Source organism: Magallana gigas, chromosome 5, assembly GCF_963853765.1.
Source record: "Magallana gigas chromosome 5, xbMagGiga1.1, whole genome shotgun sequence".
NCBI classification, from domain to species: domain Eukaryota; kingdom Metazoa; phylum Mollusca; class Bivalvia; order Ostreida; family Ostreidae; genus Magallana; species Magallana gigas.
Genome location: NC_088857.1, coordinates 35,381,147 through 35,500,220, shown reverse-complemented (window position 1 = coordinate 35,500,220; position 119,074 = coordinate 35,381,147). Strand labels below are relative to the sequence as shown.

General features: G+C 34.7%; 6 protein-coding genes across 14 annotated transcripts; 4 read left to right on the top strand and 2 right to left on the bottom strand.

The window, feature by feature from the left end:
* Window positions 1-5,443: 5,443 nt before the first annotated feature.
* LOC105325285 (kynurenine aminotransferase) lies at window positions 5,444-10,945 on the top strand. Its single transcript, XM_011424785.4, has 13 exons — window positions 5,444-5,534; window positions 5,702-5,769; window positions 6,377-6,428; window positions 6,559-6,657; window positions 6,843-6,992; window positions 7,200-7,286; window positions 7,774-7,890; window positions 8,123-8,243; window positions 8,374-8,540; window positions 8,764-8,950; window positions 9,462-9,538; window positions 9,926-10,012; window positions 10,372-10,945. The coding sequence occupies exons 2-13, from the start codon at window positions 5,708-5,710 to the stop codon at window positions 10,501-10,503; spliced, it is 1,338 nt and encodes a 445-aa protein (XP_011423087.2). The 5' UTR covers window positions 5,444-5,534; window positions 5,702-5,707; the 3' UTR covers window positions 10,504-10,945.
* A 2,606-nt stretch (window positions 10,946-13,551) lies between these two features.
* On the top strand, window positions 13,552-19,775 carry LOC105325286 (kynurenine--oxoglutarate transaminase 3). Of its 2 annotated transcripts, none has more exons than XM_011424787.4 (13): window positions 13,552-13,707; window positions 14,926-14,994; window positions 15,179-15,230; window positions 15,506-15,604; window positions 16,016-16,165; window positions 16,622-16,708; window positions 16,948-17,064; window positions 17,411-17,531; window positions 18,026-18,192; window positions 18,638-18,824; window positions 19,043-19,119; window positions 19,248-19,334; window positions 19,577-19,775. In XM_011424787.4, exons 2-13 carry the CDS (start codon window positions 14,927-14,929, stop codon window positions 19,634-19,636), a joined length of 1,272 nt encoding a protein of 423 aa, XP_011423089.3. In that variant the 5' UTR covers window positions 13,552-13,707; window position 14,926; the 3' UTR covers window positions 19,637-19,775. The 2 variants fall into 2 exon arrangements, with proteins under 2 accessions (XP_011423089.3, XP_011423090.3); XM_011424788.4 differs by having other exon boundaries at window positions 13,563-13,711.
* Window positions 19,776-20,647: 872 nt separating this feature from the next.
* On the bottom strand, window positions 20,648-24,911 carry LOC105325287 (RNA-binding protein 1). 3 transcript variants are annotated; one of them, XM_011424791.4, is made up of 6 exons: window positions 24,776-24,911; window positions 24,348-24,569; window positions 23,837-23,962; window positions 21,594-21,683; window positions 21,240-21,306; window positions 20,648-20,949 (listed from the first exon to the last, which is right to left on the bottom strand). In XM_011424791.4, the coding sequence occupies exons 2-5, from the start codon at window positions 24,557-24,559 to the stop codon at window positions 21,261-21,263; spliced, it is 474 nt and encodes a 157-aa protein (XP_011423093.1). In that variant the 5' UTR covers window positions 24,560-24,569; window positions 24,776-24,911; the 3' UTR covers window positions 20,648-20,949; window positions 21,240-21,260. The 3 variants fall into 3 exon arrangements, 2 of the variants coding, with proteins under 2 accessions (XP_011423093.1, XP_011423091.1); XM_011424789.4 differs by having other exon boundaries at window positions 24,745-24,903; XR_010714061.1 differs by lacking the exon at window positions 20,648-20,949 and adding an exon at window positions 22,289-22,931 and having other exon boundaries at window positions 21,256-21,306; window positions 24,745-24,903.
* Window positions 24,912-29,102: 4,191 nt separating this feature from the next.
* Window positions 29,103-35,315, top strand: LOC105325288 (oxidoreductase HTATIP2). The gene is made up of 6 exons (XM_011424792.4): window positions 29,103-29,285; window positions 32,140-32,329; window positions 32,674-32,781; window positions 33,125-33,262; window positions 33,685-33,746; window positions 33,972-35,315. Exons 1-6 carry the CDS (start codon window positions 29,143-29,145, stop codon window positions 34,255-34,257), a joined length of 927 nt encoding a protein of 308 aa, XP_011423094.1. The 5' UTR covers window positions 29,103-29,142; the 3' UTR covers window positions 34,258-35,315.
* A 12,401-nt stretch (window positions 35,316-47,716) lies between these two features.
* On the top strand, window positions 47,717-59,275 carry LOC105325289 (flavin-containing monooxygenase 5). Of its 4 annotated transcripts, XM_011424793.4 has the most exons (10): window positions 47,723-47,788; window positions 48,073-48,146; window positions 51,681-51,804; window positions 52,327-52,541; window positions 52,700-52,856; window positions 53,465-53,607; window positions 54,245-54,339; window positions 56,867-57,329; window positions 57,471-57,636; window positions 57,838-59,275. In XM_011424793.4, the coding sequence occupies exons 3-10, from the start codon at window positions 51,693-51,695 to the stop codon at window positions 58,095-58,097; spliced, it is 1,611 nt and encodes a 536-aa protein (XP_011423095.3). In that variant the 5' UTR covers window positions 47,723-47,788; window positions 48,073-48,146; window positions 51,681-51,692; the 3' UTR covers window positions 58,098-59,275. The 4 variants fall into 4 exon arrangements, with proteins under 4 accessions (XP_011423096.3, XP_011423095.3, XP_065940894.1 ...); XM_011424794.4 differs by lacking the exon at window positions 48,073-48,146 and having other exon boundaries at window positions 47,717-47,788; XM_066084822.1 differs by lacking the exons at window positions 47,723-47,788; window positions 48,073-48,146 and adding an exon at window positions 50,729-50,818.
* Window positions 59,276-59,438: 163 nt separating this feature from the next.
* LOC105348750 (uncharacterized) lies at window positions 59,439-111,153 on the bottom strand. 3 transcript variants are annotated; one of them, XM_034458280.2, is made up of 53 exons: window positions 110,994-111,153; window positions 101,793-101,882; window positions 101,450-101,526; window positions 100,133-100,306; window positions 99,836-99,979; window positions 99,397-99,510; window positions 98,345-98,611; window positions 96,362-96,497; window positions 95,473-95,680; window positions 93,540-93,695; window positions 91,231-91,579; window positions 90,818-91,115; window positions 90,423-90,549; window positions 89,967-90,191; window positions 89,606-89,812; window positions 89,226-89,509; window positions 88,899-89,049; window positions 88,537-88,755; window positions 85,775-85,928; window positions 85,242-85,498; window positions 84,910-84,933; window positions 84,597-84,794; window positions 84,254-84,389; window positions 83,982-84,016; window positions 83,741-83,882; window positions 83,265-83,503; window positions 82,943-83,113; window positions 82,611-82,803; window positions 82,169-82,411; window positions 80,318-80,535; window positions 79,705-79,810; window positions 79,416-79,532; window positions 78,888-79,023; window positions 78,521-78,701; window positions 77,739-78,193; window positions 77,169-77,380; window positions 76,837-77,066; window positions 76,523-76,676; window positions 76,250-76,428; window positions 74,876-75,022; window positions 72,703-72,874; window positions 72,027-72,156; window positions 71,292-71,413; window positions 70,960-71,099; window positions 70,535-70,682; window positions 70,163-70,369; window positions 69,774-69,999; window positions 65,226-66,004; window positions 64,856-65,074; window positions 64,466-64,561; window positions 63,544-63,875; window positions 60,417-60,624; window positions 59,439-60,164 (listed from the first exon to the last, which is right to left on the bottom strand). In XM_034458280.2, the coding sequence occupies exons 1-53, from the start codon at window positions 111,083-111,085 to the stop codon at window positions 59,875-59,877; spliced, it is 10,314 nt and encodes a 3,437-aa protein (XP_034314171.2). In that variant the 5' UTR covers window positions 111,086-111,153; the 3' UTR covers window positions 59,439-59,874. The 3 variants fall into 3 exon arrangements, with proteins under 3 accessions (XP_034314171.2, XP_034314164.2, XP_034314175.2); XM_034458273.2 differs by having other exon boundaries at window positions 65,226-66,008; window positions 69,778-69,999; XM_034458284.2 differs by having other exon boundaries at window positions 65,226-66,008; window positions 69,778-69,999; window positions 89,226-89,503.
* Between the last annotated feature and the right edge of the window lie 7,921 nt (window positions 111,154-119,074).

The following is a 119,074-nucleotide window of genomic DNA, read 5'->3' as shown; positions in this document are numbered from 1 at the left end:
AACTTCTAATTAATTTACACATTTCTGGCATATAATTATGGCTTTCGCACTTGATGAATGACAAATAATATGTAAATTAAGGGTAGAATCAATTAATTCACTCATATACTAGCTCTCAATAGTTTTTTTTAATTTATATATAGAAGTTCATTTACAGTTATTGTATTAGAGAACATGATATCCGCGGTATCTCTTTGATCTCGGCAATAACTGTAGTAGAACAACAGATGGCGTTACTGATGATCGATCGAAAAGTTAATTTGCCGACGTTTTATAAACACTTGTTCCAGATCGAGTCACTTCTATCTTGATAATAAAACAATCTACTTCTTGAAATACTCTAAATTATATTATGATAATGATAAATACTATATTTTTTTTATGTTTTTCTGCATGATATTAAAATATTTTCCCAACTACACATATGTATGTAAATGTCTCATGAAATACTTCTGATTTTGTATGGCTTTACAGAATACATAACCGAAAGAAACGCCATTCAAGGTAATATAGTCGCGCGCCTTCTACCCCAAAAATGGGCCAAATAATTTGAATATGCAGTTGCCTCTAAGGCCCAAATGTATAGATTACAATTCAATTAAAATATACATAAACTACATATAGTTGTATTAAGTAGATGCATTTTAAAAATCTAGCATTCTTCGTAAAAATAGTTATTCTAAATAAAAGAAATACAAGAAACGTCAAAGATTTGATTGTCATTCCAAAATTAATATATAGGTAGGATTGCTCTATCTATCTATCTATCTATCTATCTATCTATCTATCTATCTATCTATCCATCCATCCATCCATCCATCCATCCATCATCCATCCATCCATCCATCTATCTATCTATCTATCTATCTATCTATCTATCTATCCATCTGTCTATCTATCTATCTATCTATCTATCTATATAATTAGACTGCACTGATCTATAGTGATTTAATTTTGATATTCACATCATAACCTCACCAAATCCATGCAAGAATTTGTGTATACTTTTTGCATGCAGGTGTCTATTTTCTATAGGGAAGGGTTCAGACATAGTGAAAATCCAAAGTTTTACAAAAATATTGTGATTAAAACGAAATGAAATATCGGTAATTATATACATGTATACTACTATAAAAAATATAGTATATGTAGAGACCTATGGCATTATCGGGTTAATACGGAAGCTCTCTGCGAATTATATTACAGTATTTTAATTACGCAAGGGACCAAAGAGAGATAACAAGATTATCGCATTTTTAATGAGTGATGTATAAATGATGTAAAAGTTTTCATGCAAAATAAACCACCGTCAATTTCTACAGGTAATGTAGTTTTAACTTTATGATACCCGTTGCTATGGCTATGGCAACGGGTGTCAATTTTCATAAATAAAATGTATATTGCATGGACATTGATAAAGATATAAAAAATAAATAATTTACCATTTCAGCTTATAAAAAAATACAATAAAAATTCAAACGGTTTCCATGGTAACATTTCAAAAGTACTGGTTTCTCCATCAGTTTTCTTCTATGAAATAAGAATTGACAATAGAACAAATATTGTTTAATGTCTTTGATAGTTTACATTAGTGGGCAAAACCAAATATGGCTTTAAAGTAGATAAGTTTTGCTATTTTACCATGGCAGCGGTTACCCCCAGCACCCAACCATTAGTGTATTTTTGCGTTTTACACCTAGGTGTGTCCATGTATGTAATATAAAGGAATTCGGTTACTATGCGTGGCCAGACCCTTTTATTAATCATTGATTCTTACATAGAATTGATCTTAAAAACTTTTTTTTCAGCTAAGGTAATAATACACTAGTGCCCAGTTTGCCAAATATATAACGGTCCGTGATTATTTATATTTATTTGATACAGTTGCAACATGTATTATTGTAGTTTCTTTAAATACCAAAGATATAAACCAAAAATATTTGGTTTAAAAATATTTTATTGTTAAGACTGTATATAAAAAAGGATCGGGCACAAGTTCTGCAAACTTAAAACGCCATCTCCCGTGAAATTTTGACACAAAAAACACTATATTACGAAAAAATGAAAATATCAAAGGTCATAATGAAGTACCATGATTGAAGTTAAACCAAAGTAGATATAAATCAACAAAAGAAAAAAGAAAAGAAAAATTAAAGTTTTTATATCTAATTTTATACTATTTTATGTTATAACCGTCCAGAAAATTCTTCTTAAGCATCTTTATGCTTACGGTAATATAGTATCGACAGGTACCTTTACCTACCGTATATAAACATGAATTTATTGTAGATGATTTTAAATGTAGAATGTTTTTAGAATGTCAGGATTAATTTCTCATTTAATGATGACTCGGGCTGTAACCGCATACATCACATCCATTTACAAAAATTAGGCTTTTACTGTTATGTCAAGCATCCAGTGTTCATTCTACACTCTATAGAAATGTAGAATTTCTGCTGAGTGAATGTGTAGATACAAAATGTACTAAGGGACAAATGTCTTGTTGTAATTTTTTGTAGTTACACAGGCTACCCAACTGAACACATTCAACATTCACAACGAGACAGTATCTAATGTTGGGTTTTTCTACATTTACTAATAACCCCATACAAGGTTTTGGTTTCCTTTATTGAACCATTTATACAAAAAATACAGTTAAATAATTTTACACATATATTATAAAACGGGAAAATATTCTACATTTATCTATATTTTTAGGCTTTAATGTTAATGTTCTGCTATTACTGGGGCTGGTCACACATCGGTTGTTGACCCCCCCCCCCCCCCCCCCAAAAATGATAATAAAAATATGTACTTGACGAACTGTTACTGGATAGTTTACCACCCATTCCTTAAAATCAAATTATTGATTCTTTATTTCGTGGTGAGAATAAGGATCTTTCAGTACTAGAGTACTTGAACTTCTTATGAATATTTAGATAAGAAACCCTCCCTACCATAACCAATTCCAAATAGATCTAACTGAATGGAAATTCTATAAAAAGTTGTACTACTTATCAATTGAGACGTTTAAATCAATTTCCTTAATCTGTCAATGATATACCGATATATAGTGTACATGTGTACAATTGTTGGGAGCTAGATCCAGAGCGAAGTGTCGTTCCATTGCAACTCTCGCGCCCGCGAAGAAATAAATTCGACAACCATAGTTTCTCAATATTAATGTTCCCATAAACGATATTTGATTATATCGCTATAACTATAACTATAACGCAAGATTTTTTTTTCTAAGTCATTTTTTTTTCGCTGTATAATCAAATCTCATTCTTTGAGGTTAATATTTTTAACTCCATATTTTGTTAAATCGATATAATGATAAAAAACTTATTGCAATCCAACTTCACAATTCGATAACAAATGGGATAAGCGGTCAGCAGAGGATGCTTACTCCTCCTAGGCACCTGATCCTACCTCTATCTTTTTGGAGGTCCGTGTTGCTCTGCTTGGAATTTGTATTTCGTTTTATGAATTTTTGAGATGGTTGTCGGTTTGTTATTGTCATTTTTTCATTCATAAGCTAATTTAAATGGTATGAAATTACAAAATGCTATGCAAAAATACTTGCATAAATAATATCGAGGCAATTTTACTTTGTATGTTGATAAGACAATCAAATGTCAGGATGGATAATAAGATTTATTACAAGAAGTGAAAGTTTGCGCTTCCGTATTATATACTAGTAGTTTCAATTACGTAAACATATTAGTCATTAAATATTTTTTTTCTGCAATGTACGATACTTCCTGTATGTATGAACCACAAAATGGATCATATTATTGCTTTACTATCACAGAGTACATATCATAATCATATGTTTTAGTGTACATGCATGTACGTGTGTATACTTTTTCTAAAGGAGTATAAACAAACTGCCTCATGTTGCATACCATGGGTACAATACACAATTGTACAATATACAATTGACAATATATTTTTGTCTACCGAGTAATATTCCCTCTATTTCTTACGGAAACTTATAGCTCTGTAGAAATAGCCAGACTAAAATCTACACGCCCGTTTATCGATTGGTCGAAATCTACAGCAACTGAAACTGACAAGAAACTGACAGGACTGAAATTGACAAGCCCTGTTTATCGATTGGACGTAACCTACAGCGACCTAAGATAAAATCACGGACTGCATAATCAATTTATTGGTTAGTAAAAAGAAAGATGCTAATATAAACAATAAAATGCTAATTTGGTGATTCATGCGGGTTATGAAAGTAGCGATCATTGCATAAAAAATTATATAACCCGCTAACGCGACTTATTTATTTTTTCTGCAATGTCGCTACCCTCATATCCCAAATGAATTACCAAAGAAAGCATTTTATTGTTTAAATGTAATTCTAGATTCCGAGACGTTAAACAGTATATGTTATATCATATATTGTGAGAAGAACAATATAAATAGATACACATAAAAATGAGTGTTACGCAGTGTTCTAAAAGGATGTTCTAAATGTTTAACTTGCACCGTACAAATGTGTATTATATACGTCACCTTATATATGATGAATTTTATTTACTAAAGGCACGTAGCATCAGGCCCCCCCCCTCCACTTTTTCTCGCAGCAAGTAATTTTTTTTTAATTTACATATAAAAAATTGATTTATCATGGAGTTGGACCCCCCACTTTTTTGTGAGCATGTAAAAAATTGATATGAAAATAAGGAAATTAGGATTGACATTGAAGTAATATACTACGCCAGCGCCCCCCCCCCCCCCCCCCCCCCCCCCCCGGATTATGATTTTGAAGATTTTGGGGAAGTCCGAATATCCTTTTTTTTTTTCTTTTTTTTTTTTTTTTTTTGCTCGTCAAGATTTATTGGATGAGTCTGCCCCCCCCCCCCCCACTTTCAAGATTTTTTGGATGAGTCTGCCCCCCCCCCCACTTTCAAAAACGATGCTACGTGCCTGTACTAGAACAGAATATTTTCATTTAAACAAGACCCCGTAAATGACATGGTAAAATTTTTAAATAATCCATGTATATCTATAGGAAATAAGCAAAAATACAGAGGACTGTGGGGACGTTTATCCTGCAAGGCCATGACCCGAGTGATCCCGATACTCGGTGAGCCGTAAACGTGACCAATGCTATTAGTACCTTGTAAATCTCGAGACTTGCATGCATTTCTACTTTTTATAGATTTATCTTATTTAGCAATATATCCTCAAAGCAATTTGCATGACTGTGATAATGCCTCACGAGATTTTTCAATTAAAGCATACGGTATTGCGTAAAGCGATTTTTCCATTAAAATGAAATAAACCGAAATAGGTAAAATCTGCCAAAACTCAAATCCCACGTGAATATATGTATGGTGTTGTTATTAAACCTACGGGTGTTATACAAGATAAATGCGACCTGTTAGTCACATGATCGGCATGTCAATACAAGGCCGCCCAGTGTTCTTTTATTCCGGGATCTAGCCTCGGCGGACCATTTTCTCCGCAAATCTTGAAAAAGAACTTAGTGAAGGAAATTTAAAAATTGACGCATAGCTGTAAGTAAATTGATATTGATTTGTATTTTCTTTTTCAAGTAATTGGATTTAAAATATATATATGAAAATAAGTAAAACTGTCTATCATACATTTTATTTCCGATAAAATCTAGTAATTGGATTTTTTAAAAATAAGTAAAATGATCTATTATAAACAAATTTTTCAGATAAAAATGAATTCTACAAAGCATAGATTTTCCAACAGAATAGTGAACGAACAGAAGAGCAATATTTGGTAATATTCTCTCTCTCTCTCTCTCTCTCTCTCTCTCTCTCTCTCTCTCTCTCTCTCTCTCTCTCTCTCTCTCTCTGTTTTTCGTTTTTACGTATTTCTTGGAAAATGTGATAGCGCTATGAATTTTGTTGTTAATCAAGTTTAAGTATATGAATGAAAAAAAAAACCAAGATCTTTTTTGCGAACCCTCTATTCTGTAAAACTGTCAACAAAGGTGTGACGTCCGCTTTAAACATGACAGATGTATTTGATTCGACTTAAACTATGATATTTTTTGTTAAATCTCGATTTAAAGCAGAACGTATAGACAATTCCAGCCGCACATATTACAAAATAATATTTGCCAGATATACTCACAATGGATAGTTTTTGTGAATGAATAAAACATACATGTATTACTGTAAAGTCCATTCAAGAGACATTTACGATAAAAAATTTAACACCCTGTCTTTTTCAGCCGCTCCCCCCTTCCAAAAAAAATATATTAATTTAAATAGAATTGTTTTCTGTTTCAAATATAACAAAATATAACACGGTCGTTTACAGGTCATGGTAATTAAGAACACAGTGATTATAGAAAGGTTGAAATTTTGGTTTTTTTTCTCAGGGAGGAAATATTGCAGTTATCTGGGAAATACGGGGCTCTTAATTTAGCCTTGGTAAGTTCAACACCCTTCTGTATTATTTTCATTTCTTTCTATTTATATTCTGGCTACTTATTCTTCATTTGCCACATTGTTGCGCGCTACATATAAATAAATTACTTGATCAACTTCGCTTTTTCCACAGGGGTTTCCGGATTTCGCCCCACCAAAGCACGTTCGGAATGCACTTGAAAACGTATCTAACCAATCCAATCACATGATTCACCATTACACCAGGACACTTGTGAGTATAGAATGGCACTCTGTTTCTGAAATAACCCTTGAAGTTTGATAACCACTTGTTAATTCTATATTTCTCACATCCATAATATATTTAGATGTATTTTAACCCAATTATTGTTCAATTTAACTAATTTTAAACTTTAAACTTGATACGGAACGTAATATCGGTCAGTTTTTGAATTACAGGGCCATCCAAGATTGGTAAAAATTCTAGCGAAAATCTACAGCCGGGAACTTCAGCAGACGCTGGACCCCATGAAGAACGTGGTGACCACCATCGGAGCTTACGAGGCTATGTACGCAGCTTTCCAGGCTCTGGTCAACCCAGGCGATGAGGTTGGTAACGAACGAACAAACTAACAAAACAAACACACGTCAAACAATGAACAAAAGACAAAACAACGAAAAAGCAAGCAAGCCTAAAAACAAACCGAAAACAAACGAGAAAACAAAGAATCAAAAAGCAAACAAGCAAACCTTATGTTGTTATAGTCATAATTATTAATATGACAGTGTATGAAAAATGGGTATTTTTTTCTTCAGGTAATCCTTCTCGAGCCGTGTTACGAGCCGTACAAGGTTGTGGCGGGACTATCGGGGGCAACGGTGCGCTATGTTCCCTTAATTCCAGTAAGTAGCAAAATGTTCTATAACAGTGTGGTTCAAAACAACTCCCCTATGAAATTTAAAATTTTGAATATTAATAAAATAATTTTGACAAGTGAATGAGCCCAATAATTGATAGTCTACTGAATAGAATTTAGTTTGATATTAAAAATTGTAAATGTATCGGTAAAGAAACACATCAAGCTATATGGTTTTTTAATCGTCGGAATTTTAAAAACTGGTAAAAAGTGTTTATTTCATTCTATCATCAATATTTAAACCACACTAATAGATATATACATGCATATTTAACCGTTGATGAAAATCTGTAAAATTCTTTTTTTTAAATCATTCAAAAGTGCGTTAATTTATACCAATAAGTAACCTTAATTAAAACAACAGTGGAGCAAAACGGGATGCAAGTTATCAATCTGAGTAACCTAACAGTAAATAATTATGTAAACATATACAAGTAATAGAAAAGTATATCTTTATTAAATTTGTTTTTCAGAAAGAAGGATCAAACGAAAGTGACGACTGGAAATTTAACCTTGAAAACCTGAAGGCTGCATTTAATGAGAAAACAAAAGCCATTGTTGTTAACAGTCCTATGAACCCACTGGGGAAGGTGTGTATCTTATCCTTTATATAAAAAAAGGATATCATTATTTTTCTTAATACCAATAGGTATATATTTTCAACTTACCAAATAATACGTATAGTCAATTTTGAAATACTAGTGCATAAAACGAAGAAAATTGCAAAAAATCCCATATAAATTTACCCTGTCATTCGTTTGTTTTTAAAATAAGAACGCAATCTTAACACCATCCTGATGATATTAGTTATCTTACTTGTAGGTTTTTACCAGAGAGGAGCTACAGGAGATAGCAGATCTTTGTGTTCAATTCGATGTACTTTGTTTCTCTGACGAGGTTTACGAATGGCTAATCTATGGGGAGAGACACTTTGTTCGAATGGGTGAGCTGCCTTAAAAGGTTAAACAATTAGACTGAATGGAATCGTACAGAAAATTACCTGCCAAATCTAGCTGTATTTTTAACGTATCTCCGGTTTAAACCAAAGTAAAAGATCTTTGTATTAATTGCAGCCACTCTCAATGGGATGGCTGACCGAACGATTACAATGGGCAGTGCTGGCAAAACATTCAGTGTCACGGGGTGGAAAATTGGGTGGGCTATCGGCCCCGCCCACCTCATCTCCGCCATGCACCTGTTCCATCATTTAGCTGTCCGTGGAACACCGTCTGTGCTACAGGTTAATATGCAACTAAAATGTAGCTCTAGAATTAAAATAATTTCCTGACGAAATGTTAATGTTTGCTGTATTTTTAAAGTGAATTGCATACGAACAATTAGGTCAAACTTGTAGACATGTGCGTGGTCAAAATGTTTTATTACCATAGGCTAAATTCTTTTAAATCCATTTGAATCAATTAGGAGGAACGAGTACTTTTCACTTAAATTGAATCTTTTTACAGGAAGCGCTAGCAATAGCTTTTGAAACAGAGGAAAGTCGAATTGGAAATCCAGACTGCTACTTCAGTTTGCTGTCCAAGCAGATGGAACAGAAACGGAACGAACTGTCAACTTACCTGAGTGACGCTGGTCTCCAACCTATCACACCCGGGGGAGGCTACTTCATTGTGGCTGACATCTCATCTATAGGTATAACAATTATTGCATATGCAGGTAGTATCATCGTTTTTGAAAGTGGGGGGGGGGGGGCAGACTCAACCAAAGTGGGGGGGGGGGGCAGCCCCCCCCCCCCCCCCCCCCCCCGATGCTACGTGCCTGATATGCAAGTACGAAGTTCACACATATTTGTACTGGATTAAAGATTGTAATTATTCGTAGACTGGTTTTTTTTCTGTGAAAGCAATTTTTTCCCTTTCTGTTCCATATTATATTCGGTATATCTATTTGCAAAATATATTTAATTGCGACTTGATAATTAATATGTAATTGAATAACAATTGAATTGATAACAAGAAGATTTGTATTCACAATTAATTTAAAAAAAATATCTCTATTTTGTAAATGTACCCCCATAGAGAGAGAAAACTCAGTTATAAGCGCAAACATTACGAACCAGTGAGCCCAGTATACATTTAAGACAATCCACGAAAAACGCCATATATGCAAAAATAAACGATTCTATGGTTCTTTATTTTCTCAGATACTGAGGACGGTGTAAATCCGAACAGCCAGGAAGCATACGATTCACAGTTTGTAAAATGGGCTATAAAGGAGAAGGTACGGACATTTTAGCATCGAAGATAAATATTTAGTTGATACTACTTATATCTACATAAGTTAAGTTTATCACTCTACTTTAATTTTTGAAATGCATACTACATATACTTGTATCTGCAGTAGCATGACTTCAAAGAAAATCCACCGTAACTTTTATATTTTTTTTCTGTCCACATTGCAATTGAAGCATCATGATGCACGTAATTAATATTAATTCCACAAAAAATAATTTAATTGATTAATGTGCTTCATATTTTGGAATATAGTATCTAGAAAACACGTTTAAAATCAATGCTAACCCAATCAAGGTATATAAAACACAGATGAACATTACAGTCGATGTCAAGTTGGAAGTGAGACTAATAACTTTACATTTTCTCCTTGCAGAAACTTACCCTGATACCCCTGTCTATATTCTACAGCGAAGAACACAGACATTACGGAGACAAATTTGTTCGAGTTTGTTTTGCAAAGGTATAAACTGTAAACCAACTTTTATTCGCGTAGGAGAAATTTTCGCGAGGTTCTCGAGAGCCTCGTCGTCTGCTTGTTTATTAGTACATGTGAACATTTCGCCGTTTGTGAATTTTTCAATAGACCGTTATAACATGTACATTTTCAACTTTTTTAAAAATGGAGAGCCAACAAAGGTTGACAATAATTAGCTGTTATTGTATTTTATTCACCAAGTATCTGCTGACTAACAATGATTAATTTAGGTTACGTGCAGGGCACTTAATCCTTAGTTAATACTTAGCAAAGCTTTTTATTTTAATAATTTCTATTTTGTGGAATCTTTTTTTAACAATGCAGATGGTTTTCATTTTTTCCAGACAGAAGATTCGCTTCAGAAAGCTAGAGGAATATTGAAAAACTGGAACCATACACACGAAAATGGCGTAACCAATGGTCATAATGGACACAATGGGGTTCTTAATGGCAACGGAATGAATGGAATAAAATAGAATTTACATCGTCCAAGAAATACATGACAGTTTCTGTTTAAACCGTTGTAAAAGGATCTCTTAAGGAAAAGCACAAGAAATGACAGTATCTGTTAGGATCTCTTACGGAAAAGCAATGCCGTAAGGAAAAACATATCTCTTTATGCTCCTGTGGGATTTATGGCTTCGGGGAAGAATATATATATTGAAAAATGACTATGAGGATCTCACGAGGAACACCTGTCAAACATTCCGACCAGACATCAAAATTTGTTGGGTTTTTTTCATGCTTTATCATCATAATGGCTTTAGGTTGTTACAAATGTAATATAAGATTATACAATCAGATTTATATCACAAACACTATACCTTACTTTACATAATATATATTATATCTTCGTTATTTTTTAAAAATAAATTGTTATACAATGATTTTTCATTGGAATAAAACTTGATATTTTCAGTTGATTGATAATTTGTTGTTTCTCGTATGGTGAGACGATACAAACCGCCAGTGAAGATCAACACCTTATTGCTGCTAATGGTCTGGCTCTGTGTTTACAAAAATAAGCGAGATACTTTTACATAAAATCACGTTTTTGTTTGGGAATTAAAGCCGAGGATTTGACGACGCATCTTTAGGAGATGCCTAAAATATTAATACAAGCATGCATACTGTTTTCTTGAGCATTCAAATTGCTGATAAACATGAATACAATGGGCACCTAAGGAAAACTGCGAAAAATTTTGTCGTTAAAACTCCACAAATATAGAATTTGATATTTGGTTTGTCATCATTCTGCTTACGAGTCTTTGGAATGTTTTTTTTAACATATTCATAACTGTAATTTCTTGACAAACATTGATCAACGTTAAAAAAGCTTATTGCTTAGCATGATTTATGTTTCTACACACACGTACAATCCATTAGTTTGCAATGAATTTGGCTCATGGAATGGAATAGAAATGAATATAAAAATATGATGTTAACATTCTTCAGCATTGCATGTATATCAACAGAGCTGGATCACTTCATGATTAGGGTCTTCTTTTTTACTGTTGGTTTGTTTGAAGGGCGATTCTTTCAACTATAACTTTTTTCATGAATCAGCAAAATGTTGAAAGGATTTAGTGATGTAAAAAATGCTTGGAATATAGATATTTTACACAAAATATCGCGTTTTTAAACGTATAGCGGTATTTAAAAATATCTTTATCTTTTTTTTTTCGGGGGGGGGGGGGTCCTTGAAATTATGCAGATATAATAATTCATGAAAGTTGATTGAAACACAAAACAGTGTTATTCCAGCATTAAAATGTCATAGTTCGTCATTTTTGAAGCGCCTCTGACGTTGCTCGATCCAGTGAACAGGGCCTTGAAACCCCGTGACTGGCCATACTTGGGTCACGTGGTTTCACCACTTTAAGTCATGTGACATAGGACACTTGTTACATCATAAAGATTTAGAAGTCTTCAAGACCAAATATTTAGTGGCAATAATTAAATTGTCAGTTGTCTGAACTCTCTCTCTCTCTCTCTCCTTCTCTCTCTCTCCTTCTCTCTCTCTCCTTCTCTCTCTCTCTCTCTCTCTCTCTCTCTCTCTCTCTCTCTCTCTCTCTCTCTCTCTCTCTCTCTCTCTCTCTCTCTCTCTCTCTCTCTCTCAGAAATATGAACATTGTTACTCTTATTATTAATAGGTGTACTGTACTATATTAACCATGTTATCTGCTACCTGCTCTACCCTAAGGAGCAAAAAAAAACATTTATTCTACATCACTGCAAATGTTTGAATCGGGTTGAATATTGCGATTCATAGAAGTTCTGTTTTGAATGCAAAAAAGTGGCATGTGCAAAAAATTAAATTACCGGTCCAGTAATTTGATAATGATCATTTAAACAATGGCCTTTTTCTTTCATGCACTTTCTTTTATATCAAACGATTCATGCGGATTATGAAGGTAGCAGTCACTGCAGAAAAATGCATACATCGTCATCTTAGGTTGGATTGTAAATCAGTGAATGTAAATATGTAGTATTGAGATGCTACACGTATTTAACACAGGTAATATAAGAGAATGAAAGGGACTACTGCATTCATTTTCTTCTTTTTTTAACAAAGCGTAGATTCTCTTCAAGCAACAGAGCATTAATCAAGCCCCTTTGTTATTATTATTAATAAGATTACATTTTATTTTCATTTATACATGTACATGTATGAATCTAAAACCTGGTTAAATGTCAAAAACATTTGAGGGATGAATTCTAAAATAGCTTCTAAATTAAAATATAGATATTACATCTACATCTATGCAGAGTGTTTTCTCCCTCATCAAACCTAGTTATAATTAATAACCACTGACAATAAAATCAGAATTACGATCTATCCGGTCTGTCCGTGTATGAATATACATGTATATACATTTGTAGGTCTCGTGTACATGTACGCGTTCTTTGAACTTCATATTTTCGTCCATGCGTTCTTTGCAGTAATAAATGCTTTGATAATCATTTATTCAAAGAATACTAGTATATTAGATTTCCTCAAATGTTTATAACGAGCACAATGAATTTATTTATTTAATGAACAATAAATTTATTAAATTTACTGAATAAAATTACTAAAAATAGGCGAAGACTACCCCAATTATCCCATGGACACCTCCTCAGCAACCATTTTGGATCCGCGCATGTATATTAATGCACCATTCGGTTCTACAGTTCATACATTTTTTTAATATACATGTACATGAAGGCACATGTAATTGAAAATATGCTGTCAATTTATGTACAATGAACGAACTTTTTGGTACGTCTTGTCATCATGAAGTATGAGAAGGGTATATATACATGTATAATACACATATTTCTCCTCGCCAATCGAATAGGATATTAAGATGAAGTAGTTAATTGTATACTCTCGAATAGTGCGTTACAATACAAACAGATTATGAGCTATACACTTATACTGAAATATCCCATTGATTCCACAGTGCATTATTATACCATCGTATTCTGCATGTAGTTGTAGATAAAGAGAACAAACGGTGTTTATTAAGACACACGGTACTTCAGTAGTGTAACAATGCAGCTCCTGTACTGATTGAATTCAACGTTGCCCGAGTATAGACATTGTACTTTATTTTAGTCATAGTAAAAATTGACTATATCAGGATCAACTTGTTAAGTATCGTTCTTTTCCAAAGCACAAAGGAAAACACCGATAAGTAAGTAAGTTTTCAAATTATATTGTAATTCGTAATTCTGTTATTATCCTACTTCAGTAAATTTGTGAATGACTTATCAAGAGATACACGTTAGTAAACAGTGAATAATTCAAAATAAAATTGATTTCATTAGTGACCTTATCTATTGACCTGTGATTTTGATATTTTTTTCGAATGCTCAGTAATAAATGACAAAGTAGTCTGCAAATAACATTACATATTAATCAAAAAAGAGATTTTTATCAATTCTGTGTCATTTTACGCAAATATAATCACGTATCCTTCCTGCATATAAAAACGAATAAATTCTCAATGTACATGTTCAATTAATTAAATAAATTTTCACCATTGTTATGATCGACCCCTGAATTTTGAGATTAGAAATAAACTGTATAAGAAAGTATTAGCAATAATAGTAATTTACTTTGGGATCCCTTGAATGTTGGATAAGATCAACATAGTGATTCCAAAAAAAAAAAAAAAATAGAAGAAACTACTTATTTAATGTAATTGTGTTCGAAAAAACCCGGATGTAACAGTGGCGGGAAATTCTAGAGAGTATAAACATGTGATATGTAGACATATTGTGCATTCTGTGTAATGTTTTCTCCTTTATTAATTGTTAACTTATAAATAAGTTTAAACTGCTTTTGAAAATGCACTTCCGTGAAAGAAACACGGATATTATTGTTCGTCGGAGTACGTACTAAATATATGAACGACTGAATATTCAAGTATACTTAAATGTAAATGGTCTAGATACCACTAGTATCTGTACATTGTATGAACATAGTATCATGTCCCTACGCCATTTTCACTTGCATCCAATCCCACCCCAACCTAAAATAACCACCCCCTCTTGAAAAAAATAATTGAACACCATGTTATTCAATTCTTATATACATGTATATATCAAAGAGAGCGTGTTTTCAATGACGATACAATTCTGTTTGTTCCTGTGTCACTGAGAGAGCAGTATCAGTATTTGCAAAGAAAATTATGTTGATGAAAAAATGGTAACAATATGTATCTTTTAAAAATTGCCTGCTGTCAATTTCCCAAGTAAACAATGCATAGCTTGTCCATGTATAACTGGTTCCGCGAATAGAGTCAAATACTAGAAACGCAATATCGGAAGTACATGACATGTACTATTGTTTCGCATGCATTTTTTGATCTTATTTATAAACAGAGCACTATGATGGCATTTGTTTTCAGTATGTCAGGATCCACCCGCCACATTAACATGGACAGGGTCTATGGTGGAGGAAAAAAGGGGAACATTTGGTATGCAAAGCAACCTCTCTTTCATCAACAGCTATATATAACACATGGTTTTAACTAGATGTCCTTAATTAACTCCAAATTGTAGGGATAATACTTGTACAAATATATTATATTACATATATTGTATCTATTAAAATTACATGTATACAGCCTATTGGGAAATAATAGATTACCTTCTCTTAAGGGAGGATATCTTGAAATTGTCTGCAGAAAACGGTGCACTAAATTTGGCGTTGGTGAGTTTGAATAAATCAAATCCTTATTCATAGAGAATTTAATTATAGAGACCTTATTTCATTTATAACATTATTGATAATTGCATTGCAATAATAATTCTCGTAGTCGTGTCACTGAGTGACAGAAAAGAGACATTTAAAAGCTGTTTCTGATTTATTTCGTTTTCTAGTAACAGGAGTGCACAAGTGTCACTTTATGCATTGAAAATGGAAGCTTCAAAATTATACCATGTCATTAACATGTATTTGTACAGACATTTTTTTTTCTTCCCCAGGGATTTCCTGACTTTGCACCACCAAGTCACGTGGTGAAGGCCTTGGGACATGTGACATCTTACGCTAATCACATGATTCACCACTACACCAGAGCTGCAGTATGTTAAGGGCGAACATTGAATTGCATAGAAATGTTAAAGGGACATGGCCACGATTTGAGCTAAAATGCCTTTTTTTCACTGCACTTCAGAATATATTATATTCATATGCATTACATTAAAGATGTGCCATTCGCGATAGAAACTATTTCTTAATTGTTTTCAGAATAAACTTATCGCTGGTAACTCAACAACTGACATAGGATTTTTGGTCGTTTATAAGAAATGTCACATTAAAGCATACCAAACAACAACAAAAAATGCAAACTAGATATTTTAAATAGCGTCCGTGCCGTTTAAACAAAAAGTGAATGCATCTGTGTAGCTCTAAAAGGGGCCGGGAAAATACAATGCAGTCAATAAAAGCAACCACTGTAATGATGAATGTTTAAATATTTTTAATATAATTAGGGGCACCAACGCTTTTGCAAAATACTCTCAAAGCTATACGGCAGACTGCTGAAGCAGGACATCGACCCAATGACGGAAGTTCTGCCGACAATCGGTGCATACGACGCCCTGTTTACGACATTCCAATCCCTAATCTGTCCGGGAGATGAGGCAAGTTGTACTTTAAGTTGTTGCTCAGGCTGCTTAGTCTTGTCTCAGGGAAATGATCATTTGAATTTTTATACTAACTTATTATCCTTCAGATTAGTTAAACATTTCAATCAAAATACACCCGAAAAATTGGTCTATTTTCATTGACTTCATTGCTCAACAGAATAAAACTTTATTGTTTTCTGCTTTTAAAATTTTGCTCTCCGGTTTTGGATCAATCAGCCTTGAGCTGATACAAGAATATTTTGAAAACCGAAAGTTAAAATGTAAATTTAACACGAGAAAAAACTCCAATATCTTTAATGATAGACATGTCTTTAATTAATGTCTTCTGAAATCAATCTTTGCATGATTTGTAAAATAAGGACTTTTGTTGTATGGTAACAGTCCATTTTTAGAATCATTTATTGCCTAGATCACATGTATATATGACAAATGAATTTTATCATATTTCAGGTTGTGTTAATAGAACCCTGCTACGAGCCATACATTGAACTCGCCCGACTTGCAGGAGCTTCGGTCAAATATGTTCCTCTTATTCCTGTAGGTGACCCTCGAAGCATGCAAAACAGCAATGCATTCAAACAAAAGACCTAAATACGTTTTCATTTGTAATTATGTAATGTGTACGTGCAAATGGTACAGATAGCAGATTCAGAATATTTTATTTAAATTAGATTTGTACATGCACATTGAAAGAGTGTACTTGATATGCATGCAACAAGTGTGTTCAAAACTCAACGAAAAAAAATCGTGCATGCATATTTTTCTCTCTGATTCAGAAAGATAACTCAACAAGCAGTGATGATTGGGTATTTGACCTTCAAACCCTACAGGCAGCATTCAGCACAAAAACGAAGGCCATTGTTGTGAATACACCAATGAATCCATTGGGCAAAGTATTACTGAATTTCATTCTTCTTAACCTTGAATTTAAACAGTATGATTATGATGTTACATTCATCTTGAATATTATCAAACTTGAAAAATTATTTGAGCAACGTGTCTGTCCAACTCTGTTTAATGATCACTCACTGAATAACGTTATTTCATCATTTAAGCTCACTTGGGCTTTCAGTTCGAAAACTTCTTGCATTGCGTTTTATATTTTTATATTTACAGTCTTCTGAGAATTAAAGCCCTTCGGGCTTCACAAGATTTGATCACGTGACCAACCAAGTTCATATCCCAGTTAACTTTTTAAATTGCTGTTTATTTCTTAAATACACACACGAATTCTTTTAGGTATTTAACAGAGACGAGCTGCAAGCCATCGCCGATCTGTGTGTGAAATACGACACACTCTGTTTTGCAGATGAAGTTTACCAATGGCTAGTGTATGGAAACAGGAAACACATCTACATTGGTAACCTTAACTGTAACCAATATCTATATCCAGCTTCTTAAAAATTCTGGTTGTGATTCAGAGCAGGACAACTTCTTTACTTGCTGTTGAATTTTCACTTATTCAGCAATGTATTGAAACAATTTGTAGGAAGTAACTGTAAACTCTCAACTTATTCGTTAACTTTTTTTAAAAAGTGAACATCAAATTAGTCGTTTCTTTCAAGTAGAACCACGTACTCAATTTGATGTAAATGGTGTATAGTATCATCTTTAGGGACATGATTATGCATTATTTTTACCAAACCCTAACTATGCATGGCTACACAGTTTTTAAAATTAACATTAAATTAGGTTTAAGATGAAGAATATTTTGCTGGCATAATTCGTTAAAACAAGAAAAGGGTGAAGAAAATAATGCACTAGTGATAGAAAAGAATGACAATAAAAATACTCAAACGATTTGAATTTTCATCAATCTATAAAACCGATAGACAACAAAATTCTGTCGTTTAGCTACGTTGGATGGAATGGCCGAGAGAACCATCAACATTGGGAGTGCAGGGAAAACATTCAGCGTAACGGGTTGGAAGACAGGCTGGGCTGTTGGTCCCGCCAATCTAATGGACGCCCTGCAGAGCTTCCATCATTTGACCATACGGGGAGGTGTGTCAGTGATGCAGGTACAGTTTCCGGAAAAGAACTGGCCTTTCATTGATTTCGGTCGAGTTACCACGTAAAATGATCAATGAATACATTCAAACTCGCACAGGATTATAACTACAGATTGTTTGATTGCTGTAATGATTGCACTAATATACAACATTGTTACTGCAAAATTGTCATTGAGTTGTGGAATTAGTCCTATACTATAATGTATGGTTAATGATGCATATAAGACATGCACCGTCGCATACCCATACCACCTTAAGTCATTGTCCCTCTTTAAAGAGGTATGGGAAACTTTTATTTTGTAACAGGCTCTTTTTCGAAGTTAACAATAAAATACAGGTCTATTAAAGCATTACAGAGCAAGACGTAAAACCAAACATTATTCATAAAATCTCTGATCATGTGAGATTTAAATTTCTAAGTAATCTCAAAATCACTTGTTTTTTCCCTGAATAGGAAGCACTTGCAATCGCATTTGAAAAAGAGGAGGAGCTCCTAGGGAGTGAAGAAAGCTATTACAGGCAGCTACCAAATGAAATGCAAAATAAAAGGGACCAACTGGTGGAGTATCTCCAAGAGGCCAAACTGGACCCTGTCATGCCAGGGGGTGGCTACTTTATCGTGGCGAACATCTCTAAGCTAGGCAAGATACGGGTGTTTATATATTTGAACTGGAGGCCGGGGTTGTCATTTGGTTATAGACCATGTGCTCTGGCTTAAATCAAACAGTGAAAGGAGCTTACGTTGTTTATTCATTTTTTTTTAAAGTTTTGCTAAAATAAATTTGGAATGATTATTCTCCTGAATATTTTATTTAGATAGTGATAAATAATGAAAAGTTATGGGGTTTTTTCTCGACAGAATCTGGTAATAAGATGGACGAATCGGCCCAGGAGGCGTTCGATGTCAAGTTCGTGAAATGGGCAATTGTTAATAAAGTATGTAGCCGTCAAACGAGTGCATGAGAAATTAGATATAACACCACTAGCACATTGTTTCACTCTTCTGGATTTTGATTTATGCTACATCCGGACTTTAAACTATACTTCCGGACTTTATTTTTCAGAAGTTCACAGTTATCCCGCTCTCCATATTCTATTCTCAAGAACACCGACACCTTGGAGAGAAATACGTCCGTATTTGTTTTGCAAAGGTATGTACCGGGTCGAGTGGATGTAAAGTACATTAAATCCATATGTCAATTCGGTTTTGCAATCCTAGAAATTCAAATAATATACTAATTCTGCTGTATGCTCCAAATTTACAATACTAGTAATCTTTTTCTTTACTGCATGTACAGTGACCTTTATTTCGCGGAGAGAAATTATTAACAATATATGTCTCGTACACACCGTTGAAAAAATTATTTTAAAATCATTTTTTCTACTATTTTAGACTGATGAAACTCTCAGAAAAGCAAAAGAAGTACTGACAAAATGGAATAACAGCAAATGAAAAGAATTTTCTAATAGTGTTATTTGAATGGGATTCTGACTCTCTTGCATTCACACCTTCAATCTTGAAATGTAATATAAATTGCCTTTTATATGTTTCGTTTCTCTTGAACACCAGAAAATATACAAAACATTAATATTGTGATCTTGTCTTACTTTAATGAATTAAGTCCCCAACATTCCAAAACAGGTTTATCTCAAGTGGATTAGGACATATTGATATCAAAAATACAATCATATTCAAAATTTACAGTACTCTGCCACATTTTAGCCAAATGTTTCACAATTGTGGTTGGATATATGTAAAGTTACAGTTCATCTTTATTTAAGGAATAAGGAATCATTCTTCGAGCATTATGAGGTGATAGTTTATGTCAATAAGACACATATGTAAAAAAAAATAATGACACAAGTTTTGTTTACAAAACAAAAAATTTCAAACTGAGTATCTTGCTTGTAACTCAATATTTGACTTTCAAATTTTGACAAGTCATTACAAATACCCATATTATCCATTTTAAACATTAAAAATAGAAAATTAAAGTTTAAAACTTTGAGCTCATATTGTGTCCAAGTCCCTTTAATACAGTTCAGGTGGAATAACACACTGGAAAAAGTCACTCAAATTAACAGTAAGTTATTTGATTATGAAACTTAAGATATAATGATAAATAAACTGTACATATGCCAAATAAGCAAAATATTTGCACTTTGGGGATAAGAAATGAATATCTAAAAAATTCAATTCAGTAAGTAACAACAAAAGGCCTCGCGGGATTAAAAGTCGGGATGTAAGGATCAAAAGCCCGCCACTTAATCCACTCAGCTATGCAGTAATTTACATGTTGCGGTGGATATAAACCCAATAATAAAACAAAATGTCGTTTCGATCAGCGGGCAGCCATTTTGTGATGATGTGTTATTCCACCTTAAGTAATTTCCAGGAGAATACAAACAAGTTTCCTGACAGAATTGGTCACATAACAAAGCAAAAGCAATCAAATATCACACAATAGTTTCGAGTTTTATTTTTCAACAACATCTGTAGGTATGTAAAAACAGTTATATAATATATATACATATTTCATTATCTTACATCATAAAATGCACATGACAAGAGGCCATAATGTTGATGTTTCCAAGTGTTCGTGGAACATGTTGTTGACAGACACAGCAGTATGTGTATCCAATTAAAATCATGATGAATGATATGGATTAAAAAATATAAAACAGCCAGTGTTAAGATAAAATTTTCCACTCTTTAGTCACATGAACTTCACAGTGAACTTTGCAAGTACACTTGGGCTACTGAATCTGTAAATAAAATACAAGTTACTACACTACGTATCATTTGACATCCTATTTAGTGCATGTTTATCAAAATAAAACAGGATTTAATAAAAAGGCATAGGTACCTGACCTATCACAGGTTCTTATTTGAAAGATCAGACTCTCCCCCCCCCCCTCTCCTCTCTCTCTCTCTCTCTCTCTCTCTCTCTCTCTCTCTCTCTCTCTCAGCCTTATTTTATCCATAATACCTGTTTATTTTGTTGTAATATACTTTATATATCCTTGAAAAATGTTTCAAACCTACTTTAACCTACCTTGTTGGTAATCTTTTCTGTTTATCTTCTTTCGTATGGAGATCGGGACCTTCTGTAGGAGGGAGATCTTAAGAAATAAAAAAACAAATATTGGTTAATGGGAAAATATTGCAATATTTTGAATAGATTTATATACAACATCATTAACAATATTGTTTTCTAAGATTAACTTTTTCTATATTACAAATGAGGATGTTTCTGTTTTTAATAAGTTAACACAATTATTTGCAACCAAAGTAATTTCTACTTTAATTGTTCACACACCTATAAAAACTTATATTAGTCGTGCTTTCTTTGTTTGAACTGTTCACATATATAGTTAGGGTATTTCTTTATTTGAACTGTTATATGTACCTTGAGCGACTTCTGCTTCTGCTCCTCCTTCTTGGAGAGGGGCTTCTTCTTCTTGGGGAAAATGGACTCCTTCTTCTAGGTGATGGTGATCTGAAGAATAATATCAAGAAATAAATTTTGGAATCTTTATAGCTTTACAGTTGCTTGCTCTTGTCTTAATATATTTATTAAACCTACATGCTTTTAAATATGCCATAAATTTTCAAACCTTTTTTTTTTTTCATTATTTTTCCCCTCAAAACTATGGCAATACACAAAAGCAATATAAGGAAGGTCCAAGAGGTCACATTTACAAAAATAATAAGAAAGAGCAATCTCCCAAATAAAAGCTTTCTAAAGGTGTTTTTGTATGATTATGCATATGTGTAAAGTATTTAACTACAAACTATACATAAAACAACAATTAAAAACAGAAAATGGGTTAAACTTCTAAAGAAATTTTCCCCTGGTATTAAAATGTTGAAACAATATGATGTCATGCAATTAATACATCATCCTGCACTACATTGACTTTGGCGTGTCCCAAGTAAATCTGCAGTATGACCCACCATTTTTCAAAATAAAAATTTGAATATGATGAAGTGTTCCCCCCTCCCCCCAACACACAAATTTGATGAAACTCATGGTTAGTAGAAAGCATATAAGCAAACAGACTTTAAACCAGAACAAACTGGTTTTAACTGACAACCCTGTACCCTTGTCAAGCTGCTGTCCTGACGATAAGAGGAGGTGCTAAAGTTGAGATGCTGACGCTGACCCGTGGAGAAAGGGAAACTAACATGATGTGTGTGTGTCGAAGAGAGGCGTTGTAAAAAAGTAGGTATCAAACATAAGGGCTGTTCAGACAATTCAACATAGTCCTTTTTGATTTTTCTCTACCACTGAGGTCTTTTAAAGAATCATTTTTCACTTAACCTTCATCTTGGAAACAAGTAAAAACTTTCATTTTTTTCTACATTCTTAATAAAAATAGATTATCTAATAATTAATAAAACTTTAGAAATTACTAAAAAAAAAAAAAAAATATAATGAACTCTATTTTACAATTTTTGATGTCTTCCGATTCCCCTCCCCTACCCGGTAGTTTTCACAAATTGACTATGATTGAATATGACTGAACATGAGCTGCTCTGGGTGAATTTTGATCCCTAAGGCCATAGTACTCTTGTTGACGCTGACGGCTGTCGTTGCAGCGCTGATTAAAGACAGCTGCAGGTTGATATCAGTTGATAGAACAGTGGGATGTTGATCAAGTTGATCAGCAATGTTGATTAGGGCAGACGTTGACCAGGGGAGAGATACGATGACGCCGACTGGCTGGGGGCATAAAGGGAAAGCCTGTAATGGGTTCACATCAGTCAAGGTTAAAATGACAAGACAGACAGAAATCACAGTTATGGTAATATATCATTTTCTTTAATCTAAAAAAATCTTTTTTTTCTTTTTGCATTATTTGATCTAGATGTATATGGCTCCCTTAATTCTTAACATTTTTAACAGTTTCCAAATTGGCTAATTTGGATTTCTCTAATACAATGTATTTCTTAAATATCTTTTTTGTCTCATTTAATAGTTGTATGCTTGTATGCATTACAATAAAGCAAATTTAATAGGACCTATCCAGTCAGATATATAGATTTAAAAGTGTTGTGAACTACCATAACAAAATGAAGGGACAACATACATAAAAAAATGATTTTGTTAAGTCACCTTTTGCTGAAACTTAAATCAATATTAGCATCAACATGATCAGATCCATTTTTATATAACAATGGTCAAAATAAATGCATTGTTGGCATAAAACATTTAAAAATAAAAGCAGACATATAAAATGAAATTTTTTTTTCTTCACCTATAAATGCAACATTTTAGATTGCATAACGATTGTTTTTAAATTTTAAGTGAATAGTTTGAAGTGAGTTTTACAGAAAAAACCAAAAATGTGCATATTATATGCCATAACCATAAAATTTCTCTTGATACACATAGTTGCATAATGTTCTGTATTCGATCATGAAATTCACATGGTAGAAAAAAAGGTCTTTGTCTTTGTGGAGGAAAGGGTCTAGCCATTAAATGTCCAATATTAACGAGAATTTGCAAGTTTACAGAACTTGTTTCTAATCCTTTAGAACTTCAGATACAGTTAAAAAAAACATGTTCAAATCAAATTTAGATTTGAATTCCCTGCCTTTGTAACTGACAAGCATGTTTGAATTAAGAAAGATAAAACAGATAATTACCTAGATCTTCGACGATCGTCTCTGCTGCCTCTTCCCCCTCCCCCACGGCGTGTGGGAGGACCTCTAGATCCCCAGCGTGATTTTCCTGATGACATTTCAACCCTTACTCTCCTGCCATTTACTCTCCTATGGATTTTCAACATTTTTTTTAAATAACTTTAAATCATAATGTATTAATGCAACTTATCATTATTTGCTTTATCACTTTAATTGATAAATTATAATTTGGTTGAATTGGAATATAAGTAACTGCTAACAAAATCAGGATTACATATACTGGCGTGCGACCAGTTCTTGCCAGGTACCATTTCTTGCCAGTGCATTGTTACATTATTTTACCAACACATGAAATTATATGAATGAAAATGACGTAACAATGCTCGGGCGAAAAATGGTCCTCTGCAAGAACTGGTCGCATGCCAGTATGACATAGAGCAGTAAACAATTTTATAAATTGTAAGATTTTTTATGCTTTATATAGAAGGAAAAAACTCATATGTAGATAACATACGTTCCATCAAGTGCCTTTGTTGCATCTTCTGCATCTCTGGGATCTTGGAATTCTACAAAGGCAAAGCCTGGTGGGTTTCTAGCAACCCAAACATTTCTGATTGGCCCATATCTCGAAAACACGTCTTCTAGTTCTTGTTTGGCTGCGCCATAGCCCAGATCACCTATGTAAACTTTACAGTCTAATTTCCATTCTTTTAGTCGATTAGCCATGTTGATCAATCTGAAAATACAGGTCCAAGAAAATTATCTCCGCCATTTTGAATGGCGCACGATTTTCATTGATCGCTAGCCAGTAATACAAACTGTAGTAGGCTTTAATCAAAAAATTTTTACCGAACATGACACTAAAATAATAAATACAACAGTTAATCTTTACAATGATATTAAAATCTAACCTTAAATTCTGATGAACAAAATTTTTCTGACCTGGCTTCCTGATGCCAGAGCGGTTACTGGTTTATTCGACTACTCTGAATGGGTGCTAGTCAAATCGTCACCTTTAAAAACAGCCCCGGTCAATTCAATCTCCTCGATTTTTATAAATTCATCAATGAAAAAAAATATACCATTAGGCTAATATGAATTCGATTTTTTGTTCCAAATATAATAGGGTAAAGTTTGATCAAAATTAACAAATTTTATTAATGCGCTCAGGTATCGCTCAGGTAAAGAAGCCGTCCTACAGGAAGGTGTGAACAACACCTGTAATAAAAACATATATGTACTACATGAACTCGTATACGTAGATTATAATCTTACATCTGCTTTTTTAAACATCATTTTAAAAAGAAACAATATATACGCGAAATTAAGATGAAATTGTTATTAGTTATTTATTTAAAAGGTTATTATATTATTTATTAAAAATAAATATCAACGATGCTTTATCACAGTAAGTAGAACAGTACCATAGCTAAAATTGAATTAAAAGCTGCTTGTCAATGTAAGCCGTGATGATGATTTAATTGTTTAAATCAAAGTGAATTAGAATGTATCAAAACTATGTATATAATTATATGTAAAAACTGCTTGTCCGTGTAAGCCGTGATAATTAGGAACGGATGATGATTTTAATTGTTTAAATCAAAGTGAGTAAGAATGTACAAGAGCTAAATACATAGAAGCAGCTTGTCCATGGAAGCTGTGATATATAAATTTGAAGGATAATTAATTGCTACAATTAAGGATGGAAATTAAATCTCCACGTTCATTGGTTAAAAAGAAATTAAGAAGCATATATATACCCTTAGCGAGAAAAAAATCATCACTTGCTATTAATAACCTGTCTCGTACAAGTTCTAATAGTGCTCTCAAAAGCGCCTGATCTATTGTGAAATTGTGAGTTTGTGTTCAAGTGAGAAAGTTCGTGATCCACTGTGAAATTGTGAGTTTGTGTTCAAGTGAGAAAGTTCGTGATCCATTGTGAAATTGTGAGTTTGTGTTCAAGTGAGTGTGTAAAATGTCTGTCTTATTCGTGGGAGATTCGCAGCTGAAGTATCTTCACCATGTTCAGCTGGAGGACAACACCGCCGTCCGTTGTACCTCAGGATTTCGCGTGGAGCAGATGTGGGCCCTCTTCTCCGGAATCGTCCAAGACCACGACATCATCGTTATTCATGCCGGAACCAACAACGTCCCGAGGGAGGAACCAGCGACAACTCTTCATCGATACCAGCACCTTCTCAAGATCATCTGGACATCAAACCCAACAGCGAGGATCATAGCATCGGCCGTCTTGCCCAGGGACTATAACGTCTTCGAGGGAGCAAGGAACAACGTTGGATTCATCGATGGATGTAACAGGAGAGCGCAAGAAATCAACGATGGATTAAAGATGATAGCTTCAAGATCAACGCAGCTGGAATTCTGCCCCCATTTTAATCCATGAGCGTAAATATCAAAAATGTCACGAACGTTTATTTGATTATTTGATTGAGAAAATACCAAAACTTTTTTCTAAAAAAATTGCAATTGTTACAGATAGGGAAAAGGCTGTTTCCAATGCTATTAGTAAGTTGTTGCCAAATAGTGTGAATTTATTCTGTTGGAATCATTTAAAGCGGGATTTTAAATTTTGGTTACAAAAAAATGGTGCTCAGAGTAACGAAATTTCAGTGTATGTACAAGGTTTAGTTAGTATTTTACAGAGTGATAAAGACAATGTTGAGAATGTCATCAAAGATGTAACTGAAAAATGGTCACAATCAGCTGTCGATTATTTTAATGTTTATCTAAAGTCTGATATTATCAATCATGCAGCAAAATGGGTTGTTCAACAGTTTCCAGGTCTCTATAATCCTTTTTCTGGCATTACAAACAATGCTTCTGAGAGTATCAATAATGTTTTGAAATTACATGTTAACGGTAAAGAACTTCCTGTAGATGCTTTAACATTAAGTTTACAATTGTTGCAGTATAGGTATTTTTACAATATTCAATGTGGGTTAGCAGGTATAGGGCAATATAAATTATTAGACATGTTTTCTTGTATAAAAATACCAAAGGATGAGATTGTAATTCCTAGCAAGTTATTAGAGCCTGAAGAGATTATTGATTATGTGCGTGGTACTTTAGAAAATTTAGAATCACTGTGTAAATCTGATTGTAATTCTACAACTGCTGTCAATGTAAGCTCTAATATTTGTAATTCCAACGAAAATGTCGATGTCGGCTCCGATGAACATGTACCTTTTGTTTCAGAATGTATTACCGCGGAAACCGTTCCCGAAATTAGCGAAACAAATTTAAAAGGTATTGATAATTCAAATTTATCACAGACGTGTTTAGCCAAATTGACTGTCGCGAATAATGGTGTAACTTTTGTCGAAAATCAGAAGGCTTTCATTGTTAACGGTAATAATCACAAAAAATACGCAGTAGCATTATTTCCTAAAGAATCGTGTCAATGCCCAGCCACGGGTACTTGTTATCATATTTTGGCAGCGCGAATCACAATGGGGGACAATATTTCGGAAACAAAGAAAACAATTAATCTTAAGCAGTTGTCTAAGAATAGTTTGAAACGTAACGATAAAAAATCCGGTAGGAAAAAACCGCGACCGAATGATTGCGACAAGGAAGTTATACCAGCTCCGGATTCCGCCGCCGCCGCGTTAGAACAAGAGGATGTTGGCGACGACATTCCCGTTAAAAAAATCAAATTAGAATGTAAAGAGGGTTCCGATAAGGTTATTCAAGACGAAAAATGGGTTTCTGGGCTTACAGTTTCGCACAAGAAAAATATTTTAGATCCAAAAGGGTGGTTGTGTTCCGATATTGTGAATTATTCATTAGATATAATCAAAAAGCAGTTTGAACATATACATGGGTTACAGTTAACAAATTTTGCACCACTATTTGACGAACAAACTAAATCATGGAAATGCGATAAAAAATTTGAACATACTCAACCACCTTCAGTTCAGATACATCATACGGGTAGAAGTCATTGGGTAACATCTTGGATAACAATAACGAAATTTGTATTTTAGATAGTCTTAGCAAGAGCAAGAACCAAACAGTAAACACTCCATCTCTTGAAATTCAACTCTCTCTTATTTATGGGCGTAATAAGACTTCTATTCCTATTAAAATTTTAGATTCTCAACAACAAGAAAATGGCTATGATTGTGGATTATTTGCAATTGCAAACCTTGTAGAATTTTGTTTTAATCCCGATAATTCATTTCAAACTAAAACCTCTTTTAAATCAGAAAGTATGAGAAACCATCTTGTAGAATGTTTAGAAAATGGTTTATTTACGCAATTTCCGCAAAATTCATCACAAACTCCTGACATTATAGTTTTAAAACAATTAATTGCTGTTGTTCTTGTGGATTTCCAGATTGGGTGGATGAGATGGTAGGCTGTGATTTTAAATTAGGGAAAAAGCTTTGTAATGTTTGGAAACATTCAAAATGTGCAGATGTAAATAATGATTGTACAGATTGGCTATGTATTGACCATTGTCGTGATTAAATTTGTGTTGTTCTATTGAAATTTGTTGTTTTAATAAATTCTCTATGTTTTCATTACTTGTGTTGTTCACACCTTCTTGTAGTACGGCTTCTTTACCTGAGCGATATCTGAGTGGATCTAATAAAATTTGTAAATTTTGAGTGTAAAATTTCCATTCCGGTCAAGGTTTTGAACATTTAAATACAGTTTGATATATAAAACTATATATTATCTGAAAGGTGTATAACTAAGGATGAAAAAAATCTTGACCGAATGGAAATAAAATCAATGGTTTTTATGATACAGGTGATTATTTAGAGATGACTGCACGATTACAGCATTCTTTTTTAACGAAAAATTTCCATTCCGGTCAAGGTTTTGCATACTAAATCTAAAGATATCGATTTAATTTTTTCACATTTTATAGGCCTGGTTGTTGTGATTAAAAAAATCGTTTCCGAATGAAAAAATATTAAAAACTTTTTGAGATATTAGGTATTTTCTGAAGTCGACTTCGTCATTCCGGCAGCTGATTTTTGCGACCATAGCTCATTCCGGTCAAGGTTTTATGTATTAAACATGTACCTATCAAAAAAGTTTTTACATATTTCGATAGCCCTCTATCCACAGATTAAAAAACTGGAAACCGAATGATGATAGCTTATACCTAACACAAGTTATCGACCTTTTTATACATGTCACTACGTCTATTCCGTCGCCATTCCGGCGATTAGTCCTCACCAAATCAACACATCTCATTCCGGAAACATTGGGGTTTAGCATTTAGTCATTTTTCACATATTATAGTGACGTAATAAGAAGGGGTGATCACCGTGATGAGATTTTTGTGGTTCAACTTGGACTGCCGAGACTCTGCGCCTGGTGTTGCAATTGCACTTGCAACTTTAGGCATATTTTGGACCTGTTTAATCAGCATATATGATTTAGCAACAGTTCACGATACATTTACGATAGCCAGGTAAATATTTTGTATAGATACATTGGTGTATTTGGTTCATCAATAATTTAACGAACTTTTACGAGGAGAAAGCTGTGTGGCAAGTCGTACAACAAACTTCTCAACCTAGAATTAAAATTAGATCCTTTAAGCTCCCGTATTTGATATGTGGCTGTGACATATCAAATACAAAAGCGTGAAGGGTCTAATTTTAATTAGATTGACAAACTTTTTTGAGTTTGCTCAGGGACATGAATAACATGTTATTTATATCTCTGGTTTGCTTTAAAGTTCTCTAAAGTATTCTTGTTTTCTTTTATAAAAGGGTCATGGTCACGATTTTGGTCGAATTCTATTTTTCTGTTTTTATTATTTACAATGCTTTAGGAATGCATTTCCAATGACCAAATGAAATTGGAGAGTCAGTAGTGAAGTTATATAATAAGCAGGATACAGGGCTCACAATTCTTTGTCATGTAGCCCTAAACAAGGCTCGTGTCCTGTTTTTTGTTTACATTAGTTCCATATACTGGTAAAAGTTCTTTCTCAAGCTGATTTTTCCATCTTCTTATTCATTTTAAACATAAACATTTTTTACAGTACCCGCAACATTATTTTTTACAAGATAAACGATAGGATAGGATTCACGCACGATAGGATAGCATTAACGCACGATAGAACAGTTTACACGCACGATAGGATAGGATTGATACACGATAGGAAAGGATAAACGATGTTCATGATAAACGTTTAATCGCCTTCAACGATTTACACGAATAATCTGTTAATGGCAAAATTTGAGAAAGAACACGCATGAATAAAATGTACGTGGAAATTCTATTTAGTAACAATTGCCGAGTTGTTAATCATCACTGCATTATTTATAGAATGTATAAAAATGACCAGTTAATTTTTTTCACTAAAATTATGAGCTTAAATAATCAATAAATCTTCTGAATTGTTATAATTGTTTTCAGTACCAAACACCCTAGCCGATCGCCGCGAATATTTCAGCCCGAGATCAAACTACACGGAAATTAGCGGGTTCATTTATAAAAATCAAACTCTTGTTTAAGTAAATATAAAATCTGTCATAAATACATTTCTTTCTGTGTAAGAAAATGATGCATTAAAAAACGAATTATATTACATACAAGTTAAATAAATATTTCTGCAGGTTCACATTCTGCGTACGATTTGCTAACACTGTTTTCATTACCACACACCCTAGCCGATTGCCGAGCACATTTCAGCCCAAAATCAACTATCACACAGAAAATAACGGGTTCAACTCTGGTTTTAATTAAATATAAATTATATCATAAATACCGGTACTTTTGTTTCTGTAAAACATGTTGCATAAAACACACATTATATTGCATAAAAGTTAATGTTTACGCAAGTATACACTCGCCTAAGATATAATATATTCGATATACAGGTAAATATGTTACATTGTTCCTGAGAACTTCGATAGTTTACATTAAGTTTTCATTTTTAATGCTTACAGATATGATTTACATGTAATATTGGTTAATTTTGATCTAACAAATTAAGAAATTAGTATCATAATAGAATGCTAGAAAGGATTTTACAATTCTTTTGTTCAATAAATTTTTGTATACAGCGCACTGAGCGAATTGCAGCTTTGAGATAAATATTTTAATTTACTTGCTTATGAAAAGGCACGAAACGATTAACACGATAGGATAAACGGAAAAACTGTTAGAATTGAACGATAAACCTGATAGGATTAACGCACGATAGGATAGCATTAACGCACGTTAGAACAGTATACACGCACGATACGATAGGATTGATACACGATACGATAGGATAGGATTGTAAAAAATAACGTTGCGGGTACTGTAACGTTTACCAAATTCATTTTCGGTCTAAAACTGGAGTTTTCACCTCAACGTTCGAAATGTAAACAAGTCTTGTTTAAGTAGCAAAGGACTGTAAGCTCTGTAACTTGCTTATAACTCAACAAATGAAACTTAAATTTTAGTTGCCTATTAAAAATACCTTACTGAAGCATTGTAAACATTAAAATCGGGAAAATAATTTTTGACCAAAATCATGACCATGCCCCTTTAAATATTCACGATAACATTTGATCCTCCTACATTTTTTGAAAGATCAGTTCTTCTTTGTAATTTCATTCAAAAGTTGTATGGTAAACAATAACTGTTGTATTGCACTAGAACTTTGATTGCCAGCAACTGCACTGAAAGAGGCATATCTTCTTGAATTGTTTTTCTTTTTAATTGTTTTTAATTGGTTTCATATCAGTTCAACCAAAGTGCAATTTTTTGTATATTCTGAAAAAAAAACATATAAAAAATAAGTATGATAACACTGGGCAAAGTACATATAGCTAAATAAAGCTACCTCTGGTGTACCAATAAAGCTATATGTCAGTAATTCAAGCTGTATTATTCTTAATGTAGTAATTGTGCTGGACCTGAATATCAAGCTGAGCTGAAACTTTTATTCAGCTTTTAAATTACTTTTTAAAAACTTATTGACTTTTCACAAAGTAATGGTAATGCATTACTTTACTCCTGTAATGGTAATGTAATGCATTACTTCAAGAAAATTAAGTAATGGTAATTTAATGCCCAAATTCATGAAGTAATTGTACCGGTAATTAATGTAATGCATTGCTTTACAATGTAATTCGCCCCAAGCCTGGCTGAATCTCTGCCAAGATTAACTCTCAGTTAGATTAGTTAAAGTTGATATTGACAGCTCAAAAGTATTTAGTAACCTTAGTAACATACAACACAAATCAAAATAAAATTTAGTTTGTATCAAACCAATTTTAACAGAATACACCATTTCTACATAGTGAAACTCATTTTTTTGACAGCATGGCAGCAGAAAGAGAGCAAAATTTGGAAAACTTTAAAAAAGAAGGCCATTCTGCTTTTGTTATTGGCTATACAGGTGAAATTGGCAAAGTACTGGTGAAGGAATTGGATGAGGTGAAAGCTTTCAAGAGAGTTGTACTGGTTGGAAGAAGACAGACCAATATAACTCAGAAACTTGGAGCAGGATTTGTAAGACATTTTGATAAAATCCTTCATTTCACATTTTGAGAATACTTTGCATTAAATGTTTAAGTTATAGTAGTATGAAACACTAGCTTAGTTTGTCTACTGGTACTTTTGAAGATTTAATAGCATGCAAATATATTTGATTTGATTGATTTAGTTTTTGAAGAAATGCAGACATTTTTTTTCAAATTTATTAATTGATAATGGTCATTTACTTCAAATTACTTGAGGTTTTGTCATAATAATTCACACTTATTTACTTTCAAATTGGGAGAAAGGGAACTCTTGTGACTTAATTAGACTGGCTTTTTAAGTATAAAGTTGTACACGTATTTGTTATTTAACAGGAAGAAAGAGTTGTTGATTTTGATAACCTTGATGACTATAAGGAAGCATTTGCTGGATGTGATGTTGGCTTCAATACGCTAGGAACAACCAGGGCAAAAAGTGGTGCAGTAAGTGTTTCTTCAAAGGATAGAATTTATCATTATAAAGGTCATTTAATTATTTCATGTTAATCAATCTTCTGTTTAAAAAAATTAAATTGCAAAGAAATGATAAACTTTGATGAAAACATGTAATTTTCAAACCTATAGTGTTTATTTGGCAGTCTGGATTTATTAAAACTTTTAAAACATTTCATAATCATAGAATGTACATTGCATATATATAGTGCATAATGTTTATGTATGCACTCAGGTTTAGAGTTAAATAAAAACAATAATTACTGGTACATGTAGTTACAACCCCTCAAATACCTTCTTTGCATTCAGAATGCACTTTTCATATATTTTTCAGCAAGGTTTTGTAAAAGTGGACCATGACTATGTATTAAAGACAGCAGAGATTGCAAAAGCTAGTGGTTGCAAACATTTTCTACATACCTCGTCCCAAGGGAGTGACAAAAATAGTTCCTTACTTTACACACGGACAAAGGTAAGTTCAGCTTCTTAGCATATCAACAGTAAGTCTTGGTCATCAATGCATGGCAAACAAAGCTTTAAGTTTATAAATTTTTGAGTTGGCCCTGTGATTACACAAGTACGAGTTCTTCATTTTCATCCCTTGATAATCTTATATTTTAGGCTGCTAGCCATGTTAAATAATTCTAAAATCATTCCATTGAAAACTGCGATAAGTCAAAGAACAATTTTACTTTAAACAAATTAACTGTTTGTTACAAGTATTAAAAAGTGTTAATTATTTATTAAATAATTGTTATTTAATGAAGTTGTAATATATTAAAAAGTCCATAGGTATAATATTTATATAGGTATAATATTAAAGGACTGAATTTTGGAGAAAAAAAATTCCTTGTTTAATATCAAGACTCTGTGTAACTTTTTCTTAAATTTCAGGGCCAGGCTGAAGAAAGTTTAAAAGTGATTCATTTTGATAGACTTTCAATATTTAGACCAGGGTAAATTTTCTCTTGATTTTATTAATTCTTTTTACAAATGGTGATCTTTATTTAATGAGTGTCACATATATATATACACACATTCAATTTTTTATGATAAATAATAAATAAATTTATCTGACCATATTTTCCTATCATTAAAAGAGAAATCTATATTGACCTTCTTGCTTATCTGCAATATAATTTTACTATCATATTGTCGTGTTTTTTTTTTTAATATTACAGAATCTTGTTGTGTGACAGAGAAGAGAGCAGACCAAGTGAATCATTCTTCCGAACTGTTCTGAAGCCAGTGTTTTACTTTTTTCCCACTGCTATTTCCACACCCACAGAGGTGGTGGCCAGAGCTATGGTCAACAACGCCATAAGTCCTCCTTCCGAAAACAGAACAGAGCTATTTGAGAACAAAGCCATTCATATGATGGCTGGCAATCTGAAACCCAAACCAGAAGATATGGTGAAGCCAGTCAAAAAGTCAGCAAAAGAAACGGATGACAATCAGGAATTATAGCTTGAGATTGTTTAACTGCTGCAATTGCTGTGATGATATAAGAATTCGAAATTCTTTCTATGTTTTTACAAATTATTTGTTGGTTGCGCATTTTGAAGGCTTAATGTTCAGTCAAAATTCATAAATTCTTCCAAAATTTCATGAAAAAACTTCAAAACACTGTGTACCGGTACATGTTCTGCTATATCCAATGTCTTGCCCTTAATTTTTCAGCACAAACAAAAAAACTGTTAGGGATAAGAATTTTTACAGAACTCTTTATTAAAGTAAGAAACTTCTGTCATACAAGACTCTCAAGCAGCAGTGGAGATCATTAAACTGAATTTTACTTCCGAATAAGATGTAAGAAATATAAGTCAATTATTAGGAAAGATTTAACCTAAATTATGGTATCTTATTTACAAGTTTATTTTTAACATGATAGTCATATTCATCCTATACCATGCCATTATTCTGTGCAATTAATATTTTAATGTACATACATGGACATGTAGTTTTTATGTTGGAAAACATTTAAATAGATGCATGAAACCTTTAGAAAAAGCACTGTAAATGTGTGCATGTTTGTCCCATTCCTATAATTTATGTAAAATTCACAAGATTTGTCTATCACATTCCACTTTGTGTATGTATATTGTTCCACTTTTAATTGTTCATTGTGTTTTGTAACATGCAAAATAAAAAAAATGAGCAAAAACTTAAAAAAAAATATATGGATATTTTATTGGTATAGTGAATAAAAAGGATATTTTTCAACTACAGAGTATTATCCTTAAAAACAAAAAAACAACTATTTATATCATATTAATTATAATGACATATGATTTCAGTTGAGCTATTGTTCAAGTCACAAAATTGATTGATTGTACTTTTAGCCAATGTATGCCAAATTTGTATTGCACAGCCATGACTATTATACATATATATAGTGAGGTTTTTAACTTTGTCTTGTGATTAACAATTGTAACACATTACCTTTGTGTGCCTCGTTTTACCGTTTACATTTTAATACAATTGTACATTTTCAGGATGATAATAAATACCTTAGTACTTTCAAAGATTTTCATATTATTCTTTACTCTGAAATACTTACAGATGTCAAAGATGTTCTAGTGGAGATGAATTATTTCTTAGTTGAATAGTTGCCCTTAATACCATATCCCGTAATTTATGTGATGATCTTATTTTTGCAATCACTTTTACATCACATATTAATAAATGCACAGAAATTTAATCCAGTAAAATTTTCTGCAAATTTTTTTTTAAATTGCAAAAAATGACTGTCACAAAAGTGTTACTCATTTTCCCCATTTTCACAAATTTTGTGATGCGCAAAAAAAAACCCCAGCATATACGGTGTAATATGTGTGATTAAGAAATGTAGAAATCTGGTAGCTATGTATCTTTACAATCTGATTAAAATCAGCCATACGCTCCTTGTTTCTATAACGAGTAGTGACAATAAGAAAACATTTTTTATGCTTTATGTCTCTTTTCTATAAAATGGGCTTAATCAGTGATACATTTTCATAAACTTTACTTGTCCCAAAATCTGTAAATCATGAAATTCATGCAAACAGTTCCAGTATTTTGAGACAGAATTTATGTGTGTTGAACTTTATCTGTTGATTCATCAAGGCGATTCATTATTTACTGAAGATATGCTTTGAGTGACTTGGGTAATGGCAAATACTGAATATCTTCTGGTAAGACAAAATCTACAATGACATTGTAGCACAGTCTCTTAAGACTTTTAACAGATTTTTGTTGTGAACTGACATGTTCAATATTGTACATTTTGCCTGCACAGCAGGCTAATGATCCACTGGGTGAAATCACTGGTGCAAAATGTTGGAAAAGGGATTGAGAAATGTAAGAGAATGAACCAGTCTTTTGGAAACAATCTGGATCTAAAACGTAAACAGTTACGAACTGGTTTCTACATAAAATTGAAATTGTTCTTGTAGGATGTGCAGAACCAAGAACTGCCATGACCAAGGCAGAACCATCTCGTAGGAACTGAAGATTAAGGAACTTCCCAGGCAATGCAGGGAAATCTTGGCTCAACAGTCCAGTGATGCAAAGAAATGAGTCTCGACTCGGCTTGTAAAGTCCCATATGTCCCCTATAAATATCTCTGTTCAGTTTGTCAGGCATTTCACTTGTATAAACAATCAAATCGTTTTCTTGGCGAGGATCAAATGTTACTGCAACCTTTCCATGGGCGAGGGACACAAAATTCCTTAAAAGTTCACACGGTTCTTCTGTACAGGTCCCAATGGATAAATGAATGTTCAAAAGAATGAAATCTTCCCCATCTTCTATATTGCTGTTATATAAAGATTGATAAAGCTGATTTTGTTTCAGCACCATGACCGTCCTATCAGGACTTATATGACACTCATACAGTTTTAATTTTGACTGAGGCACATATTTGTGTGTATATTGCAGTACACAACTGTTTGCCGAAATATCACAGACGAGAAACTTCATTCCATCTTGACAAAACACTTGAATCACCAGCCACTCATAATGTAGGCCTATCACATTACAGATCTGCAAATCTGTGTACTGGAGTGATTTTCTAGGGAGGAGAATAACCTCCCCTTGGGCCTGTATATCACATATCGTGATTGTTTTCTTATGAGTGATATCAGTCAAATTTAAGTAAGCAGCTAAACCCCTCTTTTGAACACTAGCATGAAAATGCCTATCGCCAATACAAGTCGACTGCAGCTTGTACGAAATGCAACAGTTTTCATTAGAAAGATAGCTGACAGTCTCCAAAAATGGAACACAAGCCCCGAAACTTGGCACAATTACATCGCGACTGTATGATGAACGCTGTGAAATTTGTGTAACAGGTTTATCCGTTGATATAAAGAAGAAATCAACACTCCTGTTAGGGTTCGAATAACGGGCTTTTATTAGATCACCAGTTATATAAATAGATTGATTTGACCCTGTAAAAACAATATAACAAGTATGAATATACGGCATAAAACACATGAACTTCAAGTAATTACGTATTGATGTACAATCAATGTATTGAAGTAATTTAACTTTATAAAGGGAGATAACTCATATAAGTAAACTACAATTTACATAGTATCTCCTTTATATCAATTTACATGCATTTACATTTCAGTTATAAAACCATTGCTATAATTATGTAATGCATATAATACATTAATCTGATATTCTAAGCATATGAACATACACATACCATTCTATGGGAATAGGCCCCATGTACTAGTTGAACCAAGTTCAATATGACTCAATGGTTGCAAGGTATATGTGCATTCTGTAATTAATTACACAACTATTACACTATCATAAAAGTAGTTTTAATTAAAACACATCTAAGGAGACTTCAGTTATAACTATTTTAACTTTAACTTATTATTTCAAAAGTCTCTCTCTCACTATTCATTCAATCAGAGAAAGTGCGAAAGAATTATAAAAATGATTAAATACTGATTTGACATTTAGTAGAAATATTATAAATGATATTAATATTAGTAATATTAGATTAACTTACCAAGAAGAGATGTAATTTGTCAAAAACGTCTGTACACCTTTATTACAGTCCGCTCTCTTCAAACTCTTGACAAAGATTAAACTAAAACCCAAAGAACTTTTGGAGGGAAATCGACCAACCAATAGACAAACAAGAAACAAACTAAAACACCAATGAGATTAAAAGACACAACTTAACTTTGACCAAAATATAATTACTGCCCTAAAGGCAACTCTGGACCTTTCTACAAATTAAGTTGTCATGAATGAATGCACACTAATGTATTTCAAGATCAATAAAATAATTATAGAATCCAATATATATGCATTCAAAAAAATCATGAAAATATCAAAATGAAATGATGCATATGTAATATACATGTACTTGTAATTAAATCATAAAATATGAGACTGCTACATTCTCCCCCTGGTGCAAGAATGGCGTCCGCGCCATTGACCAAACCTGAGAATGTAACTAACATAACTGGAAAAAAAAAATGGCAGCATAAAAAAAAAAATTAAAACACTACTTGCCTATGATGATAGTTACCAGGGCTTTTGCAGAATCTTTATCAATTTTGTCGAATACTCCGGTTGTAGCAAGTGTTTGCAGGTAATTAGCTCTTTGAAGCCATTCCGGAGGCTGCACTTGCTGGGACATTACGTAATCTTTTGTCCACTTTGGCCTGACTCGGTTTCTTGATGACACTCTCTGTGTTGTCTTTGGGGGAGTGGAATCTTCTTCGGAGTCTGTTTCTGTCTCCTTAACAGAAGAATCTCTCACAGACTCTGTTTCCTCGACAGAGGAAACTTCTGGATGATCTTCTGGATCAAGGTTATGAAGCGTTTCATGAACATCTTGATCTTCCTCGTCAACTACTGACTCTGAACCTTGGTCATCTTCATCAGTTTTATCACTGATGGACAATGGAGCGTCCTCCACATTCTGGTCTCTTTGAGTCTTGGTACCGGTACCTATAACATAATACTCAGATTCATCATCATCATCTACATCCTTTGAAGATGGTGATATGGACTGATTGTCCGGACATGTATCCTTTCGCTTCACTCTAGTTCTTGGTGCTGGCATTGGTACTGGAGATGGAACCCTTGTTCCAATGGGGAGAAGTAAATTACGATGGAGAGTCTTGCATCTCCCTTCCCCATCTTCCCTACTTACCTTATATACAGGAATACCAGTGATAGGTTGACTTATGACTATGTAGGGATGATCCTCCCAACGGTCAGCGATCTTATGCTTCCCGTCATATGCAACCACCTTCACTAGTACCCTGTCTCCAGTACCAAGCGAAACTCCCTTTGTCTTCGAGTCATATATGGCCTTGTTCCTCGATTGACAAATCTTTGTTGCTGTACCAGCGATGGTGTAGGCAAACTTCAATCGCTCTTTCAGGTTTTTCACATAACTGGAAATACTCTTATTCCTCTCACCATTGTCCAACCCAAACACTAAATCAACTGGCAAATTTGGTTCTCTGCCAAACATGAGATAAAAAGGCGAGAATCCAGTTGTGTCATGTTTGGTGGCATTGTACGCATGGATCAATGGGCCAATGTATGATTTCCAGTTGGACTTCTGTTCGGGCTCAAGTGTACCAAGCATGGAAATGAGAGTTCTGTTGAACCTTTCAGTTACACCGTTGCCCATAGGGTGGTATGGTGTGGTTCTGGACTTACTAATACCTGTAATTAAACATAATTCTTGAATAAGTTTACTTGAAAAATTTGTGCCTTGGTCAGAATGTATTTTTCTTGGAAGTCCATAAGGGATAATGAAGTGATTTAATAATGCATCTGCTGTGGTCTTGGCAGTCTGGTTTTTTGTTGGAACAGCTACTGCAAATTTGGTAAAATGGTCTGTGATAACTAATATGTTCTGAATTCCACCCTTGGCTGGTTCTAATGTCAAAAAATCCACACATACAAGTTCAAGAGGTTGAGTAGTTGATATGTTGACCAGTGACGCACGTTGGTTGTTGGGTGTTTTAAACTTCAAGCACCTGTCACACTGATCAACCCAATTGGAAATGTCTTTGCGCATTCTTGGCCAATAGAATCTGTCCATCACCAATGCTGTAGTCCTTTCCCTACCAGGATGTCCCATCCTATCATGGAGAAATTCCAATATTGTAGAAACAACTTCTGATGAAACTACAACTTGCTCACGTTCTCCTCCTTCAACATTGGTGACTCTAACTAACAGATCATCTACAACTCTCAACTTCTTGAAGTTCCTATAAAAAATCGTGTCATAGTCTGTAGTTATGGTATCTCTTTTTGGTCTACTACCATTGCTAACATACTCTTTCCAAGTAGATATAATGGCATCGCGCTGCTGCACATCATGCAGATCAATGCGTGGGTATGCGTCAGTATCCGTAAGCTGTATCTGGTCACAGAATGCTGGTGTCACTGGTAATGACTCAATCAATGGATGGCCTTGCTGTAAGTTACAAATAGCCTTAACAGTATCACAATCAATAATCTCTGGTACTCGAGACAAACCATCAGCATCTAAGTTGGACTTACCTGGTTTATAAGTGATTGTGAAATTGTATGCAGATAGAGCTGCAATCCAGCGATGACCAGTGGCGTCTAATTTAGCTGATGTAAGGACATATGTTAAGGGGTTATTGTCCGTAAATACTGAAAAAGTTTGTCCCATAAGATAATCGGAAAACTTTTCAGTAATGGCCCATTTCAGAGCAAGGAACTCCAACTTATGAGTTGGATAGTTCCGTTCGGACTTTGTCAATCCTCGGCTTGCGTAGGCTATGACCCTGTTATGCCCATTCTGCTTCTGGTAAAGAACAGCACCTAAACCTGTACCACATGCATCTGTATGAAGCTCAAACGACTTCGAGAAGTCCGGGTACCCAAGAATAGGCGGAGAAGTGAGCTTGTCCTTCAAGACGTTAAATGCTCTCTCCTGATCTTGACCCCACTTCCAACTGGCATGCTGTTTGGTACTATGGCTTCGGCTCTTTTTCCCAGTAGCCATGACATCTATAAGTGGCCGGGCAATCTTAGAAAAATTCTCAATGAACTTTCTATAATAGCCTACGAAGCCTAGGAATGACCTAACCTCCTCTGGGTTCTTAGGTGTTGGCCATTTCCTTACTTTGTCAACTTTGTCAGGGTCAGCTTGAACGCCTTCTTCTGACACAATGTGACCAATGTATTTTACTCTATTCATAAGAAATGAGCATTTCTTGGGTGAAAGTTTCAACCCATATTGTCTAATTCGGTCAAAAATCTGTCTCAGTCTAGCCAAATGCTCCTCAAAAGTTCTTGAAAATATAATTAGGTCGTCTAAATAAATATAACATATTTTCAAGTGCAGATCTCCTAGACACTCCTCTTGTAGACGCTGATAAGTAGCTGGAGCATTGGCCAGACCAAAACTCATCTTGTTGAACTCATAAAATCCGAGTGTACCCACGGTAAATGCAGTTCTTTCCTTATGCGACTCTTCTATCTCTATCTGGTGATACCCTGATTTCATATCAAGAACAGTAAAAAATCTATTACCAGAGAGAGAGTCTAAGATCTCATCTACTCGTGGAAGGGCGTAATTATCCTTGACTGTCCTGGAATTGAGTTGACGATAATCAATACAGAGACGTAAGGATCCATCGTGCTTCCTGACAAGAACTACATTTGAGGAAAATGGAGAGTGTGATGCACGTATCACTCCACTGGCAAGTAGTTCCTGTATGTGAGTTCTGACTTCGTCAACCATTGCTGGTGGGATCCTACGATACTTCTGTTTGAATGGTGTTGTATCGTACAACTCTATCCGGTGTTTCACCTTATCTGTTGTTCCTATGTCAGTCGAACTTGTAGAAAATATATCAGAATAATCTGATATCAAGTCTTTACATTGATGCTCTTCCTCCTCTGTCACATCTGGAGAAATCTTGATCTTGTCATAGATGTTTTCCAAATCGGAAGTAATTGTGGAATCCACAGGCATCATGGTATTTAAAATCTGAACAGGCTGGAGTTCACACAATACTGCTCGTGGTGGCACTGCAACTGTCCTGGTGGTGACATTGCATATCTCCACAGGAACACATTCACTAGACTGGTAATCATAGAGTTGGAGAGATGGAGTGATATCCAAATCCGTATGGATGATGGATTTCCCTGTAGGTTGAAGCATAGCTAGGACTCTATGGTATGGTAGCTTCTTATCCATGTATCCATCTACAGTTACTCTTCCATTAGGTGGAATGATAAGTCTCTCTGTTGCAGCAGATTTTATAATACAAAGTCTGTTGCTGTGGCGTTGCAACTCTCTTTGTCTAAGTGCCATGCACCTAAATGACAGATACCATGGGGTATGCAAATTGGCTTCTTGTAAATATCTAGTGCCGAACTCATCACGAGTTAAATCTATGAGGCGACTAATAATGTTAGTGCCAATGAGGACAGGTACTCTAGCATTGTAATTGCTGTTAGGTACTATTAAAAACAAGCACTCCTCTAATACATGATGCGGTGTACCATAAGGCTTAATACTAACAGATATATAACCTAAATAGGGCATATTCTGACCATCTGCACATTCGATATGCAGAACTTCATCAAGAGGATGGATCTCAATATGAGATAAATTCTGGTCATAGAAGTCTGCACTTATGGTTGACACCGTAGCACCTGTATCTAAAAGAGCTAAACATGTGACCTGCTCAATATCAATAGTCACCTCATTTGTAACACCAACTATTGCCTTCTTGTCAGTGGGCCTTGTCTTGGTGCAGCCAAACCCCTGGCCCCAGGATTCGACCTGTTGAAGTTTAAATGCTGGGCCTTCTGATGATCCAGTCTTACACGGCACCCCACTGCTATATGTCCTTCCTGGTGACACCTATAGCAAATGACTTTGTCCTGTTGAACTGCTGATGGTGCAGGATTCACATCATTAGCAGGTAATGGTGCAGAAGGCATTCTAGGAGACTGACTTGTTCGGTATCCTCTAAATGCTCTTCTCCCTCTTTGATAAGACTGTCGAGGCATTTGACTATACTGAGAAGTCTGAGGATTCTGACTCAGCTGCATAACTTGTGCGGTGAGCTGTTCAAGCTGAGACTGCATCTCGCTGAAACGATCAGCACTAGTGTCACTAGTAGAAGTACATGTAGCAGCTTTTGCAATTGCATGTTTACTAGGCTTCGCAACTGGTTTATGCTCCAACTCAATCTTCCTTATAGCAACTCTCAATCTATCAAAATCGTACGTGTTGTGATATAAATGTCCTGATATGTCTTTAAGGTCTTCTCTTAAGCCTTTGTAAAACATGGTCCTAAGCATATCATTTGTGAGTGTAGGGGAAACCTTGCCCTTTCTTACTGCTTTAGTGACTAAATCCTCTAATCGCACACTCCAAGCAGCACAATTCTCATCATCTCGCTGTTTTGCACTATAAAACTCTGCCAATATATCCTCTGCTTCCATAACATTGCCATAAATGCTATCAAATTTGTGCAGAATTTCTTCAATGATGTCTATTGAACCAAGTCGCATTAGTATGTTTGCTGGTTCTCCCTTCAGTGACCTCCTAATGGCCATTAGAATGGATTCCTTTGAGTGACCTTCCCTCATCAAGCACATGACCTCATACCTCCATAATTCATATGATGTCTCTCCTTTACCATCACCTGAGAATATCGAGATACGGATAGGTTGTTTATAAGGAATTGAATCCTCTTTAGAAACCTTAGATACAGAAGATGCTTCAGTCTTTATGACAGGATGTTCAGGTACTTGTACCTCTGATTTAGTACCTACCATTCTTTGCATCCAAGATAGGAGATCCTCTGGGGAATCTGCCTTGGGTTTAACTTTCATTGCTGAAAGTGTCTTTACCAATTGATCAATCTCTTCCTGTGTCATATTACCGTCAGACACATTGCTAGAGACTTGTTTTTTATCTCCACCAGTTGCCATGACTGATGAAAGTATGTACACAATGTAAAAACACAAGCTTGTCAAGTGCATTCAATGAATGAAGTTTCAGGGAGGGTAGTCAAGCAATGCCGACTAAGTTTAGGCAAAAAGGGAAATAAATTCAGTGTAAATAGGTGGGCAGTTCACTAATGAACTGTGCAACGAATGGACAAATTTGTAAAAGGTGGGTAGTTCTCCAAGAACTAATGATATGAATGGGGTAACTATGGGTATTGATATTCTACATAACTAAATTATTAGTCAAAATGAAAGTAGAAGTGCACTTCCGGTGCGTCTGCACTTCCGTGAATGTTTTATGTCTAATAAATAGTTATGCAAGACAATAATATTTCTAAGCTTTCTAAGTACTCTAATAACTATATATAAATAAATGTATTCAACACTAATTAATTCACATATATCCTTCAACTGGTATGCTTAGCACTAATTAAGTCACCTAGAAATGCAATGCTGAAAACAAAATTTCAAAATTAAATTGATAACGCAAAGTGTCCAAAGTTCACTAAACAGCTGATCTTACAACATCTATGTACAGTAGCTCTCCTGTAATAACTGTACCTGTAAATCCTGAAAGATGAGTTAAATAAAGTATAATTGCAATACCGTGACAAATTAAATTGACTAAAGACTACAGAAAGCACTAAGAAACTAACAATATCTAACAAATTTTGTTTTCGATGAAAAATTCGCGTGTTTACAAATCAAACTTCCGGTTACGCAATGATAGTATATCGAGCTCGATCGGAAAAGACTAAAACGAAAGAAACCGAACCCGATCTATACAAAAATCGATCCCGACTGAAAAAGAAGCGTGAAATAAAGTACTAATAAATACAATCTGAAATTTAAATGTGTGTATTCGTGAAAACGTTTGAAATTTCAAATACCTACAACTAATATGAATGCCTTAATCAGACCCACCACTGAATTTCCTTCACAACACACACCTGCACACCAAATACAACTGCACAACCAACACAAAATTGACCACTAAGCCACAAAAACCTGCTTTAAATTTTTTGTTATAGGTCTTACAGTTATGGTCTCGTCAAAGCTGTATAGTTGTTAATAGCTCATATTTTCATTAATTATTAATAACCAGGGTACTTTAATCAGGAATTAGAATGCTGAAAGAAAGTGCAATAGGCGGACGTTTCTCATATGCCGTACTCTCTCAACAACCTACTATTTTTATCACTGAAGTAATTTTTTTTACGCTAGAAAAAAAAATATAGTCAGTAGAAAAATAGAAAAATATTAAACAAGTAAATGATAATTCTGGGTACCCGATAAATAAGAAAAATAAATCTACAAAACAATTCTGCGCACCAAATATATCATGTGATACAAATTCAATTTAGAAAATATGCCGGCTATAATTTGCAATCAGTTACAATGAAATATGTACATATAACTGAAATAAGTCTCTGCAGAATTATAAAATACGACACTCGCTCCGGATGGGTCCAACAGTTCTCGATATAAGCAATGTTTAAATATTGTCGACAAAAGTTGACTGCATTGTAAAACAATCAAACAGTTCACTGAAATCTAATCATACTGGCCATTTCGGATCGGAGTCACTCATGCGTCCGTGGAGTCGTGGACTTGGAACTGGTACTGTTATCTATTGTGGCTCCGTGAACACTGGTGGTCTTCTTCGCTGGGTCCCAACGTGGGCGCCAAAATGTAACAGGTTTATCCGTTGATATAAAGAAGAAATCAACACTCCTGTTAGGGTTCGAATAACGGGCTTTTATTAGATCACCAGTTATATAAATAGATTGATTTGACCCTGTAAAAACAATATAACAAGTATGAATATACGGCATAAAACACATGAACTTCAAGTAATTACGTATTGATGTACAATCAATGTATTGAAGTAATTTAACTTTATAAAGGGAGATAACTCATATAAGTAAACTACAATTTACATAGTATCTCCTTTATATCAATTTACATGCATTTACATTTCAGTTATAAAACCATTGCTATAATTATGTAATGCATATAATACATTAATCTGATATTCTAAGCATATGAACATACACATACCATTCTATGGGAATAGGCCCCATGTACTAGTTGAACCAAGTTCAATATGACTCAATGGTTGCAAGGTATATGTGCATTCTGTAATTAATTACACAACTATTACACTATCATAAAAGTAGTTTTAATTAAAACACATCTAAGGAGACTTCAGTTATAACTATTTTAACTTTAACTTATTATTTCAAAAGTCTCTCTCTCACTATTCATTCAATCAGAGAAAGTGCGAAAGAATTATAAAAATGATTAAATACTGATTTGACATTTAGTAGAAATATTATAAATGATATTAATATTAGTAATATTAGATTAACTTACCAAGAAGAGATGTAATTTGTCAAAAACGTCTGTACACCTTTATTACAGTCCGCTCTCTTCAAACTCTTGACAAAGATTAAACTAAAACCCAAAGAACTTTTGGAGGGAAATCGACCAACCAATAGACAAACAAGAAACAAACTAAAACACCAATGAGATTAAAAGACACAACTTAACTTTGACCAAAATATAATTACTGCCCTAAAGGCAACTCTGGACCTTTCTACAAATTAAGTTGTCATGAATGAATGCACACTAATGTATTTCAAGATCAATAAAATAATTATAGAATCCAATATATATGCATTCAAAAAAATCATGAAAATATCAAAATGAAATGATGCATATGTAATATACATGTACTTGTAATTAAATCATAAAATATGAGACTGCTACATTTGTTTGTATTCATTGTATTCTTTCGATAATGGAACTCCCATGTCAGTATTATTCACAAAAAGGCGGTTGAATTATAATATGCATTTGCCTGCATGGTTTTGACAATAATCATGGTGCGAGTTGTTTACATTCGTTACGTTCACAAAGTTATCTACAAATAGCACACGGATGGAATTGAAATTTCCGTATATTGCAATCCGGAGTTTCTAAATTCCCGATATAATATTGAATTCTAATTTTTCTATATTTGAAGCCTATTCTTTATATACAACTGTTTATTTAAACAATAAAATGCTTCTTTAATGATTCATGCGGGAAGGTGGTGACATTGCAGAAAAATACATTATGATAACCAGCGTTAGCTGGTTATGTAATTTTTTTCTGCAATGATTGCTACTTTCATTACCCGCATGAATAATGAAAGTAAGCATTTTTATTATTGTTTATATTTACATCAATAAACCCCCTTCATATTTTTTCAGATTTTTAAATCTTCAGAATAAGTCTGTATACCTGCGCAGTTCGACAGCTGTTTTGAGTGATTAAAAGGGCATTGTACTGTTCTTGCATGCATACTTTTTTAACAAAATGACATGAAGGGCTGTATATTTATTGCTTTTGGCAACATTTTTGGCCAGTTTCGGACAGAAACAAGCCAGTTCGAAAATTTTTTACATTCTTATCCTCAAATGTACAAGATGACCGCACACCCCCTTAACAGACACTACATGTAAGCTCGCAAATGCATTCACTACCGGTAGAAAAACCAAGCACGTCTATCTGGTTCGGGCCTATTCAGGAGACACTGATGAAGTGTTAATTCCACTTTTAATGACTTTTTTTTCTCAAAGAAATAGTTCATTTTTGTTCAAATTTGTTTTGTTTTTTATACTAGCATTTTAGGTCAAGGAAATTAAAATTGATCAATTAATGCGTATTAAGATCTTAGGATATGATTTCCAAAAAAGTAGGCTTTTTTATGTGTTGTCTTTATGTATTATCCAATTTTGGAGCATATAAGATTTTATTGTGAGTTTTACGATATCACAGAATATTTCCATAGTTATAAATTTCGAAAGAGATACAAGAACTGTTGTTCGGGTGAGCAATGTGGCCCATGGGCCTCTTTTCTTTTTTATTACCTGTATCTATTGAATATCTCTAGTGACCTTGGTAGATGATCAACAAGCTTATCTGAAATATTGACATTAATCTCTAGTATCGATTGCACTGGTTTAATGCACAGGTACGTTCTATTAATTCAAATGCGTTAAAAAAAAGTGGAATACTGATTTATTTGCCCCATAGTTAATGTATTGTTAAGGGCTGCATGGGTTCGATTATTTAGGTTGACGGAACGAGAAAAAATGACTCACAATGATTCTTAACACATTATAATTATTAAGTGCTAATTTGCAACAACAAGGAAAGTGTATACATGTTCTTGTTTTTCATCGTTCCAATACTGACAGCTATTACTCCAAAATAAAGATAAGTTTTTGTCAATTTATGTGCATAATTATATCTTAGGGATAAAAACACGAATCTTATCAGCCACATTATTACGGGGACCTACATAACAGGACCCGGTCATCAAAATACAGGTAGGTTCTATATACTAAAATCATGCGAGATAACGCCTTCATAGTTCGGAAATATTATTCTATTTGTCTGCTTTTTGGCACCATAGTCGATAAATAAGGTTGAGCTCAAACTTTATCGTTTATTTTTATGTCTGATGACTTCGCGTTCATAGATATGGTGTCCAAATTGTGTCATCTGCAAAAGCTCAATAGTGCGTTATGAATGACCACCACGCCTTGATTTGCGCTTTCACGCAATGCAATATGCTGTTGCGCTAACACAACAAAACACGCTCTCCCGCTTTTACAACTTCGCAACACGCTGTCACCGAGGTGCTATTAAACAACACGTGCTATCATTTCTTCACACAGCTCACCATAATTGTGCTACCGACACAACAAAAATGAACACGACAACGCAATGGCAAGTCGTGTTAAGTACGCCGTGTCAGTGCGACGTACGGCATGTGTTGTGTAATGTTGTGTTGCGTACAGTCATTACACGACAGCGTGTTGTGTATAGTCGTATTAGAACAACAGCGTGTTAAGTTGTGCTAGCACGACACTTATTTTGTAATTTTTTACTAGCACGATAGCGCATTGTGTAAAGTTGTACTAGCACAACAGCGTTTTGTGTAAAATGGCGGTAGCACGACTATATGGCACGCCAAATTCACAAAAACGAGCTAATCATAGTTTCACAGTCGATAAACTACGTTTAACGGTTGTAAACTAAAGTTTACGGACATAAAACTATAGTTAACGACAATAATCTATATTTTACACGTGTAAACAATAGTTCACGCGATCATCTTTATATGTTTCAGAAGTGTAAAACTATATGTAACACTGAAAACAACCATTTGCGATTGCAAAACATAGTCTATCTGATAAATATAGTTTCACGACTGTGAAACTATGATTAAGGAAGGAGTCTTTTCTGGGTTTTTTACTTCAATGTCTTGTCAAATGTAAATTTGATTAATTGTTCGTTAAATCAAGATGAAAGGAAATTAAAATAGTATATTTTTCTTTCTATCATATTTATTCCAATTTAGTAGTATAAGCTGATAGAAATTCTGATATTCTATCATTTCATTGAAGAATAGAGTCTTTGAACAAATCTTAAACAAATGTCTACAGAACTACAAAGAGCTACACTTATTTTTATCATCCTTTACGTTGGGGTAAAAGGCAGTGACCTTGACATGACTTTTATACGAAAACAAAAAGGTCAAATTTCATTAAGCTGATAGAATCAATTGGTTTTATGATCCGTTCGACTGTGTCAAAATTTCATAAATTTCTTATTAAATAAAGAATATGTTTGATAACGAGAACGAATGCAAATTATAGTTACAAAATCGATCGTTAACGTCATTTGCAGACAGATAAACTTAGATCATCATGCGTAAACTATAGTGTGCAACCGTTAAATATAGTTTTACACATGAAAACTATAGTTAAGGAATCGTTAACTATAGTTTGCGGTTCGTAAACTAACGTTAACAGTCGATAAACATAATTTATCATCTCATTTTGTAGAGTTGTGCTAGCATGCACGACAGCTAGCGTGTTGTGCAAAGTGCTATCAAGACGAGTATCGTGCATTTGAACTTTTTTTGGGTTTTTTTTTTCAGTTTGTGAGTTCCATATATGTAGACTTTGCGGTTTTTTTAACCTTTGCAACGATTTTTTGTTTGTTTTGAATAGATTAACATTCGTTGTCGGTGCATGTGTTTGCATAAATGTTCTTTTTTATTACATCATGCAAAAAAAAACCAACAACAAGAGGAGATATGTCATCGATTAAAAATGTCCTTGAACCACTTGTACTAGAATGCTGGAGAAAACGTACCCAAGAGAAAACGTACCCAATTCCTAGGGTACGTTTTCTCTTGGGTACGTTTTCTCTTGGGTACGTTTTCTCCTGATACCTTGTACTAAGTTCGTTCCCTCCTTCTTTCTCTCTTTGTCAAATGTTCCATGGACATAGCGGATCTCTGAACTTCTCATACGACTTCCCGACACATAGAACCATTTTAACAAGACCTTGGACTTTGGGTAGTTGTGTCAAACAGCAATGTGACGTAGGCCTGTCTATTTCATTGCTGGCCACTCAGCCATAGCTTTGTGAAATCAACAAGATTTGTCTGGCTTTTGAGCTAAGACTACGCAATCGGTGTATATTTCGCTTGAAACCGCGTCATTTTTAACTTGTTTTGACGCAAAAAATAGATAGCTACGCCCAACCAAAAGTTCAAGGTCTTGTTAAAATGGTTTTAAATTATCTAAGACCAGTTCTTCTATAAAATGTTATAGGTTTCAATATATTGCATGATGATATTTTTGTAAGATATAAAACGTTGCCATAAAAAAATGAACTAAAGCCAACAAATACATCTCACTTAATTTTGGACCAGCGCCTAATCAGGACACTCTAGTGATACATTATATCAACCTAAATGTGTAATTTAGGAAGTCGTTTCATAATGCACGCACGTGCATTGATAGATGCATGGGTATGACAGCATGGACCTTGACCTTCAATGTTATATATCTTATTTCTGACAGCTATTACATGTATATGATATAGTGTCACAGTATAATATTCATTGTCAAAAGTGTTGCGGACAGTTGAATTCGAATTGATGCTAAGAAACTCACATCTAGACGGACATAACAGATCTCAAGTATGACAATAAAAATGAGTTTTCTCATTGTTTTAGGACTGTGGTTTTCCTTCTGCAGGTTATTGAAAACGTAAATGAAAATACTATAGCATTGAATGACTTATTTTTGACGTCGTCGTGTCAATAACTGCCGTCAGGTGAGCAGACAAATTGAATAACGCGCGTTAGCGCGTTATGATAATTTGTCTGCTCACCTGACGGCAGTTATTGACACGACGACGTCAAAAATAAATCATTTAATGCTTATATTTACATTCCCTTACTGAAGAAATCAATTGTTTATTAAATAAATCGATATAAAGTGCAGATCACGGAGGGAGTGAATAAGTAACAGCAAGAACAGCTGTTTTGTAAAACCGGTTTAAACTGGTTTTCACATAGACTGTTGAGATAAGATCGACGAGCATGAAAATATAATCCATGATAAATAACTCTTGAAATGTTGCTGTTAACAATAAAGTCAACTTTTTTGTTGAATAGTTATAAAACATGATGTTTTGACAACATTCATGAAATACACTTTTTAACTGTTAACATAGAAATCAGTGTTTGAGAACTACTTATGTAAATTACTCGTAAATCCATACGCAGTGAATAGGTGTTGCATTTAGAGGCATTTAAACATCACGGAATTTAATGGAAAAACACAGTAGAATGTAAATATACGTATTTTAAGAAATATGATGATTCAAACCCAATGCAAGGAATGCGCAATATTGACGTTATTTTTTAAAATATTCCACTGATAAAAGTTTTAATGGTTTGAGCTATGTATTTTTTATTGGTTTGTTTTTCTTTAATACATTATACATGTAAACACTTTATGCGTCACAAATGCTTTGATTTATGGCATGGTTTTCAGTTCAGCTGAGACATGGCAAAGAAGGTAGCAGTGATCGGGGCTGGAGCCAGTGGACTGCCCGCCATAAAATGTTGTGTGGACGAGGGTCTGCAACCCGTCTGTTTCGAGAGAACCGATCACATAGGTAGTACAAATTTCAATTACTTATCAATCAAATTCTTACCTCTGGCACTCAAGACGTACAATTTTTTGTTTTTGTGATAATCTAATTCGGTTCAGTCAGGTTGCATATTGTCTTGATCGACGAGATGTACATGTACGAGTCTGTCGTCACGTATTCTCTCTTTCTACCTTCTTCACGTCTCTGTTTCTGTGTGTGTTATGTGTGTTACGGGACATAAAGTACTTTATCTCTCTCTCTCTCTCTCTCTCTCTCTCTCTCTCTCTCTCTCTCTCTGTAAATCAGAACAAGATTTTTTGAATTTGTTTGCCAATCAGCATTATATAGTTATATAAATGGACAGATAACAAATGGTTCGATTAATGCATACCAGGATTTCAAAGTAATTCATTTTTGCCTTTCTGATGTAAATAAATTTATATGGACAGGAAAAGTACAGTATACTATATACTAGTAATAGAGCTTTTTTAAAAAAAGAAGAAGAATAAAACTGAAGGATGAGTCTTTTGTTTCATGAATATATAGGTGGTCTCTGGTACTACACAGAAGAGCCGACGGACGGACAGGCCTGTGTAATGAAGTCCACAGTCATCAACACCAGTAAAGAGATGATGTGTTACAGCGACTACCCTATCCCAAAGGAGTACCCAAACTTCATGCACAACAAACACGTTCTCCAGTACTTCAATTTGTATGCGGAGAAATTCGATCTTAAAAAGTATATACGGTTCAAAACAGAGGTAACTTTTGCATTGTAATAAACATATAATTACTCCAGGAATACAGGAAATTCGTAACGTTAAGCTCATTATGATATTCGATATTCGTATGCGCACGTATTAATACTCAAAATACTGTAGATATGCTTTTTTGGGTAATTGTTAATTTTTTCTGATAGGTGGTTAACGTGAAGAAGAGCGAGGATTTTAAGACCTCGGGCAAATGGAGTGTAACCACAAGAGATGACGCCACAGGACGGACTGAAGACCACGTGTTTGATGCCGTCATGTTGTGTACTGGTCACCACGCCGATAAAAACGTCCCGGATTTTCCTGGTATATCAGAATATACTTTAAAACTACAATCTCCAGTATTTTTGACAATACACTCATTAAAGCTTACGGAACTATATAACAATAAATTGCAGAAAGTGAATTTTAATGCCAGTTAAATGACGTACTGTTTTCCCTGTTCTATAACTATCATAACATTCAAAGTCGTGTTTTATTGATTGTAATACCGGTCATCATAATTATTAAGATTATAAATATGCGAATTACACACACACACACACACACACACACACACACACACACACACACACACACACACACACACACAGTTTATTAAAAAACTCACAAAAAGCTACACATACTGGTTTGTAGCAATTATTTTCGCGAAAGGATATATGTACTGCACAGTCTTTAACCAATACGATAGACAACCAAGGGTTGATTTGCAGGAAAAAACATTCGCGTGGATAAGTTCTCGCATAACCTGCTCGACGAAATTTTATCACAGGGGAATAGAAGTTTGTCAATGTGTAGTTCAGAAAACAAAAAACTCTAATGATTACAAATTATATATGACAAATGTCCCTTAAAGTTTTGTTTTTATATACATAGAATGCTAAAACATTTTTATATATCATTTTGATTGGTAGGTTTACAGGACTTTCAGGGTAAAGTCATACATACACACGATTACAGAAAACCACAAGGATATGAAGACAAACGGGTTGTTATCATCGGGATAGGAAACTCGGGGGTGGACTCCGCAGTAGAGTTAAGCCGAGTGGCTAGCCAGGTAACTTACAGAACAGTCATCATTCTCTCTCCAGTGTTGTCGTTGTACTGTATACAGGGAAATATTCGTCCCCGTTTTACATTCAACCACTTTTGACCTCGTTGTCAGTACTAGTGGGCGAATTCAAAGCAATTTTTTTAATTTAACCAAAATTGTTGTGTTCATAAGAGAAGTTATCTATTACATACTGTTCATGGACAAATTCAAAACGGGACGAAACCGTTTGCTTGAACAAAACCACGAATTCAGATAGAAACTTAAGGCAAGCAATCCATATATATGGTTTTATTGATACATGTACATTATTGTAAAGCAGAATGGTAAAAAAAACCTCACGTAATTGTCCGCTGCTGTTCTATTGATAACGAAAGGTACATGTATATTATACATGTACATGCACAACAAAAATAACGTGCAATAGGCCTAACTGCAAAAGAGATCAAATTTGAACGTAGTTGGTGTATAGTTTACGTGCAATTTATTTAGTGTTTGATTTAAATTGATAGTAAAGACCAAGTAATCTTTTTCGGCAAATTATGAAAATCAAATTGTTGACGATTAATTAAAAGTTAAATGAATCAATTAGCACGAAATTAAAATTTGAAATTGAGTGAGCAAACAAAGCTTTAAATTGCAGGTATTTTTGAGTACTCGCAGGGGGGCGTGGATCTTCAACCGTGTTGGAGATAAGGGACAACCGGGTGACATGTTATTTTCCAACAGAGCCACAAGGTATGTAGTACCATGTACGTTTGCCTCTCCACATTGAAGAGTTCTTGAGGCTTTATACTTAAAAAGTGTTTTTTTTTTCCGTGGGTGGTTTTTTTTTTTTGCTTATTTTGTAGTATCATCTCATAGACCATAAATTTGATCGCAAAAAATGTGTCTAATAATATTCTTATACTTATCAACTCATAAATTGCAAATTTTCAAAATTATACATATTCTGGAATCATAACCAAACAAGAGGCCCAGGGGCCATATCGCTCACCTGAGCCTTAACTCTGATCAAATTAGCAGTGAAGTATCAAAATATCTTGACAACTAAGTACAGCAGATCTTGTTAAAAAAAAATTCAAAATCTGCCAATTTTTATCCACATCTTTTTTTTTTGTAAATACCAAGCCCCTTTTGTTGTTGTACCTGTAAGAAGATTTTTCTCTATTTCCTATATACCCCCCCCCCCATTTCCTGGCCCCACTTTTCTCTAGGGAATCATGGATTCATCAAACTTAAATCTGCATAACCTGTGCTTTCAAATTAAGTACTGGGTTTTAAACCGAAAACTTTTCCAGAATATTTTTAAATATTTTCTCTATGTATTCCTATGTAAAAATTCAAACTGCCATCGCGGCCCCGCCCTACAGCTAGGGACTGTGATTTTGCAAACTTGAATTTTCACTACCCGAGGATGCCTCTACACAAGTTTAAGCTTTTCATGCCAAATAGTCTTTAAAAGAAGATTTTTAAAGATTTTCTCTATATATTCCTATGTAAAAATTCATCCCCCATTGTGGCCTCACCCTACCCCTGGACTATTATTTAACAAACTTTAATCTATACGATCTGGGGATGCTTCCACTCAAATTTGGGCTTTCCTGGCCTAATAGTTTTTGAGAAGAAGATTTTTAAAGATTTTCTCTATATATAAATTTATCCCCCATTGTGGTCCCGCCCTACCCCCCGGTACCATGATTTGAACAAACTTGAATCTACATTATCTGAGGATGGTTACGTGCCAATTTGAGCTTTCTTGGCCAAATAGTTTTTAAAAGAAATTTTTTTAAAGATTTTCTCTATATATTCCTGTATAAAAATTTATCCCCCAATTGTGGCCCCACCCTACCCCTGGGGACCATGATTGTAACAAACTTGAATCTACACTATCTGAGGATGCTTCAACTCAAATTTGAGCTTTCCTGGCCTAGTATTTTATGAGAATAAGATTTCCTCTATATATTCCTATGTAAAAATCTATCCCCCCATTGTGGTCCCACCATACCACTAGGGACCATGATTTGAATTAACTTGAATCTACACTACCTGAGGATGCTTCCATTTTAGTTTGAGCTTTTCTGGCCTGATAGTTTTTGAGAAGAAGATTTTTAAAGATTTCCTCTATATATTCCTATGTAAAACTTGATCCCCCTCTTGTGGCCCCGCCCTACCCCCAGGGACTATGATATGAACAAACTTGAAACTACACTACTTGAGGATGCTTCCATTTTAATTTGAGCATTTGTGGCCTGATAGTTTTTGAGAAGAAGATTTTTAAAGATTTCCTCTATATATTCCTATGTAAAAAATTCATCCCCCTATTGTGGCTCCACCCTACCCCCGGGGACCATGATTTGAAAAAACTTAAATCTACACTACCTGAGAATGCTTCCATTTTAATTTGAGCTTTTGTGGCCTAATAGTTTTTGAGAAGATTTTTAAAGATTTCCTCTATATAATCCTATGTAAAACTTGATCCCCCTATTGTGGCCCCACCCTACCCACAGGGACCATGATTTGAACAAACTTGAATCTACACTACTTGAGGATGCTTCCATATTAATTTGAGCTTTTATGGCCAAATAGTTTTTGAGAAGAAGATTTTTAAAGATTTCCTCTATATATTTCTATGTAAAACTTGATCCCCTATTGTGGCCCCACCCTACCCCCGGGGACCATAATTTGAACTAACTTGAATCTACACTACCTGAGGATGCCTCCACACAAGTTTAAGCTTTTCTGGCCGAATAGTTTTTGAGAAGAAGATTTTTGAAAAATAATAACAAATTTTCAATAATTCTCAATTATCTCCCCTTTAAAGAGGGCGTGGCCCTTCATTTGAACAAACTTCAATCCCCTTCACCAAGTGATGCTTTGTGCCAAATTTGGTTGAAATCTGCCCTGTGGTTCTGGAGAAGAAGAAAATGTGAAAAGTTTACAACGACAACGCCGCCGACGCCAACGCCGACGACAACACCGACGACAGACAACGGACAAATTTTGATCAGAAAAGCTCACTTGAGCTTTCAGCTCAGGTGAGCTAAAAATCCACAACGAAGTTGGTGTTATACAATGTATATGAAAACTTCGTTTCCGGTGTTTTTGTTTTGTTTTGTTTTTTTTTTTTAAATTTTTTAAAAATTTGAAATAACTTTTTTTTTTCAATACGATCATAAAATTTGAAGCCTTTTTTCCTTTGTATACATGTATAATTTACTCTGTTGTTATGCTGCCAAATGTTCTATGATTTCTTATATTTTAGGGTTATTTTGAAATTACTGAGCTTCTTCCAAAGCACTGATGAGATGTTTGCAAAGAAACTGAATGAACGATTTGATCATGCCAAGTATTCACTACAGCCCAACTTCCCTCCGTTTTCCTCGCACCCCACTATAAATGATGACCTACCCAACAGAATCATATGTGGCTCTATCAAAATCAAACCTAATGTAAAGAAATTTACCAAGACCGGGGTTGAATTCGAAGACGGGACGTTTGAAGATGACATCGATGCTGTGATTTTGGCCACGGGTTACAGATTTGGGTTCCCCTTTCTAGATAAGTCAGTCATCGATGTAATAAACAACAAGGTAGAGCTGTACAAATCAATGTTTCCCCCTGACCTCGAAAAAAAGACTCTGGCCTGTATTGGATTTATTCAACCACTTGGCGCCATCATGCCTATCTCAGAACAACAATGTCGTCTGATCGCCAGGGTTGTCAAGGCAAGATGTTTAAATGGGTTTTTTTTATCTCTCAAAGAAAGATCTACCTTTTTCTTTCATTTTTTGAATCCAACGTCATTTGTCTTGCTCTGCTCGATAAAATTAATATAGAGTCGTGGATCGACTGTTTCCGCATTGTAGGGAGATGTCACGCTTCCTAGCAAAGAGGAAATGTGGACCGAGGTCCGTATGAAACTGGACGCCTTGCATAAAAAATATGTCGAAAGTCCAAGGCATACTATTCAGGTGGACTACCTTAACTATATGGATGAACTATCCAAATTGAATGGGAATTTTCCATATTTAGGTATTTTATGATAAGAATACATTCGCTAATTGATTAAATGCTACAGTATGTGATGCTTTATCCATGCGCAACATGATTTCTGCCTTTCTGACAAAAAATAAGGAAAATTATGACCTCAAAATTCATTGCAAAAACTTTTTGAAATACCTTAGGGTATCAATGCACATGAAATAGACAATTATCTTAATTTCATATTTACAGGCAAGTTGTTGTTGAAGGATCCAAAACTGGCTGCGTCCGTCTTCTTTGGTCCTGTAACACCTTACCAGTACAGGGTTATGGGTCCTGGAAAATGGCAAGGTGCCCGAGAAGCCATTTTCACTCAGATGGAGAGAGTTGACTATCCTTTTGCCACGAGGCCGCTTGGCTTTAAAATTGAAAAAGATCAAAAGAAAAGCTTTTGGAAATATTGCTTCTATTTCTTGATTTTAGCATTGCTTGTTCAATTCATTTTCAGGTAGTCAATGTGCTTAAACTGTGATTTTTTTATACAAAATACTTTTAAAATCTAATGAAGATAAATTTCATTTTTATTCAGATTTTCTAAATATATTCTTTTGAGGACAGTTTTTGAAAGAAATTTATATACATGTTTTCATACTAGAAAATTCTTTTTTTTTAAAATGTCAGATATCCTTAAGGCTAAGTTCCATTTCAATAAATCTTCAACAGTGTTCTTTTATCATTAATAATTGTACATCTTACTGAAACAGTGCACTAGCTTAATTGTCAGAACTATTTTCCTCCCATGTGAATGTGAAATATTATATAAATAGTGCCTGTTTGGGAGGGTAACAGTTGAAATTGACACCCCGAGAATACCATTGTCAACCGACGCGAAGCGGAGGTTGACAATGGTTTTCGAGGGGTGTCAATTTCAACTGTTATCCTCCCAAACAGGCACTATTTATTTTGTTATACTGAATGTCTTTTTTAAAATTTTTAAGAAAATTTTACTGCTTTTATATAGGAATAACGTGAATTCTACAGCGAACCGTACGCGCATAATTTTCGCGCATGTAACATTTTTTTAATGTTACCCGTTGCCAAGTGCGTTGCTAACGCTGAGGGTAATAGTAAATATTATTAACTGCGTCTTAACCAATCAGATTTCAGTATTTAACATGAAAGTATAACAAAATGATATATCTTTTATACTGATACGTAATAAAAACAATACCGGCTTATGCATATATTGGGCCTTTGCCAATTATTGTAATTGTGTTTTCTATTAATTGTTTAATGCATACTGATGTTTAGGTACATTATTTGGACTTTACATGACGTCAACAGTCTCTCATAAAGAATTACATCTTTACAATCGATAATCTTCATGTCATGATGTCAGAATCCCGCCTGATGAATTATAGAAATATATCTGAACATGTCAGATGTCAATTTAAAGTTTATGCTACGAAATAAAAATATCCTTTAATAGTTACACTTCATTAACACTTTATTGCATGGTGTATTATGTATAAGCACTGAGAATTACTTTCACACTGGTGTGTTTATAGTCAGTTCATACGAACACTGTTTCTCATAACTTGATTGAAGTTTTGCAAATGAATATTAGCTCCAAAGACCAAAAAACAGAATTAATAATTATATCAATAAAAAATTTTTTTATTTTTTTATTTACATTCATTAAACTGTTAAAGCATTTAGAAAATATAAATGCATTGCTACAAAACATCGTAGAAAAGCGAACCCTTTCAAAATTGGCATTCTATTTACAAGTTCACCATCTAAATTCTTGCACTGAAGTCTGAGAATGGATTAAAAAAGAAAGAGTGGATTAATAGATTGGTATAGATTTTATTGTAAGTGAACTGCATAGATACAATATCACAGCTATTTCCACAAATTCTTGTGTTTGTATATATATATATATATAAAATATTATGTCACTGTCAAAAAAATCTTTTCATAGAAGGAATTGTGGACGGAACAAAAAAATGTCAACACAATTGTTGACTCCCTCTCCCTAAATAATAATAAAATTAATATATATTTTTAAAAAAAACAAAAAACAAATATATTTCAAAAATTAAATTAAATCATGTACATGTATGCTTAGAATATGAGTATATGGATTCTTTGACACTTGGTGGTGAGCTTAGATAGTTAGCACTGAAACTGAAAAGTAAACTATATATATTTTTGTTGAAATAATCTTCACTGAGACTTTGCATCTTTCACTACTGGTGACCTGGACCATCTAACCTTCACAGTTTATTAAGCTGGTAGGATGATGATCCCCGTTATGTCGGTATAACCTCCACCTGCTGCGATGGCGCGGACAATCATGTACACCTTTAGGCGAGACATGCTGGTGATTGAGTCAGGTAGACGGAATGTAACCCTCGTAGACAGTGTCTCCTGCCATTGGACGATATCGCTTCCCCCCTGAGCTGTTCCTGCAGATACCTCAAACCGCAAAGGATGCTGGGAACTAAAAATCCCGTCCCACGAGACATCAAATTCCTTGTCACTGCCTCTCCATGTCATGGACAATTCCTTAGAAGCTACAAACAAGTATTGAAGAAGTTATCAGATGCTTGTTAAAAGAACAAAATATATATCACTTATCCATTTCTGAGGCATACAAATATTTCTTGGGACATAATGCATCAGCTGTTCGAATTTATAACACTAGAAATCATCAAATACATGTAGCACTTAGGTCAGCATATAAGTGATTATTTTATTTTTATGTAAAATAAACATTGTATCCTAATAAAAAATTCTACTTTTTTTAATATATTTGGTACACGTACCATCTTTGAGGGGGTTGCCAGACTCCACAGTAAGGTTATAGTGTAGAGGCAAGCTACGCTCCAGTAGTTTGTTGATCGCCTGAAGGGTCACATTTATCTGCCCTTGTCCTAGCTCCACATTCCCTATGTTGGTAAACAGGATCTCCTGGGCATCAGAAAATGTCAGCCCTTCTCCATTCAGGTTGTACTGGTTACTGCTGACGGAGAGCTACATGTATAAAAGATTTTCTATTTTCAATACTTAGTATTTAAAGAGCATAAAAGTACCAGTAGTTGATTTATTCACTTGGGTAAAATCTTGCAAAGTACCATACTAAGGTGTGATATTTGCACTACTATACGTCAACAAAGGACTATGTGCACTTTAATGCATTTTTTGCCCCCAAAATTAAAGTTTTATTAAGAGCTTTAAAAATAAGGTGGAAGATAGTTAGAATCATATTGAAAATAAGGGTGCAAACGATTATCACCACAGTGACGTCATAATGTAGAATTGGTGTCATGAAGATTGCCTAATTTTGATAAATTGATGTTTTGTAGCAAAATATGGGTGTTTTCCGATGTTTTTTCGACTGGGAAACATCAAGCGGAGGCTTGCTCAAGTTACATTTCTTAGTATTAAGTGTATAATGATCTGAAGAAAAACATGTTAAAATCTTACTTGAGCAGACCTGTGCTCTATACTTCCGAATGCAAAATATAAAGCAAAAATGAAAATATTTTTATTTGTTTACAAATTTGCAGGAATTAGGTCATTTAGTTGATGTCATAGATCAATAGGGAATGAGCAATGATAACTAAAATCAAGATTAAAGTGATAGGCGTCCACTGTACAATGATTGTTTGAGATTTGATTTTTATACAACACTATTTAAAAATTGGTTAAAATTGGGGGCAGATAATTGACCATACTACACATAGTCCTTTTACAGCACACTGCACAAGCAACATTCATTACCTATTCAATCAACAATTAACCTAGGCTAGGGCTGTGTTTCACAAAAGAACTTATCACGCAAGACCAAATCAATTAATAAATGATATATTGATCACAAACTAATTAATGTTAACTTTTATTCTAAGGGCTGTAAAATATGATTATAGAAGTCCAAATAAGCTGTATATTAAGGTGTAATATCCCTCTGCTATTAATTTTACCATATATTTTTTTTTTTTATTTCATATTGATTTTCATGAAAGTCAATATAAATACAAAATTAAAAATATTAAATGTATATGAAAATAATATATAGTTTTATACACTGTCATTTCATATTATAAAACATAATGAAGTGCTGATTTTTAGTTCAGAATAGCACTTTGTAATATAGGTTGCTTCAATCAGCAAGAGTTATCTTTCTATATCGAACACTATTGGAAGGTTTTTACATACATGTTTTACATTCAGTACATGATAAATTGCCACAGTTTCAAATTTTTCAGAAAAGTTTTTCTTTTAATTTGGATAAGATAATAGTAAATGGATCCATGTGTTTGAGAAGTGCTAAAAATGTAAACGAGAGCATTTTTATTTGTTATAACACAAAAAGGGGATCAAATGAATGATCTTCAAGTAATTGGTATAATCTTGATTTAGGGATATGTTGCCTTGAATAAAATGTGATATTGTTTTTTTTTTTTAAATTTTGTTTTCCCATATATGCTCTCTCAGAGTAGAAATTCCTTACTCAATTTAAAACATTTGAAATGTTATAACTAATAAGTTTCAAATGATGATAAACAAGTCTACATTTGCAATTTTGTTGGCCAGGTTTTTCCAAATTATAATTCATTCACCTCTGTGAACGAGCTATTAAAAGAGAAATCAAAATTTTCTAGCAAAAAATTCTCTAGCCTAAAACATCAAACACAAACTGTTCAAGTACTAAACTAGTACATAAAGTTAAGTTATATTTCTACAAGAATAGAATTCCTGGGTCCCTCGCCGGTCAAGCAGTATACTAGTATCGACCAAGGCTGATTTAGGAACTTGACCAAGGTATTTGTGGTATAAACACTTGGTATAAATTTCATGTAAATCCGTCAAAATTTGTAGGCATGAGGGCGCTTACAAGGTCAATGTTTGGATAAAACGGAGTCTTTATTGTGGTCAAAGTCCCATAACTCCAACAAAAAGTATCGATCAATGCTGATTTTCGAACTTGACCAAAGTATTAGTGGTATAAACATTTGGTATAAATTTAATGAAAATCCGTCAAAGTTTGTAGGCATGCGAGCGCTTACAAGGTCAATGTTTGGATAAAACGGAGTCATTATTGTGGTCAAAGTCCCATAACTCCAACAAAAAGTATCGACCAATGCTGATTTTCAAACTTGACCAAAATATTAGTGGTATAAACATTTGGTATGAATTTAATGAAAATCCGTCAAAGTTTGTAGGCATGAGAGCGCTTACAAGGTCAATTTTTGGATAAAACGGAGTCATTATTGTGGTCAAAGTCCCATAACTCCAACAAAAAGTATCGACCAATGCTGATTTTCGAACTTGACCAAAGTATTAGTGGTATAAACATTTGGTATAAATTTAATCAAAATTTGTAGGCATGAGAGCGCTTACAAAAAAGTGTGACGCACGGACGCAAGCCCGGCATTTCTATGTCCCCGCTCCGCGTTGCGGAAGGGGACAAAAAAAAATTAATCCATCAGGGTAGGGGGAATGGTATATACATGTATTTATTGCCTCATAAAAATTTGCTTCTTGTGATTTTTTGTAAAAGTTTTTATTACTTTTTTGCCCCTGCTAAAAGTTTCTTTTTCTATATTTAAATTTTAAAAAATGTTGTCTTCCAACATAAATTGGGGCCTAGCACCACCTCCCTTGTTGCTACATGCCTTGATAATTGTGAGTTAATTAAAAGAAACGAAGTGAGATTATTTTCTACAGAAGTTATCTCTCTTATCAGTGGGATTTTCAACTTTTATATAAATTTTGTTCATTGAAAATGAATCCATGAAACTGAAAATATTTCTTTTGTAAAACGCAGTCCAGGGTCACTGTATTTTAGTAAAAAACAATATAATGAAAATTTATTTACAGGTATACAATTACCAGTACATGCAAGTCAGGTTTAAACCCGTTACCCATCTAAGTGGAGTCTTAACTTGCCTTGTACTGCTGCACACCGATTTTGTCCTCCACCCCACTCCACACAATCTTCAGGTTGTTGGTCACGCTCTGATAATAATCCAGGGCTGGGTACTCGGTCAGTGACAGGGGTAGGGTCCTGATGACAGCCAAGGCCATGGAGGGGGGCTGGTCATAAATGGTCACACCATCAGACGATAAACTAGAGATCAGTCCAGCCTTGTTCTGACACTGTAAAGTGGAGTACACGGTTTTCCCCTGGAGAACGCTGGCATCAAAGTCTTTATATGTTCTACGGCTATCAATATTAATTCTCTCAAAGCTCTGAACCTCAATGCCTTTTGGCTGGTACCCTATGAAAATGTTTTGAAGAAATACATGTAAAATTATGATTAAAAAAATTATGAATAAACACTTTGGCATGAAACTTTTGCAGGCAATTCCTCATATCCAAACAATGACCTGCATTATCTAGGTCAAAATGCAGTCAACCAAGTATCGTAATATGGGTTCACATTATGATTGGATGTATTTTTCAGAGTATCCCAAAAATATTTACATGGGCAATCAAGATCATAATAAAAGATCTTGACACAAATTTTTTGTATGCAGTGCCAAGTTTAATTTCTCATCAGCCAATATTTTATTTTGTAATAAAAATATTTAAGATTACCATTACATCAAATGAAGTTTCTAAAATGATAAACAGTCATCATCATATTGATGCAAAGTCCACAATACTGTTTCAGGAAAGTCGGAGACATTATTCAATAAACTGGCATCACAGGCATGTCTTTGTTGATTTCAAGCTTGTTCTTTAATCTTCATGCATTAAATTCTACATGTATTTCTGAATCTTCCTCTATCCTTGTTACCCATCACTAAACACACCATCTGACACATGCTACTGGTTTATGAAGGTACCCATATATGCTGTACTTACCTATTGCCCATTCACAGTAATCCAGACCGGATTCATCATCAGTAACCTTCCAGTTGACGTACACTGTATTCTCCTTCCACGAATCCAGATCCTCTCCTTTGAAACACATGAAAGACATCTTGCATAAGAGTTTTGATAAATATGTCAATGACTTGCAAAACAGTGAAAAAAAGCTTTTTTGCATGACATGGGCAAGTTTTTCTATAAAATGCCATGAAAAAAGTGAAGTAATTAACCTTTAAGAAAAAAAGATTTCAAGTTTTTCTGATAAATACATTACAACCCAGTAGAGTTTTTAGCTTCAGTTGTGATGTAAAAATAACTTTTCAAAACAAGGATTTATTAATTAATATATCTTATTAATAATGTATGTAAATAAGTATGAAGTACCAATGAAATCTCCATCCAAAACTTCTTCAATAATTGGGGAGGTCAGATCCACAAGAATTTTATCGGAATAAGAAATGCCCTCAAACCCTGCTGAGTTTTTGGCTACAGTTGTAATATAAATGTAGGAGTTATGGATCAAAGTCACCAGGGAGTTGTATGCAAAGTTTGACAATCCTACACTCTGGAAATTCTGCAACTGTGTTCCTCCTTTAGTGTATCCTGTAATTTAAAAATATGACATTCAAGTCATGCAAGTAGTTGCAATCAGTCTTGGAAATTCCATGTACAGTGTTGACAAAATCAAGTCTATATAATTTCATTTTGCTGATAGATAAGTGATTCAATTCCTTGATGAATTGCGATTATTTACCAATTGCCCACAGGTACTCTGTGATGGAACTGACATCCTCAATAAAGCTCCAGGATCCATGTACTGATCCCCACTCATGCAGGTACACCACATGGGCCTGTACATGTAATCCACTCGTTCCCTTGTTCTGATCCCTCTCCACATGTTCCACCACTATATTATCCACATAGATCCCAGTCCTGTCATCCACACTGCCCAGTTCAAACACGGCAGACCCTTCCCTGGCCACAAAGTAGAAGGTGTGTTTGTGCCAAGAAATCTCCTCCCTGGCCGTAGACTGCCCACCATCTCCTCTGTAGGCCTTGGTGTAGATCAGGAACACATGCTTTTTGTCGTCTACCTGAACAAAGCCCTCTTTGTTGGACTGTGTAGAACTGCTGATGGACAGGTGACTGGAGAAGAAACTGACTCGGTACAACCCTCCCACCATCAGACCACTCAGAATCTGACTCACACTACCCCTGACAAACAAGAAGGAGCGCCCATTCCTGGCCAGGTTCTTGTTGGAAGACACCACTGCAGCACACCCTTCAATGGACAAATTCCAGCTGCTGGGCATATAGTCCACACTCACATTACAAATGTTGGTGGCATTCACCTCCCCTGACTGCAACACATTAGGGGATGTCTCAAAAGATGGATTGTTTAGAATGTTGCTCCCTGAGTGGAAGAGATACTGTGGTTCTGGGGGAGTGGTATCTATAGTGACTCCATCAGAGACAACCACAGTGGACTTGTAGCCAACATTGTCCACAGCATACACCTTGTTGAAGTAGGTGCTACCTAAAGGAAATGAAAAACAACTCACTTCAAAGAAGTTATCTTCAGAATGAAAACAACTAAAGCAGCAATGGTAAAAAGAACAAGAGGCCTGGGGGCCATATCACTCACCTGATCAACAATAGCGTTAACTCTTATCAAATCAGCATTTCAGTATCAAAATCAAAATATCCTGACAACTAAGTACAGTAGATCTTGCTCCAAAAAAAAATCTGCTGATTTATATCCACATATTTCTACGGTAAATACCAAGCCCCTTTTGTTGTTTACGTATTTGTAAGAAGATTTTTCTCTTTTCCTAATTTCCTATATCCCCCCCCCCCCATACACAAACACACTTTGTGGCCCAACTTTTCACTAGGAAATCATGTTTTAATCAAACTTTAATCTGCACAACCTGTGCTTTCACACTATATCTTCCCATGTAAAAAATTAACACCCCCCCCCCCCCCAATGTGGCCCCATCATAACCTGGGGATCATGATTTTAACAAACTTGAATCTACACTTTCTGAGGATGCTTCCACACAAGTTTAAGTTTTTCTGGCAAAATGGTTTTTGAGAAGAAGATTTTTAAAGATTTTCTCTATACATGACATTCCCATGTAAAAAATTGACGCCCCCAATTGTGGCCCCATCCTACCCCTTGGGACAACCATGATTTAAACAAACTTGAATCTACACTATCTGAGGATGCTTCCACACAAGTTTAAGTTTTTCTGGCCAAATGGTTTTTAAGAAGATTTTTTAAGATTTTCTCTACATATTCCTAATATAAAAATTTGACCCCCCCTCCCCATTGTGGCCCCACCCTACTCCTGGGGACGCCATGATTTAAACAAACTTAAATCTACACCATCTGAGGATGCTTCAACTCAAATTTGAAATTTTCTGGCCTAATAGGTTTTGAGAAGAAGACCTTTATAGAAAACTGACAAATTTTGATCAGAAAAGCTCAGGTGAGCTTTCAGCTCAGGTGAGCTTAAAATTATTGGATTTCCTTCATGTATTTGAAAAGAAAATGAAAATTTTATAATTAAGCAGAAGTTGATCTGACCAATATTTTTACAGAAACAAGAGGCCCATGGGCCACATCGCTCACCTGAGGAACAATAGGTATGATAAAATCAGCTTAATGGAGTCATAATACAAACTATCTGGACAATGTACAATAATACATGACATGTTGATCCTGTATAAATAAAATCCATTTTCCCCTGGATATTCTTATGTTTATAATCATTAGTCCCTTTTATAACAGGACGATTTTATAGTCATATCATATGTTGAGTATTGCAGTTCTCAAAAAGATCCTTAACAATTGTTTATATATGGGATATAAACGTACATAAACTTTGAACCTTCTTGTGAGGCCAAAGAATTGTCCTGGGGCCAAAGTCTAAACAATTATAAAGAATCATCTGGCTGATTAGTTTCTGAGAAGAAGATTTTAAAAAATTTACCATATATATTCCTTTGTTAAACTTTGACCCCCCCATTGTGGCCCCACCCTACCCCTGGGGATCATGATTTTCACAACCTTGAATTTACATTACCTGAGGACACTTCCACACAAGTTTAAGCTTTCCTGGCTGATTAGTTTCTGAGAAGAAGATTTTTAAAGATTTACCATATATATTCTTATGTAAAACTTTGACCTTCCATTGTGGCCCCACCCTACCCTCGGGGGTCATGATTTTCACAGCTATGAATCTACACTACCTGAGGATGCTTCCACACAAGTTTCAGCTTTACTGGCTGATTAGTTTCTGAGAAGAAGATTTTTAAAGATTTACTCTATATATTCCTATGTAAAACTTCGATCCCCCATTGTGGCCCCACCCTGCCCCCGGGGGTCATGATTTTCACAACTTTGAATCTACACTACCTGAGGATGCTTTCACATAAGTTTCAGCTTTCCTGGCTGATTAGTTTCTGAGAAGAAGATTTTTAAAGATTTACTCTATATATTCCTATGTAAAACTTCGACCACCCATTGTGGCCCCACCCTACCCCCGGGGATCATGATTTTCACAACTTTGAATCTACACTACCTGAGGATGCTTTCACACAAGTTTCAGCTTTCCTGGCTGATTAGTTTCTCAAAGGAAGATTTTTAAAGATTTACACTATATATTCCCATGTAAAACTTGGACCCCCCGTTGTGGCCCCACCCTACCCTCGGGGATCATGATTTTCACAACTTTGAATCTACACTACATGAGGATGCTTCCACACAAGTTTCAGCTTTCCTGGCTGATTAGTTTCTGAGAAGAAGATTTTTAAAGATTTACTCTATATATTCCTATGTAAAACTTTGACACCCCATTGTGGCCCCACCCTACCCCCGGGGGTCATGATTTTCACAACTTTGTATGTACACTACCTGAGGATGCTTTCACACAAGTTTCAGCTTTCCTTGCTGATTAGTTTCTGAGAAGAAGATTTTTAAAGATTTACTCTATATATTCCTATGTTAAACTTCGACCCCCCATTGTGGCCCCACCCTACCCCCAGGGGGTCATGATTTTCACAACTTTGAATCTACACTACCTGAGGATGCTTCCACTCAAGTTTCAGCTTTTCTGGCTGATTAGTTTCTGAGAAGAAGATTTTTAAAGATTTACTCTACATATTCCTATGTAAAACTTCGACCACCCATTAAGGCACCACCCTACCCTCGGGGGTCATGATTTTCACAACTGTGAATTTACACTACCTGAGGATGCTTCCACACAAGTTTCAGCTTTCCTGGTCTTATGGTTCATGAGAAGAAGATTTTTAAAGATTTACTTTATATATTCCTATGTTAAATTTCGACCCCCAATTGTGGCCCCACCCTACCCTCCGGGGTCATGATTTTCACAAATTAGAATTTACACTACCTAAGGATGCTTCCACACAAGTTTCATCTTACCTGGTCTTATGGTTCATGAGAAGAAGATTTTAAAAGTTTACTCTGTATATTCCTATGTAAAACTTCGACCACCCATTAAGGCACCATCCTACCCTCGGGGGTCATGATTTTCACAACTGTGAATTTACACTACCTGAGGATGCTTCCACACAAGTTTCAGCTTTCCTGGTCTTATGGTTCATGAGAAGAAGATTTTTAAAGATTTACTTTATATATTCCTATGTTAAATTTCGACACCCAATTGTGGCCCCACCCTACCCTCGGGGGTCATGATTTTCACAAATTAGAATCTACACTACCTGAGGATGCTTCCACACAAGTTTCAGCTTTCCTGGTCTTATGGTTCATGAGAAGAAGATTTTCAAAGATTTACTCTGTATATTCCTATGTAAAACTTCGACCCCCCATTGTGGCCCCACCCTACCCCCGGGGGTCATGATTTTCACAAATTAGAATCTACACTACCTGATTATGCTTCCACACAAGTTTCAGCTTTCCTGGTCTTATGGTTCATGAGAAGAAGATTTTTGAAAATTTCTCGAAAATTTTCATAAATTCCTAATTATCTCCCTTTGCAAAAGGGCGTGATCCTTAATTTTCACAAATTTAAATCCCCTTAGGCTAAGGATGCTTTGTGCCAAGTTTGGTTGAAATTGGCCCAGTGGTTCTTGAGAAGATGTTGAAAATGTGAAAAGTTTACAGACAAACGGACAGACGGACAGACAGACAGACGGACGACAGACAAAATGTGATCAGAATAGCTCACTTGAGCTTTCAGCTCGGTGAGCTAAAAACATAAACATTTTTATTATACGAGAACTATAACAACACAAATGGTGTTATATCTATAACTTACTGTGGTTGAGGGGAGTGGTCAGAGTCCTGGAGACTGAGGTGTGTAGCCCTACTGCCTCCCATCCAACATGTCCACACTCCACGTCGGCATGCTTTCTTGTGACTTGAGGGGTGGATCCTACACACCAGTAGTAGACTCTGACCCCCGAACCAACGTCTGAAAACCCGTGCCAGTGAGCCGCTACAATGTCTGACTTATTCTGGAACTCCCAGTCATGCAAGCCTAAATATGACAGTAAACTTTGCAATGTTAACTAACAACAAACAATTAAATGTAGTAACGGTCAATTTTCAATGAATTGTTATTTTTATGAATTATTCTTTTTTAAAATAAGAAGAAAACTTTTTATATTTCAGTCTGTTTTAAAACTGAGCAGCCTTCATACCTATTCCATCAAATACAATGCCCTCCACAGGCTTGTATTTGTCTGGCTTGAATCCGTCGGATGACTCGGTGTGATGGATATCCGAGAATCCATAAGCCTGGACGTTACTATAGTAGGTGATTCCTGGCAGGAGAACAGAGGACCTCATGATATCAAATGAGGTCTGTGTCCCTGGAAGGTCCTCTTCAGTGTCCATGATGTCATGTCCTATCATGCAATTAAATTACTAAATAGCTTGTTAACAGTGACCAAAAAAAGTACCAAAAGTTGATATAGGTATTACAGAAAAATGGCAAATTATATCTTTAATGACAACTGTCAAACTTCAGAGCAGTATCTTTATACTATTTACAGTATTGTATAACTGTATACCTCCTGGATATGTGCTGATGTATAGATGGAATGTCTTGATTGCATTCTCAGCATCCAGAAACTTGTTCTTCCATTCAACACTGAAAGGATAGCCTCCTTTCATAAAGTCTTGATCTACAAAACTGTTTCCCAACATCTTTTCTCTTACCTGCAAAAGACATTACTAAGTACATGTATTAAATAAAAATCATTAATAATAGACCCCACAAATTTAATGCATCAAACATTTAATTAAACTTCGTCAGAGTCATTTAATCCCTTTTTTTAGATTTCAAAGTTCATCTCGAGGGGGGAGGGGAAATAAATGAACATGTATTTTTGTAAAGATACAATGATGGCTCTTGAAATTTTACAAAAGTTGTCAAGCTCTTGCATTCTGTACACTCAACTGATTCAAGTTTTTAAAACTTATCTAATTGACTTACAGCACTGCCTAGTTTGTTTGTTACAGAAGGCCTCTCTGTTGCAATAGTCACACCATCGGATTTAAAAATTGCAAAGGTGTTTTCATCATACCAAACTTTCAGGAAAAAGGAATATTTCACTTTCTCCTTCAAGTAAACCCCTGTAACATAATTCATCAATTTAAATGTATCATCAAATAAAATGTTTTCAACAATATTAGCACAAATTACTTAAAACATTTACAAAATCTTCAGGTACATGTAATCTAGCAAAATCTCCTGCTTATCTATAAACCAGGTTTATTAACGAGATGCAAAGCTTTTGAGAATGTTCCTGTTAATGAATATTTAACCTTGTTCAGTCTGGTAGATTTGCTTCAAATTCTGTCCTGCATCATGCCAGATCCTCTCAGTGGCCTGATGAAAGACACCCTCTGGGGAGGGTTTTTCCGTGTACCCCACACTCCACTGGTACCTAAAAGCACAGAGAATAAAAATTGTGTTAGAGGACAAATCAAAGTACCGGGTATTTACATTTTTAAATTCAATCATATCAGAAATGTTAATGTCATGTCCCAAATACCAAGTAACAAGAAGTTCCCATAATCATTGATAAAACCTACCCTAAGAAATAAGCCACCTTTGGACCCAATAAAGTATAATTTTGCTTTTGACAAGTTATTCTTTTCAAGAAAGCAATAATATTGTTATGCATATTTTTACTCATTCTCTACAAAAAAAGTATATTTTTTGGTGTCACACAGAATCTAGCATAGCAAACAATACCACACCATATTATAACTTCACAAGTTTTGCTTCAAGTGTCTTACAGCATAGCAAAAATGAGTTAAGCTTTGCATTTAAAAGTCATACAATACCAGTTTTTGACTCTGTAAAAAAATGAATGAATTAACCATTTCTTTCTAGTTTTAGAGAGAGAGAGAGAGAGAGAGAGAGAGAGAGAGAGAGAGAGAGAGAGAGAGAGAGAGAATATTTATAAAACAGAATAGTTGGTAAAAATATAAATTATTCCCTTTTTATACATTTACTTGATTTTACATTTTTTAAAATGGTTTTGGAGAACATACCAATCAGGAGCATCTCCAAAGTTGTTGACTATAGCCCAGCGTCCCTGTAGCACCACATTGGATGGAGTGTAGTCTACATCCTGGGTCCCACTTCCTGCTACATCATACACTTGTAATATGTTGTTCTGATCTGTAGCAAAGTATTCAACGTTGTGTCTTAATTAAGAAGAAGTCTATGACAACTCAACAACGTCTCATATATTATCAACATTATCGGCAAATTTTATTACTGGCATTCAAAAAGGTGATTTTCACTGTAAAATCAAAATGAATCCACACAACTATCTGGAAAGTTTTATAATATCTTTTTTAATATATATCCAATATTGAAACATTCAAGATATCTTTTTTATTTGTCATTCAGTTTTTTACAAACCAAGAAAATAATGAGACTTTAAAAAAAAAGAGGAATATGAATCACTATTGAAGCAAAAGTCTATGCCAAAAATAGGAAAACTAACTTTTAGAGATTACTTTTTTTGAAGATGAACTATTACAGATACAAGAAAATCATTAGTCTCAAAATTTCAGGCAACTGGAAAATTATCTTAATTAGTCTTAATCAAGACTAACAAGAAAAAAGAGAGCGCCACTGACAACTAGAAAAATTGTCCAGATTTTAAAACATGAAAGATAATTAACTGACTATTAAAGGGCATGAGATGACAATACTGACTGTTAGAAGAAACATCCTGACAAGCGGTTCCTGAGGGGTGACAGAATTTGTCCTGTGGTGCACAGACACAATGACCTTCACAGGTGAAGGCCACACATCGCCTGGTCAATGACAGGTCACCACCTGGAATTTTCTCAAACTGAGAGTGAATTATGGCACTTTCCAATCCCACCTGGAAATAATGAAAAATTGACACTGTTAGATTAAATGAGGCAATAGTTTTCTATAAAAGACTAATGGTGAAGTGCAGATGAGTTTTATACATATGATGAAGCAATGGTGTCTCTCATATGGATGACTGTTTCGATATCTATGTTGAAGTTAACTGAATTTTTCTATCTTAGAAACTCGGATGATATCTCGTTAAAGATTTAATATCCATCAACTATCCCATCTCCTTTACTTATCAGAAAAAATAAAACATTACTGAACTGTTTATGAACTTTATTTACAATCACGAACTCAAAAACACACAAACTCCACCAAGAATTTTGACAGAAGTCACTTGATAGAGGCATTTTTTTTTAAATACTTGTATTGCTCGTTTTCCTTTTCATGAAACCATGAGACCAAGCCCAAGGGAAATTACAATACTGTAAGTGAAATGTTTTTATATGCATTTAATGCCATTTTCCATGAATTTTCCTCGGTAAAATGTATTTTTATCCAACTAATTGAATACAAATTTTAATATCTGATATTCGCATCGTTCAGCAGTTAATCAAGTATTTGTTATTTGTTCACAACACTAGAATTAAATCAAGTATTTAATAGCAATATCATTACTAACTGAAAACAAGTGAAAAGCTGTCAATGTGACAGCAAACCGGGTTTTCTTTTATGTAAACTGTATCCATAATCCATGTCAACCCTTATCCAGTGAAATGGAGTACCCTACATGTATATGCAACATTTTGCCAAAAAATGACTAAGTTCAAAAGCTAGTATTTTTTTAATAAATTATCGGAAATCAAAATCCTAGCAATCTGCACACCTCTGATATATGTACAATTGATCTGCAAAAGAACAACTTCCTATCTTGAGAACTGTAGGAGGAGTTATCCGTACAATGAGGGTTCCCTATATGCAATATTTTGCCAAAAAATGACTAAGTTCAAAATCTGGTATTTTTTCGATAAATTATCGGAAATCAAAATCCTAGCAATATGCACACCTCTGATATATGTACAATTGATCTGCAAAAGAACAACTTCCTATCTTGAGAACTGTAGGAGGAGTTATCTGTACAATGAGGGTACCATATATGCAATATTTTGCCAAAAAATGACTAAGTTCAAAAGCTGGTATTTTTTCCATAAATTATCAGAAATCAAAATCCTAGCAATATGCACACCTCTGATATATGTACAATTGATCTGCAAAAGAACAACTTCCTATCTTGAGAACTGTAGGAGGAGTTATCCGTACAATGAGGGTACCCTATATGCAACATTTTGCCAAAAAATGACTAAGTTCAAAAGCTGGTATTTTTTCGATAAATTATCGGAAATCAAAATCCTAGCAATATGCACACCTCTGATATATGTACAATTGATCTGCAAAAGAACAACTTCCTATCTTGAGAACTGTAGGAGGAGTTATCCGTACAATGAGGGTTCCCTATATGCAATATTTTGCCAAAAAATGACTAAGTTCAAAATCTGGTATTTTTTCGATAAATTATCGGAAATCAAAATCCTAGCAATATGCACACCTCTGATATATGAACAATTGATCTGCAAAAGAACAACTTCCTATCTTGAAAACTGTAGGAGGAGTTATCCGTACAATGAGGGTACCCTTTTGGCAGCCGCCCGCCCGCCCGCCATTTTCACCATTTTAATAACCGGATTTTTCCGTTGGAAAACCCGGTTAAAAACACATTTTAATCTTATATTACTTTATACATATACCTGTTTTTGTATTTGGTATACAAGTGAATATTGAAATATACAATTTTACATGCATATTAAAATACCGGTATACATTTTACAATGTATTGAAAAAAACAAGAATTAGGATTCTAAAATTTAATTAAAATCACAAAAAATTAAACAAAAAAGATTTAAACATTTTGGTTAAATCAATCACTAAAACAACAGAGAGAAAGAAATTCAATGTAACAGTAAAAGTTTTCAGATTAATACAGGATATTCTATTATGAACATGTTACCTTGTTAACAGCCCACATGGTGATGTATACAAACTTCTGGTTGGCATCATAGTTACTGGTCTTCACCTTCGCTGTCTGTACAATCCCCTCATCATACTTATCGTCACCAGAGTTTGTGTACTCCACTCGAGCAGGTGTACCTGGCTCCTGATGTTATAATACAGAAGTATAAAAAAACTTGTCTAACTTCAATCAAAAGTCTAAGAGATGGCAATTTAGTCTGCTTTTGTGCAACAATATTTTCTTTGGCAAGCTACCAGGATTTCCCTAACCTGAATGTTGAGTATTCATCTATATAAATTCTTCTTTTGAATCTAAGACATATTTTTAAGATCAAGAATGGAGAATTATCTGAATAAATTTCTTAATTAACAAGAGATGTTTGTGAAACACTTATGCCCCCCTCCCTTGGAAACATCCACAAAGAAAATGAATGTAAACTGCAAATAACTGGAATTTTTCTATGTCCAAGAGCCATAACTCTGTAGAAAATTGCTCAAACATACCCAATATCGAACTTGACCTAGATATTATCATGATAAACCTGTATACTAAATTTCATTGCAATACATTCATCCTCTGCGAAGAAAGTGAGCAGAAACTGCAAATAACTGGAATTTTTCTACGTCCAAGGGCCATAACTCTGTTGAAAATTGCTCGATCATACCCAATATTGAACTTGACCTAGATATTATCATGATAAAGATGTATACCAAATTTCATTGCAATACATTCATATTCTGCAAAGAAAATGAGCGGAGACTGCAAATAACTGGAATTTTTCTACGTCCAAGGACCATAACTCTGTTGAAAATTGCTCGATCATACCTAATATCGAACTTTACCTAGATATTATCATGATAAACATGTATACCAAACTTCCATGAAGACAGTGGGTAAACTGTTCATTTTGTCTCTATATGTTGAATACCCAATTAAGTTAGCCACTACCCATAAAAATAGAGCCAATATTAATGTAGTAGAGGGTAAATTGTATCAGTCTCTTTATATTACATGCAAGTACCTCATTAAAGCCATCGTCCATCAAGGTTGAGCATACATTGATGTAGCAGAAGGAGAAGTGTATCAAAGTCTCTATAAATAAAGTACCTCATTGAGGTCACTGCCCATGAAGGTTGAGCACACATTGATGTACATGTAGTAGTGGAAGAACTGTATCAAAGTCTCTATGTATTAAGTACCTCATAAAGGTCAGTGCCCATGAAGGTCGAGCCCACATTGATGTAGTAGTGGGAGAACTGTATCAAAGTCTCTATATATAAAGTACCTCATTGAGGTCACTGCCCATGAAGGTTGAGCCCACATTGATGTAGTAGTGGGAGAACTGTATCAAAGTCTCTTTGTATAAAGTACCTCATTGAGGTCAGTGCCCATGAAGGTTGAGCCCACATTGATGTAGTAGTGGGAGATCAGAGAGTGAAGGTCAGCGAATCCTAACCAGGCCAGATTGACGGCCGTCTTCTCCCACGTCATCCAGGCATCACTGTGTCGGCTCAAGTTGGCAGCGTGGTCCGTTCTCACCGCAAACATTCCTGTTCAACACATAAAACACACAGATTTTACAAATATTTTGTCATGTTAAAAGGTGATGATCAATTTTATCATGACAAGAAAAATTTCTCTAACCTCTGGATGGTGGAGTGGTATCTACCATTATACCACTGGTTGTAGCGGTAGTGCAGATCTGAGCACCATTACAGGAGATAAGGTTAACATAATAAGTTACACCATCATGTAACTTTAAACCAGTTAAGATGAAATCTCTGGCTATTCCATTTATCTGTAAAGGATTTGAATTCAAAGTGAAAAATCAGGTTTATTTTTATTAAGACACAGTCACAAAATTTTTTTTACATAGACATAAATTATATTTATGGTAGATTTATAATGCAAATAATTAATAAATTTCAATTAGTCTGTAATGTTTACCGAATATTTACCTTTGTAGAAGATAAGTCAAACTCTCCACCAATGTGAGACTTAATGGAGAGATACTGCCTCTCAATGTGTGATTCAGCATCATTTACTGACCATTCCACCTTCATCAGTGTCCTGTAGAACTGTGTACCTGGTACGAGACTGAAGGACGAGGCAAACTGAGGACCACTAGAGATGACAGGAGCAGTTGTGTCAATCAGGAAGCCATTGGAAGTGGAGTCTGTATACAATCCTGAAATTAGAATTTTGAAAATTTAATTATCATTTGTTAAAAAATGAGTCATTCATCATTAACAGGGTCATATGTTGTCAAGTAGACAAAACCTTTACTGACCAGCTTTGTTATAAGCCCTGACAGTAACATAGACTCGCTTTCCGATAGGCAGTTCTGGGGACAAGTTGAACACAGCAGCAGTGGTGGTCAGGTGGAGTTTCTGGGGGGAGAGGATATCATCTCCTCCCACAGTGGTCCCTGCCCACCAGACATAGTGGTCAAGACCAGACTGGGGGTCCACAAAGCCGCGCCACTTGGCTCCAAAGTATGTCCTGTAAAATACATAATTGATTTCAGAAAACAATTCAAGAATTTATAAACCTTTGTCAAATTACCAGTAGACAATGCTAGGATAAACATTGAAGGATGGTATTTATAAGACCAAGTTGAAATAATATCCTTATTTTCATGTACATTTTACAGACTGGACATTACCTGATGGAATGATTTTATGGACTTGCCATTACTCGATAAATTGGGCATTACCTGGTGGACAAGAAACTAGTTTAATTGATCATTACCCGACAGACTGGTCATTACCTGATGGACTAGTCTTTACCTACGGCTGATAAACTGGCCATAAGGTGATGAACTGGATATGGACTGTTAACCTCATGAACTGGTCATTACCTGATGGACTGGTACTCTGTATCATGCTCCCTGGTTCCATCCATCACCAGCCCCACACTGGGGGGACTGTTGTCCATCAACACTCCATCAGTCATCACAGTGGTGCAGTAGTCCGCAGTGTTACACGCGGTCAGTGAGGTGTAATAGGTCAGTCCCACACCAAAGTGGACATGATCCAGCTTGAAGGAGCTGACGATCCCGATAGCTTGTCTACCAATGACATCATCACAAGAAGGACACGTACCAACGCTGATGTAGTACTCTTTAATGGCAGAATGAGGGTCATGGAATCCCTCCCAGTACACATTTAAGGCAGACATGTCCGTCTGGAAATCAATATCTGCTAGTTCAGAGCCTGGCACCCCGTCATAGATATGGCCGGCTATTGGTGGTGAAAGGTCAACCCTGTAGGCCCAGGAGGTGGCTAATGACATCAAACCTGCCTTGTTAATGGCCTGAAAAAAATTGTATACAAATAATTGTTAATTTAAAAATAAATGATTTTCATAGATTAAGAGTATCTCTTTAATTAACATGGACATGCTATACTTTCCATCCATGCAAAACCTTTAAAAAATTTCCACAGAAACAAAACAATCTCTACTTGTGCATTTAAAATATTCCAAATAACTAACAAATACATAGAAATTAAAATTGGCATAATTTCCAATCAAGCAATGTTACTTTGTTGAAAATTATTAAAGTCTTATTTGTTATCATTTTTCAAATAAAATAGTGGTAATGATCCCAGAACCTTGCACTCTATTGCCTGTGTTTGTTACCTTGACAGAAATGTAGTAGGAATGGCCCTCTTTCAGATCCAGTGGATTGAGCTTGCTGTTTTCTCCACACTCTGTCTCCTCCCGAGTAAACTCCATGATGTCATCATACCCGGGCTGTGAACCAATGGACCACATGTAATAGTCCACAGTGCTCTCTGGGTCTACAAACACCTTCTTCCAGCTGTATCAAAACAACATATCTCTCTATGGTTCATTGTTGGAAACTTCCGGTTGATCTCACTTCTTACAGGGTATAAACATGTGAGATCAACTGAGGGTTTCTGACAGTGATTGTAAAGTACTAAATCAACAACAATGAACAAATCTCAAATTTAAAGGACAGTATCATCAGCCCAGTTTTCCTTACCAAGCCTCTATTTCAGATTTTGAGACAATATGTCTTCCAGATATTGTAATGGGGTCATCAGACTTCTTTGGAGGAGTTGTATCCACGACAACAGGGTCAGAGGTTACACTGGTCATTCTCCCAGCATAATCCATAGCTGTCAAAAATATGGCATATTGTTTTGAAAAAAATTAAAGCTAGAAAATATTGCTACTTTAGGTATTTTAGGTATGTTACCATACACTTAAATTCAGTGTACTTGACAAAAAACATTTTAATGCTATCAGAAATATTTTTCCTTCCTCCTTTGCAAAAAAAAATCATATACATGTATTTGATATATTAAAACAGATTACAATAGAAAATTTGAATTAGTTTACATATGTGTAGAATACTAATCCAAAGAAATCATTTATGCTGAAGAATAAATATTAACCTCATAGTACGCATTGTATTAAAAAATTGTTCTTCATTTGAAATATATATATAAGTAAAAAGTTTTCTCTGGGAAAAACTTCATTTCGAAAAAATTTGTGATTTATATGTTACCTTTAACTGTGGCATAATATGTATGTCCACTTTGTAGAAATAGACCATGTAGCACCGCATGGTTCACCACCCCAACACTGTGGAAAGCCACCACATCATTTCCTCCCACAGTGGTTCCTACAAAACAAATAAGTGTACAGGGAATCTCAGTTATCACAAACTGTACATAGTGATAATATATCTTTATCCATTGCTGCAAAATTAGGACACCACAAATACACATAGAAAAGAAAATTATTTAAATCAACAGAATTATTTTTGAGTGGTTTGAATTCTAAAGACTCTTTACCTATGCCAAGTTGATAGTCCTGAATGCCTGAAGAGTGTGATATGACAGTCAGTTCCTCTATGTCTACAAATGTTTCCCAGTTGATGTACATATCTGTTGTGGATGTCTGTAATCACAAAGTCTAATAAGTCAAACTAAATGGAAGATAGATTTTGATTAAATTAGATTACATCTCTACTAATTGTAAATATCAGTGAGTGTGGAAAACATTAATGTTCCTTTTATTGCAAAACAACATCTCTGACAAACAAAACATGCAATAATTATTTAAAACCTACTGAAGAAGCAGGCCCAATTTCTCTAACATACAAAGTACTGTAAACAGGGTTATTTTTGCCCTTATTCAACTTTTTAATTCAACCTTGAATTCACCCAGTCAAATTTGTGTTTCATTTGTGTTTGCCCACTGACAACTAGAGCAAAAAAAGCAAAACTAAAACGGGGCGAATATTTCCCTGTATGCAGTATTTGATATATGAAACCTAATGATGAAGCAAGTCCTTAGTTACAATAAAAGTCAAAATGTTTCTCTATCTAAATTAGATCCATCAATTTTGTAATGAACAAAGAAATTAAATAGGTTGATGTACAATAACTTCCCACCATAACTAACCTGATACTCTGTCCCTTCAACATTGCCGATCCACACCTTCCCCGGGGTAGGGGAGGTAAGGTCAACCACCACACCATCAGTACAGGTGTTCAGTTCAGGTAAGACTTGTGTCCACTCCTCAAACTTGATCTCTGTGTACTCTGTGTGGATGCAGATTGTGTATCTCTGTCCATGGATCAACTCCCCAGGCTCAAATTTGAAGTTCACAAATTCTCGTCCTAAAATACAAACCATGTTATGAGATTGGAAATTACCATATTTTGCCAATACATACTTGCCAACTGACCCGATTTCTTCGGATCACACCCGAGTTTTCAACCCTTCACCCAATGATTTTTTATGACCCAACGGGTCATGCTTTTCACCCAAATTTTTATCGAACAACCCGAAAATCTCCCGATTTCCGGATTTGGTTCGTAAATTCAATGCGTGTTTGACTTCCAGTATGAACCCAAGCTGAGCTTGGATTTACATAAACAATACCGATGGCTATAACAGACACATTAAGTGTTAATTATTATCCCGAGTTGTTTTGACAAACCGAAGGTTTAAATCATTAAGTGTGATATGGCTTATAATAAGAAAAGTTCTTCATCGGGGCCAGTGGAATCAAAACCAACAAAAAGAAATCGGTATTTAAGTACCTATCAACATACCTGGGAAAATGAATTCCCATGGGTAAAACAAAGAATCGAGTACAAAACGAGGCTTTTTATGTTCTATGTAACGCACATTTGAATATTGGATTTTGTGCCCAAAATGATCTGACTAAACATTCAAAAATGCTAAGGCATGTATAGAATGCTTTTTAATACACAAAAGTCTTCCAAGTCACTTACAACTTTCATGCCATCATTTAGAGAGTTCAAAAGCAAGGTTAATGTAGCAGAAACTCAATCTTCTTGCATTTTTTTTTAGCTTAACAAACCTACCATTTTCTGTGTCAGATCCCTTTACAAAATTCAAAATCAGCAACTGTTAGTTAAAATTCTGCTTTGCAATTAAGTATTACACATAAGTTTTAACATATATTTCTATTGTATATACCTATGAAATGCATGGTAAATATGTTGTGAATGTCGTTATGCGCTATGACCAGATTTTTTACTTTCCAAATCTGGTCATGACCAGATTTTCACATGTTGGAGGTTGGCAAGTATGCCAATATAGTATGCACTTTTTTAAAATAAAATTTCTTTGTGAGAAAGGGGTGCATATTTTAAACCCAAATAGAATTTTTTACACTTTTTTCGAACAGGTAAAACATTGGCTATCGCAATTCAGTTATATAGCCTCTAAACAGAAACACTACTTGTGTTTGTTTACTGCATTTTTTGAACGATTCATTTGAAAATTATTATTTGGGGATATTTAGCAGAAAATGTTATGCTCTTAATCTGTTAATAGATATTTTGTATTAAAATAACCATTTATATTTAATGTAAACAATTTTTTCGACTGAGATCAGTAATCAGAGCTGTGCATTCACCATCTCTTTGTATGCTGCCATTATTCTCTGGCGGGTGACAAGATTATCTCTAGTACTTTACCCACAGGTGTTGAAACTCCAGAAGAGTTGAATACGTCTCTTTTCATGGAGGTGGACAATGTGGTAGAGTCAGATATGTGGCATTCTTACTAGCTCAGACTTGTGGGTTAACCCTTTAGCTTGATCGGTAGAGTGCTTGACTGGCATGTCAGAGGACCCAAATTCAAACTCCAGCAGAGGCAAAAAGTGTCTCTGTTGCATGTACTTCTTTCAATTCTACATTTCTATCCATTATTTTATTATGAATCATACAAGTAACAAATTTATCTTTCCTTGTATATGTATACAGAACATAAACTTGCCTTCCACTGTGGTACATTTAATGGCGTCTGGGTGGCTACAAGGATCAGGCAGAGACAAGGAGTTGGTCTGTTGATAGTAGGTGGTGGAGTCCATGCTTCTGGCGTTCAGTACAGCCACCACATAGGCGCGGTATCTTAGCTGAGGCCACACGGCTGACAGGTAGTTCTTGTTGGGCGTGTAATCTTTGTCTGGTTCTTCCCAGCGAGCGTTCTCCTCAAGATAAACTGGTAGTCCATACCCATCTAAAGTCAAACCATATGTGTACTATTCATAAGAATAACTTGCTGATTAAAAGAAATAATAAAACTACAAACCCAACTAAACAGTAGTGAAGGGGATGATGAGCTCATCAGAAATGATTAGGGGAATGCACATGTTAATGAGTATGTATTTCAATGATTTATCATACACTAACATGCATGTAACAGACAAAATGATTACCTCTGTCTCCATCTGGTTTGCCCACAGCATCCAGTACATGTTTAGGCTTGATCAGAATGGGATCAAATGCTTTACAGTCTTTGATGTCCACAGACATTGACGAAAACAGCTTGGCCTTGTTGTATCCACGAACAGCCAACCGCCGGCATTTGGAGAAGTCAAACTCCCCTTGCAGTTCCACATCAAATTGCATCTATGTTTGTATGAATACAATGCAATGACATCAATTGAAAATATGAAGTATGTTAATTCTAATTTATTACGAGAGCAAAAGTCATTGATAATTCAATGTCCAATGACATTACAGGTGAATGTGTGGTCAGTGACCTTACCCCTTTCCCAGCAAGAGTCTCTGTGACCCCTGTGACCTCCGTCCAGATCGTGTGAGTTCTCCCAATGTGGGCATTGTCTGTAATGGCCCACTCATATTTATCTATTACAGCATACTTGTCTGCTTCATCTACGATGTCTGGGTCATAGAACTTCTCCATGTTCACCACAATCTGAAAAATTGAAGAAAAACAAACAACAATTTAATCATCTACTGTTAGATTTATGTTCTGCATATTGTCCTTAAATTCTTATACATGACTTCATAACTTCAGACCCTCAATACAACTGTCAAGTTTTGATATATTCCTTAAACTACCAAACCTTTTCTGTAGAGCCTCCACTCTGGGTTGCGTTTTGATGTTCCACAGTTATCTTCCCTTGGGTGGGAGGGTTTGCCAATACCAACACACCATCACTGTACAGAGGAGCATAACATGTGGTAATGGCGCAGAGTTTGACAACCACTCTATACATTCTCCCTGGCTTCAAATCTAGATCTGTAACTTTGGCTTCACTGTGTTTGTGAAGATGTTCATACTCCCTGAACATGGTCCACATATCTTAAGAAATATTCAATATTAAAATGATCAATTTTGTGAACATTCACAGAATGTTATTTTGCTATATCAAATATTCAGGAGAATCATTACACAGTGTTATGATGGTAGACAACACTGAATTCATTCTTATTTTTTAATCATCATACATTTATAACTAACTGATGAACACATACATAGATAAACTACAAAATAAATATTACATGTATGCATTGAGAAAAAACAAAGTGACATGCTTACTACCAACAGGGGACATTTCTTCTATAGCAAAGTGTGTATCTGGAGTGTAATAATCCATATCACTAGGAACCTCCCAGTATGCTGTTAGGAAATTAGTGGAGGCCTGATAGTCTATGTCATCCCCACATCTCATCCGGTTGTCCTACAAACAATGGCACACAGTATGATAAACACTCAAAAGTCTTCAAAAAGAAAATGCTATACTTCAGGAAAATATGAAAATCTATCAATCTATACTTACTTCAAAATGATGTTTAAAACGGGTTCCATTATCAACTGCAAAGTACATAAAAAGTGTTTAATATGGAGTCATGTTCATCATGTATGCACACCAAATCATTCTTACTCGTTTCCAAGAATACACATGCATATATATATATCTGAATACCTGTCATGTTTCAGGTTCTCCATCTGACACAAGAAGAAAATGTATGACAGGTAACAAGCATTCCATAACACCTGTGTACACATACATGTATATAACACCTGTGTATGTGTACACTTAGTACATACCTGTCATGTTGCAGGGTTCCCCGTCCTGTACAGTGATACCTGACAACACCGCTTCGTCCTGTACCACTGTGACCCCATCAGACGTCAAGGTCACACTTCCTGCCAAGGTCACTGCTGTGACTGTCACATAATAAGTCTGTAAAGAAAGGAGATCACATGAACGTTTACTTGTAAATTTAAAGCAATGAAGAATCGTTGATTATTTTTCATTGTCCATTTCGATTTTAGTTTAATAGATACAATAGTCTAAATGGGATCATCTCATCTAATTACTTTATTCTTTTAAAAGGAATAGTAGAGGAAACAACAAATTGTTGTTAATTTTCCTATCATAACAAAGTACCTTGAATGTTTCCAAACTAAGACCCGTGGCAGAATATGAGTCCTGTGTCCCCACCTCTACAGGTGACACCACATCTGCACCACCGGGGGTGGTTCCTGCCTGAAACTTGTAGGTCACATTCAGATGGGGGTGGGAGAACCCCTCCCAGTGTGCTGTGAGACTGTCCTTTATTGTGGTAAAATCCACATCCTCCATGTCCTGTGTCAAATTCACATTAAATATACATGTGTAAAATTATACTTTGTCTCCTAAATAAGCATCAGTATTATAAAACCGAAAGGTAACATTGTGTAGCAAAAAAAAAAAAACTTACAGTAAAGGCCTGTTGATTCAGTGTCTGCAAAAATAAATCTCCATATTGTCATGGAACTCACATGTAGAAGAAAGAAAAAACATAGCCAACAGTTCAAACATAAAATTTGTAACTTTTCTGCAAAAAATATTCAGACAAAATCTAGGTCCAGACATTACCTTTTGTTTTGATGGAAATAAACATAAAACATGTACATTCCTATAGCAAAACAAAATTTACCTGAAACTTGGATATAAACTACACCGTCATATATATTACACTTGATTTACAGTGATGTCTTTTTCTGATTCTATTTTCAATAAAGATTTTAAAAAATGATGACATGAACTCACAGTTGCCTCGATGTCAAACACGAGTCCCTCAGAAGCCAGCTGTACATCATGAATGTAAGGCTCCGACACAGCGAAGGTGGACAGGCCTGCCGAGTTCTCTGCCTTGATGGTTACATAATACGTCTGATGGCCGTGGAGTCGCCACTCCGTGTCAGAAATAGCGATGGCTGTACATGTGGGGGGATCCCCCACCACACAGGATCCACCACTCTGTAGTGGGGTGTAGCTCTGTACATCTGTGTGACTGGGGGAATGGCCTAGTCATGGAAAACAGATATAAATATATAATTATGTAATGCATATGCATGGAACAGAAAAACTATTCATTTTATTCCTTCATTTCATACCAACTAAATAACAACATCTCGGCATTCATCATAATTTCAGAAACCATTTCATCATTGAAATTAAATTTTAAGACACTTTCCCTATTCATGGAATTAACAAATACTTACTACAGTACCAACTACAATATTCTAATACAAAGAAGTAAGAATTAATATTTTTTTCATTTGGATCTTATTTACAAATACCTATTGCAAACTTCAGATCTAATTTGTTAGGTTCCTGGGCATCTGCAAAAGCCCCACCATCCCATGATGCAACAAGGAATCCATTTGTATGGGCAACACTGATTGGTCCAGTGAATTCTGGGGGCGTGGTGTCCATGAAGCATGGACCTATAGACTAAAACAGAGAATTGAAAATACATCAATATATTAATATATTAAGCACGTGATATGTGTTCAAGTGTTAAAATAAACTTCATTCATTTCACAACAATAACTAATTATAAACAAGTTCAACAACTTTTATTGATATCTCTCTTTGGCACAGATGTTAGCGCAAGGGGGTCATTGATGTGGGAGGAAGCCAGAGTACCCAGAGAGAACCCAGGTGTCCAAGCTGCAATAATGTAGCCCTCTCCGATTTTTTATATCTGATGATTACTGGAGAGGGCTACAATTACATAGGATATCCGTAATAGTGCAAAATTAATTTTCTAAAGCGGCTGACTTTGGTCTGAAAAGATTTATTATACATGTATTTATTATTTGACTTCCTTTAGATAAAATGATTTTTTAATTCAGGTTGAACAAACTAATCGTATATCAATCAAAACCAGATAAAACACATCAGCATGTTTACCGACGTCTTTCTCAGTGGCCATGACAGTTCTCGCGTAATTTTATGGGATTTACGCTTGGGAGTTTTGATGGGCTTGACAAAGTGAATGTAAATGTAAATAATCAATCTTACTTCATTCTATCACTAAAACATCATTTAAGGAAATGGTATATAATGGAAAATTCACATTTACCGCATTAATTATGTTTAAAATAGGAATATGAATTAATAGCAAGTGCTCTGCTGGCTTTTTTTCCATGATGCGCTAGCGCATCATGGAATATGCCAACAGAGCAATTGCTATTCATAACGCCATGTTCACTAAATAACGTTGTTTATTTCTTAAATATTCAAATAACATAGACTGTTTAATGTATGCTGATGACATAGTAATTTTTTCATCATCACCAGAAGGACTTCAGCAAAAACTAAATGCTTTAGAGAAATATTGTGATGACTAGGGTATGCAAGTTTATTCCAATAAAACAAAAGTTATATTTAACAAATCCGAAAGAACAATAAAACATAAATTTTGTTACAAAAATTTCAATATTGAATGTACTAAGTTACAAATACATGTACTTACGCACAGCTTCAGGGATTTTCTCCCTAAAGGTTGAATTACACAAAAAGGGATTGAAAGCTTATTTCAAACTACAGAAAGATTTCCTGAGTCTAAACCCCACGATATCCACTAGCTTAAATGTATTTAATCACACTATAAAGCCAATTTACTTTATGGCTCTGAAATATGGGGAATCTTTAATGTCAATAACATAAAAATAAATCAGTCTAATGATATATTGATACAACAGTGTTATAACAACTTAATAGCTGAAACTTAATTTACATATTAAATTTTGTAAAACCATATTGGGTTTGAATAAAAAAAGTATGAACCATGCTTCACTTTCTGAACAAGAAAGATTTGTCAATAGATTACTAAAATATTGCTACAGATTAGAAAATTTAACAACAGTTTCCTTTATTAAAAGATGCATTTCTATGTAGTAAAGAACTTCATTTCGCCCAAAATACAACTTGGTATTCCTCTGAAAAGTTCATAAAACATTCCTAATATTCAAAACATTATGACATATTCTAAAAAGGACTTTGTTACTTCTTTAAAACAATCTCAGACTAAAAAATATTTGATGGATTGGCAGTACTCAAACACTTAAAGATGGCAAACTTGTTAAAAGGTATGAAAAAAAGTACAGTCGCACCTGTTTTAAGCGGCCACCTGTGGGACAATGCCAAACTGGCCGCTAAAGACAGGTGGCCTCTTATTCCAGGTTTCAAATTAATGGAAAAAAACATCGAGTACTTTCATTTTGGCTCTATTGCACAGATTTATTAATAGCATCTGTAATGGCGGCGTACACAGAGATGGTGAATGCACAGATCGGATTGCTAAATAAACAGTTTATATTAATTTTAAATGGCCGTTTTAATTCCATTTATCTATCAAGGGATTAAGAACAAAACATGTTCTGCTAAATACGCCCAAATGATAATTTTCAAGGGATTAAATGCCGTAAACAAACAGAAGTAGCGTTACCGAGCAATGGGTATGTGCTGAACTACGATAGCCGATGTTTTACCTTTTAAAAAAGTATCAAAATTCCATTCTTATATATATTAAGAACCCGTTTTATTATCTCAAAGAAATTTTCTAGGAAAAAAGTGCATATTACCGGCTAATAATTGCTGCACATGTTAAGCTGTTCCGCGGAAGACTGGCCATATACAATGACTTTTAATGAAGTATATAAGTACGTGTCGATATATAAACAACACAAAACAGATGTTATGATAATCAATTATCACATTAAATCTCAGCAGACTTCAAATAACACACTCAATTATTTGTCATTAACTCATTATCAGCTTTCGAAGTTTGGCTTCTTTCGATACGGGGTCACATGTCAGAATCAAAAGTCATGTGACAAAACAGACAAAATGGCCGTTGAAAACAGGCATGTTGAAGCCACGGGACCTAAAAACAGTGGCCGCTGGCCGCGTTAGACAGGTGGCCGCTTAAATCAGTTAAAATATAGTGTAAAACTAAACGGGCGGGATTAAAACTGGCCGCTTATGGCGAGTGGCCGCTGATTAAAGGTGGCCGTAACAGCAGGTGCGACTGTAATATGAAACAGTTAAAGACCTGAATTCCTTCAACATTAGCCTTGCTGATGGTCTTGATGACAATGTGAAACTCTGCTCCATCAGGCACATCGGCATGGAAGATATGAAGATGGGGGTGTTGTTTGGTGCTTCTGAAGGCCATGATGTCTGGGGCGGGGCTTCCAGGGGTAGAGGAGAAACCGACCTCATAGTTGTGAACTCTGCCAGGGTTGTCTACTGGTAACCAACTCACAAATAGCTACAAAACCACAAATCATATATTTGTCCTTCAGTAACCAACTCACTAACAATCCTACGCAAATCACATCTAAAACTGTCTAAATGTTCACCACACTTTTTTGGCACTTTCTAAAGAAAATATTTAAAATAGACATCACTCACCATGGAAGATTTAGAGAGCATGGGACTGAGGGAGGGGGGTGAGCCTGTAGAGTTTGCACAGAACACACTCCCATTGACCGTCACAAAGGCGCCACCCTCCTGGTGCTCAGCGGGCAACAGATCTAGGTCAGCAACAACTGTTGCTTTGGTGCTGCAATAGTCAATGTAGGAAAGCTTGAGTGTTCATTAGAAAGAAAAATAAATTGTTTCATTTTAACTTTTGCTCTAAATGTACATAGAAGTCATTAGAAAAAAACCAATATTATTGAAGGGTTAGGACAGGGAGAGGAGATTTGTTCAGTGTCATTTCTGCAAATCATGTCTTACATGCAATCAGATGTTGGATCTTTAATCAGCCGTCGGAATCTATTACTAGTGACGATCCAGTAGTTGGAATTCGTGGTGTCAGTCACTAATCCCCCAGTGGTAGTGGCTCCCTCTATGTTCACTTCCTTCACAGATGGCACCACGGTGGTGACAGTCACTCCGTCAGAACACACGGGCTCCGAGGGCTCCAGAGCTCGGTTATAGGCCACCACACAGATGAAGTACTGCCCCTCTGTGGTGACTGTATGGGTAGCATGCAGGGAGTAGGTCTCAACAATCTGACCCTGAAGTCAATAGCAGATGGTGAATAAAACCTGGCTTTTATCAAACAACTTTCAATATTTTTAGTGTAAATTATTTAATAATTCTATACTACTTACATTTCCACTAGCCTCAAGAGAAAATGCTGAAGCACTAAGTGGCTTTGTGTCATAACCATATTGATAAAACAGAACCCCACTCTCCCTGTCGAAGAAGCCCTCCCAATGAGCATTCAGGGTCATACCCTGCTGGTAGTCGACTTCATCTGTCCCTGGGACACCATCTTGTACCACACCCGTGTGAGGAGGGGATGTATCAATTGTTATCTACAGAAAAACAATATATCCGAATACCAATCATCATGAAAAAGTGAGCAAATATAGACTTTTTTCTGCTTCAATTTCTTTCTCAGCTATGGAAAGGTGTACTCCTTTACACATCAATACAAACAATTAACACCAAAAAAAACAAATAGCCTACCTTTTTGGACAACACTGTAGTCAGTTTGGCTTTGTTTGTAGTTGTAACTTGTAAGTAGTAATCAGAATCATGTAGCCCTTTGTCTTTTCCAACTTTGAGTCCTCCATTTGATTTGATTGCAGGTTTTATTTGAAAATGTTTATGATAAGCCCCCCAGAATGGAGTTTCATAGCAGTTAGCTCCCCTTGCATAACTGCCATATTTGGATTCACATTCTGCAGTATCCTGTTAGAGTACATGCATGAATTATATTTAAACGGACCATGATATCTTTTGTCTGTATAACAATAAATTATTAATATTAATTATCAATATTAATTAATATCTTTTATATGCTGTGTTTCATTCCCAGATTTTAAAGAATATGTTCCTAGTTTTTTGCTATTACTTTCACAAAGTCAAGTAAAGAATGCAGTGATGTTTAATAGACACACACAGCATAAATTAAGCTCTTACATTTGCCATTCCTTGGGCAGGGATGTCTTCATGACCGTGTATGATGTCTTCTCCTGTGAAATTATCAAACAGCCTCCAGTTTATACTGTCCAGACCACTGTGGTAATCATAGGCAATCCACTCAATCCTACCAAAATAAAACAAAATTAAAATTAACTGTGTACTTGGATGTACAGTAGCAACAGCAGATTATTCAAAAACAACATTGTCACATGGAGGAATTTACAGAAAACCTGTGTTTCAGTTAAAAAATTATAGCCCATAAAACCTCAGATGCTATAACATACATGTATCTAAAGAGGCCTCAAAATGCAAATAATCAAATCATGTTTCAACTCTTCTGAAAATGACAGATTTTACTGAATGGTCGAATTAGATGCCAAATTATTTCTTACGTCATTTCTGCAAAGTCCTCGACTCTGTGTACACTGACATTCAATCTATCGCCTCTAGTCAGCCATAGGTCTTCAATGAGAGGAGGAGTAGCGTCTCTGTACACTGTGACCGATTCATCCAGGTATTTCCCCAGGACGTCGATAGCTCGCACAGTCACATCCAGCTTGTTACCGTCCGACCATGGCAAGTTAAGCTGGTTCCCCTGGGCCGAGATGGAACTCACTGAAGTGAAGTCCTGGGAATCCACAATGCCGGATGTATCCAGTACAGTATATGCTACTTGGAAATCCACACATGCTAAAAACAAATGTCTTTCATTGTCACTTCAATAAATCAGTACCAACAAGTTCTAATGTGGAGCAATGAAGTGAAAATTTCATATATTAAAACTGAACAAATGAAATGAATTTACCATGAACATTGGGAATCAGATCTACTTGTCTTTCTCCATAGTGATCATCATATCTGGATTCCACTGCCTGATTTTGTCTAACTTTGTTCAGCCATCTATTGATTTCATGACGATGATTCAGAAATCTGTCTTTCCACAAAATATCCACATATCTGGTATCTTTAGTGACCCATTCATAATTGGTTTCTGAGGAGGCGGTAATGACCCTTGTAACCTTGCCAGGTTTGAAGGTAACCTCAGAAATGTTATCATAGAGGAGAACTTTTCGGCTTGTCTTGTAGTTTCCTGCTTTGTCATATGCCGAGAAATGAATAGCAAACATTCCAGGATGAGGTACTTCAAAGGTTGCCTGAAATATTCATTATTTTGCTATGAGAAATTGAAATTTTTGCTTAAAAATACTGTTGCAGTTTTAGTTTCCTACCTGTTACCATAGTCATGTAAGAATGGCATAATAGTTTTCTTTTAAAAATAAAAGCAATATGTAAGAATGTATGTGCTATGAAAACTGCATTTTCATGCAAAGACATACATCACAAAAATTTAAGATCTTGACATTGATCAAGATAATCTAGCTACTTGTATACATTGCCTTGTAGCAATTTTCTTTTTAAATTTTCACAAGAACTTGATGTTTTTTTATAATCTGGTTCTAATGATATTATCATTGATTCAACATCATAATCTACGGGATTTATGCCTCAGTAATTGCATTTTAACATGCCATTGGTTAAAAAATATTTGAGTAAAGAAAAGGAATTCTTGAGCCAAAGTTTAATTCCAAAATATGACAGGCAGGGTATTACTTTTCAAAAGAAAATTGAGTTACTCCTCTTAAACCTCAGTCAAAATTATTTCATGAATAGAATACGGTACATGTACATATACTAGCAAAACTCTAACATGACTTAGCTTTAACTATCAAATCTATAAATTTAGATTTTTCTTACTCTAAATTAAGATGAAATGGTTTTTATTTTTTTTTATACCAATAGTTATTTACTAGACTTTGACCTGTGCGTGCATGGGTTAACATTGCATAAGATATCGGACAGTCACGAAATAGATACATCGACACTACAGAAATAGTGCCTGTTTGGGAGGGCAACAGTTGAAATTGACATCCTGAGGAAACCAATGTCAACCGACGCAAAGCGGATTATAAAGCGTAAATTCCCTAACCCAGGTTATACTCATATAACTTGGGTGGACATTGAGTTCATTTCTTAAATGACATGAATTCTACAGCAAACCGTACGCGCATAATTTACACGCATGTAACAATTCGTTGTGTTACCCGCTGCTAATTGTGTTGCTAACGCTGAGGGTAATAGATAACCAAGCTTTAAGCCTACAATAATGCTATAAATTAATTTCACTACATTCTGCTTAGTTAGAATAATCAAACTGTGTCTCGAGACAGGCCTTAACCACAATTAAAATGCCTCCCATATACTCATAATGTAGCAGAAAATTGCAGAATCGCTCAGAAACGATTTTGGAGAAAATTAATGAAACTGCATTGAAAATAACAGTCAAATTATATATTACAAACCATGTTGACATTCACAACTCTTGGTATTTTTCATATTAATGCACTGAGTTAAAGTTATCTCCCATATTTTCTTTGAACAGAATATATATATAGCAAATTTCCAATGAAAATTTACGCACATTTGTATTATCGATTTTGAGTTAATCCATGCAAATGTGGTATTGTGGAAACATAAACTAAAGAGCCTCCAGTGATTTAGCATGAATGTAATGCTCATGTGCAAAATTGTAAAATACCGTAAAAAAAATCCAGATGATTTCTGGAATTTTTAAAAAAATTTTTGTTGATATTTAATTAGCGAAACTTGATTGAGAAAAAATTTTAAGAATTGGAAATCTTCAAGTACCAATTGTGTTTAAAATATATAAAACGAAAGACAGCACTCTTCCGATTTCTCGGTATTAAAGCTAAAAAATTTGAGTCTATTATTTTAATATTGTAGTATAGATTGGATACTTCAAGTATCTCTGAAATGCTTTTATTTTTTTTAGAAACTTCTTTGCTTTTTTAAAGAGGTTTTTCCTTAAATGCGTTGGTTGCAACTTAGACATTTCTATGACTTCGACCTTTCTATGTTTACTGCAAGGCAATGCAATAGATGACGAATATGATAAAACCTGTCACAAGGAGTCAGGAAGACAACTATATTCCCAAACAAAACTATTTATATAATATTATAACCTTTAATGTATGGATGCATGATCAACATATTGTACATTTACCTACGATCATAACAGCGAGTAACTATCTTTACCTGTGTGGCAGTGAGTAATATATCCGTGGGGCTCTTGACAATGGTTTGTTCGTATAACTCACTCCCATCATGTCCAAGTTCATGAACTTCATACTGGTACTTTTGTAGTCCCGACAAATCATCGGCCCAGCCACCCCAAGTCATATCCACCGTGGTCTGAAAATTACAGGATTAAATCCGTTCAATAGTGTTTGAATTTCAAGAGTATTAACAAGTACTTTGTAAAACATGTATGTGTCTCTAATGGTTTTCAACAAAACCGAGACACAACTGAGAATAAGAATTGTATAAACTGTAAATTCCTTATTTTACGCGGGTACTTAATTCCGCAACTCCAATGTTTTGTATCAAATCTCAAGAATATAAAATCCTGAGCATCAATTTTTTGTTTAAATTTCTTATAGTTCAAAATTGTCTGAACAATAATGTGAGATTTTATAAACCATGAGGTTTGCTCCTCACGATTTTACGCGGTTATAAAATTTCTCACTTTTCATTAGGAATCTTCAGTAATACAGTCGTTTTATCACTAAGAAGGGTGAAAATATTAAGTATGCTCTCTACCTTTATCCCAAGCATTGAGATATATACCAGCAGGTAAGGGAAAGAGAGGAAGACCAAAACGGAGATGGAAAAGATCAGCAGAGAAAGAAATGAGGAAGAGCAACTGGACATGCACACAGGAGATGGGTGTAAGAAAAACAAGCATGAATTGAGCGACCCTGGTGATAGCCTGTGTGCTGATCAAACCACAAAGACTAAGTAAAAGTAAGTAAGTAATGGTTATAAGTCAAAAACTGTCCATTCTGTGAGATATTGTACAGTTTGAGGTGCACTCGCACAGAAGACAGTACAATATCTGACAGAATTGGCAGTTTAAGGCTTAAACCAGTAACTTACTTTAAATATTTTGTCTTTTCATTGCTTATCAATAGTTTTTATGATCGTTCTGCATCATTTCATTTACCATGCCCTATCCAAAAAGTTTACAATAAGCACTGGGCCAAAATGGATCATTCTGCATTTAGGTATGTCAATAAACTACATAATGAATAAAGGAAAAGTTGTCAATTAAATTTAGTTTTTCTGCATTGGTCCTATTATTCCACATTGCGTCATAAAAAAGCATGCGCAAAAGTAAGCTTAGTTTGAAACCCCCACTTTGGTCATTTTTGTACTAACAACTTACAGTAGAGGATGGTGTGATTCTGTAGAATTAAAATGTTCTTTTATAAATGTAGTACACGGAATTATGAATGTTCAATTTGATTAAAAATTCTTTTTCGACCCAATTTTAAAAGGATGACCCTTGTCTAGCACTTCCAACTACAGTGAGTAAATTTATGTTTTTAAAATTCATGCAATACTGTGGAATCATTAGAATTCGTGGTGGCCCAATTTTCGTGGGTAGCCCTCCCCCACAAATTTACGTCCTCCACGAAAACAAGTTTTGAAAGAGTTATTAAAACTGAAAACTAACACATCCACGAAATTACATCCCCACGAATAAGCAAAAAACCAACAATCCACGAAAATTGGCCCCTACGAATTTAAATGATTCCATAGTATGTTAGTACAGGTAGTTTGATTTTCCAAAATTTTCTCTTCATGCATGGATCTGTTAATTTCAATTCTTATGGATATTCTTCGCAGTTTGCACATGAGCGCTAATAAATTCCTGTGAAAAAAGAGAGATCAGTAGTTGTGGGTTTTTTAAATCTCCTTTGTATTTCTATAAGTTTGTGTTTTACCCCAACTATCTGTAACTGTCCAGCATGTCACCTGTAGCCTTCTAATAAGTGGAAACTTATTGGACAGCCACAGGTAACTTATTGGAGGGCTGAAGGACAATAAGAAATTTTCTTGACTCAGTTTAACAAAGGATAACGCAACAAATATGTTTTAAGTAAATGTAAGTAACACTTGAACATACAGATTCAGTCAGATCTGGAACAGTGAGGAATTGGGGATTGTCTATCCCTTGCTCGAGGTTGTGGTAGGGGGGAACCAAGTCCCAGTGGTATTCAAACTCCCTCTCTGTTGTCTTTCCTTTAAAGGGGTGGTACTCTATCTTGTTTCTTGCTTCCCTGTTCTTCACCTTCACATAACCACCAGTTGTTGCTTGTAGGGAGAAAAATACTCTAAAAAAGGTTTAATAAGTTAATGAATGAATATTATAAATTAAGTGATGTATGAGAGAAAACCTTTTTTATATCATCAATCTGAACAAAATAAAAATTATACCTTATACAAATAATAATAAACTGACCAACCAAAATTTTAAGATATTGGGGAAAAAAAATTAAAATTTTGCTTGTGGTTTCACATGTGGTTTCAAGTAAATGAATTTATCCTAACCATATAATCAACTAGAATAATTGGCATTTATAAAATGAAATTTGGATAAATTTTAGAAGAGGGAATTTCAATGGATATATTATCAATCTTTTCTTTTTGGGTGTTGGATACAAGTCTACAATTGTATTTATTTACTATAATTAATACATTTATAGATTTTTGTGAATATTCTTTTTGTTTTTTCAATCTTCTAACCCAATTTTCCTTAAAAAGTATTGGAAAACAACCCATAACAATAATATAGTCTCAAGTTAATAAAAGAATATCTATTAAGTGAAAATTGACATGTTCAGAAGCTTCTCATTGTATTTTGTATCAGCTTAAATTCAATCATAAATCTTAAGGAGGATTAGAAAATCACTTAAGCCAATGAATTGGTTCTCAAATGTGTGTGTGCTTGTCATTATTAAAAAATTAGTTTACATGTACATAGTTTGGAAACAATTGAACATCAATGTACATACTGGTCATCATGCTTGAAGCCTTGTAGTGAGCTCTTCAGGTCTTCAAAGGTTCTCTTACAGGAGAAGGCCGTTGAAACAGGAGCGGCCTCAGATACCCCCTCACAGTTATGTGTCAGCTCAGCTATCTTGGATCCCCCTGCAATTTCATGTCAGGTAGAGGTTTTATGTTAAATGACTATATTCTTATAACAATAAACAAACATTTAAATGCAAAATAAATAACATATATTAAGTAACAAGAGATGTTTGTGAAACACTTATGCCCTCCTCCCTTGGAAACATCCACAAAGAAAATGGATGTAAACTGCAAATAACTGGAATTTTTCTAAGTCCAAGGAGTATAACTCTGCCGAAAATTGCTCTATCATACCCAAAATCAAACTTGACCTAGATTTTATTTAGATAAACCTATATACGAAATTTCATATCAATATGTGCACCCTCTGCAAAGAAAATGACCGGAAACTGCAATTAACTGGAATTTTTCTATGTCCAAGAGCCATTACTCTATTGAAAATTGCTCGATCATACCCAATATTTAACTTGACCTAGATATTATCATGATTAACCTGTATACCAAATTTCATTCAAATATGTTCCTCCTCTGCGAAGAAAATCAGCAGAAACTGCAAATAACTGGAATTTTTCTACAACCAAGAGCCATAACTCTGTCGATGATTGCTCGATCGTACCCAATATCAAACTTGACCTAGATATTATCATGATAAACCTGTATACCAAATTTCATTTCAATATGTTCATCCTCTGCGAAGAAAATGTGCGGCAACTGCAGATAACTGGAATTTTTCTACGTCCAAGGGCCATAACTCTGTTGAAAATTGCTCGATCGTACCCAATATCGAACTTGACCTTGATCTTATCATGATAAACCTGTATACCAAATTTCATTTCAATATGTTCATCCTCTGCGAAGAAAATATGTGTGGAAACTGCAGATAACTGGTATTTTTCTACGTCCAAGGGCCATAACTCTGTCGAAAATTGCTCGATCGTACCCAATATCGAACTTGACCTCTGGGAAGAAAATGAATGGAAACTGTTGGTGGACCGGCCGACAGACAGCAGCAAAGCAATATGCCCTCCCTTCTTCGAAGGGGGGCATAATAATATAATGCACAATACACATCAAATGAAATAACTTTGTTGTTTAGATGTTAAATCTCCCTTTTAATCTCATCTTATCCAATTTAAAAATTGTAGTGAGTGAGGGAAATTCCACTAAACACCACAACATTTAAATCTGATGGGTCCTGTACTACATTGCAATATTAATAGAAGGAAAAACCAATTCTCCAATTATGGAATTAACTAAAACTGCATGCATTTGAATTGACACTAGGTTAGCTTTTTAAAAAGCTAAGAAAGTCATCATCAAGGAATATTAACTTTTAGGTCAAAAGTGAATACATAATCTACTGAAATACAATATATTATAATAGTTTCCTGAACAATCATAATATGTGGGTGTACAAAGTTTTTAATGACTGTAGGTGGGAGACAAGCATGTAGCTGTGTACGACATACAATGTATGAGTGTTCACCCATATATCTTTATAAAATAATCTACCACAACTGTGCATGTTGTCTTAAATTGTAACTTTGCATGTACATGTATTACTCTCTGAATTCTTTGGTCCCTTGTCGCAAACCACTGCCAACATATCTTTTAGCTAGCTCCCATCTGACTTACAGAGAAAGAGATATGTGTGGACTAGGGACCATGACTGCAGATGATACACGTGCATGGTCAGTCCTCCAATATAGAAGCGTGACTAAAATGCACAGTTTGACCTAGACACTGACCAGTTTCATAACTTATTGGAATTTCCCTAACACAAACTATAATCTACAATTCCTTCGCAGAATTCCAATCTATGCAACCACATTCAAAGTTTCATCCTAACATAATTAGTCAGCCTACAGGCTGTGAATTCTGTGTCTTCAATTAAGCTAAAATCTTACCCCTGACTTGTCGTAGTTTAGTGGTAGCAAACTTGATTCCAAATCTGTAATCTGTGACGTAATGGTCCAGACCGGTGATATCTGGTGGTGCAGCAGGAAGTTGGAAGAGTGCATCCCATTTAGTGACAGCCCTCTCCCAGATGACATTGTTGGTCCACATGATGGGCTGTGGGGGTGCTTCATTCAGATCTGCAGGGTTTGCTAGGATACTGCCTGATGGGTCCTCTAACTTGCACTCATTCTCCATTATTGATGCCTCCGTAACAACTTTAAAGGTATAAGATGATGCACAAGTAACAGTCAAAGTTTGAAGAACAATTTTTAATTGTTTAAGGTTTTCTTTTTGCAGACATCAACCAGATGAAAACTATAGCATTATGCCTAATACATATGAATGAAGAAAAAAATTCTAATAGCTGGCAACAATTTTCAAAAAGATATGTCTTTAGCAATTGTCTTCATGGCTTATATTGTTCACAGTGGTGTTGTTGTAGCTAATTTTGTTAACAGCAGCATTATTGTGGCTTACTTTGTTCACAGCAGCATTATTGTGGCTTACTTTGTTCACAGCAGTGTTATTGTGGCTTACTTTGTTCACAGCAGCATTATTGTGGCTTACTTTATTATCAGTGGTTTTTTGTGGCTTACTTTGTTCAGTGGTGTTATTGTGGCTTACTTTGTTAACAGTGGTGTTATTGTGGCTTACTTTGTTCACAGAGTTGTTATTGTGGCTTACTTTGTTAAGTGGTGTTATTGTGGCTTATTTTGTTCACAGTGGTGTTATTGTGGCTTACTTTGTTAACAGTGGTGTTAGTGTGGCTTACTTTGTTCACAGAGTTGTTATTGTGGCTTACTTTGTTAACAGTGGTGTTATTGTGGCTTCCTTTGTTAACAGTGGTGTTATTGTGGCTTCCTTTGTTAACAGTGGTGTTAGTGTGGCTTATTTGTTCAGCAATATATATTATGACTTACTTTGTTCACAGTAGTATGTTATGGATTTTTCATTGTGATGTCATAGTTTCATATTTAGTTCACAGTGTATTATGACTTACTTTGTTCACAATGGTGCCCGGTGAAGCCTGCAGAACACTGACACTTAGAGGCCAAGCCATCCGTACAAGTCCCCGGGAAACACCGGGTACTGTCTGATCTCCAGGAACAAGCCTCTGGAAAAAACAATTCAAAGTCAAATTATACATGATATAATTATAATGTTATGATATGCAACTTCATTATATGATGAAGAACCTATCGTAAAGAATAATTTTGATAATTTGTGACTAGCTCTTTGTGAAATCTTAAATAACCACAGGCTGATACAGTATGCACATTACATATACACAAATATATATGCATTAATAACATATTTCTTAATCTGTATGTTCATCAAGTACATAAATATATAGCGATATATATAATACCAATCTCAAATTTCTAGATGAGAATTAAAGAATGTATTTTGAAATTGTGCATTTTCATGAGCTTCCTTACGTTCACATTTGGTTTTTCCACTAGGGACTGGGGTATATGCCCTGTAATAGTCCTTCTCTGCCACCTCTCCATCGCAATAGACACATATGTTGTCTCCTGGTGCTGTGCAACGTCGATCATTGCAGCGAACTATAGGGGGGCAGACTGAAACAAGAAAACATTGACAATGTCAGAATTCTGCCAATTCAGTTATGGTACTCTTTACTCAATATGCATACATACATGAACACATTCTCTTTTTACTCAAAAGGTAATGTCTGCAAGATCATGAAGATAAGATCAAATATTGCTAATTACTTTTGCAGTATGGTCCATCTCCATAGAAACCATCATTGCAGTTGGTGCAAGTCTCTGGTGAGGAACATGATCCTCCACTGTTCCGCTCCACTGATCCGTCTCGCCTCAGAATTCTGTCGCTAGAGTAATACTGGGTACATGCTCCCGTAGGATTTATCTTTCCATCACAAATGGCTGAGAAAGTAATATGGAGTATGCAGTTATAAAGGTCTTGGTGATTTCAAATGCTGAAGAATTGACATTTAACTTGAGGTGATTACCATAAGCAAAATGTCATATCATCAAAGTATAGTAAATTAGAAATAGAGGAACCCAGTAATGGATACAATGCACTACTTCATCATTACTATTATTGTGTAATAAATATCTTATTAAGGTCTTCCGTTCCAACGGAAGACCTTACTATTATTATGCTGGTTAAGATTATTCTTCTTATTTTTCTTCCTATATAGATGCAAACTTTGAGGCTTCATATTGTGCTCATTTCTGAACGGTTTTGCTCCAATTTTCAGGGCTAACAGACTTTACAAAACACTATCTTAATCAATTCATAAATTTTCGAATTCCTTTTCCGTTAACAAGTTATTCCCCTTTTAAAAATGTATAGGGCCTTTGATTTCCAGACAAAGGCTCTGAGACTATGCAGGGAATAGGAATCCAATGAATTTGGATAAAAGAGACATTGTAGTTGTGCACATCGGTTTTTGTTTTTGGATTACATTTTTCATTTAGGAAAAGGTAGGGGGTCAAAAAACAGGATTCCAAAAAATGCTAACATTTAGACATATTTTACTTTGTATCTTTTAAACGAAAAATATTTCGTTAAAATATGTAGAATATTAAATTAATAACTCAAAAACGGTTAGGATTTTTATGAATCTAAAAAAGCATGGTCTCCATGGAATGATTTTATCAATCATCTGGCAGTTTAGAACTAACTCGTGTACAATAATACATCACTCTTATGTTTCTAATGTTTTTCGTTTTTTTTGGTTTGTTTGTTTGTTTTTTATTTGGTTTGTTTGTTGTTTTTGTTTTGGGTTTCTTTGGGGTTTTTTTCCAATGGATTGTAGTTTTACTGCTTAGGCATTCTGAGACTGTCTCATAACTATCACAAGCAACTACTCTACTCTTTATTTTATATTACAATATGGGATGAAAATGTAAGAGCGAATATTTCATAAAATGATTTCTATATTCAACCTTTGTTTACAATATAATAAATAAATAACAAAAATAAATGAATGGCCGGTGAAGAAAGAAATCAATTCACCATTCAAACTCTGAATGAATGAAGCTAATCTACGAAATATTTACCATGATTGCAAGATGTGAAATCGTCGGAGTAAGTGGAATAACCATCACAGCAAAACAGCTTATGTTTTGTCACAGATCTGAAGAAATAAAGGGAAGGAAAATTCAAACATATGTATTATGCGTAACCACGTTAACGTTAAATGAATTTAACGTTTGACCTAAACAGAGAATTGTTACAGTGTTTGATTATTCACCAGGCGAATCCAATCCGTTTCCTAAAAGAATGTTTCAGATTCAGGCGATGAACCAACAAATTGGCGCGAAAAAGCAAAAAAGTGTTGTATTTCAAACCCGATTTGAAATCACATTGGCCTTGGACCACTGAGCGGGTTGAGATACATACCTGTATGTGGTGCATCGGCCCCATTTCCAAAACGAACATTTTCTTTTATATTTTTCCTTTTCCGTCCATGATTCTTTACAAACGTGTGCACTGAAACAAAAAATACAATATAATATCATGGCAAAGATAAAAACGAGTATTATAGATGAAATACGCGGAAAGAATATCTGTTAAATTAATACTGGCGTCAGTATAGAACCTGACGGCACGTTACAAGATTTGTCAATTGTATGTAAAATGATTTAAAGATACAACAAAATGTGGGTCACAAGAAACTGCAGCTATACTTAATATTGACTTTTACATGCACACACGCACATAACTATGGTATGCAAAATTCACAAAATTTAAGTCAATAAACTAGGATTATTGGTTGTAAACTATAGCTCATATAGGCCTAGTTTAACAGAACGACGTTATTCTATATTTCTTATCTTTAAACCATAGTTATCGCGATCATCCCACTTTTTCTCGCAGCAACTGTTTTTTAAAAATTTACATATAAAAAAATGAATTATCATGGAGTTGCCCCCCCCCCCCCTTTTTTGGGAGTAGGAAAAGAATTGGTAAGAAAAAACAGAAGTTAGGAGTGAAATCGAAGTTATAGACTACGCCAGCCCCCCCCCCCCCCCCCCCCCCAACGGATTAGATTTTGAAGATTTTAGATTTTTTTTTTTTTGCTTGTCAACATTTTTTGGATGAGTCTGCCCCCCCCCCACTTTCAGAAACGATGCTACGTGCCTGTAAATATAATTATATTTATATACAGTAATGTAATAAATATCAGTCATGTAATGTGATCATAATTAAAATATATCCCGTTTGTCAAAAAAATAACTTTGAAATTACGGAAGTGTATGTTATTACAAATTGTGAATTTGTTAGAAAAAATTAATTTTCTAAACGCAAATCCAAAATACAGCATCTATTCAGTAATGTTAAATAATGAGGAAATTGATATCTCAACGCTTACTTGTAAAACAATGAATTGCTCCCCCACTCTACATTCATGCCTATCCAGATTTTTTTCCCCGGAGGGGAGGGGGGGGGCGAGGAATACTGACCGTGTTTGCCGGGGGGGGGGGGGGGTCCGAGACCTATTTCGGTAACTTTACTATATATATGAATTTAATAAATTTGAATTTCCTACAGAATCCCCTTCGACCTCGCATGACATTATCTCATTTATACCGGTATTACATTGTATAGCAACCCTCAAGTTCGTTTTGTCCAACAACTAGCAAGTGTTTCAAACCTTTCTTAAGATAATAATAAATATAAAACAAAACTCGTATTAAGCACATGCATGAACATGCATGTAATACAAATGCCCAACTACATCACTTTTACCAAGTTTCAAAATCCAAACATCAATAAATTCCAAACAAACTCTATCTTGAAAAGCTCAGGCATTTTAAGTAAATGAATTACTAAGTATATCTTGTTGATGATTGTAAATTTCTATGTACTTGGATATTGAATGCGCTGTTTAGCACCTATTATCAAGACCCTGGGGTGCCTAATGTATACATTATATCCTGTTTACTGTATCCATAAAAACAAAATTGAATGGCACTCCTGCAATTCAAAACATAAAAACTCAACAAATAACTTTTTGTACAAGATTTAAATTCTGTGATAGAATCACTCCCCTTTTTTGGGTGTGTGATCGTTTATTTAAACAAACATTGTGAGAATTAGGCCCTTCTTCTGCTTTAAACAAGTTAATACATTTCCCTATTTTTAAGATGTATATTCTATATATACTATATAACAAGTATATTCTATATTTTTTATATCTATAATTCTATTTCATTATTTGGGGTGATAAAAATATTGAGCTCTAGCTGTGTTTAATTTACTATTGCTAGTATATGTAGGTATATTCTGAAGAGCAGAATCAATAAATGTAATAATCAGCAACGAGTTGAATATAACATTGAGGTTTTTTTTTCTATATTGCTATATATATGTGTCAACATTTTTATCATTTCTCGCTGCTTTCTGCTACATGTATGACGTTTCAAATTTGATCTGAATTAAATTTACTTGAAAATAATTTTACCTGTTTAATACTGGTATTACACTTAATTTCATATTCCTGTATCAATTCGTCATGAACCATACGAGTTTAAACGAAACAACTAGGCTATATATATTACATGCTGAATTTTTTCGAATTATGCGATGATTGAGCTACCCTCGACGTGAAGGTACTCAGTGGATATTGTACTTCCCGGTTGCAATAAATCATCGTTTTAATCTCAAAATCAACAATAAAATATCTCATAATATGTTGGTGGGTCGATTTACTTATTAACATACTAAATAAAGAGAAGACTTATGCTAGTTCTAGATTAAATAGTCAAAATATAGAGCGTCGGGAAGTGTAGTCCAATTCAAAACACGCTTTGACAACAGCATCAATAATTAAACTTGTATGAAAAGGAAACAAACTCTTAGCTATGGATACGAATCTAAAGTACATGTGTATCTTATGCAGATTAGAAGATTGTACTATTTCCTATATGCCTGACTCAATTTTATCACTATTACAGAAATTTTACAATGTACAATTAAGTTCACCTGCATGAAATTCTAATTTAAATTGGTCTGAAAGTAATATCAGGTACAGTATATGCATAAACTATTTCTGAGAAAGAACTTCGATCTACGCGGTGCGCTGATATTTTCTCAACTGTTTTTCATAATTTGGACGGAAATCATTCACAATCAATGATCATTCTGTTGATCATTTCTTTACACTTTTGCTACGGTGTTGTAGTTACGTGAACCAAGTTCATTCCAAGAAACTGTGTATACAGGGTTATTTTCTTCGTCCTTCGTTATTTTTTCGCCCTTCTGCACTTGCAAAAGGTTTCGCCCCGTCTTGAATTCACCCAGATCGACTTAAAATATATATAAATACACGATTCTATTAGATAAACATACAATTTTTTTTGTGTTTTAAAGCTAACTGTTGATTTAATTTAAAAAAATACGTTTAGTCTCGTAATATTTCATAAGTCGGTACACTCAAATGTGTAATGGAATTCGTCTACAGTTCTGTATTTGTGAAATAAAATGAGGAATCTTTTAAAATGGGGTGCATTCGAATGGTTATTTAAACTGTTATGCGAAATTTCGAAGAAAATAACGTCGAGTATTTTTATATATAAATTTTCCATATACATGTATACTAGTGCATGTGTGTAACTGTTCTATACTAGTATATATAGCTAGGTAACTAAGCATTACACATATTTCCATTAGATGAATGAAAAATGTTTATTGTCTCTGTAATGGGGAACTATATAAAGAAATCAGATAAATGAATGAAAATCAGAGTAATCAAAACACCAAGTACAGTAGTTATAATAATAGTCAGTGCTGTGACCCCAAGGATTTAATTAATTCGGCACTAACTGAAAACCTCACCATAAACATTTGGTTTTGTTCTGAAGAGAACGAATACCAATGAAACACCTACATTGATGGCTTGTCTCGCCAGACAGGTATTCTAAATCTATATCAGCCAGATTATAACTTATTTTCATACATGAGGACTCCTTTGTTGATGCACTTACTCAAGTTTTTCTGTTGTCTATCTTATTGAGTACACGGACAAAGCTTTCAATGGTATCTAATCAATTTGAAATGAAAGTATACATGCAATTATACTTTATTAGAGTGTAAGGCTTTATTTAACTGATGTAAGAAAAAATGGAGTTGTTACCATTTAAGACCATTGCTATTAAATTTTCAAAAATAAACTCAACCCATAATAAAAAGTTGTTGAGAAAACTTTATTTATTTACAAAATACATGGTGCTGTTTGTTCTTCTTGATTTTTCTTTACATTTTGTTGGTATCTCTAACAATTGTCTAAAATTGTATAATATATGTTATATTGTACCTCATGTACCATGTTGTATTTGGTATGAGTGAATAAACTGAATTGAATTCAACTTAATATAAACAAAACATCATTAACATGAGCGTTTTAATTATGCACATATTATATTGTGATCGGTCTTTTGGCAGAGTTGCTATCAAGCAGGCATGTTCACGAAGCTATCTTAGGACTACGGTGTGTCCTAAGTACATCTTAGGATACTTCTTATTAAGTCTGTTTCTCGAAGCTCTCCTAGCTTTAGGAACCGCCATAACTTTGCTCTAACTTTAGAACATCTCTTACCTTGTCCTAAGACCATCCTAAGGTTGTAAAATGTGTTTTGGGGATATTGTGACTGTTGTGAAGCATTTTCTTAAGACCAGTAGAATAAAACAATATTTTATACATGCAGTTCCAGCATTTTCAACAAATATCAAATTCCAAATCCTGGACGGGGGGGGGGGGGGGGGAGAAAAGTCATTTATTCTATCATATATGTTCATTTTAAAACAAAATTATGTGGAGAAAGACTCCAAACTTCTACAACCATTCTCATTTTTCACAAATACTGTCTCTGTTTGGTGATTAAATTATTCACTTATTTTCAATATCTACACTGTACACTAAGTGAGTTATATTCTTTGTTTTGGTTACTTTTGGAAATTATTCAAATGTCCTTGGCTAAAAAGTATATTTACATCGGTTTATAAAAGTCATGCGTGTATGGAAGGGAATTGCCGCCAAAATTCTATGTATCTTGCTTTTATTCTTATTATGCTTACTTCTTTATTCTTCATTACATTTTCACTTGCATGTCACTTTATTGTTTTCATATTCATGCTTATCCAATTTCACTTTGATTCTCTTTGATCCTTCATTGTTTGCTTAATTCTATGTTGCAACATTCTCCTCTTATTCGTGTAAATTCTTTCTTCTATCTCTGTTACAAAAGTGAATTCAAACACGCAAACCATAAAGCACTTTCAATAAAGACGAATACAAGTTGCATGAATTTAATGTTGCATTATGACGCCAGGCGGCAGTGTGTGCGCTACAATTGCTGCTCCCGAAGATTTATTAAAACGAAACTAACAAATGGCATAAATTTAATAAATTCGTGAAAACATCTCAAATTAAGGGCTTAGTATAGGAATATGAAATACATGTTAATATAATTAACTTTTAACAAGCCACGATATACGCAGACTTAAAAAGATATGGAGTTTTTTTGTGTACATGTAAAATGCCTCCGCGCGGTTCTAAAAAAATCAGAGGGGGGGGGGGGGGGGGGGAGGGGGGTATCTGAGAGATAATTTTGTATTAATGTTTTTGTTACATTAAAAGTTTATAATTTATCAATCTAAACTTAACCATAACAGTTTATATAACAGTTAAGTTTAAATTGATAAATTTTTAAACTTTTAATGTAACATTTTTATTGGTTGATTAAATAAGGGTGAATTTTCCATTGGGGGTGGATCTGATCTCATTCTAGATCCGCAATGCAATGATGTACCGTATACATAGGCGTCGGAACCGGGGGGGCTAGGGGGGCTTAGCCCCCCCACTTTTTTTGCAAAGTTATACCTAACCATTAGAAACATAGCATGATAGAGGGTTCAGCCCCCCCACTTTTTCTCGCAGGAAAGACTATTGTTCATAAATTTACCTTGAAAGATAGAGGGGTTAGATTCAGTAGCATACTAGCCCCCCCCCCCACGGATTAGGAATTTCATGATTTTGGAAAAAAAAAATTTGGGTAAGGAAATTTTTTTTTGATGTACACTCCCCCCCCCCCCCCCCCCCTGCCCCCACGGATTAGGTTTTCCATGATTTTGGGAATTACTTTTTTCTCAATATTTCTGAGGATTAGTCTAGCCCCCCCACTTTCAATTTGCTTCCGACGCCTATGGTATATATATATGCAGTAACAAATTATTTGCAAATTATTTGCAGGAACGCTTAATTTTTAGAAGAGGAACATGTCACAAGTACTTGTCGACAGGACTTTATTTTCATTTGAGGTGAAAAGAGGTGGGGTGATGCACGGTTCTGTCCACAGGTACCCGCGGAATATGTAGATGAAATAGAAATAAATTTAAACCAAATTTAAAGATGTTTTTGAAAAACAATAAAAGGACTGGGGTACGAAATAATTAGAAGTAGCTTTTCTTGTACTCCAGTACGTGTGAAAATTATCACTTGCATGAATCACTATGTACCTCTCGTTAGGCTACAGTACTGTGTATCCCTGATAAAATGCGATGAATTAATATCCGCGTGAAATTCCGGGTTAAAAAACATAAAACTGCAGGTTTTAAAATCTCACTTATTTTCTTTTCTAAAAGTTTTGAACTTGTGATATGAAAACTAAGTTTGGTGCACGCGATTTTATATTCTTGCGATTCGGCACAGAACGGTGGAGTCGCAGAAGTAAACGCGGTAAAATTAACGAATCTAAATTATCAGTGAATTAATTACACAATGAGTATACGAAAACAAACCAGACAGAGAGATTAAAATACGGTATGTGATATGACTGTTTATGCGTTTTGGTTTAAAATCTAAATCAAATCTAAATAAAAATTCTTATATAAAGTTCTAAATAAAAATTTTTTTTTCTTCCAAAATACAAAACATTAATAATGTATGCTTCTTATTTACACAGATTTTTGAAGTGATAAAAATGGGTATGTATCACTCACAACCATGCTTATTGTAGGTTTGTTTATTTTAATAAAAATCATGTACATGTAACTGAATGTCCATGTTTAGATTTGAAGGTGTTTAGGCTATGATACATGTAACTTAGAGACATGAACCTCATACATGTCGTCCTGATTAAATGAATAGTTGAATTGACCGACTTCCATATCAAGCTTGCGATGATGATAATTATGATACGGGTGCTAATTATGAGTGTAAGATTATATCGTCTCATAAATATAACTGATGGGCAGACTTAGAATTTTATTTTATTTTAGGAGGGGGGTCCAGTCACCCCACCACCCTTGAATATTCAAACTTTTTTAAATTCACATATGAAGTAAACCTACTGAAAATAGAACTCGACCTCCCCCCCCCCCCCCCTCCCCGGCAAACAAAATTATGAATTATCCCTTAGTACATTAACCTCCCCTCCATTTCTTGATCTGAACATATAAACATTGGAGCGAAATGTCATGGTGCGAAACATCCCACATTTAGCTAGCTACGTTGGGTTTTTTTCGGGGAGCAGCGATTGTAGCGCGCACACTGCCGCCTGGCGTCATAATGCAGCAATAAATTCATGCAACTTGTATTCGTCTTTATTGAAAGTGCTTTATGGTTTGTGTGTTTGAATTCACGTTTGTAACAGATATAGAAGAAAGAATTTACACGAATAATAAGAGAATGTTGCAACATAGAATTAAGCAAACAATGAAGGATCAAAGAGAATCAAAGTGAAATTGGATAAGCATGAATATGAAAACAATAAAGTGACATGCAAGTGTAAATGTAATGAAGAATAAAGAAGTAAGCATAATAAGAATAAAAGCAAGATACATAGAATTTTGGCGGTAATTCCCTTCCATATGCGTGATCATTTCTAATTTTTATCACTTCATTCTGGAAAAAAAAATTGGAAAAATTAGTAATGTTGAATAAACTGTATTTACACTGTATACATGTATTCTCGAGATATATTACAACTTATTTCTTATATAACAGTTTTATATGTTCGTATATATTGCAAATTTAAGGGAAAGTGGCTGTGTTTTTACGTGTGTGTGTGTTTTTTTTTTTTTACATGTAACGTTAAATTTCCTGAAAAGCGCGTGTTTATGTATTGCATGTACTTGAATGACAAGATTATCAAATGCTAATTTTCGAAGAATGCAAACGTGTTGTTTAAATAATTATTTGCTTGCAAGCCAATTCTGTCCTGATACATATTTTCTCAGTTTAAAAAATAACAGTCATTTGGATTTCGGGATGGGAGATTTTTGATTTTTTTTTTGGGGGGGGGGGGGGGGTAAAATAAATTGTTATAAGGCAGTGTTTATAAATATTTAAAAATGTATACATTAAAATTACTGGCTTTAGGTCTATTGTGTTAACTACTGACACGTACAATTTTCTCTGGCAAAATATTTAATGATTTATCCATACAAAAATCTCTCAAATTCGATCTGTATAAATAAAAGTGAAAATAAGAATGGTTGTAGGTTAGGATACCGTCACTTAAGATGTTCCTAAGTTACCGTCGAGCTACATCTAAACTGTCAATTTAAAGAAAACTAAGGAATGACTTCAATTCTACTGCGAACCGTAGGCGCATAATTTACACGTATGTAACAATTCGTTGTGTTACCCGTTGCCAAGTGTGTTGCTAACGCTGAGGGTAATAGAACAGATTATCAACTGCGTCTAAACCAATCAAATTTCAATATTTAACATGAAAGTATAATAATACGAATTGTTACATGCGCATAATTGATGCGCGTACGGCTCGCAGTAGAATTGAATTCATTCCTATAGAAAAGCAGTTTAGTTTTCTTTAAATTGACATTCAGTATAATAAAATAAATAATGCCTGTTTGGGAGGATAACAGTTAAAATCGACACCCCTCGAAAACCATTGTCAACCTCCGCTTTGCGTCGGTTGACAATGGTTTTCTCGGGGTGTCAATTTCAACTGTTACCCTCCCAAACAGGCACTATTTATATAATATTAAATAGGCTCTGTATGCTAGTTGCGGAGTAGAGATTAAAAAAAGAGGCATTAATCTATTTCTGTAACTCACTTTTACTAAAATTTTAATAGATTTATATTTGTATGGTCGTAAGTTTTACATATAATGTGCATGAATATGGATTAAAGAGAGGAAAATGTAAGTTCTAAAATTGAGTCTAATTCTACTGATATTTGGTCAGTAAATAAATAAGTTCAATTCAATTGCGTTTGCATTGGTACCTTCACTTTCAAACATGTGTCATACTAGTATACTAAATAGTATAAAATATGCATATACAATGTACTTTTAATTTACTTGGTTCATTGCATGTATGTAATAAATGGTTGCACGAAAGGGAGTATCTTTCATATCACATGATAAACAACAAAGAAAAACAGCTGAACGCGTGCAATCAATGACCATTACTAATTTATCAGAAAACGTTTGGGAATCAAATTTAAAGTTACGAAATCCAAAAGATTTTTTTCGTTGATAAATATAATGGCATTTCATCTTTAGATTTTATGCTAAAAACTGAAAACAAAACTTAAATCCTCACGTAAAATCCTTGTAAATGGAATAACTTACTTTCCTTCCTCGAGCGTCAGAAAAAAGAAACAATTTATCCACACAAAGCACTCAAGAAAGGTCCAGAGTAAAAGCCACTTCCACATGACCATGTCAGACCTGATTAATGCGACACCAGACTCTTGTCGTCTCGACTTTTACCCTATATCCTGGTTCACATATTTTATTACAAAGGGGTTAATGGCTTTGTGTTTACTACACCTTTTTCATAAATATTTTTATCCCTTTAAACATCCTATTTTTACCGCTGATGATCTATGCAACTGATGTATATATACATTGTTGTATCGATTGCATGGCAATGAATAATAAATAATCTTGATAAATTTTATGTTCTTTTATCAAAATTGTGCAAACCAGGTTCTCTTTTTATTATTATAACAAAATGGACATAACAGGTTTTATGGTATAAGATCTCTGTTATTTGGCGGCCAGGTTCGGGTATTCTAAATTGGTTTTTGTATTGCAGACAAGAATCGTATCGCTTCATTTGTCGCGTAAACATCTTGAATAAATAAGGCTATCAAAAGCCTGTTGATTATTTTCAAATGAATTGTTAAGTCGACATTAACACCGAAACCACGATTTGCTTGTTATTTGTGAAATGGTATTGGACAGGAAATAAATGTTTACGATTGCCATGCCATGCATTTTATGTTATGATTTAAAAGTCTTTGTCTCGTTTTACTGTCATATTATTGTTTATTTACATTTTCTAACTCATAATGATATCTAATGTATATTTTTATACACTGTACATATACATGTATGTAAATCTGATAGGAACAAAACAAATTTTCACCAGTCCTGTTTAACAATCTTACATGTCCTGATAATGTCAATACAGTTTAATATCGCCATATTGTAATCCACATTGGTCAAAACTAGGACAATATGTTTTTCATTTTCAATGAAAAGTTCACTCTTTTCAATTCTCTAGGATAAGGCGGCCTTGAGTTTATCCCCCATTTCAATATATTGGTATAGTGTCTGAGCACTAATTTTTAATTTTGTTATGATTGTTCTTTCAGATTTCTTCAATTGATATTTGTAGGTAGTTTCGTAATTTATATTCAATATTACTATAAATAATTAATTTTCCATAATCTGATGTAGAAATGTTCTTTAATTGTTCTCAGATCATGATAATGCTCTATACATCCTTAATGCATCAATTTAAAGCTAAAAGCTTGAAGAATGAAGAAGTTCATTTTGTATGGAAAAATAGTATTGCTAGTAATTTTCAAACTACTGGTATAGAAAAATATCCTGTGAGAAGATTGATATGACTGTGTTATCATCGCAACTATATATGCCTATAATATCTAAACCCCCCCCCCTCCAACATTAATTATGCGAGTGAGCCAACTAATTTTATTTCGCCTAACATCTCACAACGAATGAAATATCTATATTTCGACTCTTTTATTCATAAGCGTATACCATAACATTTTAAAAATATCTAATGGGGACGGAAATTATATAGTCCAAGACTTTACTTTAATGAAATGTCTAATGATTTTTTAAATTTTGTTACTAAATAGAATGTCCCTCTCTATGGAGTTCTGTTTTCTTAAAATATTTTCTTGATAGTTTTCTCCGGTCATCTCTATTTACTAGCAACAGCACTTTTAAGTAGCGTTACCAGTGCTTTAACTGATTGGGTATAAAAGTTTAAATGGTTTATCACAAACACGGCCCGGTTGTCATAAATAGCAATAAAACAAAGAATGGTACGGAAATCAAAACAAAATTATGGCACTTTACAGACACGTAGCATCGTTTTTGACTGTGGGGGGAGGGAGTACTCTCATTCAAAAATTCCTGACATGCAAAATAAAAACAAAACAAAAAACAAAAACAAAAAAAAAAGAGGGGGGGGGGGGGAACGGTTACTCAGTACTTTCCAAAATTCTTAAAATCCTAATGGGGTGGGGGTATACTGTCCTTTCCGATATATTTCATTTTATCAAATGAAATATACAAGTAGTCATATTGTATATTTTATTTGATAAAATGGGTGATACTCAGTTATCATATTTATGACATGTCGGTCGTCTCGGTCGTCTCGAAGTCCAGTAGTACTGAGCAATCTAGTCTTAATATGATGCATAAAATAAATAATTATTATGAATTTATTCAATAGATATTTGTACATGTATTTAGTTCTGTATATTTTACTAAAAAGAAAACCTCGAAGTTTTTCCTCGGTCCCATGGACTTCGAGCTATCGAGAGTTACCTGTAATTTTGTTGGCAAAGTCAATAAAAACTTTTAAAAATCCAGTGATTTTTTTAAAAATCTTATAATTTAAACTTTTTGGAGAATTTTTTATTTGAATACATTACAATTTCGTCACATAGTTGAAATAAAAACCGAAAAAATAATGATAATAATTAAGATTATAATTTGAGTAATTAAAAAAAGGTAAAAGAAACATATATAAAAAGTACTACATGTAGTATGTCTGAATGGTCTGTAAAAAAGGGATAGTGGCATTACAAATTTGAAGTAAATTCAAAGGAATATTTGTAGTACAAATCCAAAGTAAATTAAATGGATATCGGTTTTTCAAATCCAAAGTACATATTGCAACAAGTTTTTGATTGGTTTATTAGATTTGAAATGCATCGCACGCTAAAACGTCCCATGCAGTGCATAAATTTTAATAGCAAAAACTGGAAATCTCCATTAATCAAATATTGTACCCAGCACCGTTTTGCTTAATTAACTCGGTTAACTTAAAAGCCACTAAAGGCGTTTGATCACTCAAATGAGACAACAGACAAAACGACGAACCATTTAAACCTTATACATATATTTTATTAATTCCTATGTCAGCAAGTCATCGATCATGCTTGAGTTATGGGTTAAGGCTCTGTCACACCAAGCTGCGTCCCCACGGCTGTTCACGGCGTTGTAAAATTCATGGAATCGCCGTAGGATCGCAAGGAAAATTCAGAAAAATATACAGTTTTATTTGAAAAGTTTACAAGTGGAGATGTAACGGCGTCCCGACGGCGACCGAGGCGTTCTGACGGAGCTCCCACGGCGTGTAACTGCGTTTCCACGGAGTTCTACTTGGCAATTAACTGCGCTCTCGCAGAGTCTCCGCCGAGCGCTCATGACGTGCTAGGACTTTTTACCGTGCCTCCACGGCGTGTTCTGAGCGCTGACTGCGTGCACAAGACGTTATTTACTTCTTGGTACAATTGTATGGGAAACAAACAAGAATTTACAACTAGTAAATAAGTGATTAAAAAATTGTTTTGATTTTATGAAAAGGTACATTGTAATTGAAGCATAACTACTTCTAAACAATTTGTGAAGGACTAGGACAAAACTCTTAATGGTCAGGTCTACAAAAAAGATCCGTTATTAGTTATGGCATGAATTCCATCTACGTCCATTGATAGGTCTTGGAATATTAGCAAATGCTACTTTTTACATAGTCATCGACATCCAGTTTGATAATTATTACATCGCTTGCTATTGTACAACTTCTCGTGGTCTTGATGACAACGCACTAGAAACACCGTGGGAGCGCGGTATAAACGCAGAAGAAACGTAACGAGAGCGCGATAAACGCAGCAACAGCTCTTTGGGGTCGCTGTGTGAACGCAGCCAAATGAAAAACAACTTGTTCAAACGCAGTGGATGCGCAGTGAGAGCGCGATAGAGAAGCAGTGAGATCCCAAAGGACTCCGTGAGGTCTCCGTGCAAGCGCAATTGACTTATCACTGCGTCTGCACTGCGATTAGCTGCGTTCATTGAGCGCGCCGACGGAGTTCTCGTGGCGCTTTTTGAGATCTTACGGCGCTGCCAGGGCGACCTCACTACGCTTCTACGGTGTGTTTATCAGAACGCCGAGCCACGGCGCGTACTTTGTGCATGTTCAAAGTGCGCGCCGTCGCATGGCGTTCTTAAATGTTCAAGGCGATCCCACCGCGACGGACGAAGATGCCGTTGCGTTGTTACGGCGCTGTAGGAGACTCTACTGCGTTTACCTTGGCGTTTTACATTATTTAAGGACGCAGCGGGATCGCCGTGAGGACGCAGTTCCGGTGTGACAGGGGTTTTACCCCTCTTCACCGAGATCTGAAAAATACATGTAACAGTTTCTGTATATCAACATTTGCACAAAACACTATTTCAAAAGTGTTATTCAATTTGTATGCACACACCATTGCAGTTATGAGACCACATCTTTCAAAAAATAATCCTTGAATGGCTGCACATAGCACTCAACCTCGAGTAAATTTTAAAGATCGAATGTTGTACCACATTCGTGTGAACATATGCAATGCCTTAATACATGTACAACCAACTTGATTAAAAAACATTGACCAACTATATCCAACAGCCACACCTACCACATTTAAACAAACAAAGAGTCCACCTTGCACTCCTCCACACCTACGAGTCGTCCATGACCCTCCGTTTCTTTAGAACATGATTCATGTACGTTCTTGATTTTTGACAAGAAAGCGGCAAGGTAATATCCTTTGCAGACAAATGACTGAAGTCTGACTCTGAATTAAAACTGTGAATAGCACGTGCTTCCACTAAATTAACAATATAAAACATGTACATGTATTGATAAGTAATTAATGAAAACAAAACAAGGACTTAAAAAAATATTTTTGAAACTACAACGTTTTATACGATATATATAGGATCTCTCATGATTTGCGATGGTATATGATTTTTATCCAACGAGTTGTGTGTTTTCTATCCCCGAGCCTTGGCGAGGGGATAGAAAACACACAACGAGTTGGATAAAAATCATATACCATTGCAAATCATGAGAGATTCTTTTTATCACATGTTTTACCAAGTATTTTGTTAATCCAAACTTTTCCTGTAAAAATTGTGATTGTGAGCCGCACAACACATTATTTACAACACGTCAACAACGTTACGCATTGAAAAAAAGTTCCTTGAAGTTTAACAAACAGACATTCATTTTCGAACATTTTTTTTATGAATTCCTGACAAATAACTGAAACAGCATAAAATGTTTCAAATTTATATCTCAACACCCCTCAACTGAATTAATTATTGACTTTTTCATTCTACGTCAATCAACCATCTAAACCTACGTAATGATTAACTATGACGTCACGTGGCGTAAGAACACACAGTGGAATATCAAAAATTTATCCCATGAGTGATATCCACCGTATATTGGGATAAACATGTGATAAATTTGAATACGAAGCTTCATAGGCAAAATGTAGATCATAAATCCGATTCTAGTCTAATATGTTTTACGGTGTGACCGTTGGGGCGAGCGCAGAAGGAGCCACACATCTGTCATCATTGTTAAATCTTTTTAATTTTTGTACGCTATATAAGCGTTGTAGACATGTGCCCTCACCCCTTTCTTAGTGTGTGATATCCAATATTATTTGACCACATATGCAACTATATAACAAATACATGTACCGGTAGATATTTTAACAGTTTAATTCTTTTCATTTATCTATTCATTACAAAATGACGTGGCTGCACGTAGATCTAATAATGATTAGACTTTTCTTTCTTAATAATTTTTGTCACCTACCTAACGTATGCATATATGATTGGATCAATATGACAATAAATTTAGCATGGAACTTGCATGTGTATTTAATAAGCAAAAAAAAAAAATCATCAAAACAAAACTAATCAGCCAAAGAATCACCGTTAACACTGATACTGAGTACTTCCTACATGACCCAGTACATATGCTTGATCCACCTCTAAATGTATCGCGGGAAATTAAAACGCGAGATCTTTGTGACGTCATAGTTAACATTCTTTTGCGCTCGACAGTTTTCGTAAATTGTCGGACAAATTCGGAGAAGGAAATGACGTCATATGTCAGCAAAAGTTCATTTTTTTTACGTAAGCTTATGTGTTGTTTACTGTAATGTTTTTAGAAGGATTTTTTTTATTGTTAAATGAAAATGATGTATGCGATGTAGAGGTAAGAATTTTCCGTAGAAACACTTTCTGTTCCACCATGTTGCTATGCACCGCAAAGGATCACTGGGATAGTAGAACGTTTTCACGTGGCCTCATAAAATTTTCTTTGAACAATGCGCAGATTTCAACTCGAATTTCCTCCGTTCGTACACGTTGTCTATGGAGCTCGCTACGCGAGCGGCGCTTCGCGCCGCCTCGCTGCGCTCGCTATAAGCAATATTTATTTCATCTGTTGAAAATAAAAGATTTGCGACGGGTTTTCAAACAGATTTGACATAGTTTCCCTTCACCTTGACCTGACTGTGCTCAGTAATTTCATTCAACGAGTTCAATATCAAATGCGGTTTTTCTCCTTTATAACAAGCAACTACAGAATCATTGAATACTTTCGCATTATCATTATACTTTTAAATGCAATCTTTTTTTTTAAATAGAGCACATAAGAGTGCATGCAGACATGGTAATTGCACCATCCTTACCATAACACCTACATAACGAATGAACCACATAAACCTCGGCAATAAATTTGATAATCACAATAGGTGTACCCACAGTTAAAACTTTTTATGAGGTTAATATGATGGAAATCCCACTATTTTTTTCAATTTCATATCCTTCTCGTCAAATCAACCGCAAATCTCACTGAACCTTTACCGCATTAAAGCTCTCTGAAATCTCTTGTCAAACGAGCAATGACTTTCGTCGATTTTCAATTTCTTGCTTGAATAAGAGATGCGATCAACACTTTGTAAATGCAATTAATTTTTTGTTTGTTGACGTACTCTTTATTAACCCGCACTGTCGAGCATGTCTCTGTAGTATCTAGGTGATGATAAACAGAACGCTAGTCCGAACGTTCCTACCGGAAAAACCCACACTGCTATTTGTAATAAAACACATAGACAAATGCATGCACGATTGCTCTTCGTTATGGCTATGGTAAACATATAACATAGCAGTGTATATAAGTTTATATGATGCAAGCGTTGTCTATTTCACAACAGACTGTAAACATCGAATTTATGTATGCTACTATCTACTCACAGTATAACTGTATAATGTATACATACCGTTTGCGATTTTTGGTCCATTATATAGTTCTTATTATTTCATAAAGAACTAGGCGCAATAAAGTGCTCACCTGGTCCTAATTTTATTAAAGAACAATACAAAATCTTTCATTATGTTCCTCAAAATAGTGTACATGGAGATTATTGGAGTATAGAACTTACCAAGGGTAACTGGTTCAAATGTACGCCGTTTGTACAGACAAGGCACTTAAATGATATACATGTAGCTGTAAATGGATACCGTTGTTAAGATGAATAAAGCTTTATACTGGGTGTAGCAAAATGCTCCCATATGCAAATCGATACCATTTCTCTGCTTCTCAGTATTGGGAAGTAATTTTTGTTACTATTCTACTATCGAAGAGGAAACAAGAGCGCAGTATATGAATCTTGATGTGTTTTACAAAAGAACTATAACGACAAAGTCCTAAATCTTTTCAGTCTTCAAGGTGATCTTCAACGAGCAAAAGTATACATCAAATAATTTCAGTTCTTATAAGTTTGTTTTATTGGTTTTGAATTAAAACCTTTGATAGCCTATGAATATAATGATTGCAAGTACATTAACCAGATGATCATCGACATTTTATATATGAACAAGCCTGCCTCAAAACTTAGCAAAGGAGAAAAAGAAAGAAAAAAGTAACAGATTAAGAACTTGTTACTTATTAAATATAGTAATACATACCTACATGTAAGGCATATGTACGTGTACGTGTAAAATAAGTAAGGCTATGTGATATCGCGATCGATTAGATGCACAGGCCCACATCAAATATTTGTAATCGTATTATAAAGGTGGTGGTTCGTTGTTTTTTTTTACTGCTCAATACCTTCATACGTCCATGAACCAATTAAAAAAAAGCATTTTATTGTTTAAATATTGGTCCTTATTTATAAAAATTCCAGCATTTAGTGTCTAAGACCTTGAGATATTAATGTGGATGATAGAAAACCATATTAAAAAGATAATGACCCCCCTCCCCCAGCCCCCCCCCCCCCCCAAATCCGAGCATGTAAAATACACACTGATATTTTTGA

Excerpts from the sequence above, each read along its gene's own strand:
- LOC105325285 (XM_011424785.4), top strand. The coding sequence starts at position 5,708 with ATGAATTCTACAAAGCATAGATTTTCCAACAGAATAGTGAACGAACAG. Across the intron at positions 6,429-6,558 it reads GGGCTCTTAATTTAGCCTTG|GGGTTTCCGGATTTCGCCCC; the intron begins GTAAGTTCAACA and ends CTTTTTCCACAG. Across the intron at positions 7,891-8,122 it reads CTATGAACCCACTGGGGAAG|GTTTTTACCAGAGAGGAGCT; the intron begins GTGTGTATCTTA and ends TCTTACTTGTAG.
- LOC105325286 (XM_011424787.4), top strand. The coding sequence starts at position 14,927 with ATGTCAGGATCCACCCGCCACATTAACATGGACAGGGTCTATGGTGGA. Across the intron at positions 14,995-15,178 it reads GGAAAAAAGGGGAACATTTG|GGAGGATATCTTGAAATTGT; the intron begins GTATGCAAAGCA and ends CCTTCTCTTAAG. Across the intron at positions 19,120-19,247 it reads AATGGGCAATTGTTAATAAA|AAGTTCACAGTTATCCCGCT; the intron begins GTATGTAGCCGT and ends TTTATTTTTCAG.
- LOC105325287 (XM_011424791.4), bottom strand. The coding sequence starts at position 24,559 with ATGGCTAATCGACTAAAAGAATGGAAATTAGACTGTAAAGTTTACATA. Across the intron at positions 23,963-24,347 it reads ACAAAGGCACTTGATGGAAC|GAGAGTAAATGGCAGGAGAG; the intron begins GTATGTTATCTA and ends GAAAATCCATAG. Across the intron at positions 21,307-21,593 it reads AGAAGCAGAAGTCGCTCAAG|ATCTCCCTCCTACAGAAGGT; the intron begins GTACATATAACA and ends TTATTTCTTAAG.
- LOC105325288 (XM_011424792.4), top strand. The coding sequence starts at position 29,143 with ATGAGATTTTTGTGGTTCAACTTGGACTGCCGAGACTCTGCGCCTGGT. Across the intron at positions 32,330-32,673 it reads AGAAACTTGGAGCAGGATTT|GAAGAAAGAGTTGTTGATTT; the intron begins GTAAGACATTTT and ends GTTATTTAACAG. Across the intron at positions 32,782-33,124 it reads CCAGGGCAAAAAGTGGTGCA|CAAGGTTTTGTAAAAGTGGA; the intron begins GTAAGTGTTTCT and ends TATATTTTTCAG.
- LOC105325289 (XM_011424794.4), top strand. The coding sequence starts at position 51,693 with ATGGCAAAGAAGGTAGCAGTGATCGGGGCTGGAGCCAGTGGACTGCCC. Across the intron at positions 52,857-53,464 it reads AAACGTCCCGGATTTTCCTG|GTTTACAGGACTTTCAGGGT; the intron begins GTATATCAGAAT and ends TTTGATTGGTAG. Across the intron at positions 53,608-54,244 it reads TAAGCCGAGTGGCTAGCCAG|GTATTTTTGAGTACTCGCAG; the intron begins GTAACTTACAGA and ends TTTAAATTGCAG.
- LOC105348750 (XM_034458280.2), bottom strand. The coding sequence starts at position 111,085 with ATGGTCATGTGGAAGTGGCTTTTACTCTGGACCTTTCTTGAGTGCTTT. Across the intron at positions 83,883-83,981 it reads GTTTTAAACATCATTTTGAA|GACAACCGGATGAGATGTGG; the intron begins GTAAGTATAGAT and ends CATTGTTTGTAG. Across the intron at positions 83,114-83,264 it reads GTGGAGGCTCTACAGAAAAG|ATTGTGGTGAACATGGAGAA; the intron begins GTTTGGTAGTTT and ends TCAATTTTTCAG.